Genomic DNA, 144,179 nt, shown 5'->3' with positions numbered 1-144,179 from the left:
GGGTGGTGATGAAACCCACAAATCTTCTCACTGTTGCAACAATAAAGTTAACCTATTAGGGTTATAATGTTTGATTATAAAATATGATCTACCCTATGAGGGGTCTACCCTATTAAAAGTTGAAGAGACTATTAGGTCTCACCTTGTTAAAGAATTTTACACTCACAATGACGTAAGGACTCTGTTAGGAGATTTACATAGGCCTGCTAGGACCACTATGTTAAGAGATTTACCCTGTCTTAATTAACAATAACTGATTTAGTACCTGACCCTCAATATGCTTTGCAAGATAGTATTGGGTCTCCTCCTTGTTGCATTATTGATATGATTCTCCTAATCTGGTAACTCTATTCAGTCCTTCACTACTTTGATTTATCTCTGTCCACTTTGCTCTTAGACTTTGCCTTTTCATATGCTCACAATCTCTCTCTCTCTCTCTCACACACACACACACACACACACACACACACACACACACACACACACAAGATTCTAGGGTTAGAATCCTCTTTAAATAGATGATATGTGAAGGTTCTAGATCTTGATCAACGGTCTACACTTCACCATCTTTTGTCGTTTACATCCATTTTTTTGATTCATTGAATAACTCGCCTAGGGATCATCACCTTCTGGAATAACACATAGTAAGAATCTTATCTGCCTCTGAAAATATCAAATGTCATAAAAAAGTTGGCAAAAATGGTATACATATGAGTTTGTGCCATTATAGACTCTCACATCAAAACTGAACTACTCGACATGTGATTGCACTAATGCTCAGTCATGCATAAACCTTCATGCTATTACTTCTTCTATAATTTATTAGCATGCTTGGTCTTCATTGTATTTCTTTGCGCATACTGTATTCTCAGCAATCACAATTCTTCTGGGTATAAGTTTTGTATACTTGGCCTTTACTAGATAACTTGGTCATAGTGATGACCTTGTCATCTTCCCTAGTAAATGACTTGAAAATGACTAAGTGTTTGGACACTAATCAACAACATAGGCTTAGAGATCAACAATCTCCCCCTTTGACATTAGTGGCAAAAACACTTTGTCATGAAATCATTTCATTCAAAAAATGTATACTCCCTTTCAAACCATAATGTAATCTTGTAAAAATTTGATCTCTGATCTTTGATCTGCACATTTGTTCATTACCTTAATCTTCTCCTTAATTTTTATCTCCCCTTATCTCATTATTTCATTCCCCTTTCTTATCCTTATCCCACTTTTTTTTTGTCATTGATGGAGCTTGGGGTATTTGGGGTTAGCTGATACTCATCAAAGAATGGTTGATGAATTGCCACAATATTGGCATAGTCCCATTTCTATCTCTCTTGTACCTATTCCAAAATTTGAAATTGATTTTCTAGCTTAGAAACCAGATTAATGAATCATGTAATATTGGAAAAGTGTGTCACTTTCTTCAAAATATCTCTAGCAACAAATATTACTGATGGGCCTCTAAAAGACCATTGTTTTAAGATCTTTTTATCTTATTTTTAAGTACTTATCTTACAGAAACAATCATGACTTTATGGTTTTAAGAAAATGAACTTATGTTTTCATGTATATGCTCTATATATGATAAGACATTACGTAGAAGTATGGATAGTTCAAATTATATGCTATAATTGCTTGAATCTATGGATAAAAATGGTATAATGAAGTGATGTTGCATGTTGATAAATGTTTCCTCATTTATGCTATGTCTTGGATAGTTTTCCTCATTTAGCCATAGGATTTTCAAAAGTGGTAATTTGAACTTACACCTTTTCTAATATTGATGATAAAATAAATATATTTACGTGAAAGTGGTGTGCGAATTGAATGTTTTTTAGGTACTTGACGTGGATATTCAAGAGTCAACACCTCAACATTAAAGTTAGAGCCAACCAAATTGTTGAATCATCACGAGTACAGAAAGTCATTATATGCTTTCTATTGGAACAACACACAAATGTAGCTTCCAACTGCTATATTCATAAAGGATTTATTCATGGTTAATGGAAATTCTATTTCAAACTTTATGAGTCTATAATTGATCCTCATTAATAGAGTGATTATAGATTTAGAAAGTAGTTGTAGTTTCCTTTTAAATAAAATTTGTTGTAGCTTTAATGGAAGTTTTTGGAAAGAAAAGATAAGTTCATTTTCATAGTAGTCGAGTGTGATTCAATTTTTAGTCAAGTGTAATTCCTTCACCATGAATGAATAGAATGAGTAGTTTAAGTTTATTTCTCTTATCTTTTTTCTCTTTTCTATTCACTCATCCAAGGGGGCCCACTTGGTGAGTGAACTATTCTATTAGAATAGATCTCATTTCCTTGTTTGTTTCCTTGCAAGATAGAATTATGTTGCTCTTCGTGCCATTGATAACATAATCAATGAATTGTTCCTGCAACATAGGTAAATAGATAGGTTTGCTATTGCAACATTACTTTCAAGCTTTAATTTAAGTTTTTGTTTTAGTTGCTATGATATAATTCCTTCAGCATTTCCTTCGCATTAATTGTAATGACTTGAAGGAGAATTAGAGCATAGACTTTGTAGTCATCCTTTCAAGTTTATGCTCCTAGGTTGACAAATTAAATGAATTCAATGTACTATTTTAAGAAAAACACATAATGTTGTTTGACCATAGAATCACTATGAAAAGATGTCCAATCCTTTGTTATTAAAGTAATAAGTTGACCGGACTTTTTTGGCACCATTGCCAGGGAGTTGTCAATCTAGTTCAACCCTAAAGTCATTATGTTAGTTTAAATTCTACATTATTTTGCATGCATAGAAGAAGAGACCTCCTTGGGAGATTTCTTCCTCATAATATTCAGGATGATATTTTTAATCCTAAGCCTAAAGAACCTCATAGTGGAATGAAGAAGAAGAACCCTTTGAAAATCCATTCGCTGCTGCTCAAGAAAAAATATCCTCACCCTTTGACGAATCCTTGCATTTGAATGACCTTTTTGCTGAACCTAAATACCAAGATAATCCACTTGTCTTTTTCATCTATCAACTACCACTACCATGCCCTCCTCCAAGAATGGCTCGGTCTCAACCTTCATTTCCCTTTCCTATCCCTCCTCAGTAAGGTAATCAAAACTTGAAGAACATACCTTCTACTACATTTCCAAAGTTCTATGGCCTAGTTACTAAAGGCCCTGAAACCTTCCTCTTTGAGTTTGATATCCTTTGCATAAGTTATGAATATATAACTAATGCTCACAAGCTAAAGTTGTTTCCATCCACCTTAAAGGAATTTTCTCTGAGATGGTTGATGGGGTTACGTGCCAACATTGTAGCATATTGGCCTGCAATGAGAAACTTGTTTCTAACAAAGTATAAAGAGTATTGTAGGGGTCAAGATTTGAAAAAGGATGACATTTTCAAAATTTTCCCAAAAGGATGATGAAACCTTGGAAGACTATGTTTCATGATTCATGTTCAACCTGTAATGTAATACACAACATCAACTGAGTGAAGAATCAAAGCAACACCTTTTCCTAAGAGGTGTAAATGATGGGAGTATTGGGGCTCTATATTTAATGGAAGGGGGAGATATCACTCATAAAAACTAGATTGATATATAGAGTATATGTCTGAATTATTCCACAATCGCTATGAAGAAAGGTAGGGGACTTAGAGATCTACCACATAAGTCTAATGGTAGTTCAGGAGTATCAAAGATGAAAGTATCCAATTTATTATTAGATTTCAAACAAGACATCATTAATGATGTAGCCACTCATCTAGATACCATGTAGGCTAGAAGGAAAAAGGATGAAGCTGATGCCATGTTAGCTAAATTATGTCCACACTGTAGGGAAAAGAAATGACACTGTAGATGCAAGTCTATTGAAAGATTAGAGACACAACCAATGCCTACTGAGTTTAAAGCCATTGATGAAAATAGAGAGGTTCTCTATGTTTCTCAACTAAGACATGGGCTTAAAGACAAGGTATGCCACAAGATCCTCTTCAAATTTATAATAGTAACAATCAATGGAAAAATATTGGTTTTAGTGGAAATAATAATTGGCAACAACCTCTACAAGGTTGGAAATAATCTTAACAAGGTTGGTATCAACCTTTGAAAGGTTGGCAACAACCTCAGCAGGACTGGCAACAACCTTAGTAGGGTTGACAACAAAATAGAAACTAGAATACCCAACCTAGTCAATAAGCTCTAATGCCACCACCTCATTAGCAGGCTTTAATGCCTCCTTTTGTAGCCACTAGTGCTCCTCCCAAGTAGAATCAATTGCTAATTTAGCCTAATCCTAATACCAACAATACCAAACAACCAACACAACAACAAAGCTATGATATTTCCTTAAATGGTATCCACTTAAGGTTAGGCACTACTCTTCCTTTACCCCAAAAGCCTATAATAAGTGCAGTTGAGGATTTTCCAATTGAAGAGGCAGATGTTTCAAATCAACAAACATCTCCTATAGCCAAAGGACCCCCATTTCCTCTATTGCAAAGAAATCAATATCACAAAATTTTAAATATAAAGAACTGATGGTCTTCAAAATTGTTTCCAATTGTGTAATAGATGTAAAAAGCTCAACTTGTCTTTATACAAGTTCATATGAAACTTTCTGTAACACTTTATGCTCCATTATTCTTTCAGATCATTGTAATAACTTCTCATTTGTCTCTATATCATATGTCTAAATTCTATCAGTTACATACACTAGCTAATCAAAAATTATGTGTTGATTATTTACATCTAAGATGCCAAATGCATTTGTAAAAATATCTTTGATAATATGAAGTACCTATCTTCTCTTCTTCTCCCTTCTAAGTTGTTCTTTTTTTTCCTTACAACTCAACAAGATTTGCAATTCTTTCATTTTCTCTAACATAAGATTATTAAAATCATATGTAGGTAATGCAATTACCTCATTAAGGTTCATTGACTCATCATCTTCCTCATCTTGATGAGTCACATCCTGAGATCTGGAGTGTGTATTAATTGGCAGTGATAGTTGCAATTACTTCCCCTTGTCACTTGATCTCACCTTTGGCTACTACATTAGTATAGATATCACTTGTTACATAGGTGTATCATTTATTGGTTCTACAACCTTTGCACTCAACAATTGAATAAGAGCTTGAGTAGCCTCTTTCTCTTTCTATTTTATTTCATCTTCTACCGATTGAGTGCATGAATCTTTATCAAAATTTGTAACCTTTTGAAAAATCATCATATAAGTTGGTGGCATATATACAATTAATGCCTTACCAAGTTGCTCAGTAATAGGAGCCTCTATAACTAGTGTGACTATAACATCATCAATCTTCTTAACTTCAAGCTTTGGATATTCAACTATCAATAGAAAAATTAGGTTTGTACAAAGTTTTCTTGAGTTTTTCTTTAAGCTTTGAATGTCCTCTTCAGTCAATATGTTTGGATTAGGTAGAGGGGTGTTAGTGTCATCTATAATTGTTACTGTATCTTTTTGTTCATATCCACTGACAAGTTGTTGTATCTCCTCTATGAGCTTGGCTATTTCCTGCTTATATTCATCTTCAAATTAAATAGCATCTCAACCTTCCCTCACCTCTACTATTGGAGTAAGCACTCCAAATTCTTCTTTCCATACTCTTATACTATGCTGCTCAACTTTATGAGCTTTATTCTTCAAAAATTCATGTGACCTATTCCTTGGCATAACCTTCTTAACAAAATATTTAAGGGCTATAAACATGTGTGTCCTCCCTAAATTTGGCATAACTCATGCAATGTCATTTCTATGATTTTCTTTTTAGAGGATAATGCCCATTTCCACTTGGCATACACTCTTTTTGTACAATCCCATTGGAAATTTAGTTTCCAATTCTAGGGGTGTGTGCTTGATTTTGATCATCATATCAATCATTGCGCATTCAAGCTTAACTTGATCATCACTGTTCAAAGAATAATATTCAATATTTTTGAATCCCATTATGCTTTCTGATTCTATCAATTTTTCACATATGTGATCTATAGTCATTGGAGGGTGTTGAATACTTGAATTTTGGTAGTATCATCAAACTTATTCTTTTCTTCATCTTCCTCCTCCTCTTGTACAATGATCAAATTTTCCCTCGACTTTTCATGAACTTCATTCAATTTCCTCCTCCTTGATGGACTTCCTGTGAGTAGCTCGACAAGAGTTTGTGCTAACCTTTTTCTAGTGATGATCACCTTGCCCTTTGGCCTCTAAGGTGTCACTATTTCTTGTATGTCCTTCTTTAGGTCTTCTTGCACCTTGGGTTCAATTATAACAACCTTCTTTTGTTTGGTGGCCCTTGGTTTGACAACTGCAAGCTCTTTTCCTTTTCCTTCCTTGGCCTTTGAGGGTTTTCCATACCCTTCTCCTTGTTATTATTTACTAGCCTTAGAAACTTTCATTTTACTTTTTTTACCTACCTTAGGTGTGCTAGAATCTATAGTTAGTTTGACAATAATGATCTCATATGTGCCAAATTACTCGACACTAGTATCAACTTCTTCTACTAGGAATGTAGAAATTGCTACCATTACATCATACACATTTACCTCATAGGCCATTGGCCTTATCCATGCCACCCTTTGTAACACTGCATATGCATACACAAAATCTATGTCTGCAATGAAATACATTTCATCATAATACTTGTCCACAATAGATTTTAGAATTCTCATTTTGTTCTTCATTTAAACCTTGAACTCTTCAAAGTAGTTATCCATTACTGCCTCAAAATCCTCTCCCAATCTATTTATCAGATCATTCAATTGTTCCATATCATTCCTATTCCTATTCCATCCAATTGTTCCAATGGTAGGAAAATAATTTTGTACAAAGAAAAATATGCAAAATAGTAGGGAATCAAACTTACAAGAGGTGTTCTTTTCCTTTTTAACTGCCTCTAGGTTCTCTATAAGTTGGTGTAGTTGCATCTTGGTAAGATTATATGAATGATATTTCTTCACAATTTCATATCCCAAATCAATTGCAACATAGGGCACACTATTTAATCTGCTCGATTGATAGAACTTGTGTGCAATCACAAGAGTAAAAAATGAAATTAATGGATCCTCAATGCTATCAATTGACATATCATGACCATTCCATTTTTCCTTGGTCAAATTTTCAGCCTCATTCTTTGTTCTATCATTTATCCTCTTCTGTCAATCCAATATAGGATAGCCAATTACCTTGCAAAATATTTTTTTGTTAACCTTTATTGGTCCTCCTTCCAACCAAACTTTCATGCCATGAACTTGGCTGAGCATGATCTTGATCCATTCGACCTTGAAAACTTTAGAAAATCTGAGGTCATGGGTAAGCCCTTTCTCTACAATGATCTTGTATTCATATGTTAGGTTTCCATCAACACATAGCTTCTCATAAGAAACTCCTATTTCAAAATATCCAATTTCTCCAAATTTTTATTGATATCACAATTATAGGCCTTGCATAGTCAAGGCTCTGGGTGGAATTGATAATAACACCCCCTTATCATCAACAATGTTATCAATGTTCACTAAATTTATGAAGTTTGGTGGGGGACTTTGATCATTCCTAATGTTTGGCACATTGCTATGCTTCACCATTTCACTTTTAGATGCCATCTCTAACTAGGGTTTTGAACAAAACTTTCACAGATATCTTCACTAAATATTTTGACTTAGCACTGAGAATCATACTTCATTTCACAATCACTTTTGCCACCTTAAAATCTTGTCTTGAGCTCTTTGATTTCTTGGTGGGTGCAAATGAATCATCAAATTTGATAATTACCTTCAATCTATAAACTACCTTGGTCTACACTTTGGCTTGGTCAAGGCTATTCACTTAGTCATAAGCAATTCACTTGGTTAATATGTTATCTTCCTTGATAACTTGGTCTATACTGGAAGGCTCAGTTAATATAGATTGTACCACTGGTGCTTGGTACTTTATGACTTTCAATTTATAACAATTATTAACACATCTTCATTTATGTAGATATGACTTTTCATCACTTCTATGCTAGGAACTAATGTAAAATAAAACATTGAGTATACAACTACATATCTTCTTTTCTTTAGTGAGATGTGGTTTGATCACCTGATCCATCAAATTGGGTGATCACTATCTCTTCTACTTTATTTCTTCCAACTCTTACTATCTCTATCCATGTTTTCTTTCCTTTAGGTTTGTCATTTCCATTGCTTGGTGTTGGGTTTGGTGTTCTAGTTTTGTAGTTCCTGTTGATGCATCCAACTTTGAGACAACTAAAACATACTATTTCTCCACTTAACCATTTCTTGTAATTTCCTCTGAAATGTGTTTTGATGCAATTCTCTAGAATGTGTCCATATTCTCCACAATAGTGACAAATGTACCATGTATTGTAATCCCAATTGTAGGAATTTCTTTTCTTTTGTTGTTTGGGTTTGTTTTTTAGGTGTCCAATTTGACTTTTTCTTAAGTCTACATTCATTTTCTCTATGTCCATACTTTTGAAGATTGTAGTAGTGACCTTGGAATTTAGATTTTTTTCTAGTTGAATCATTGTTCTTTGATCTACATTCATATGCTTGATTTCCTACTTTCTTGCAATTAAAACAATTACCACTTGTTTTAGGTTTAGGAATTTGCTTACCATTTTTGCTTCTATAGATGTTGGTTGTAAGACCAATCATCCCATAGTAATGACATGTAGGTTTTTCTTTTGATTTTTTTTTCTTTGTTCTCCACTCTTAGATGATTCCTCTTCTTCATTAGATGAAGATTTCTTGTTGTATCTTAGTCTAGAGGTGTCTTTTTTTCTACATGACTTCATCATGTCTTAAAAGTTCTTGATTTCTTCATTTGGTTTGTTCATTCTTTCCATGAGTTCCTTTTCATGCCTTAACTTACTTTTAAATTGTTCATTTTGTAGCTTCAAATTTTGATCTCCACATCTTTTCTATTTTCTTCCTTATTTGTAATTACTAACTAATTTATCATGTCCAACTGGTTATTTGTAAGCTTTTGTACTTCAAATGACATTTTCTAAACTCTACTAGTCATTTTCATTTTATCTTCTTAATCCATGAGCTTGTCTTCCATTGGTTTCTTATTTTGTTTAATTTCATCATAGAGTGTAACTAATTGAATTTCTTATTCTGTCTTGAGATCTTTTACTTCTTTCACTAGGGCACTATTCTTTTCTAGCAATTCTATCATTGCTTCATTATTCTTAGTAGTCTTTCCACTATCTAGTAGTCCTTCAGTGTCAAATTCTATGTATTGAGTTTCATTTAGTTGAATAGCTATCTCTCTTATTCTCTTTATGGTTTTCCTTAACTCTTCTTTTGTCATATCTAATTATTGCAACATAATCTAGATTTCAATAATTTGATTTTTAGTAATCTTTCCCATCTTGTACACTTCCATCTCCATGATATTGTCCTCTCAAGTTGTTAGGATCCCTAATAAGAGAACTTATCTCTAATACCAATTGTTGGAATACGTATATGGGAAACAAGATATTGAGAGGGGGGGAGGGGTGAATCAAAATCTTAAACTTTTAGCTTCAAAACCAATAATATAAATTCACACCTAGTTCATCTCATAGATCTACCATTAAAATGAAATGTTTAACATAAATGAAATATATCACACCCATAAATAGTTAAACACATAACACAATAATTTGGTAACCTAGAAACACTTCAAGATGAAGGTAAGACTAGGGTGGGGATGAAACCCACAAATATTCATTGTTACTAAATTAAAGTTAACCTATTAGGGTTATAATGTTTGATCATAACATATGATCTACCCTATGTGGGATCTTCCCTATTAAAAGCTTAAGAGACTATTAGGTCTCACCTAGTTAAAGGAATTTACACTGATAATGAAGTAAGGACTATGTTAGGAGATTTACATAGGTTTGTTAGGACCACTCCACTAAGAGATTTATCCTATCTCTATCAAAAATAACTGATTTAGTACCTAACCCATAGTATGCTTTGCAAGCTGATATGTGGTCTCTTCCTTGATGTAGCACTGATTTGATTCTCCTAATTTGATAATTTTTTTTAGTTCTTCACTACTCTAATTTCTCTCTATCTTCTCTGCTCTTAGACTTCGCCTTCTTCATATGCTCACAATCTCTCTCTCCCTCTCTCTCTCTCTCTCTCTCACACACACACACACACACACACACACACACAATTCTATGGTTAGAATCCTCTTTAAATAGATGATTTGTGAAGGTTCTTTATCTTTATTGATGGTTTATGCTTCACCATCTTTTTTTGTTTACATCCCTTTTTCTGATTGGTTGAATCGCTCACCTAGTGATCATTACCTTCTATAATGTTGCATAATAAACATCTTAGCTTGCTCTTCAAATATAAAATATCATAGAAAAGTCATCCAAAATAGTATACATATGAGTTTGTGCCATTATAGACTCTCATATAAAAACTAAACTACTTGGCACTTGAATGCACTAACACTTGCTCCTGGATAAACCTTCATGTTGTTACTTAGCTTCTATAACTTATAAGTATGCTTGGTATTCATTGTGTTACTCAGCTCATACTATATTTTTCAATCTCTACTAAATGCTTGAAAAACACTATTCTACTTGGTATAAGTGTTGTATTCTTAGACTTTACTAGATAACTTGGTCGTAGTGATGACCTTGTAATCTTGCCTAGTAAATGACTTGCAAATGAATAAGTATTTCGACACTAGTCAAAAAAATAGACTTAGAGATCAAAAATATATATGTATATATGTATACATATATGTCTATGTGTGTGTGTGTGTGTGTGTGTGTGTGTGTGGAGCGAGAGAGAGAGAGAGAGAGAGAGAGAGAGAGAGAGAGAGAGAGAGAGAGAGAGAGAGAGAGAGAGAGAGAAGGGTGAAGGAAGACCTATAGAGGATAGGATGGAGAGGAATAGAGATAAATATGTATTTACATATAGTTTCATCACACTATATCATGATTGAAGTATGTGAATACACAAAAAATACTTAACCAACAATGTGACTATTGTGATAGGCCCACATTGTCCATTTTGTAGTATATTTTGTTTTGTTTTTATGATAGAAATATGGGTTTCATGGCATTGGAAGTCACAAAGAAATTTTCTTGGTAATGGAAGTACCAAATTCAATAATTTTCTACACTATTTCATTTGTTAATCAACATTGTAACATATTTGAGGTCAGTGGAGTACTTTTTAAATGTATATTGTGACTATAGAGACAAATTTTATTCTGATTTGGCATGTTGTAATATATTATATTCATAGATATTATTGTAATTCATATTTTTTCATGGTTAGATTATTAGAAATCATTGCAATTTTTATGTTTGAATGATTTAACATGTATAAATCATCATCATGCCAAGGAAGAAAGGAAAAATTCAAAAACTAGAAGAGATGGAGATGGATTTGGCAATTAAAAGGGATAAAAAGAGATTATCACATGAATGAAGAAAATTTAAATCCATTAATGAAGATATGGCTTTGGAAGAGGAATAAGAACCACCAAGAAGAAGAAACAAATATTTAGAATTGTAAAGACAAAGAGAAAAAATGAGACTCTTATGCTCAACAAGACAATTGAATTGTAAAGTTATGCCATTTTCTAATGTTGGAGTCACATCATCATCTCATGTTGAAGAGACACCATGTTCTACGTTTGAGAGTGTGAACACTCCATCATGTCATGTTGAAGGTACAACATAAACATGCCACATAGATGATATTCCATCTTTCTCATCTTATTACCAAGGCACATCATCTTCGTTTGAAGGTACATAATTCACCCATAATTATGTTAATGTTCAAAATGTTGAGACTACTAAATATATTAGAACACACATATATACATGTATATAAATATACATGTATATATATAGACATATATATATGTATATGTATATATATATATCTATATCTATATATATATATATATGTATATATATATATATCTATATATATGTATATATATATATATCTATATATATGTATATATATATATATCTATATATATGTATATATATATATATCTATATATATGTATATATATATAGATATATATATATTTATATATATATATATATATATACATATATACATATATATATACATACATATATATACATATATAGATATACATATATACATCATCATCTCATGTTGAAGAGACACCATGTTTTACGTTCGAGAGTGTGCACACTCCATCATGTCATGTTGAAGGTAGAACATAAACATGCCACATAGATGATATTCCATCTTTCTCATCTTATTACCAAGGCACGTCATCTTCGTTTGAAGGTACATAATTCACCCATAATTATGTTAATGTTCAAAATGTTGAGACTACTAAATATATTATAACACACATATATACATGTATATATATATATATACATGTATATATATATATATACATTTATATATATGTATATGTATATCTATATATGTATATGTATATATGTATAGATATATATATATATATAGATATGTATATATGTATATGTATGTATGTATATATATATATACATACATACATATACATACATACATATCTATATATATCTATACATAAATACACACACACATATATATATATCTATACATATATACATATATATATTTATATATGTATATGTATAGATATATATAGATATAGATATATACATACATATATATATATATATATATATATATATATATATATATATATATATATATATATGTATATATGTCTATATATATGTATATATGTCTATATATATATCTATAGATATATATCTATATATATATATATCTATACATATATACATATATATATGTATATATCTATATCTATATATATCTATACATATACATATATACATATATATATATACATATATACATATATACATATATACATATATATACATATATATACATATACATATACATATACATATACATATACATATACATATACATATACATATACATATATAATAAGTATGGATGCAAATGACATACAACATACGAGGATCACAAAGATTGCAATAGAAGACTAAATAAACATCCAAACACCAACAAATCTTCAAATGCCACTATTGACCATAATGACTAACTATGGAAGGATGCAAATGATTTCAAATCCAAAAAAATTTGAAATCATTATGCAATTCCAAGGTATTCAAGAACACCAAAATGGGTAACGAAAACACCTCCGAAAAACTTTTGATCAAACTGAAAAGTGCCCATTGTCAGCCCGGATGGGTTTTTTCCAATACCTAGGTGATACTTTAATTCAACATTGTGTGATACTTTCTAGTATCATACAACATTCCTAAAGAAGAAGTGTGATACTTTCAGGGTCTAGGTGACACTTCTCCTAAATGCATGCAATACTTTACTAGTATTGTATGACCTTTCTCCAATGGGCATGCGATACTTCAAAGTATTGCACGATAGAGTTTCTATGGGTCTGTGATACTTTCTAGTATCGCATGATTCTTCTTCCTTGGGCATGTGATACTTTTAAAGTATCGCCCAATGTTGATGCATGGTTTCTCAAGAAAGGCAAGAAACACTCCAAGGCAAACAAGGGAATAAAACAAGAAATTAAAACCTCCACACCGGGGAGTATCAGATCCACAGTTGAGGTATAGACACTCAAACAATCACTACTAGAAGGAAAATTGCATCTAACCATCTAACATAGCAATGAAGGGAAAGAACTAAAAAAAACATCACAATGTACTGAAACAACAAGCTAAGTAAGTGGTTCCTCCTAATTGTAATAGCATCATGAATCCTCAAAGGTCCTAGCCATCCCCCACATGTATCATCCCAAACTACCAACTAGATAGTCAAAGTTGTCTTATAAGGATGTCACTACTAAAGCATAATAACATCATAAGAATAGGAAATCTAACATGATAAACCAATAAGCAATAGATAATCCAAATAAGAAAATCACATCATCTAATCATATGCTAAACATCATAATATAGGAATGCATCAAATAAACCAACATCATATAAACATGATATGAAAGCATTCCAATAAAAGCATAAATAACAAGAAAGCATACTCTAGAACCCAAAGAACTAAGTGAAACATCCAGTAACCATTGCACTAGGACAATAGATCATCTCTATACACTGGTCCCTAGCAATGGTGAAGGTAGGTATGCCTCCCAACCACATGAAACCCATAGGTCCACTCCCACCATGCTGATGGAGATAATGGTCCAACAAAATACACACATAAAACATATGTCCATGGCTATCACTCACACTAGACAATAAAGAGGATTGAAACCAAGATCATGAGATAATACAAATACAATAGGTCTTGGTCAGACACTCTATGGGTTAACTATGCAGGGACTTGATGGAGTGTTACTACTTGCCATTGGGTAGCACAAGTACTTCAAGCCTTCAATGAACTCCCTCAAGAGGTCAGACTCAAAATGTTTTTTTGATCAACTCCGATAGGAGGCCAAATACTATGCCTTCGATAAAAAACACACACCTTCAATCAACTCCCTTGGGAGGCCATCTATTTAAGATATTACCTTACATTAAGTTTTAGTACCTATTTATTTATTTAGTTATCACTTATTAGAACCTTTTCACATTACCTTGTCAGCCTCTTTTGGGCTGGGGTACATGAGAGAAGCCACTCCACATGCCTACCCTACATATCAATGCTCATCACATGATGAGTGCACAAAGGCAATGCAAGTTCCCAACTCAACCCCAATTAGCATAACTCCACCAAAATACAACTAGGAGTTTGGGCCTCAAAAGTTAGCCAACAAATGTATGCACACATGCTCATGTGTGATGCACCATAATCATGAAGATCATAAAACAAGGGTTGGATGAGAAAACAAGAAAAAATAACACTCAATTTGCCTATATCTAGGAGTACAAATTCTACATGAATCCCAAGACACAAAAGACCAACCATCAGATATAAAAATCACTCAACCGAACATAAGGTTGGGAGTATGGATGCAACGCACATCTCAATGCAACATAGAAGTGCAACAATGGTTTGACTAATATCCAAATGGATTATCCATGTCCACTAACAACATCATGCCAAGAAAACTCAAGAAAATAGGGAAACACACAAAATAACGTAAAAATCCAAAAAAATAAAAAAATTTGAAAATAAAACCCATTTGGTCTTAGGGCACAAAAGCCACAAAACTTCAATAAAATTTGAGTTCGAATGCTGTATGCAAAAATGACCAGCATAACAGTGCAAAACCCCAAACCCTTATCTCAAAAATCTAGAAAAAATTCATACCTGACCAACTAGGAAAAACTAGTAAAAAAAAAGAAGAGGGGAATGCCTGTTCTCAGTCTCTAACCAAACAACTACTAGAAATGAAACTAGAAATGGAGCTAAAACATGAAAATAGGAAAGCCCTACCTAGCAACCGAAAGGTCTAAAATGGAAAACAACTAGGTGAAATAAATAATCCACAGATACTATCAAAAATGATGGCAAAGCAAGGTCTCCTCGAGCTAGATCCAACAAGTCTACCCTCACGAAGATCCCATGCAAATAGCTCTCACAATGAATAGAAAACCAATCCTTCAGAAAAGGATTTCAGAAAAAATTCTCAAATTTCCAAATTGCAAAAGTGAGAAGTGAGGAATTAAATTCCTCTTTCAATACTTATTCACTTTTCGAGTGAATAATCAATTAGGGTAAATAACTAGCCAACCTAGTTAAACCTTGAATCAACCCAAATGAAAATAGGCTAGTCCTAGTAAAAGAAATTCATCTAGGAAAAAGCTACCAAAAATTAAATTTAAAGCCCGAAAACCCAAAATCATAGAAATTTTCTTAACAACTTTCACAACAATGCAAACTACTAAATGCATAGACACACTCATGGGTCTAGTCACATAATGCAAATGAGTCTAGATTTAATAAATCATTGAGGTTTTAATTTAACATTTAAAAGATATGTTGACCATACAGGGATGCAATTGGTAAAATATGAACAACTAAATCACTGATTCCATGTGCCACTGCTAGGGATATAAATCTTGCACACTAAAACACATGATCAAATGCAATTGTATATAATAACATAGCCAAAACAATAAATACATTAAATGCCTAATTTAACCATTTATTCAATTCTACCAAAATAATCCATTTACATCACTCACATTTGCATAAACCATAATGAAACAAGAATGAGTAAATACCCATAGCATAAAATCCATTACAAACAACATAATCAAAGATATGTCCAAATATTGGATAACCAGATATCATCATAAAACATACTACCATATGAAGATGGCATCAACACGCAAATATGATAAAATGAGCAACATAGTAGTAAAGCATCTATGATACTAAAATCAAAGTGTAACATTCGACCCTCAGGTCATCTCAAATGCACAAATAATAACATGAGTACAAGTATATATCAAATCAAAATAAACAAGGCATAAACTATAGACACAAGATACACTACACTTTATGTGAAAGAGGGGGTGATCATCTATTTTACAAGTTGGCATGCTTGAATGGTACATGCCTAATTTATAGTGGTTTGCAACTTTTATCAACTTGTCAACATATGATAGTACACATGCAATTGGAAATGAAATAGTAGATTTTGGAAAATATAAGATTGTGACATACACTCTAAAAGATGGGAAAGAGGGTAATAGATGTGATTTATTCATTGAAAATATTCCATTGTATGAGTTCATAAAAATATTTCATGAAAAAATCATTTATGAGTATGCAAGGCATACACATAGGGAACGATGGTTGGATTTTCAATTCAAGTTATGCAAGGACACATTTCCACTGGATACCATTGTTTTAAATGTGGACTTTGCAAAGAACTACACAAGTTACAACCACATAATAAGGTGCAAAAAATGTATTACACTTCTCAAAAGGTTTCCATATTTGTTCATATATAATTCATACATTCACCTACAAGTACATAGGATGAAAGAAGATATTGAGGGAGTACCATTTTACATTAGTGATGATCGATCAAATTCTATAGAGTTTGTAAATGGTTTCTTTCAACTATTTAATGCCTATTTGGCTAGCAAGGGTATATCAGATCATCAACACATCATTTGGTTAGAAAATTGTGCATCTCCATTCAAGAATGCACAAATGTTTTATTGTTTGAGTAGGATTCATAGGTTGACTAGTATTCAACATATGTATAATTTTACAGAGGTTGGTCATGGAAAGGGAGAGCACAATGGTGTATGCACATGTATCAAAAGAGCCCGAGCTCATGAAGAATTGAAGTACAAAGATAGAGAAACATTGAAAAGAAAACAAAGTATCATTGACTAGTGTAACACTACAATGGGTCTAGGTAAGGAAGGTGAGTCTTGAATTTGTATATTTTTTTGGTTGATAGGATTATTTTACACCAAAAAGATCGAGTGAGCTACACTCTATTAGAGACTTTGATGCAAGTTTAAGGAGTACCCACACATAAAAAATGACATGCTTTCTTCCATCATGTATAGAGGAGTATTGGGATGGATGCAAGTTGACTGAATGGGTGGACAAATAGAATTTATGAGTTTTGATTTTAGTCGACACCTATTGTACCCCCACGAGAATTAGAAAATGGTGTATATATATATGCATATATACATACATATATATTTATATATATGTATATATGTATATATATGTATACATATATACATATATACACATATATACATATATATGTATGTATGTATATATATGTATATATATGTATACATATGTATATATGTATATATGTATATATATGTATACATATATGTATATATAGATATAGATATATAACTTTATTACTTTTAGCTAACTATTTGGTGAATTAGTGGGCACATTATGTTTTTATCATTGCAAGCCATGTATTTGTTGCTTTTGCATGTAAAGACAATGAAGAAGGGATAAATTATTGTTATTTTCATTGTGTTTAGGGAAAAAAAATTTGGATCACTTGGTTAGAGAAGGTGAAGATTTAGAATACCTTATAGGTGTAGTGGTGGTAACTGATACATGGCTTAAACAATATGGTATGACGAACCCTAACTTTTGGTTATTCAAGGATTGGAAAATAGAGAGGAAGTTTCTTTATTATTCTAACTTTTTCATTGTACCAAATGTCCACTTAATCAAATACAGAGGGAAAACACACAATAATACTCTTTGGAACACATTCATTGCATTAATATAAAGACATTCCTTATGGCTCCAATATGGGAAAAAAACCAAATAACATTCCCTCAATGAAATAAATGGTTTGATTTACTTACACATGTATAAAGTAAGGTAATTGAAGAGGTTTTAGGAAGCCAAGTTTTGATTTTGTCATAGATTCCCATTTTTTTTCTCTCACCGAGCATTGAGAATGCTTTCATGCATATCATACCTAGGTGTCCCCAAGACACACTAAGTTGATCCAAACAAAAATTTTCAAAGGGTGATATCTTAGACCTCATGATAATTATCAAAGTTCTATGAAGTGTGCAAGGAAGGTTTCCCAATGCCTAAGTGTGTGTAGCTCTATTTTTTGATGCTCTAGATAGTTTGGTTTTGGCAAGAACATTTTAGTTGACAAAAAATCTTATATTTTTGTGCAATGGAAAATTGATAAATAGAGAATATTTTAATCTATTTTTTGTGAACCATTTTGTTAGCTATGTTAGGTTTGGTTGGCTGAGTAAATTCTATGGAAAATATAATTTTTCTCATTGGGCATCGATAATTCTTTCACACTTGTTGTACCTAGGTGTCCCCTAGATGCACTAAGTTGATCAAAATAATAATTTTTGAAGGGTGATATCTTGGACCTCATGGAAGTTATCAAAGTTTCATAAAGTGAAAAAGGAAGGCATTCCCAAGGTCTAAGTGCATGTAGCTTTATTTTTTGATGCTCCACATGGTTTGATTTTGACGAGCGCATTTTAGTAGACATAAAATCTTGCATTTTTGTGTAGTGGAAACTTGCTTATAAATGTAGAATCTTTAAATCCATTTTTCTTGGGACCATTCCACTAGCTTTGTTAGGTCCAATTGGCTAGGTAAACACTAGGGGAAATCTTTTTTTTCTCACTAAGATTCAAGAATTCTTTCATGCACATTGTACCTAGGTGTCCCCAAGATACACCAAGTCAATCCAAACAATAATTTTTGAAGGCCAATATCTTGGACCTTGTGATAGTTATCAAAGTTTTGTGAAGTGTCAAAGGAACATTTTTCCAAGGTCTAAGTGCATGTATCTTCATATTTTTATTGTCCACATAGTTTGGTTTTGGCGAGAATGTTTTAGTTGACACAAAATCTTGCATTTTTGCATAGTGGAAAGTTTCTAAATGGAGAATCTTTCAATACATTTGTCATGGGACTATTCTATCAGCTTTATTAGGTCTAATTAGTTAGGTAAAAGATAGGGGACATCTCCTTTACCTCACTAAGATTCGAGAATGCTTTGTACATGTTGTACATAGGTGTTCCCAACATGAACTAAGTCAATCCAACCAATAGTTTTCAAAGAGTGATATCTTGGACATCCTGATAGATATCAAAGTTTTGTGAAGTGTGTAAGGAAGGTGTTCCCAAGGTCTAAGTGTGTGTAGCTTGATTTTTTGATGCTCTACATGATTTGGTTTTGGTGAGCACATTTTAGTTGACAAAAAATCTTTCATTTTTACATAGTGGAAAGTTTCTAAATGGAGCATCTTTCAATTCATTTTTTGTGGGAATATTTTTTCAGCTCTATTAGGTTTTTCTAGCCAAGAAAATGGTAAGGGACATCTTCTTTTTCTCACTGAGCATCGAGAATGCTTTCATGCATGTCATACCTAGGTGTCCCCAACATGCACTAAGTTGATCCAAACATCAATTTTTGAAGGGTGGTATCTTGGACCTTGTGATAGTTATCAAAGTTCCATGAAGTACACAAGGTAGGTGTTCCCAAGGTCTAAGTGTGTGTAGCTCCAATTTTTTATGCTTCATATGGTCTGGTTTTGGAAAACACATTTAAGTTGACACAAAATCTTGCATTTTTGCATAGTGAAAAGTTGCTAAATGGAGCATCTTTCAATTCGTTCATTATGGGACCATTCTATTAGCCCCATTAGATCAGGTTGGCCATGTAAACACTAGGGGACATTTTGTTTCACTTGTCGAGCATTGAGAATTTTTTTGCGCATGTTGTACCTATGTGTCCCCAAGATGCACTAAGTAAAAAATCAACACTTTTAAGAAAAATCATCTATTTAAAGATTTTTTTAACCTAAATTAGCACTTTCTTAGTGAAATGATATAACTTGTTAGTAATCACTTAGGTGACTTACACTATTTCTCAAGACTTATCAACCTGCTTCTAGATATTTGAATTCATAATGTGCAACAAAAATATAGTTTCGTTGATTTTGAACTCTTGAACTCTCAACATAAATTTATATTCAACTTCTACTTGTACTTCTAACTATGAATGAAGGAATCATGGATGAGCTTGGAATCTACTAGATATAATACTGTCAGTGACTCCACCCACCTAGCACAAGCTTCTAGGAATGTTCAAATAATTTTGAAATCAATATCTCTACTCCAATCCCATCCCATTAGTGGATGTAAACTAAAGAATGAATATAAGATTCATTTCACACATAAAATATTTCTGATGGTATGCCCAACTCCAAGTCTTTAATGAGGCTTCTAAGGATGACTAGATAGTGAAGATGAAATCTCACTCCTCCTATTGCTCATTAAAACCAAGGAGTGACATTGTGTTAAGGAACCAAGATTCTTTCTTTAATGGTGACGATAGAAAGAAAATAAAAACATAAGGTAGTACTCTTTTTTCTTGTTGGGAAAGTTGTTACAATTTCAACTCTTATTTCTTGTTGATCCATTAAATGCCCTATCTTTAATGTCTCTGATCCATAATCATCTTCAAGTAGAGTGAATAATGATCTAATAGAAGATGATATATTGAAGAAAAATATTCTCTTGCCTATGTGAATGGAACCATGGACTAGTATTTACATGTTGCTGATCCATTAAATAATGGTGCTAAATATTTTTTTAACTCAAGTTATAATGTGTTGGATATTAGGCTAAAAGAAAGTTGGAGGATCCCTAAATAATGAGACACTAAAGTTTTTTGGTGTCATGGAAATCAAGAAATAAGTGGTCTATAAGTTTAAAGCAATGAGGATGAAGATCCAAAAATAATGGTTATGTGGACAAAGGACCATAAGGTGACAATCACACCCTTTACTAAATATAAAGAAATGTTCTTAGTCACGTGGTGGAATATTTATCTCTTATCATTATTGAGATGTTAACATGTGTTTCAAGATAGGTTCCCAACATGACATTTTGTGGTCCAAATAAAGGAATCTAGCTTTATAACCATGCTATGATGTTTATACATGGAATGATGTTTATAATGATGATGAACTTGTTATTTTAATTAAATTTTCCTTCCATGAGAAATTGAAAATATACAAATTTTGGGAATACAATTCCTTAATGTGGTGTGTAGAATGTCTTAGTCGTTGAAGCTACAAAGAAGCATCATTCTATATAATATTTTTTTGGCATAAATTTAAAGTGTCATGATTGTTATAGCCACTTTCAATCCCCACACAATGTGATTAGGGTTAATCTTTAAAAGGTCTATGTTGAGGGTATCTTGGTAAGATCCAAATGGACCAACCTGCCATAGAGTTGGATATTGATTATAATTGGATTATTAAAAATCATAAAACCATTCACATGCAAAAAAATATATAACATGTAAGAAAGCCATATATTCAAACCATTCATGTAGCACTAGACACAAATTTCAACAAAGAATTTAGCCAACATAAAGGTATTGAACTTTGCAAGCTATTGATAAATATTGATCTCTAAACACAATATGCATTATGAAATTTCTTGATTTGCAAAACTACTGCATCTTAGAATTCACAATCATCAAGTCCAATGTGATAATATAAAATCAAAATTGTTGCCATAAGGTAAAAGCTTAACATGATTGAGAACAACAATGGTAATATCAAGCTCACTTTATGGCTGACACTCTAAGTATTTTTGAATTGGTTGGTTCTCTGCTAGATGTGAAATTGGAAGGGGAAAATCTTGTGAGAGGTGTTAATCTTGGTGGGACAAAAGTCTAAAATGTGGAAAATCTGGCAAACTCTGTAGGATTTATGGATGTCGGTTCCAATAGATGTGGGGTCCAAGAACTCTCTTTGTATTATTTTCCTACAAATCACGTTCCTGGTCAGGAACTTGAGAATGAGAAAATTCCTTTGGAGAATGTGGAGGAGACTAAAGAGAGGAAAGAAAAAAGCTCACAAAAAGGGTTAGGAGATCAAAGGACATGGTCTTCCCTATTTGGTAGGAAACTTGGTGGAAAATCATCTTTCCCTCTGGTTACATCAAAATCTCTCTGGGAGAAAGGTGAGTTTCAAATATTTATTCCATGGACCCAATTGTTGATTTCTTTGTCTCTTCTATGGAATTTACTGTTGTTCAAAAATTTATGGGGGCTAGACCAAATATGGACATGTTGAAAAATATGATAAAATGGAAATGGGTTATCCATGGTCAAGTTGATATAGCTCCAATGTTGAATAGATTCCTTTCATTTTTTTTAAACTACAAGGAAGATATGAATATGGTTCTTTGTCAAGGACCATGGTCATTTGGCAAAAGTACTCTCACTATTAAAAAATGGGAGGCAAACATGGACTTATCTGACACCTTCTTCTTGACTACTCCAATTTGGGTTAGACTTCTTGACCTTCCTTTGGAATTTTGGCATGAGGATATCTTTAAGGGAATAGCTGGTTCCTTTGGGGAACTAATTGTAGTGGATCATGCTATGGCTTGGAAATCTAAACTTCATAGTGCAAGATTATATGTGAAAGTGGCAAACTTGAATCACCTCCCTGAAAAGGTGGAACTAATTTCAAAACTTGGAAAAAAAATAGACGAAATTATATATGAAGATCTTCCAAATACCTATTTTACTTGTAAAAAATAGGGCCATAGGGTGAAAAACTATCCTAACAAAAGTAAGAACTCTCCTAAGACTGATAAGGAGGATAAAAAGAAAGAAGAAAAAACCTAGAAGAAAGTTTGGAAACCTAAAGTTACTCTTGAAAAGGGTTTGAAGGATAATCTGAATCCAAAAAATCAAGAAATTGACATGATGCCAAATTCTGCTTTGAAGGAAAACTTGAGTAGTGATAATAGATTGGGATGTTGTTAGTGTTAGAGTAAATAATTATTTATTATTTATTTATTCTTTTACTTAACTTTACTTAGGTTAATGCATTTATTTAATAGTTGTAGTTGATGATGTGAGTTTATTCCTATTTAAAGTTATACTTATCCTCTCACCTTGTTCAAGGATATTCCACCTTTTGTGGACATATGCTTAGTTTTCAACCTTATCTTCTAGCACCTTCCAACTTGTTCTACAAGCTTCTTTGAGGCCTTTATATTTGGGCTCTCTTATTGTATTTCACAACTCACAACTCATTCTCTCAATATTTTATAGCAATTCATTTTTCTTTGTTTTCAATATCTTCTCTCCTAGTCCGTTTAGTTTTTCCAAGCTACACCCCTTCCTTCTTTGGTTTCCCTTCGATAGGTTATTTTCATGTAGGTGATCTTGGCACACTATGAAGTTTTCTTTCATCAACTTCTACATGGTATCAAAGCCTCCCTACTGCTTCTCGGTTGAAGGATTTTTGAAGCTACGATTCAGAAACACAAACCCTAGTTTGTTTGTGATTTTCTCTTCAATTTGGGAGAAGAGAATTTTTTTAGAGCACTTTGGGCCTAAACAGATGCTACCATTGAGTTTAGAAGGCCCTTTATAGCTAAGATTCATGTAATTTTTTTTGATTTTGGTGATAGGAGCTCTGGGAGGTAAAATTTTTTTAGTTCGGGCTAGCTGTATGGACTGTATGGACATTTTCAGCATGCAAAAATAAAAAAAGGAGTGCCGCCATAGTAGCACCCTCATGCCACCATAGTGCAACCCCTGTACCACTTTGTGGCCTCCTTTGTCAATGTAGAATTGCATAGCCATTGCGATGTAGCTTGCCTACTGCCGCCACTCCATGGCCACCCCGACGCTACTTGTCCACTGCCTTCGTCATGGTGATATCGGTCCCTGCCACCAATAGTCACTGCCCACCTGCAGCCCTATTGTCACATATAGCTACTCAGCTCACGTGGACCATTTTTCAAACACTTGGCACACTCTACGGGTGACATGTGGAACGAATGCCATGTTGGCACCTGCCATTTGGCCCCTACCACATTAGCCCACCACGTCAGCCTCTTGCCATGTGGATGCCACGTGGCCTTTTTTTGCTATGATGGCTATAAGGCCATCAATTTTTAAGCACTTTTTTTTATGACATTAGCATGACATCACCTTGCATCAGCACCCCTGCAAGCACTCTAGGTCCTTTTTTGACCTACTTGTGATGTTTTGGCCATATCTTGAGCATACAGAGGTATTTTTCTGATCCAAAAGAAACCTTGAAAATATAGTTCTGAGATGGAGACATTGGTGCAAGTATTTTTAGGTTTTGATGTAGTTTTGTGGCTCATTTTTGTAATCAAAGTTCAAAGTTTTATTTTTCACTATGACAAGCATATCTTTTGTGTCCCATCTCCATTTTTTGAAAACATTATATTTTTGGAAAGTTGGTTTTGTCATCTTTTCAAAAATACTGTCATTTCCTTTTGATTCTACCCCATGCTCTTTCTATCATATTTTTGACATTTTTTTCTCTATGGTGGATATCTTGGGTGTTCCAGGTCTCAGGATCATTTTCATGGCATAGGATCTTTTTTTTTGGGATGTACTATCTTTTATATCAGCTTTTTTCCCTTTCTAATCATTTTAGCTATCATTTGTAAGCATCTTTATGGAAACACACTGAGATAAAGTGCCACTCTTGCATTTCAGGTTCATAAATGTTGTTTTGAGACAGTTGTACTAGCACTATTTTATAAAGCACCATGGGGGGATGGTTGTTTGCCACTTTTTTGCCCTCTTCCTTTTTGGCCCCATGCTGCATCGATGACTATACCTTTATAGTTTTTTGTACCTCTTCAACTCTCTCATCATTCTTGGTTTATTCTATAGAGGATTTTGGACCACTTTCTTAGTTGCATGTCATCTCACCCCATTTTCATTAAGGGGGGGTTATTCTATTGTTCTAATGCTTCCTTGGTTTGATGGTTTGATAGTGTGAACTATGTATTTAGTACTTGATCCTATATACTAGGTGATTGTAGTGGCTGGCTACCTATGCATTTCGGTGAGATGGATCATCTACCATATAGACATGCTTGGTTCGTGCCTTCTTCTTCCATGGAGGTTCTTTAGACCAGCAATTTCTTTTTGATGACAAAATTTTTGGCTTCTTCATGTTTCAGTGATGCTCTTCATGATCTTCTCTTTGTTCCTATTTTCTGGGACAATCCTCTAGTTGGAGGCTTCTCCAGTCCTTCACTAGGTTTTCTTACCTCTTTTTGGGGGAGGGTTTTTCCCATGTGGTTTTCTCTCTTTCCCCATTTTTAGAGGTTGAATTTATTTGCATTGCACATGGGTAACTAACATGGCCTCATTGCCAGGACCCATTTTGCATTTCATCTTAGTTTTTTGTGAGCTTAATGCATTCCCCTAAGTTGCACTTAAGGGGAGGTGTTGGAGTAAATAATTATTTATTCTTTTACTTAAGTTTACTTAGGTTAATGCATTTATTTAATAGTTGTAGTTGATGAGTTGTTGACAACATGAGATTTTGTTCCTATTTAAAGTCATATTTATCCTCTCATCTTGTTCGAGGATAGTCTACCTTTTGTGGACATATGCTTAGTTGTCAACCTTATCTTCTAGCACCTTCCAGCTTGTTCCACAAGCTTCCTTAAGGCCTTTATATTCGGGCTCTCTCATTTTATTTTACAACTCATAACTCATTTTCTCAATATTGTATATCTATTCATTTTTCTTTGTTTGCAATATCTTCTCTCTCAGTCTATTTAGTTTTTCCAAGCTCCACCTCTTCCTTCTTTAGTTTCCCTTCGACATGTTATTGCATGTAGCTGATCTTGGTACACTATAAAGTTGGCTCTCATCAACTTCTACAGTTAGATTCTACCTCACCTGAGCAAAATAAAGAGAATATGGATGACATGATGAAACAATTAGTCATCTATCAAAAGAATGATACAAACTAGGAAGATCTAGTAGAAATGGAGGAAATAGAGGAGGGTGAAATTCTGGTAGATAGAAGTAGATCTATGGTGTTGGAGGAATCCTAGAATTTCTAGTCTATTGAAATCTAGAATGTTGTTTCTAAGCCTCTTGAGACACCTTTGTGCAAAGAAATTATTCCCTTTTAGAATGATTTCAAAGTTGAGGAGAGGAACTTGGAAGGGAAGGATTTGAAACAAAAATAGAGTCAAAGGAAAAAGATGGAAAATAAAAGTAATACAACTCTTAAAGGAGTAGGGACTCGCAGTAGTAAATTGGAGCAACAATCTAAGGTGAAACCAAATGTTGTAACTCTAGAGAAACCTGTAGGGAAATCTTCTAGGAAAACTAGAGAAATAGAAAGTTTACAGAATATTGTTGATGGAAGACAAGCAACTATTCTGGATTTTACCCCCCCAAAAAAAAACATGAAAATTATTACTTGGAATATTAGGGGATTGAAAAATAGTCGTAAACTTGATGTTGTTAGGAATTTTGTTTGGGAGCATAAGCCAAATTTTATTTTTTTGGAAGAAATGAAAATGGGGAAGGAGAGAGCTGAAAAAATTAAGTCTTTTAATGATTATTGTTTAAAGGAAAGTAGTTCAGAAGGAGCTTCAAGAGGTACTCTGATGTTATGGAAGAAATCCTACTTCTCAGAAATTGTTTTGGATGCTAGTAAACATTTCATGGTGGCTAAAATTACTAGCATTGACTAGAATAATGAATGGTATATTGTCAATATGTATGCACCTAATATTAAGAACTCTAGAAAAAAGGTATGGGAAACTCTATCTAATATAAAGAGTAAAGACTACTTTGGTAGATGGATCTTCATGGGGGATTTTAATCTTCCTCTTTATGACCATGAAAAAAAGTGGGGTAGTTGAGCTAGCTGGACGGAGACATGATCTTATGGATTTCATTAATAAAGAGGGTTTAATGGATCTGGATCTTCATGGTATAGAGTTTAATTGGAGTAATAAGAGGCTAGGTGATGATCATATTCAGGCTTGAATGGATAGAGTTCTTATTTCTCCAGATTGGACTAAAGATTTTGTATGCAAGTTAGAGGCATTATAGAAAATTGGGTCGAATAATTTCCCTTTGATTTTTACTACTAAAAATGTTAATATCAAAACAATCTTTCCTTTTAGGTTTGAAAAAATGTGGATGCAGCACCCACAGTTTGAGGGTAAACTAGTTGAATGGTGGAATATAGATGTTGATGGAACTACTCTTTTTAGAGTGGCTTCAAAATTAAGAAATGTCAAAACAGAGGTAAAAATCTAGAATAAAAGATGTTTTGGTAATATTTTTGAGAGTAAATCAAGTATTAAGGAAGAGTTGAAAAATATCCAGGGCAAGATACAGAAGGAAGGATAGACTCTTGACCTTGTTAGAGAAGAAAATGAAAAATTAGTGGAGTATCATGACATTGTTACTAAAGACGAAATTTATTTGAGGCAAAGATCTAGATCGGTCTAGCTAAATGAAGGAGATAAAAATACTAGATTTTTTCATCTTTCTACTTTGAAGCATAGAGCTAAAACTCATATCTCATATCTTAAGAAGGGTAATATGAAGATTACAGAGGAAAAGGACATCTCAAAAGAGATGGTCTCCTTTTTTTTTCCACTCTGATGACATTTGAATCTACTATTGATTCCACTCATCAAGAAAAACTTTTGAAGGTTATTACATATCTAATTACTAAGGAGAAAAATAAATTGTTAGGCACTATTCCCAAGGAAGAGGAAATTTTAAAGGTGGTTTGTTCCTTAGGAGGGGATAAGTCTCCAGGATTAGATGGTTTTCCTATGTTCTTTTTCTAGAAGGAATGGAAACTAGTTGGAAAAGATGTATGTGATGTTAAAGAATTCTTTGGGACAAAACGAATGCTAAAGGAGATCAATTCCACTTTCCTCTACCTTATTCCTAAAAATATTTGAGCTGATTCTCTAGACCAATTTAGGTATATTAGTTTGTGTAATTCTTTCTATAAGATTATCTCAAAAGTCCTAACTTCCAGACTGCTTTTGGTGCTTCTATCTCTTATTGTCGTTCAACAAAATGGTTTTGTCCCAAGTAGGCAAATTCTTAACTCTATTATTGTTGCTCATGAGATTCTTTATCTTGTTCCAATAATTAGGGTTTTATCATGAAAATTGATATTGCAAAAGCCTATGAAAAAGTGGAATGGGCTTTTCTTATAAAGATTTTATTGGCCTTTGGCTTTAGTCATAGGATAGTGAGGGACAATTTTCAATTGATTTGTACTACTTCAATTGTTGTTATGCTGAATGGGTGCTCTTCTAAATTCTTTAGCCCTTCTAGGGGATTGAGATAGGGAAACCCTTTATCCCCTATTCTATTCACTATAATGACTGATTGTTTGGGGAGGTATATTGAGAAACTAGTTTTGCAAGGGGATATTAAAGGTCTGTAGCCTTCTTCTCAACCTCTTACTTTCTCTCATGGTCAATTTGTTGATGATGCCATTTTCATGGGGAAATTTGAAGTTAGGGAAGCCAGAAATCTTTAAAAAGCCCTTAGCCTGTAGTCTTCTACTTCAGGTCAATTGATTAACTAGAATAAGAGCTCTTTGTTTTTTATTAACATGCTAGTTTTAAGATAGAACAAAATTGCTAAAATTCTAGGGTGCTCAATATGATCTTTTCCTTGTATTTACTTGGGTCTCCCTTTGGGACCTAAAGCTCTAGATTCTTTTTGGGAGGATCTCATTAAGAAGTTTAATAAGAAGCTTTCTGGTTGGAAGGATAACCTTTTGAGTCAAGCTGACAAAATCACCCTCCTTAAAGCTTGTCTCCAAAGTATCCCTACTTATGCTTTGAGTTGCTTCAGAATTCCAGCAAAATTTGTAAATACTATTGATAAAATCCAAAGAAATTTTCTCTAGTATGGCATTGAGGAAAGGAAGAGAATGGCTCTGATAGCTTGGGATCAAATTTTTAAGCCTATTAGGGAAGGTGGTTTGGAAATCAAGTCAGTACGAAGTATGAATAGAGCTCTTCTAGCCAAATAGGGATGGAGAGTGTATCATGATGATAAGGAATGGAGTACTATATGAAAACATAAGTATCTTTTTAATTCTCCTTCTTTATTTAATTTGCTATCATCTCCTGATGTTCTATTCGCTTCTACTATTTGAGGGGCTGTGTAGGGAGCTAAGAACATCTTAAGTAAAGGATGTTTATGGAATTTTGTAAATGGGCAGAAGGTTAGATTTTGGGAAGATGTTTGGATCTTGGATCATCCTCTAGTTGAGGAATTTGAGGATAGGACCCAAATTGGTAAATGTAAGCAATTGTATGGAACTCTTGTGGGACATCACTGGTATAATAATAGGTGAGTTAGCCTTGTTGATGTTAACCAGGATTTTCATAATATCTAGATTATGTTGAATGCCCTTTCTTTGTATCCACTTAAGGAAGATAAGATGATATGGAGTGCTAATATAAGTGACCATTTCAAAGTTTCCTTTGTATTCAAATTTGAGGAGAAAGGCAATTTCCCTTTATGGACTAGATCTTGGATAAAAGGTCTTACTCCAAAAATAAATATCTTTTATTGGATCTTGCTTTAGAATAAAATTCTTACTCAGTACAATTTGCAAAAGAGAGGCATTAATGTGGTTAATGGGTGTAGTCTATGTAAATAAGGTCATGAAGATAGAGATCATTTGTTCTTAAACTGTACTTATAGTAAAAAAGTATGGATTTTTATTCTCAACTTCTAAAATATTACTTGGGTCCACCAAAATAATATAGAACACTATTTTAAGAGTTGGACTTGCCCATCTAAGGATAATGATATTGGTTTCCTATGGAAAATTACTCTTCCCCATCTCTGGGGGGGTATCTAGAAAGAAAGAGGTAATATAATCTTTAGAAATAAAGAAATTCCTAAGTGGGTGCTTGGCCAAAACATTGTTGGGCAATAAAGGAAAACATCAATTCCTAGAGAAAGTGTAATGAAGATTTCCAAATTGACAATCCAATGATTTCTAAAGGTTCTAATATGAAGAAAGAAGATCAAAGACTGAATACTAAGTGGAAGGCTCCTCCTATGGGATGGATTAAAGGGAATTTCAATGGTGTTACTAAAGGAAACCCTTGAAAAGTGGCCTATGGAGGGGTTTTGAGGGATCACACAGGTAATATTAGAGATGTTATTGCTATACCTATTGGTACTTCTAATAGCCATAAATTTGAGGCTACTACAGCTCTATATACGATGACGTTAGTAGTGGAAACTAGTTTTCGGTAGCTCTAGATGGAAGGAGATTCCTTGAACATTGTAAATATGCTTAATGGAAAAAGTTTGATCACATGGTCTATTGAAGCTAGTGTAATGGAAATCAAATCCTTAACAGATAAATTTGATAAAATCTTTATATCTCATTCATTCCATGACGATAATGTTGTGGCTGACTGGATTGCTAACCAGGCTATCCAATGGGAATGTAAGATGACATGGCATGATGACCTAAGCAAGAGCGTGGATTTGAAAGCTCTATTTAATTATGATAGAACTCATATGATGGAGGGAAAGATCTGCTAAGATTAGCAATTTAATGATAAATGAAAGTGGGGTTACGGAGGCCAGTGTTATTTTCATGAGAAAGTACATAAATGTGATTATTATTGTTAGGATAAACCATGGACATAAATAAAGACTACATGCAAATATAACCAATAACAAAAAATAATAGATCACACAAAAATGAACACAAGGCACCAAGATTTAATGTGGTTCACCCAATCCCTGGGCTATGTCCACCAAACAACAAGTTTGATCTTATTACAATCCAGTGATTACAACCTGATTACAATCCGTAATCCCTTATAGCTCAATATCGCTGCAAGAACCAATTTTGTATCACAACATAAATTAAAAATACCCAACCCTAAACCCTTTTATACAAGTATTAAACTGCTTTAGGGTTATAACATGTCGGCCATAATTAGCCATAACTTTAGTAGTGAATCTACGAATGGCAAATAGTACCAAAAAAATTTCTACGAATGGCGAATAGTACCAAATTTTTTTTTCGGGGCGATGCCCTGAACCCCACTAATTATGAAGTATGTACAGTACTTTCTTGATCAGTGACCACAATCTAACAATCTCCCACTTGGGGACTGATCAAGCTCCACACTAAACAACAATATCCCACTTGGAGATGGATCCTGTAGCAATACCATTACCACATGGGGCTCCCACTAGATCAAACCACCCTGGACTCTGCTATTATTTTATTCATGTTCAGTCTAAAAGACCAACCGAAGCTGAAGAGGAGATTAGCTTCTCCCATGTTACAACCTTTGTCAACATATCTACTGGATTGTCATTGGTATGTATCTTTTCTAGCTTTAATTGTCCATCCTCCAAAACTGATCAAATGAAATGGTACCGCAACTATATATGTTTGGTCTTAGAATGCAGAACTGAATTCTTTGCAAGATGAATGACACTCTGACTATCTGTGAACAAATAATTATCCTTTTGAGGATGTCCCAATTCTTCCAAGAAGAACTGAAGCCATATCATCTCCTTGGATACCTCTGTAGCAACAACATACTCTACCACTAATTATGAAGTATGTACAGTACTTTCCTGATCAGTCACCACAATCTAACAATTATCCTAGCTTGGCACATAAGTGTTTTAATGAGAACCTTGGTTGTTTTAATGAACACCTTAGCTTTTCTCAATTCTTTATGTCTTCTTGTCTACTTGACTTTGGCCTTTCCCAAACACAAAAAGTTTTCAAAAATGGGTGAGGAACTAAGAAAATAGGAACCAAAGAACTATAAAGCATGGAAAACCAAAGCCTTTGTTTGGTAGATTTTGGAGAAGGCTAATGTCACTACTTACCTAGAGTGCCTTCATGGCTACAAACCACATGTCATGGAGGCATTCTTCAAAAATTGGATTGAGGATAGGGTTTCCATGCATGGGGTAATGGTTCATTTGTTTGAAGATTTCATTGCTAAGGTTATGGGGCTACTTAAGGAGGGCATGAAATTCAATAAGGAAACTAGTATCTCCAATGTTGCATTTAAGAAATTTTTGAAGATCGAAGAGGAGGAAAAGAATCTAAAGAAGAATGGAAACTTTTACGAGTTGAGTTAAATAAAAGTTATTTGGCAAGACATTCTCTCTTGCATCCATGAGTACTTCATTTTAGATGGTAGGGAAAAATGAGTTCAAAAATTTCATTTTGTTTTCTTGAATCATTTTCGGTATAAGGATAGGATCTAATTTCCTTTTTATCTAAGACTCTTTTTTCTTCAAAGTCTTCAAGCCCATAGGAAAAATGATTCCCATTTGATTTGACATGAAGGGCTAACCCTTTTAATTGAGAATTACTATAAGAATAAGGCTATTGTATCTTCCTCACCCTTAGAGAAAAAGAGGGGCTCTATTAGTGAAACCTACTCTAGGAAGAGTAAGGGAGAGGAAGGGGTTAGTGTGAGAAAGAGGAGTCTGAAGGAAGACAAGTCTTAGAAAAATGTAAAGAAAATTACCAAGTCTGAGAATTCAAACAATAATGATGAAAAGAATATGGAGAATGAGGAGAATACGGATTTGGGAGACTTTATTTCAAATTTGAAGGCTTACCTTGGTAGCAAAGGTGAGACAAGTAAGGATGAGGCTAAGGAGAGTAATGATAAAAATAAAGGGTCAAAAAATGTTGGAGAAGAGGATAAAAACTAGAGTGAGCAAACCTAGAAAGCAAATGGAGGAAAATTTGGAGGAAGAAATGGTGAAGGAGAAGGAGGACCTCACTAATAAGGGTGCTATGAATGTAGAGGAAGAAATGGGGAAGGAGAAGGATGAATCTACTATTAAGGAAACAATGTTTTCTTTCCTTCACACTACTAAGCTCAAGGTAGAATCCTCTCTCCAAGGAAACTCCTAGATGTACAATGAGTTAATGAATCTGAAAAGAAGAATGGGAAAGATGCAGCAGGACTAGGGAGCTAACCGAGCAAAGATCATTTAGCTAGAAGTTTAGGTTGGAAATATCCTAGAGAGGTTAAAGGAATATGAACATAAAATCCATCTTTTGATCAAAGAGAGTGGAAACAAGATGGAGTAGATCACTTCAAGCATTTGTGTGGCTACTGCTAGCTTAGGGAAGAGAAATAATGAGGAAATCATGTCTCCTAGCAGACCAAGAAAAATAACAAGATAGAGTTCAAGGAAGAAGATAGCTGAGGTAACTAGGGGATTTTCTATTGACACCATCCAAAACACTGCAGAGGTGGGCAAGGAGGTGGTGAAAATGATCAAGGAGCTGCAATAGCTACTGGTGGTGATTTTGGTAACTAATCTCTGTTCTGGTGGTCATTCCAGTAACTGGTCTCTTGTCTAGATTTTTCAACTAGTTTTTTATCCTTTTGTTTAAACACTAGGTTCTATGTCCTTGTAAAACCCGGTTTCATTATTTTGTCTTTTTGTTGTTGTTTCAAATGCCTAAAAAACCTTGTTTTGTAATTATTATATTGTAGGTTTTAGGTCCTTGTAAAACCTGGTTGTGCTTACTTGAATATCTTTTGCTTTATTGTTAAGGGTTTCAGGTCCCTTCAAACCTATTTTTACCTTAATCTAAAACATTGGTAATATCAATAAATGCATACCAACAATATCCAACAATGTTTAATAATGTCATACATGAAATACATGTTGAAAATGGCATACACCAAAAACAATATACAATTTACATATGTCTAATAATGCTATATAGGTTTAAAATGTGCATCCCTAGATATCTACTCCTTCCTACTAGGGGAGAAAAATGTATCCCTAGTCATCTTTGATCATCAAGAAGATGGAGATGTGGATGATGGGGTCTTCCAAATATCCTTGCTACTCTATTGATCTAGACTCTTTTGTAACTTGACCTATAAAATTCAAAAGTATATGTGAATCAATAACTATTATACATTAAAAATGAAATATACATACGCATAAAATAAAATATTTTCTTACCGCTAGCTGATAATCCTGCTCTACATCTACCTCAATGACATGTAGATGATCGAGAGGAATAAGACCCTAAGAAGTTCATCAAAATTATCACTTGATCATACTTATGAATATCATATCTAATTTTAATACTAACTAAGTTTTAATTAAAACTCTTTCATAACTTAGTTAGTGGCTCGAAACTCACAACTATAACAGCTACTCCCTGATCAATAGAGTGATGAGGATGTGGAGGAGTCTCTGATGTCAATAGCTGAAAATGACACAAAATGAGAATAAAATGTAGTTATGAAGAATACATATTTCCTTATATGACATTATCAATTAAAAAATTTGGGTACCTCTGTGAATGTTGCACTACATCCTTCGTTGTGCAATGTTGATGTCGAAGATGCAACATTTACCTATTACACATATAGGTAAATCTATTAGACTATGTAATTTTTTTTTTCCATCAATGTTTCAAACCACACTACATGATCCATCATCAGGGTGAGAAAGCAAGAGGTGACACCTCTTGCTCTCTCATCCTGATGATGGATCATGTAGTGTGATTTGAAACATTGATGGATTTTTTTTTCCACAATCTAATCCAGAAACTTAGTACCATAACTATCATGAATTGTGGAAATCTGATCACATTAATAAATCTATTAGACATCAAATTCATCACATTCATATGTAAAATAATGTACTATATAAATGAAAATTAAAACGTATAAGTACATGCATATATCTTTGGGGAAAATTAAATCATCCAAAAGCTAGGTGACTCCAAATCAACATCATCATGACCACTCTGACTCTGCATATAATCATGTAATCAGCCAAATCAATTAATTATTCATTCATTTATTAAAAAAATATTAAATTGAATCAAATTAACATGAAAAAAAATATACCTCTACTTGAATGGTATCATGCTCATGCTCAGATCTAATGTGAAAGATGATGGTCCACCACATAGCTAATGCACATGGATAAATGTTTTGAGTTAACCTTTCAAATGATTACATTATAAATAGATGTATTAATATAAATGAATAAATTTGAGTCATCTACATAGCTTAAAATGAGGTTAGGGGATTAGTACTAGTGCTAGCAACACTTCGGCCTTGAATTTTGAACATTGTCAAGACATACTGATTTATTAGTCATTCATGTACATATGAGATTTGATCAAAATAATTTAAAATAAAATTATTTATATTTACCTATGTATCAATGCCAAATTTGGCATTAAAGAAGCCATTTTTCATCATCCTTTCTACTAGAAGTTTCAAATGTGCACAAAGAGACACATGACATGCACATGTGACCACTAGACTGACAAGGCTCATCTAGAGTCAAAGGAGTAGCATACTGAATGAAGCTATGAGTCAAAGTACCTTATATGTTGATTATTCTATGTGTTCCTTTACAACATAAAGAACAACAACATACTCCACTTGCAATTTTCCAATATTTTCCTTAACAATATTGGAGTTATGAAGTCCCCTTGACCTATCCAATGATGATTCCACACCTCTACCCTGAGAAGGAAGAATATCAAAATAATTAGATATCTCCCCAAAGGAAAAATTCACAATTTTATTTCATCAAAAAGTACTTTGAAACCTCATGATTGTTACAAGGAAGGACATCAAAGACCATCCACCATCTATCCCAAAATTTATTATTAATACCTTCATGAATGCACCAATGGATGGGGATCCTCTTAGCTATAGTTCTCATTGTGGATTGTTCTCTTGGATTTTTTAACAAAGAACATATGCCATATTTTGTAATCTTTTTATTTTTTATATCTTCATAGGATAATTTATCAGCATAATATATTATTCTTTCTTCTCTTTTACTATGCCATAGATTCAACTAAGCACAAATAGATGCTACTTGACTCACAATGATCTTAAGGGATTGTGCTAATTGTGCCCTACCAGGAATATTTTGAAGTGAATTATTGAGCCTCCTAATAATTGTTTCTAACTCTATTCTCCCCCTTTCAATTTCATTCAAAAAAATTATTGGGTCCTTGGAGGAGGCTATGGAAGTGGTTGCTCTTCATTTGAGGGTTTCTAGGTTGATTTATGGAGGCTTTGGTGGATTTTGTGATGGATTTTGTGGTGGATTGTCTAGATAAGGTTAGGAGATACATTTTCTACATTGCCTGACAATTATATAATAGTATTTTCAAAGCTAAACAAATCAAAATAAAAAATGATAAAACAAACATAAAAAACACAAAATTTAGCAAAAAGAAGAGTTAAGATTCATACCACTTCCATTGGTTTTTGATTTATGATAATGTGGATCCATTTTGATGTAATTTGGTATTTATTTTTCACTTTGAACATCACAATCATAGTCCTTGGATAGAAAAGAATATGTTGAAATCACAAATAATAAAGAAAAATGAGGGGGAACCCTTAGGATTTTTTTATTTATAACTTTTTCAATAGCACAATCATTTTCTATATTGTGATTGTGCTATAGTGCAACCATGCTACCTTTTCAATTTCACAAGCCTAAGGCTCATCCCACCCAAACCATTGTGTGTTCACATTATAGTGGGATCACACTATGTGTTTAGATAAGAAAAAAATATGGCGCCTTTTAGCATCACAACTTTGTGCATACATCGATTGCACAACAACAAATGTATTAAGGACATGATTATGCACCTATGATTCAAAGGGTTGGGAATTACGATGGTCCATGTTGTATTTAAAAGTATTTTAGTAAAGGGTGATAGTGTTTTTTCATGTGGGGAGAACAACTAGCAAATTTAGAGGATATAATGGATTTGGTTGTCTTTTTAAGATTCATGATTCCTTAGGATGATCTATTATTATGTTCTTATTGAGTTTTAGTTTACATATATTGAGGTGACCAAGTACAATGAATTTAAAGAGTCTATTAATGTTCTAGGCTGACATGTAAAACAAACTTATAAAACATTTTATGAGAGTTTGGTGAAATATTTTAGTGTTATGATTGTTAGCATGAATGCTGATGGTATTCCTTTGGGGACTATCCTAAGCATTGGAGAGTATTGACATGTTGCAATCATGAATATGGTTTTCATTGATATTAACATAGTAGTAAGTCTATGAAAATTTATAGAGTAGTAGACATAGATCTTAGTTGTATGAACAATGTTTTGATTTTTTGTTGATGCGTATTCATGGACATGTTTGGTACAATTTCCTCATGTGAAGGTTCAATGTGCAACACATAAGTTGAAGATATATAGAAGTTGTACCTAATTTATAGAGAGCAATACAAAAAGAGAGTACTTGACAAGTGGTTTCTAATTTTTGCATTATATCCTTTAGTAGTGATATAATCTTTTGATGTGCAGTTAGCCAGTGACTTATGATAGTTTGATGATGGCATCAATTAATGCACAAGTCTTAGTGTCAAACGTGTGAGAAGCTATATCGACTATGAGTTGAAAGTGCTATTGTAATTATAAATTATTTAAATATCTTATTATAAATGATTGGAAAAGCCTGAAGGTCAACTCAAGGAATTATTTTGAAGATATATTATAAAGGAAAGATATTTTCCTTGTTTGTAATGTACAAGAAATATTGTAGTGTATGTGAAGTATGAAAAGGACCAAAGTGTTTACTGAATGCAAGTAAGATATCCAAGGGATTATTGGATGTAAGATTTGTGATTTGGTTAAAAGATTAGAAGGAGAAGAAATCTAGTTGACATGATAGGAAGAGGAAGGAGTAGTGTTATTCATTTATATTATTCTCTAAGGAATAATACAAAGATCATTTGGATAGTGGGTTCATTGATCTTGCTCTTGAAGCTGTTTGGGTAGTGGGTCTAGTTATCTTCCACAACTCCTAACTAGGTTGGCACAACTCCTAATAGGGTTGGAATATCCTAATAGGGTTTCAAAGTCTCCTAACATGGACTGATATCTATTGAATGTTGTTATTGAATCCTAATAGGGTTAATCCTCCAACAAGGAATATTTACATTAGTACATCATCTTGTGGACACCATCCCCATCAGGGTTTTCCTTCTGATCAAAGGTTTCCCTAGTTAACATATTTGGTGTTATTGTGCATGAGTATCTTGTTGCAGTTTTTTTTTATATTTCTCATATGGTTAAAGTTTAATAAAGTTGATAATTGTGATATTAGTTGGACAATTGATTCAACACACCCCCCCTCTCTTAGTTATATTAGTTGACTATATATTCTAGCAATTGGTAGCAAAGCATCAGTTCCTTGAAGGATAAGTTTAAAAAATTTGGGAGATCAATGGTGAATCTTTTCATAAAGGATAGTCCTAGATTTGATGAGGAAAACTATGATAGTTGGAAGGAGAAGATGAAGAATCATCTTCTTTGTATGGGTCTAGGTTATTGGCTCTTGAAAAAGAGTGAAAAGACAATTTTTGAAGAAGGGAAACTTGAAGAATGTAGTGAAGAAGAGAGAGATCTATTGATGTGCAATATGGGCATTAGAGGAGCTTTACTATTAGCTCTTCCAAAGAATGAATATAGTCAGGTAAATTCAATTCAAACATCTAATAAGATTTGGATAATCTTAGAATCTATTTTTGAAGGTGATACACATACAAAAAGAGGAAGAATGCAAAATCGGATATCTACATTTCAAGATGCTAAAATGTTGGAAGATGAATTTTTAAGAAGCTATATTGGTAGCATATCATAAAGTATTGCAGGAATTAAGTCATATGGTGGAACCAAGGAATAATATGAAGTGGTGTGGAAAATTTTAAAAACTTCAACACCACCATTCAAGCAAGTAGCTCAGATCATTGAACTACTAATTCCCTATACTAAGGATTTTTATAGGGAGACATTTCTTGGAAGATTGGAAGTAATAGAAGTAGGTATGAGACAATCTAGAGATTTTACTAGAGTTGAGACAACCTTTAGTTTCCTAAATGTTTGGCCAAGCCTATCTAGAAGTGCAGGTACACATGGATATTTCTTTAGTAGCAGTAGAACCAAATCTGATGAAGACAAGAAGATTGAAGAACATATAGCACTTCTTGTGAGAAGAGAAAAAGATAGTAAGAATATCTTTAAATGTTGGACATGTAATGAGTTTTGTCATTATGAATATAAATGTGCTAAAAGAGAGAAAAAGTATAAAGGAAAGTTCAATCCTAGGAGACCTAGGAATTGCTTGTATGCTAATGAAGAAGAAGAATCTGATGAAAAAGTTCATAGTGAAAGTGATGATGAGATAGGATTTGTAGCCATTAAGGAGATGATCTTGATAGAGAAATTAGAGAAGAAAATTCTCTAGTTTCCCAAGTTGAACAAAAATTTGATTAGATAATAGACAGTGGTCATTCACATCACATGACTAGTGATATGAATAATTTTGTTAAATCCAGGAACTATGATGGAGGTATTGTTAGATCTGGTAATAATGCAACCTATCATATTACAAGGATTTGATCCATTACTTTAGATGGAAGAACTAACACTAACGACGTTTATTTTTTGGATGGATTAAAGAATAATTTGTTGAGTGTTGGATAGTTGGTGGAAAAAAGGGTATCAATTGCAACTCATAGAAAAGACTTGCACTATCAAGGATAAAGATGGTAAGATGATTGGAATTGGAACTAGGTCTACAACTATGGGTAAAACTACAAAGTTGTGTCACCTTTTAGGTTGACTTATCAGAACCACTGAATTTGAGTATTTCTATCCAAAAATCAATTTTACTCAAACATATGATCTAGATAACTTCATTCTAGCTAAGTTATACATGGTCTCACACTTTTCCAATTGGAAATGTCTATTAAATGCATGCGTTTATAGTAGTTTGTATCCAATTACTAAAGAAATAAAATTATTTCAGAAAACTAAAATTTCAATAACTCTTACTATTTTCTATGATAATTTTTTAGTAACATATAAACATCATTTTATAGAGTTCAAAGTCAAGAATATTCTCATATAGAATTTATACTATTTTAATTAGATATAGTATATTCTAATTAAAAATTCTACAAGCATGTATTTTAACACTTGAACATATGTACATTTTGAGAAAGGAAAAAATATTAAATTATATCATAAAAATTAAAAAAATATATGACATTTTAGAGGAGAGTCCTCGTTTATAATGTACATTTTTTCTTCTGGTTAGAATAGATTTATTTTGAAAAATGTGGTGGGAGATGAAAACTATTGATTTCATGTGAGTTGAAATTTGAATCATTGTAAAAGAGAAAATATGTTATCTAGCTATATATGTTATCTATAACATAGTCGAAGATCAAATGGAAATGAGCTTATTTTCATATAGTTTTGTGGTGGGAACTAAGCCCCTAATTTTTAGCAACTAAAAAATTATCTATAAATATTAGGAAAATATATCAATTCTTATTAAAAATAATTATTAAAAATTATAATCCTAAACTTTGTCCATTTCATCAATTTACTTCATTTTCAAATTCTAAATAATAATACTAGTTTTATGTTATTGAAGGTGAACATTTATACTTTTGTTAGCCTTTTCCTTTACAAAAGGATGACACATGTTTGTGCTTTTACCCGACAATGTATTTTAGTTGATTCCCACTGAAATGACATGTTTGATTGCTAAAGTGGATAACATTTGGTTATGGCATAGGAGATTCTGTCATATAAAATTTGATAATATTGTAAAAGTTAGTAGCACGGTTGTAGTTAGAGATTTTCCTAAGATAATAACTCCTACTAGTAATTTTATTTGCAAAGAATGTATTTTGGATAAGATGAAGAATATATTTCCCGAAAAGAAGTTTACAATCGAAGAGAAGCTAGAAATTGTTGACATAGATCTGAATGGTCCCTCTAGAACAAGAGGATTCTATGGTGAAAGGTATTTCATGATTTTTGTTGATGATTTCACTAGAATGATGTGGCTAGGATTTATTAAAGAGAAGTATGAAGATTTTGATAATTTTAAGGTATTTAAGAATAGAGTTGAGAATGAATCTGGTGTTAAGATAAAATGTTTGAGATCAGATAGAGCAAGAGAATTCACCTCTAGAAAGTTTAATATATTTTGTGAAGAGAATGGAATCAAGAGACATTTATCTTCACCTAGGAAATTTGAATAGAATGGGATTGTAGAAAGAAGAAACAAATAAATAGCATAGGTAGCAAGAGCGATGTTTGAGAATGGTGTATCCAAGACATTTTGGAGAGAAGTTGTCAATACAACAATGTACACTATGAACAAAGTACAGATCAAAAAAGGTATGAGCAAGACCCCTTATGAATTATGGTTTGGTCATTCACCATAAATTAAGTATTTTAGAATATCTGGAAGCAAGTGTTATATTAAGGGAGATGATGATATTGGTAAGTTTGATCCAGGAAGTGATGAAGGTATGTTTGTTATTGAAAAGTAAGGCATATAGAGGCTTTAGTCATAGAACCAAGATAATAGTTGAATGTGCAAATGTAAAGATTGATGAAAAGTTTGGAACTAAGGAAAGGATGTTATATTATAATTCTTATGAAGAAGATAATATTGGAATTGTTAGATAGAATGTAAAAGTTTTCTTTGAGATTAACAATGATTTGTAGAATTATGTACAAATTGTTGAGTAAAGAGAAGAACATAGACCTAAACCAAGAGATGAAATGAGAGTTGAGTTGGCAAATCTTACATCTAGTAGAAGCGTAACAAAGAATCACCCTCTAGAGAAGATAATTGGAAGAAAAGACAAAGGTGTGATGACAAGAAATAAAGTTAATGTGGAATTATGTTTGATTTCTCAAGTTGAACCTAAAAGTGTAGATGTAGCTTGTAAAGATGATTATTAGATTGAAGCAATGAGAGAAGAACTAGATCAAATTGTGAAGCATGAAACATGGGAGTTAGTTCCTAGATGTAAAGGCAAGAATGTGATAGGAACCAAATGGGTATTCAGAAATAAAATGAATGAACAAGGTAAAGTTGTGAAAAATAGTGCTAGACATGTATGCAAAGGTTACTCACATCAAGAAGGCATAGGCTATGAGGAGACATATGCCCCTATAGCTAGAATGGAAGTAGTAAGAATTTTCTTGGCTTATGTAGTAAATAAGGAGATCAAAGTATATTAGATGGATGTTAAATCAACTTTCTTGAATGAAGAACTTAAAGAAGAGGTACATATTGAGAAGCTTGAAGGTTTTCCTCTGACAGAAGACAAAGATATGGTATGCAAACTAAATAAAGATCTATATAGACTAAAGCAAGTGCCTAGAACCTGATATGCAAGGTTGGACAACTATTTGGAAAAACTTGGATTTTCTTAAGGTATGGTAGCTAGAAACTTGTATTTGAAAGAAATTGAGAATGATATGTTGATAATAGTAATACTTTTTTGATGATATCATATTTGGAGAAAATGATGAAGCAAGTGATAAGTTTACTAAAGATATGAAGAATGTGTTTGAAATGAGTGTGATAGGAGAAATGAAGTTTTTCCCAGGACTATAGATTGTGCAAAACAACGATGCTATTTTCATTTCATAAACTAAGTACTTGAAAGAATTGTTGAAGAGATTTGGATTGGAAATTTGTAAGCCTTTTGTTACACCTATGATAATTGGTCACAAGTTATCTAGCAAAGATGAGATACCTATAGTTGAGAAGTAGAAGTATAGATCAATGATTGGAGGTTTGCAATATATGACTAATACTAGACCAGATATAGAAAATGTAGTTGGAATTGTGTTGCCCAAGTTTCAATTCATATCTTTTTGCTCTAAGATTTTGAGTCAAGTCAAGTGTCAATGTCTTGAGTCAGAGTCTAGATTGCTCATAGGATGGTCTTTCTTCTCATCACTCCTTTGATCTAAATTGATGTGGGAAATCATATGGGAAATGCACTAGTCCAATGGCTAGGTGATTAGGTTTCAGAGGGTTTCTTATGCATTTCCCTGATGAGAAGAAGGTTTGGATATTTTTCTAATTCATCTTTCTTTGTTCCTAATCATGTTGAATACAAGGATTTATGCTATGTAATATTTTTTCATGGAAGATATTGCAAATGATTAAGATCAAATGCAAGAGAAGCAAATAAATCATCATAAATGGTAAAAGAACCCAATCAAAGGTGGTATGACTCTTGTTATAATAAAATTGATAGTTTATATTTAATCTACACATCTATGTTACAAAATTGACAAGTCAAATGGTTCAAAGACTAAATCCAGGTCATTGGATGAAGATCGGATCAATAGGTGATGTTTTAAAGATGGAATTATAAGTATTCAATGATGAATCTCCTTAGCTGTCAGATCTTTAAAAACTACACTTTTTGTTATGTCACTATGGAGAGTTGTGTGAAAGACAATCATAACAACATAAAAAAAAGAACGGTGTATGTTCATGTGGGCCATTTCCTTTTGTGGATGGTATGGTGTCAAATGAGCTAACAAGTGTCCTTATTTGATTGGTTCTATATGAGACAAAGTTAGGGTTATGAAAATATTATTTTCACTGTCAATCTCTAGATCAATCTACAGTTGTTGCTATGTTGCTTTCCTAAGTTGTGTGAAAGATAATCATAGAGACACAATGAAAATTTGATGTGTGTACATAGAGGGACCCATGAAGGAAAGTGAAAAGGGAGAAACAAAGGAGGTTATAATAAATTAATCTTGACCGTTGATTTGAGATCAATGATGGAAATTCAAAGCTCCAATGACCGTTATAATATGAATTATATAGACTTGGTGCCAAAAAAAAATATACGAAGAATTGAAGATTTCGATAGGATTTTTCTGAAGTTGCAAGAAGATAAACATTCATTGTATGTTTCAAAAGTACCATGGATCTAGAATCATTAATAGAAAAGATGCCACATGCTCATATCATTAGATAATTTCATATTTTATTCTATTTTCTATTTTATGACTATTTCTCTATTTAACTGAGGGATAACAAAAAATTAAAAATGTAATTTCATTTGAAAATACAAAGGTTAGAAAATTTGATGGTGAATTGGTTTAGTAATTTGATTTACCCTATTTGTTTGTTGTCCATGCATAGATTAGTTCTAAATTAAGAGTTGAAAGAAAATCATATATCAATATGTGATAATCATATGGATTCTATTTCATTTTGGTATTTACAGTAAAGGTGATTCCATTTACTTTCTTCATATATGGTTTTGTTCCCTCTCTTTCTAGTTTCAAAACATGTTAGATAGTTCCATTGGGAAGTGAAAGAAAAATGTGTATGAATCTATTAGTTACTTATTGGATTCCATTTCATTCAAGGATGATAGTTAAAAATAATTCCACTTGTCTTCATATGCATTTCTTCTTCCATTCATCTTCTATATTTAGATGGTTAATTTGCATTTAGAATAGAAGTAATAGTCAAAAATTTCAAGATAATCTACTATAATCATTCCATCGGGTGTCATAGGTTATTCAAATATATTTTGCCTAAATTATTTTTGTCTAAAAAAAATTTGGTTACCCTTTACTACTCTCAGGCTAAGAGCTTATAATGATAGAATTTCTGATCTCATAAAAATATATGCATTGCATAACATTGCAAATCATAAGGGAGCTATACCTATGTTGATATATGATTGAAAAGATCATTTGAGTAGAAAAGAATATTGAAGAAGACTGTGTGTTACAATCATTGTTGAGTCACTAATGTCAAACATACTACATGCTGGTAAGACAATTGCTTATATGTTTCAAGTACTATCACTTAGTTGATTGATGAGAAGGATTTGATCAACAAGATGATACCTAGAGGAAAGGTTGAGTTATGATTATGTATTGAAGTGCAATAAATAGTTAAGATAGTGATAATATAATGTATTGATGATCTACTTGAGGTTACAAAGTGACAGGATACACTTAGAAAGTTCAGAAGAATAAAGTTAAACAAAGTTCATTTGCCAAGCTTGACCAAGTGGATAGAAGGTGCTGAGAAAAGTTAGTGCAAGCTGAGCAAAAAGTCAGTTGGAGCTAAGTGAAAGAAAATTCCAATGGATGTTGAGAAAGTTAGTAGATGCCATGTATATTTTAGTTGATGCCGAGCACTAGTAAAATCCAGTTGATGCCAAGTGATTTTATAGTAGATGCTGAGTAACATAGTATGTGCTGAGCATCTAAAGATTGATAATGTTGAGCTGCTACATTATGACAAAGATCGAAGATTCGCCAAATAAAAGCTAACAAGTTTGTTTTCTTGGAAGTTGTGAATCAGGAGGAAGATAAGATTGATGAGCTAGCAGGACAAAATCTTATGTAAACCATTTTGGAGGTAAATTCAAATGGGTTCTAAGAGAAGTTTTGAGAAAAGAAAAGATATGAGGTAGATACATTGTATCCTATCTAATCTATCAAAAACCCTAATTATGGTGATGGATAATTAGTGGAAAAAGTGTTCTAATTTCCTATATGTAGGAATGTCTAGTCATGAAGAAAAGTGTTAGAGAGTTTTGATGCAAGGAGAAGGAAAGGGGTTTTTCTTCATCAAGTGACCCAAGAGAAGAAGTATGCAATGGTGTACTAAGAAAGAAGGCTTAAAGAGGATGAATGCTTGAAGGATGAAAAAGTTGTCAGGGTTTCAAAGATTGGAAGCCAAGTAGAGTTGAGGATTGAATAGTGATCTATAATCTACAAGTAAGGTTGTAAGTTGTATCAGATCAAAGCTCTACTGTTACTTTCTAACAATTGTATCAACCTAGGGTAAATCCTTTGAAGTAAGGTTGACTTAACAGTCATTGGTAAATCCTTTAATAGGGTGCCATTCCAAGTGAATGGCCTAATGTCCTCTAACAAGGCTCACTTTTGACAAGGTGATTGAAATCTCTTAACTGAGTCACATTTAACAGTGTGTTTTGTAACCTTTAATAGGGTTGGCCTTTAATAGGCCATCACTTTAGAAGAGTGAAAAAGGAGTAGCATGTTACTAGTGGTTTTTCTCAAATTGGGTTTCCATGTTAAATAATCGTGTCAAATGTGCTGATAGATATGTTGTGTTTCATGCTTTATAGATCTGCAAGTTGATTTGACAGTAAAATATTAGTTTTAGTTAACACGCAATGCATGCATGCATGGTTAAGAATGTTTTATTGGTTCACTAAATTGTGTAAAGTTTTATTTGTACATCTAGACCTTGAATAATTGATTCATCCCCTCCCTCTCAGTTATTCTAAGATAATTCCATCAATTGGTATCAGAACCATCTGCTTAAGAGGATTAGTTTTAAGGTACTAGAAGCACAAAGATCAAGATGTCAAAAAGAGAGGTACCCAAGCTCAATAGAGATAACTTTCCTACATAGAAAAGTTAGATAAAGATACACCTTGGAGGGCTTGGAGATTATGCATAGTCTTGCATTGTAGTAGAACATGTTGATCTAGTAGGAGCCCTAATTGTTGAAGATTTAAAGAAAAAGAAAGAACACAATTAGGTGATGTTGGAGATTGCCTCTGCCCTAAGCTATGCTGAATTTGATGATATCAAAGGCCTTAAAAATGAAAAGAAGATGTGGGATGCCCTAGACACCATCTATGGAGGAGACAAAAATATTCAAAGAGCCAAGTCAGAGAGCCTCAGAGGCAAGTTTAATCACATGAGAATGGAAGAAGGTGAGAATATTGCTCAATATGTTGCTATAATAAAAGAAGTTGTTAGTGCAATAAAAGGTGCTACTGGTAAAATAGATGATGATATTATGCTAAGTAAAGTCTTGAGAATATTGTTACCTATGTATGCAATTAGAGAATTTTCAATCCAAGAGTTAAGATGTGTACCAAGAAATGATCTAACCCTTGAAGGTCTGGTAGGAAGACTCACTACTTTTGAGGTATCTAATTTTGACAACTACAAACCAGAGAGTATTGAATCAACTTTCAAAGCAAAGTTGTTACTAAAGGATTCTGAGGAGGTAAAGTAGAAGAAGAAGAAAAGGAAGATAAAGTATGTATCCAGTGATAGTAACACATATAAGGAAGACATTGAACAATTGGAAGCATTGCTAGCCAGAAGATTTCATAGAGGAAAAGGCAAGTTCAAAGGTAAGCTACCTATCATTTGTTTCAATTGAAATGAAGTTGGTCATATTGTAGCAAGATGTACATAGAAGAAGAACTTTAGGGAAGGAAACAAGTACAAAAATAGAAGAAAAGGTGATGGAAGAGACTACAGAGACAAAGGCAAGGAGTCATGCTACATTGCTGATGAACATGATTCTGATGAAAATGATATGGAAGTAGTATATGTTGCAATGAAGGATGAATTTGATGAGGATGGGGCAAAAAAATTTATGATTTGTGTGAACAAGAATGACAAATGGATCATTGATAGTGGGTGCTCATATCACATGACTAAAGACAAAAGTAAGTTCATTACCTTAACCTGTTATGATGGAAATAGTGTAAGATTTGGTAATGATGCACCATGTTTGATAAAAAGAAAAGGGTCTATCAAACTCACATACAAGATTTCATGTGACAATGCTTATTATTTTGAAGGATTGAATTATAACCTGTTAAGTATGTCACAATTGAATAATTTGGAATGCAAAGTTGAATTTGAAAATAAATTAGCTAAGATATATGACACAAAGGGAAACTTGATTGGAAAAGGTGATCAAACTAGAAGTAATCTATTGTATTTGGATATAGAAGATGCTACTTGTCTTATTGCAAAATTTGATGATTTATGGCTTTGACACAAGAGATTATGTCATGTCAATTTTGATAATTTAATTAGTATTAGTAACATGAAAAGAGTTAGAGGTTTGCCTAAGTTGAAAAAACTAGAAAATATGATGTGCAAACAATGTCAGCTAGGCAAGATGACAAAGTCAAGCTTCAAAAGTAAATCTTATACCCTTAAGGAAATACTTGAAATTGTTCATACTGACTTGTGTGGACCTATTAAAGTGAAAAGCTACAAAGGATATAAGTATATAATGTTGTATGTTGATGATTACTCTAGGATGATGATGGTCATGTTTCTAAAATAGAAATTAGATGCTTTTCAAATGTTTAAATGGTACTTGGAAAGAGTGGAAAAAGAAACAAGAAAGAGTTTGAAATGCTTGAGATCAAACAGAGGAGGAGAATTCACTTCAAATGATTTTGAGATGTTCTGTAATGACAAGAATCAAGAGATAGACATCTACACCTAGGATCCCTCCACAAAATGGAATTGCTAAAAGAAGAAATAGGTCTATGATGGACTGTGCCAAAAAACTTATGATGGAGAAAAATGTTACTCTAAAATACTCAAGAGAAACTGTAAGTACTATTCTATACACCTTGAACCATGTGTAATTCAAGAAAGGTACTCATTAAATACCTTTTCAACTATTTTATGGATATCCACCTTATGTGAAATACTTTAAGGTATTTGGAAGCAAATGCTATATTCTTAAAGATGTTAGGAGTGGAAAGTTTGATACAAAAAGTGAAGAAGGTATATTCTTTGGTTACTCCACAAGAAGTAAAGCTTGCATGTGTTTAAGTACTAACACTAACAAAAATGTAGAAAGTACAAATGTGAATTTTGATGAGTTTACAAAAGTACATGAGGTTGAACTTACAAAAGAACCAGAAGCATACAAATCATTTGTATACCATTATGAAGGAATGCCTGCTGAAGAAGATGCTACAAATCATACAGCAAGCCAAAAACAAGTCTCAACAACTATTGAGTCACAATCTATGAATGTTGAGTTGTATATAGATGTCAAGTTGCAGAATGAGGAAAATGCACAATATGACTTTGAGATTAGCACACATGAAAGAGATTTTGAAACACCTGACATAAATATACACAGTGATACTGAAGTTGAGAGATAGAATATAGCCACAATAATTGAGCTTAGATTGTCCAAATATGTCAAAAGACACCACCTTCTAGATCAAATCATTGGAGACAAAGATGCAAGGCCAATGAAAAGAAATAGGTTGAGAAGTGAATCATGTTTGTTAAGCATGAAGGAATCTAATACAGTGAGAGATGCATTGGAAGGTGATGATTGGTACAAGACTATGGAAGAGGAAATTCAGTAGATAGAAAAGAACAAGACTTGAAGTCTAGTTCCTAGACCAAAAGATACGAATGTGATTGGCACAAAATGGGTATTCAAAAAAAAGTTAGATGAGGATGGTGAGGTGACAAGAAACAAAGCAAGACTAGTTTGCAAAGGGTATGCACAAGAAGGAATTGACTATGGTGAAACATTTTCCCCTATTGCAAGAATGGAAGTAGTGAGAATTCTACTTGCTTATGCTACATACAAAGGTTTCAAAGTTTATCAAATGGATGTCAAGTCTACATTTTTGAATGGCATATTAGAAGAAGAAGTCTACATAGAAAAACCAGAAAGCGTTGTTGATAAAAATAATAAGAACATGGTATGTGGACTGCACAAAGCCCTATATGGATTGAAAGAAGCACCAAGAGCATGATATGAGAGACTTCATACTTATTTTGTTAAGATTGGATTTGAAAGGACAAATGATAACAACAATTTGTACATGAAGATAGATAAAGAAAAAGGTATACTATTATCTGAAATGTTTGTTGATGACATCATATTTGGAGGACAAGATGCTTTGTGTAAAGATTTTGCAAATAAAATGAAACAAGAATTTGAAATGTCAATGTTTGGAGAAATTAAATTCTTTGTAGGATTACAAGTATATCAGATGAAATATGATATATATATATATATATATATATATATATATATATATATATATATATATATATATATATATATATATATATATATATATATATATATATATATATATATATATATCACTCAATCAAAATGTGTGAAATGTACTTTTTTTGATTTAATATGATATTTTAAGCCACTAATCAGATCTTTAAGATCAAACAACCAATATTTCAAAGATCCACCAATTTCTCAATAAACCCCAAATTGAGTATGCCGAAAATAGTGCCAAAAACTTCATAGCTTCACATATTATTAATAAATCTGAAAGTGGAAATTTTCTATAGAAATTTCAGCAGAATAACAGCCTAAAAAAGGACATTTCTATATCTATATAACATTTACACAACAGCTCCCAAACGGAGGACAAAAATAATGCTCATCGAGCTCTCGAAAACAACACAAAATAGCCGAAAACACCACAAAAGCACTGATAATATATCATAGAAGTGTAATCATGACCAAATAAATATATTCATCTCTATTTTAACATCTAAATGTCTGATATACAGCAGCAACCCAAACCGATATGAAATACTCAACCGAAAACACCAAACTCTTATAAAAAACACACCCGAAAACCCACAAATCTGCACTGTTCAGCACAAAGCAAAACTCTACATGAGCATGCACTTGTAATGGCTTTAAAATACCATCCTTAGCCTTCATATAAACCTAAAAACTCCTGTTCTTGGGTTTCATTCTCCACAGGTTTGGCAGCCTCTGAAGAACAACAAAGAAATGAGCAAAAATCAAGTTCTGGAATCAGCCCAAAATGCCTCCAAACCCTTTAAAAGAGGGCATAACCCTAACTCACGTCCAAGAGGGGTTAATAAAACATATTTTAATAATAATATTCATTTATTAGTCCATTAGCTTCCAAATATTATCCCCTTTTTCTAAAACTTCACCTTTTTGGGCCTGCTTGCCTTAGCAAAGATTATTATTTTTAATTATTTGAAAAGGGGACATGACAAGTCCTCCCCTCCCAAATATTGCTTATCCTAAAGCAATGGCTAAACAATAAACCAATCAATCCACCTGGATCCCAAATGTAGTCATGAACTATACTGCTACCAATTAATACAGGCTCCTGTAATATCCTCTACAGTATGATCAAGAGTAATCCATAATCAAACTGACAATTACAGCTCAACCAAACTCTAAAATCACCACTTCCATAGTCAGAAACCCATAAGACACAAACTCTTAGAACATCAGAACCCAAGTAAAGTGGACAAATCAAACTGCCAACATAGTAAATACCATCAATGTATCCCACTAGCCTATACGGAATTTACAATCCAACTCTGCAATAATGGTGAATGCTCTTGAATGAAACTGTACCAAGTATGGAGAATCCACACACTGTACAAATCTTGTAGTCAACACAAATCTGCAAATCACTGGTCACTATCTCATAACCATAACTCCCATGCACTGCTGATGGTGAAAAGACATTACAAGATAAAAAGCAAGAAATGGAACCCAAACCAAATTTTCCATGAACAAGTGATATAGCCCACTATGACTGACCACCAGCTAAGTCAAGAGATGTCATAGACAAAGGAGTAGAATTAGTAACAACAACTACTAAAGCATCACTCCCAAACTCCTACTCTAAGTCATGTATTATCAAGCTGTCAACTGCAGAACCTATTGCCATGTTATGCCCATCACAACTCTCATCTCGAGGCATCAAACCGTCCCATAACTGATGACAAGCACTAAGAACCAAAGTAAATCTCTGTATCACCATCTCATCAACATGGTCATCAAAGGTAAATTGATGAGCATACCTCACAATGTAATGTCGATAGAATGTGCCAATTTCAGTCAGTGACTCAGACTGCAATCCAGATGTAACTAACTGCAATCGATCACTAATCAAGTTGGAATTGACTACTACCTTTGAAGACATCACCAAGGGAGTAGTATTACTAGCAGGAACCATGCCAACTGTCGGCTCACCAACATCACACATGGTCTTTGATACAACATCTCTAGTCTTTGTGCCATTAGTACTAGAGGTCACCACCATGTTGGGCATACCACAACAATTTGCTGCAGCACCCAACTCAACTGATCCTGACTCTAGTGGGGAAAAACTTGATATGCCAATGTTAGTATCAAGGATGGATGCATCCCCATCTCCATTTTCTTTGACAATATCGACCATGGACATGCTCAGATTACCAAACACCACAACTTGTGACTGTACAGAATCTGATAAAGACTGTAGTTGCTCTAGCTCCATGGTCACCTTAGCCAAATGAAACTATGACTCCTTGAAAGCCAATTGTGTACTCTCAAGAATCTCAGAAGTCACCTCAAGCTGCTGAGTAAGCTCACTCACCTCATCTTCTTTGGCCAACAATGCATCATATGCTGCACTGCCCCACTCCATAAGATAATCTCTGTCGGCTACCAATTGCATATAATCCTATCTCAGAATTTGGATAGCCTCCCATAAAGAGTGGAACTCTGTCAAGAAAAGATAACTACCTCCCTACTCATCACTACTAGAAGAACCTCATCCATAAACTGCTAACTATTGATGAGCAACATCGAAATATTGGCAAGCAATAGCAATGTCTCTCTCACTAACTCTCAACTGACTAGACACATGATAGCACTGGCTAGACTGTATCCTACAAACCTCCTCTGATGCATTATCTAAAGGAGTATCCTCAAGGTTACTGGTCTCTAGAATATTACCATCCATATCACACGAATCAACTCCAAATCTCATATCAACATACAGAGTATCAAAAACTATAGCACTGCTATCCAACTCCTCTATACCAAAAGAAACCACCAAGGAAACTAAGTCTTCAAAATTGCCCACTACATCCTCCTGGATGTCATCAATGCCAATATGATCCTGAGATTCATCTGTACACACTACCAAATATGAAAGATCATCATCACATTCTAGCAAAAATGGTCGATTGGATATATGAACAAAGCCCAACACTGATGCATAAAAACTAATACCAACATCAGATAAGCTCGTGGAACAAGAAAAGGCAACACCGTGCAATCTGCTAATCAAATCCATGATAGCACCCAAACAATCACTGCTACCAAAAAGTGTTAAATATTTCCAGTCAATTGAATCCCAAATGCCAATATAACAATCTTGAGTCCATATTCGTAAACTATAATCAGCTGAAAACTCAAGAAAACTCCTCACCTAAGTAATATGACCAATACCAACTAATTCCACATACCTGTCTGACATTGTCCCTATATCCTGGATGTGAATGCAAAATGAACTCACAAAATTATCAATGACCACATATGATCTATCATTCATAGAAAGCTGAGTATTAGGAGTGCAAGATGAAACTAGACTCAATTCCATGCCATGATTATCTTGATGTCTCTCCCAGTCTTGTAATGCTAATGGAATATTCACCAAAGAAGCTCGAGTGTCCTCAAGCTCGTGAGAAAGCCTGTCAACTTCCTTGTCCTTCCTCCTCAAGGCATCTAAATAGTCTCCAACAAGGCTAAGAAGATGGTCATGATCTAATAGAAGATGTAAATAACTTAACTTCATCGTTCCCATTCCTTCCCTAATCGCTTGTAAGTCAACACAAGAAGACTTTGCCTGAACTCCCTTATGTCTACCTTGTAATTGAATCATTCGAATGTGATCCTCTATCATATCTCGCATCCTGTCATGATGAGATAATGAAGTCACAATACTATCTTTGTTCACCTTCAGCTAGCTAGACAAATCATGTGAAGTACTACCTGCCTCAACCTCATGTGATGAAGCATCTAACTATGCCTGGTACTCTTTCTCAGCAAAGTCATGAATGCTCAATGTCTGCTCATCTCTACCAGGTATCTCACCATCATGCACAAAAAAATCCTCATAATCATCATCTAAACCCACTACCTCCTATGGCAGAGTAGAATCTAAGACCTCTGCCTGGCTATAAGCTAGTTTCTCAAACTCCTCATGCAAATTCTTGGTAATTGTGTCATCTGCCCTATGAGAAAATCTGCCAAATAGAAATCTAGTCAACTATCCACCTTAGCTAGGTCAAAAAACATGTCATTCATCATATGGTGGTTCTCAACCAACTGTTCAGACATGTCATGGCTTATTTTCCTAAGTTTATCTCGAATGTCTAAATAACCATCCTTTCTACTATTTTGACTCTGGATATCAATTGTCCAAGATCATGTCCTCTGAGACTCTGTACTATACCTATCCATTTTGGATAAAGTAGAGTGTAACCCCAATAGATTATAACTTCTTCAAACACCAAGAACTAACATGCAAATGACTAGAAGTAGCATGCAACCATAGATTTTGACATGCAGTTGATTAGAAGTAACATGTAACCACCAAATTCACCAAGAACTAACATGCAAATGATTAGAAGTAGCATGCAACCATAAATTTTGACATGTAGCTGATTAGAAACAACATGCAACCACCAAATTCACCAAGAACTAACATGAAAATGATTAGAAGTAGCATGCAACCATAAATTTTGACATGCAAGATTTGGGTAGTTGTCAAAATTGACATGCAAACTTCTACAAACCCTCAGGCTGGCAAGATCATAGCTCTGATACCACTGAAATATCCCTTTTCTGATTTAATATGATATTTCAAGCCACTAATCAGATCTTTAAGATCAAACAACCAATATTTCAAAGATCCACCAATTTTTCAATAAACTCCAAATTGAGTATGCCGGAAATAGTGCCAAAAACTTCACAACTTCACATATTATTAATAAATCTGAAAGTGGAAAATTTCTATAGAAATTTCAGTAGCATAATAGCCTACAAAATGAAATTTCTATATCTGTATAACATTTACACAACAACTCCCAAATGGAGGACAAAAATAATTCTCATCGAGCTCTCAAAAACAACACAAAATAGCCAAAAACACCACAAAAGCACTGATAATCTATCATAGAAGTGTAATCATGACCAAATAAATATATTTAGCTCTATTTTAACATCTAAATGTCTGATATACAATAGCAACCCAAACTGATATGAAATACTCAACGGAAAACACCAAACTCTTACAAAAAACACACCTGAAAACCCACAAATCTGCACTATTCAGCACAAAGGCAAACTCTGCATGAGCATGCACTTGGAATGGCTTTAAACTCCCATCCTTAGCCTTCCTGGAAACTTGCAAACTCCCATTCTTGGGTCTCCTTCTCCACAATCTGAAATGTCCCTTTTCTAATTTTTTTATGATATTTCAAGCCACTAATCAGATCTTTAAGATCAAACAACCAATATTTCAAAGATCCACCAATTTCTCAATAAACCCCAAATCGGGTATGCCGAAAATAGTGCCAAAAACTTCACAGCTTCACATATTATTAATAAATTTGAAAGTGTACATTTTCTATAGAAATTTCAGTAGCATAACAGCCTACAAAATGACATTTCTAGATTTTTATAACATTTATACAACAGCTCCCAAATGGAGGACAAAAACAATGCTCATCGAGCTCTCGAAAACAACACAAAATAGCCGGAAACACCACAAAAGCATTGATAATCTATCATAGAAGTGTAATCATGACCAAATAAATATATTTAGCTCTATTTTAACATCTAAATTTTTGATATACAGCAGCAACCCAAACTGATATGAAATACTCAACCGAAAACACCAAACTCTTACAAAAAACACACCCGAAAACCCACAAATCTGCACTGTTCAGCACAAAGGAAAACTCTGCATGAGCATGCACTTGAAATATCTTTAAAATCCCATCCTTAGCCTTCCTATAAACCTGCAAACTCCCATTCTTTGGTCTCCTTCTCCACAGGTTTGGTAGATTCTAAAGAACAACAAAGAAATGAGCAAAAATCAAGTTCTGGAATCAGCCCAAAATGCCTCCAAACCCCTTAAAAGAGGGCATAACCCTAACTCACGTCCAAGAGGGGTTAATAAAACATATTTTAATAATAATCTTCATTTATTAGTCCATTAGCTTCCAAAGCTTATCCCCTTTTTCCAAAACTTCACCTTTTTGGGCCTGCCTGCCTTAGCAAAGATTATTATTTTTAATTATTTGAAAAGGGGACATGACAATATGTCAAGGAGATATTGAAGACATCTAAACTAGAGGATTCAAAACAAGTACACCTATGGTAACAACACTCAAGCTATCAAAGAATGACGATTCAACTGAGGTAAATAAAACATTATACAGATCCATGATTGGCAAATTGCAATATGTAGTACATAGCAGACCTGATATTGCATTAGCTACAGGGATAGTTGCAAGATTCTCTACTAAGCTAGAGAGAATCACTTAATTGTTTTAAAAAGGATAATGAGATATTTGAAAGGAACCTAAGACTATGGTTTATACTATAAGAAGAACGAAAAAATTGAACTGAAAGCCTACACTGATGCTGATTGGGATGGAAATGTTGATGACAAGAACAACACCAGTGGAAGAGCATTCTTCTTAGGCAAAGTACTTGTTACATGGACTAGCAAGAAGTAGAGTTGTACTTGCCAATCGATTGTTGAAGTAGAGTATATTGTTGCTGCTATTAATTGCACAAACATTGCATGGATCAAGTAGCTACTTAAGGGAATGAAGGAAGAAATCACAAAACCTATGACACTTTATTGTGATAATACAAGTGCTATCAATATATCAAAGAATCTTATAATTCATAAAAAGACAAAGCACATTGCAATAAAGTATCATTATGTAAGAGAATTGGTTCAAGACAAAGAGGTGAAGATGGAATATATTAACACAAAGGAGAAAATTATTGATATCTTCACAAAAGCATTACCTAAGGATGCTTATAAATATCTGAGAGGTAAAGTAGAGGTGATGCCCCTATCAAAGGCTATGTAAAAGACAAAGGGAGTACCCTACACCAAAAAAGATGACATTCATTTCATAAAAATTGATGCAGTGGTTCTTACTTTAAGAATTGCCTAAAGTAATCACATAATTGAAATAAAAATCAGTCACAAGCAAGGTGATAGAGGGAGACAACTGAAGAACCTACAAAAGCCTATATCTACATATCTCAAAGATGCCAAGTGTTGAGAGTATGTCTTTGGCATTTTTTTCAAAGAGGGAGAAAGTGCATTAAACTGATCAAGTGGAAGAGGAACAATGGAGAAAGTACACCATCAATAGATCAGAAGACTAAAAGAAAGAAAGAGGGAGAAAGCATAAAGCAACTAGAGGAAGGATCAGGACAAAAAGAGGGAGATATTCTAATATTCTACTAATCCATGAAAGAGGAGAATCATATAAAGAAGGAACTCAGAGGGAGTTATATTTTGTAACCTAATCACAAGAGGGAGTTGTTGATAGGAGCTACTGATAGAGGAAGAAATTCCAAATACAAGTTCTCTTTTTGGTAGTCTTACTATTTTAACCCAGTTAGTTTGATGGAACAAGATGTTCATCGTTTGTTTGACTAGTTGATGAGTTTGGTTTGCCATCAATGCCAAAGAGGGAGATTGTTGATATATGATTGAAAATATCATTTGAGTAGAAAAGATTGTTGAAAAAGACTGTGTGTTTCAATCATTGTTTTTTCATTGATATCAAACTTGCTACATGTTGGTAAAAAAATTGCTTATATGTTTTAAGTACCATCACTTAGTTGATTGATGAGGAGGATTTGATCAACAAGATGTTACAAAAGTACCTAGAGGAAAGGTTGAGTTATGATTATGTATTGAAGTGCAGGAATCAATTAAGAAAGTGATAAAATAATGTATTGATGATCTACTTGAGGTTACAAAGTGATAGGCTATAATTAGAAAGTTCAAAAGAATAAAGTTAAAAAAAGTTCATTTGCCAAGCTTGACCAAGTGGATAGAAGGTGTCAAGCAAATTTATTGCAAGCTATGCAAAAATTCAGTTGGAGTAGAGTGAAAGAAAATTCTAGTGGATGTTGATCAAGTTAGTAGATGTTGAGCAAGTTAGTGGATGTTGAGTAATTTTTAGTTGATGTCAAGCACTAGTAAAATCCAATTGATGCTGAGTCATTTTATAGTAGATGTCGAGTAACACAGTATGTGCCGAGCATCCAAAGATTAATAATGTCAAGCTACGACATTATGATAAAGATTGAAGATTCACCAAATAAAAGCTGACAAGTTTGTTTTCTTGAAATTTGTGAATCAGGAGGAAGATAAGATCGATGAGCTAGTGGCACATAATCTTATGGAAACCATTTTGGAGGTGAATTCAAATGGATTCTAGGAGAAGTTTATAGAAAAGACAATATATGGGGTAGATACATTGTATCCTATCTAATCCATTGAAAACTCTAATTTTGGTGATGGATAATGAGCGAGAAAAGTATTCTAATTTCCTATATGTAGGAATGTCTAGTCATGAAGCAAAGTGTTAGAGAGTTTTGATAAGGAGAAGGAAAAGGGTTTTGCTTCATCAAGTGACCCAAGAGAAGAAGTCTACAATGGCATACCAAGAAGGAAGGCTTAAAGAGGATGAATGCCCTAAGGGTGAACAAGCTATCAGAACTACAAAGATTGGAAGCCAAGAAAAGTTGAGGACTAAATAGTGATCTGTAATCTACAAGTAAGGTTGTAAGTTGTATCAGATCAAAGCTCTACTGTTACTTTCTAACAATTGTATCAGCCTAAGGTAAATCCTTTGGAGCAAGGTTGAATTAACAGTCACTGGTAAATCCTTTAATAGGGTGGCATTCCAAGTGAATGGCCTAAAGTCCTTAAATAAGGCTCACTTTTGACAAGGTGATTGAAATCCCTTAACTGGGTCACATTTAACATTTTGTTCTGTAACCTTTAATACATTTGGCCTTTAATAGGGCATCCCTTCAGAAGAGCAAAAAAGGAGTAGCATGTCATTGGTGGTTTTTTCCAAATTGGGTTTGCATGTTAAATCATTGTGTCAAATGTGCCGATGGATATGTTGTGTTTCATGCTTTACATTTTTGTAAGTTGATTTGACAGTAACATATCAATTTTAGTTAACATGCAATGAATGCATGCATGGCTAAGAATGTTTTATGGGTTCAATGAATTGTGAAAAGTTTTATTTGTACATCTGGACCTTGAATAACTGATTCCCCCCCCCCCCCCCCCCCCTCTCAGTTATTGTAAAAGAATTCCAACAATCTAGTAATTCAGAGGGTAGTGATAGAATACATACACTAACCCATTTGTTGGTAAACATCCTTTTCTCTCTCCAAAACATTGGGTATCAAAGAGTCAAGTTATAAAATCTTATCAGAGGACAAATTTTTAACCAATAGTTTTTGGTCACTCTACTAGGGAACTCAAGTGAAATCTTTGAAGAGTTTCCCTTCATATTAATTTTTACTCTAATTCCATAAATTTGAGTTGCAAGTAACGTCTTGTGGAAATCAGGTGTTTTCCATAAGAATTTGATAGTAGTTTTACAACCTCAACTTGATGAAGAGAAGAAGCAAATTCAAAGTTGAAGACTAGTAAAGTTTCCTTGATCACCAAGATTAAGGCTAACTTTAAAAACACTATTTTCTAAAATATTTGATACATCCTAGATCCCAAATGTATGAGGAGTGCTAAAGAAAAAGGAAATTTTGACCCAATACATGAAGAGCTCAAGAAGGCCAACTTTCCTATCCTAGAAGGTCTTTGCAAAAGAGGAAGAGCATGTGCAAGGGAATTTGTGACTAAACAACTCTAAGATACTCACTTTTCTGCAGTTGTTCCTCCTAGTAGGACACAAAGAAGTCAATCTTCTTCTCCTCCTATTGTCAGGACCTCTATTCCTCCTACTTATGATGATTTTTTGTTGATTGGTGCAACACTTCTAGTTTCTATTACTTTTTAGAGAAACTAGAATATTATACTAGCAGCTATGGCACTTCCTTGGGGAAATTTTTTTGGTCCTCTCACCCTTGGAGAAAATAATGATCTAGCAAGAGCATGATGAAAGAAATTTCCAAAATCTAATGGTGATGGTACCATCTCTATAGAAGAACACCTAAGTGCTTTCCATAAAGCCTATGGAGTAGTAAATCCTCAACATGAGGATGTGGCTATCAGAATGTTTGTAGATACACTTGTAGAAAATGTTATTGATTGGTTTCAAGACCTACCTATAGGGTGTGCCATAAATTAGGATACTATGAAAAAAAGGTTTGAAGAATGTTACAAAATTACAGAGGATGCACAAGTATTGTTGTTGTAATTGGCATAGATAAAGAAAGAGCCATCAGTTTCTACGAGAGATTTTAATGCAAGGTTCAATAAAATTATCAAAAGAATACCTGCTACAAGTGCACCTACAAATTATAATAAGAAGACTTTCTATATTAGCTCCATGCATCCTAATTTGTGATATCAAATTAGAAGAGAAAATGTAGAAAACTTACAAGTTTCTTAGAAACTAGTTGTGGCGATGGAGGATGACATGATAGCATCTGGTAAGTGGAAAAGAGAATTCCAATCTAGAATGATGAGTAACATTGCAAGTACTTCAAACAATATAGGAGTCATTCTTTAAAAATTGTCTAATGAGCTCATTTCATTGAAGAAACAAATCAATAAGCCTATTCATTCTTTCCATCAACTTGATCAAGAAGGTTCTAGAAACCCAAATGGAGGTAAAACATTGCAAATACCACCTATTCAACAGAGATTAGCAATTGAGCTTGCCCCAAAAAGACAAAATATGTGTAGTTTTCATTTAAGGGAAGATCATGATGGAGATACATGTGTTGATATGATCAGATATAGGTAGATGGTGGATAATAAAGAATAAACAATTGAATATCCTAGAAAATGAGGTTGATCATACTCCTTGTGGTGACTCTAAAAACTATTTCTTGGAGTATGAATCAGATTTAGAGGCAAGAGGTGGTTGTTTTACAACTATAGAAGGACCTTAGTTAATAGTAATGACAAGAGGTCAAAAGAATAGAAATTAGACCAACAATTTAGTTCTTGTAAAAAATAATGCACCATCAAAAAAAAATGATAAAGATAGTGGGATAGTAACTCCAACTACACAAAAGGAGCACAAAGGTATGTCATCTAATTCCTTTGACATCATAGAATACTATGAAGAGATATGAATCTAGATATCTCCATTGGATAACTTGAAGTCTAATCCTGACCAATTACAAAGATTAGTTGAGCATTATAATAATAAGGATGGGGGTCATGCTAATATTAATGCTAATGTTGATCTTTAAAATAAAGCTAGCACTAGTGGGACTTCTTTGAATAATGAAGATTTTGCACTCCCTAAGTTGTTTAAAGAAGAAGAACCCATTGTCTTAGCCACATGCCCAAATCAAAAACCAAATCCCTTCTACATTTCCTTGTTTACCAATGAAAATAGAATGAGTAACTACATCATAGATTCAAGAGCCTCTATATGTAATGCTTACTTATGTAGCAAATTATTTATGACTTCTACTAACTAAAACTTCTGGTAGATTCTATTCAATAGATGAAAAACAAGTGCCCTTTCTTGGACAGAGAAAAGATGCTCAAGTTTGCCTTGTTGCTTATTCCTCCAAAAGGCTAGAACTCACTATTCTAGTGGCAGATATCCCTACAAGTTATGACATGATCCTAAGTAGAAGTTTTTGCAAAGACATGTGGGGAGAGATAAAACTAGTCTGGTCTTGTGCCACTATCCAAGTTGGAGATAAAAAGGTCAATCTAGAACCAAAAGTAAAGGAAAAATTCTTTTTCCTAAAATCAGATGATCCTAGGTATCAAATCTTGAATCATGAAATGAAATTTGGTAATTATATGTTGTTCTTTAAACCCCTAATATCTTATAAGAATAAAAAAAAAACTAAAGGTGATTAGTTGTGGACTTTACAATTTGATGACAGTTGTGCTAATGTTCGTTCAAGTGTAGGAGTAGTGTTGACATCACCTAGTGGGGAAAAGTCTTTCTTGGCTCATAAGTTATATTTAAAAAATACTAACAATACTATTGAGTATGAAGCCCTTCTCCTTGGTATAATTTCAACAAAACAAAAAGGAGTTAAGATACTCAAAGCTCAAGAAGATGCAAAATTAGTAGTGAGACAAGTCAAAAACTAATATGCAGTAAAGAACTCAAGATTGAAAAAATATCATAATAAGGTGTGGGATAAAATTGAGGTTTTAGATGATTTTTAAATTATATTAGTACCAAGGGAATTCAATTCAAGATCTAATTCTTTAGCAGTCTCTGCATCATTGCTCTTACCAAATCCTGATTTCAAAGATCAGATCTATAAAGTAGAAGTTCTATTCAGGCCCACTCTCCCTGCTAATGAAGATTCTTGGTAGGTGTTTGAAGATGACAAGCATAGACAACAATTCATTTAAGCAGAAGAACCTTTTGCAAGATTGTATTTTGAAGGAAGCATTAATGCAAGTGGTGATTTAGTGATAGTTGACAAAAGGAAAATAGAGCATGATATGATTTAATTGAAAGGTAATAAGATTCCACCTCATCTAATTTCTTTAGAAAAGATGTTTGATAGGCATGATGCATATATAAAGAGAGACAGAGACAAGAAAGGAACAACCTACGGTGAATATGATGGAATCAATATAGGGACATAAATCAACCCAAAAATGATAAACATAGGAAAGTGTTGCACACCAAAGGAGAGGATAGAGATCAGGAAATTACTCATTCAATTTCAAGATGTGTTTTCTTGGAGCTATGGAGACCTTAAAAATTTCATGGGGGGAAAGTTCAAACATGAAATCCCTCTTAAACCATAAGAAACACCATTCAGGAAGAAACAAAGAAACTATAACCCTATACTTGAAGGAGAAATCTTCAAGGAGATTGATAAAATGTTGCAGGCTAGGATTATATATCCTATTCATCATTCTACTTGGGTTGCTAATATTGTGCCAGTGAAAAAAAAGAAAGGAGAGATAAGAATTTGTGTAGATTTTAGAAATCTAAATCAAGCCTTGCTCAAAGATAATTTGTCTCTCCCTAATATGGATCATCTCTTACAAACTATTGCAAGATCAGAAATATGTCATTGTTAAATGGTTTTTCAGAATATAATCAGATTCAGGTAGATGAAATAGATCAATTCAAAACTATATTGACCACATCATGAGGTACTTTTGCCTATAATAGAATTCCTTTTGGCTTAATTAATGCAGGTGCAACCTTTCAGTGTGGTATGAATTTGGCCTTTGGTGATTTGAAGGATAGAATCATTGTCATATATCTTGATGACTTAACAATCTTTTCTAAGACAAGAAAAGATCATATAAAGCTCTAGAAAAAGTGTTACAAAGATGTAGAGATCATAGTGTCTCATTGAATCAAAAGAAGTCAGTATTTTGTGTGATAAAAGGAAAACTAATTAGCCATATTGTATCTAAAGAAGGAGTGAAGATTGATCCAGACATAGTTAAAGCCATCCAACAATTAAGTCTTCCATTGAGTAAAAATGGAGTGAAGTCCTTCTTTGGCTAGGTAAACTTCTTGAGGAGATTTGTGCCTGATTTCTCTAAAATTGTTAGATGTATAGTTGATATGATGAAAGGTGATAAAACTTTCAAATGGATTGGTGATGGGAAGTAGAATTTTCAAGATATCAAGGGTGCTATATCCAAAGCTCCTATTCTTTGCCATCTAGACTACATTAAATAATTCATCATATAGTATTATGTCTCAGAACATACCATGTCAACTATATTGATGCAAGAGAATAAAGAAAGAATACAAGCTCCAATTTCTTTCATGAGTATAAAATTGAAGAATCAAGAACTGTGATATTCATAGATAGAAAAATGTGCATATGTAGTGGTGATAGCCTTTAAAAATATCAAGTTTTATGTGCTACACTCTCATTTAGTAATATATGTGCCAAATCCTATTGTAAAAAGTAATTTGACACAAAGAGAGGTTGGTTGTAATAATAGAGGAGTTTAGATAGCAAAAGTCCAAGAATATGATATAGAAATTAAGCCAACCAAACTTGTAACAGGTAATATACTTTGTAGTAGAAGATCAACAATTCAAAGAAGAATCTATTCCAAATGTTGTAATGTTAAGTCTTTAGGATCCTTGGTTCTCAAAGATTGCTTATTTTCTGATATATGGTGAATGCATTGATGGATTGACTACGAAGAAAAGAAGGGATCTAAAAACAAATGCCTTGAAGTATGTGATTCATGATGATATCTTGTACAAAAGAGAAATTGATGGAACATTTTAAAGATGTGTGGATAAGGAGCAATAGGTAAAGTTTTTGACATCTTTTCATAATGAGGCATGTGGAGGAAACTTCTATTCTATTGTTACTACATTTAAAATTTTGAGGCAATGCTATTATTGGCCTGGCATGTTTAAAGATGCATATAAGTGGGTGGCTAGTTGTGAGAAATGCAAGATGTTTACTGGTAAAACTCAACTTTCTACCCTACGTCTTTGACCAGTGATAATTGAAGCACCTTTTCATCAATAGGGTTTAGATTTTATAGGCCCAATCAATCCTCCTTCTAGTCAGGAACACTCTTACATACTGACTGCCATGGGTTGAAGCAAAGCCAATGAAGAAGACTTCACTGAAAGTAGCATGTGAATTTCTTGAAGAGCATATATTTATCAGTTTCAGAGTTCCTGTGAAATTGATAATGGATAATGCATCTTATTTTTCCTCCTCAAAAATCATTGAATTTTGCTATGATAATGGTATTCAAGCTAGCCATTCCTCTGATTATTTTCCTCAAGGAAATGGAGAAGCTGAATTGAGTAATAAGAATCTAGTTAACATTTTGAATAAATTGGTCTCTGTATATGCGAAATGTGGCCTTATGCTTCACACACACACTTCAACATAGTCTTTATATGAGGATTCATCTTAGAATGAACATTGGATTGTCCATCCAAAAATCATCCAACAAGCTGACCTGTTGCCTTCTATTTAAAGGGATTTTACCTAATTAATGTCCTCAAATTTGAGGTGTACGCAACCAGACCCTCTACGAGTGAAGGATTTGAAAATGAGATGCAACTATTCTATGTGAATATGCAAATGAATCTAGAAATTTGATATGAAAACTAGTCTAAGAACATATAAAAGAAACTTATGCTAAAGATGTATGCATATTAGATCTAGATGAGAATTAAGCTAACAATGAAAATCTATGAGAATATAATAAGCTTAAATGAGCATGTAATTTGGTAGCAATTCGATGCAAATTCTAATTCATCCTTTGAAAATGAAGAGATGAGGGTCTCTTAAATAGACTTACCTGAAAACCTTTGACGGTTGAGATTGATTTCAATCAACAATAAGGATTGAAGATGAAGTTCAATCATAAAGGAAGATTCCCAAATCAAAGGGAGTTAGCTCGCTCAGATCTAAGTGTAAGAGTCAATCAACTCAGATAGACTTTAATGTGAATTGTGGTATTGGATTATCTTTTGCTTATTGGTTTAGCATGTTAGATTTCCTTACTATGATGATCATCATGTGATAGGTGATGTTATTTACATGTAGGATTATCTTATTCTTTACTACTAGCATGTTAGATTTTCTTATGCTTATATTGTAGCATGTTTTAGCAGTAACGACCCTATTATGATAGTACTAACAATCTAATCGATGGCTTGGGATGTTACATGTGGAAGATGGTTAGGACCCATGATGGTCTTATGATGCTATTGACGGTTGGGAGGAACCACGTACTTAGTTTTTTTGTTCATTGTGTTGTTTCTTATGTTCACTACGATGTTGCTTTCAGTACATTATGTTATTTCTATGATTTAGATGGATATATGTTCCTCTTTCTTGTTCCTTGGCATATTGTTGATTATGCACTTGAGTGTTTGCTCCTCAATCTATGTGGATCTGGTACTCCCCAATGTGGAGGTTTTTTTTCTCATTTTTTTCCTCATTTTGACCCTTAGAGTGGTTTTCTTGCTTTATTGGGTGACTATGTGTCAGCAGGGTGCAATACAATAAAGTTTTGCATGCTCATTAGAGTTTTGTCATGTGTTCGCCAATTGTGTCACATGCCTCTTGGATTTTTTTCATGGGATACTTTCCAGTATCACACCCCCTTTGAAGAAGTATCATATGATACATGTAAAGCATCATACACCCTTAAGAAAAGTGTCTCCCAATCCCTAAACGTGTCATCCTTTTTCTTGAGAAATGTCGCATGATACTTTAAAGTATCACCCAGTGTTGATTTAAAGTATCACTTGGATTTTGTAAAAACCTATGCAGGTGGACAATAGGCACTTTTTGGTAAGACTTGGGCTTTTTGGGAAGTGTTTTAGGTACACTTTTAGGTCTTCTTCAATCTTTTAGAGTTGCTTTTTGAATTCATAATGTTTTGATTCAGATTTAGTTATGCATCTCCTATTGTCAGTCATTTTGTTTGGTAGTGGCATTTGGAAATTCATTGGTTGCTCAAATTGTTGGTGAATTATTCTATTACAATATATGTGATCCTTGTATGATGTTGTCATGTGCATTCATACTTGTAAAAAATAATTATCTTGGCTTGTATTTCATCCTTGTTCCAAGGATCTTTGGGCGGGGCATTACAACTACGTTGAATTTGATGACATCAAGGGATGTGACTCTACATTCAAGATGTGGAAAGCCTTGATTGATATCTATGGAGGAGATAAAAATGTTCAAAGAGAAAAAAGAGAAATCTTTAGAGGAAAGTTTGATGACATGAAAATGGAGGAAGGTGAGAATGTTGCTCAATATGCCTCTAGAATGAAAGAAGTAGTAAGTGCAATAAGAAGTTTGGGTGGTCATTTTGAAGATGATATTTTTAATAGAAAATACTTAAGAACCTTGCTCCCTATCTATGCTATTAGAGTTTCAGCCATCCAGGAACTAAGGTGTGTACTAGGAAACACACTAACCTTTGAAGGTATAGTGGGAAGACTCACTGCATTTGAGTTGTCTAACTTTGATAACTATAGACCTGAGAACCTTGAATCTACCTTCAAGGTCAAGTTATCATTGAAAGACACTGAGGAGGTCAAATCAAAGAAAAAGAAGAAAAAGGTAAAGCATGCATCAAGTGATAGCAGCACGAATGAAGAAGATGTGGAACAATTGGAAGCATTGTTGGCTAGAAGATTTCATAGAGGCAAGGGTAAATTCAAAGGTAAGATACCTATCATTTTTTTTAACTACAATGAAGTAGGACATATTGATTCAATATGTACATAAAAGAAGAACTACAGAGAAGGCAACAAGAAAAAAAATAGAAGAGAAGATGATGGCAAAGATAAAGGAAAAAAGTGCTACATTTTTTAAGAAGAGGATTCTGATGAAAATGATGGTAAGGTAGTCTATGCAACCATGAAGGATGACTTAGATGAAGATGAGGCAACAACATTAGTAACCTATGTAAAAAAAAATGACAAGTGGATCATAGATAGTGGATGCTTGCATCATGTGACAGGAGATAAAAGTAAGTTTATTACCTTTACTCAATATGATGAAAATAGTGTTAGATTTGGTAATGATGCTCCATGTCAAATCAAATGAAAAGGTTATATTAAACTTACAAAGAAAATTTCATGTGATAATGTTTCATGTGATAATACATACTATGTTGAAGGATTGAACTATAATCTACTAAGTGTGTCACAATTAGACAATATAGGTTGCAAAGTATAATTTGGAAACAAAATTGCCAAAATCTATGATATTGATAGAGATCTGATAGGAAAAGGAGAACAAACTAGGAGTAACTTGTTCTATCTAGATATGGAAGATGCAACCTATCTTGTTGTAAGACTTGATGATGTTTGGTTATGTGGCACAAGAGGTTATGTCATGTTAACTTTGATAATCTGATTAACATCAACAAAAGGAAGAAAGTCAAACGTCTACCTAAGCTAAAGAAGCCTGAAAATACAATGTGCAAACAATGTCAACTAGAAAAAATGACCAAGTCAAGTTTCAAAAGAAAAACCTACACTTCCAAAGAAGTACTAGAGCTAGTCCATATAGACTTATGTGGCCCAACAGAAATACAAAGCTACCAAGGAGACAAATAGATAATGCTATTTGTGGATGATTATTCTAGGATGATGACTACCATTCTCTTAAAGAAAAAAATTGATGCATTTCAAATGTTTAAGTGGTATTGATGGGGACACAACCCAAGAACAGAATGGACAAAACAGAAAAGGGAAATTATATTCACTAAGAAAATAAGCTAGTACAAACAGTATAGAGAAAATAAACTTCAAAACATGCCCTAAGGGCTTACAATAGCATAAATCTGGAGATAATTTCTCCTATCAGTACCTCCTCTCAAACTCCACTCTGAACTGCCTTTTACAATGCCAAAAATCTCCTTAAATAGACCCCAGAGGATTAAGGACTAGGAGTACATTCTATAAAGTGCTACTAGGCATCCACCGACCAAATAGAATGTTCCAGAAGCTGCGTTAGAAGTTGGCGCAAATCTAGAAGAATCTAGAAACGGTCACCAAACTTCCGGGAGGCATAACTTTTGAACCGTAGCTCCGATTGACGAACCATTTAGATTTTCAAAAAGCTCTCAAAGCGCTCTATAGCCCTGTGGATAGCTTCACTCGTCCCCCATTTTTTGGCCCTTTTTGAAGTCATTTAATGCCCCTAACCTAACTTTGAAGCATTCTTAGGAGGTCTCCAAAACCCAAAAAACTGCAATAACTTTCAAACCATGGGGCCTTTTGACATGATTCTTTTTTTGGAATGCTCTAAATCACAATTAAATTCATCTGGAAAATTCACACCTCCTAGTTCACCAAAATGATGGCCCAATTACATACTCCTATTTTTTTAGGATTTACACAAACACTGACAGTGGAATTGTGAGAGTTGGAACCTTTATTTGACCCAAATGGGTATCCAAAAATGAAAACACATGAAACAAAAAATAAGTCTAAGTACATTTTTTTTGGGTGACATAGGATTTCCCTTATACCTTTGGATGCTCCTGCATCAGGTATTTGGCCAAGGTTGAGAAGGAAACAAGAAAGAGTCTGAAGTGCTTAAGATTAGATAGAGGAGGAGAGTTTCCATCAAAAGAATTTAAGACATTTTGCAATGATAAAGGAATCAAGAGAAAAAAATTAGCACCAAGAACTCCATGTCATGTCCCCTTTTCAAATAATTAAAAAATAATAATCTTTGCTAAGGCAGGCCAGGCCCAAGAAAGTGAAGTTTCGAAAAAAGGGGGTTAATCTTTGGAAACCGTTGGACTAATAAATGAAAATTATTATTAAAATATGTTTCATTAACCTCTCTTGGATGTGAGTTACATTTATACCCTCTTTTAAGGGGGTTTGGAGGCATTTTGGGCACATTATAGAACTTGATTTTTGCTCATTCTTTGTTATTCTTCAGAGGCTGCCAAACCTGTGGAGAAGGAGACCCAAGAACAGGAGTTTGCAGGTTTCCAGGGAGACCCAAGAATGGGAGTTTTCAGGTTTCCAAGAAGGCTAAGGATGGGAGTTTGAAGCCATTCCATGTGCATGCTCATACAGAGTTTGCCTTTGTGCTGAACAGTGTAGATTTGTGGGTTTTTGGGTGTGTTTTTTGCATGAGTTTGGTGTTTTCAGTTGAGCATTTCATATCAGTTTTGGTTGCTGCTGTATTTCAGACTTTAAGCTGTTAAAATAGAGCTGAATATATGTATTAGGACATGATTAAACTTCTGAGATAGTTTATTAGTGTTGTGTGGTGTTTTCGAGCATTTTTGTGTTAATTTCGGGAGCCCGATGAGCATAGTTTTTGTCCTACATTTGAGAACTGTTGTGTAAAGGTTATACGGATCTGGAAATGTCATTTTGTAGGCTGTTATGCTGCTGAAATTTCTGTAAAAATTTCCACTTTCAGATTTATTAATAATTGGTGAAGCTGTGAAGCTTTTGGCACAATTTCTGGCATACTCGATTTGGGGTTTCTTGAGAAATTTGGAGGATCTTTGTGATATTAGTTGTTTGATCTTAAAGATCTGATTAAAGGTTGGAAATACCATGTAAAATTAGAAAAGGGACATTTCAGTGGTATCAGAGCCATGATCTTGCCAGCTTGAGGGTTTGTAGAAGTTTGCAGGTCAGTTTTGACAACTACCCAGATCTTGCATTTCAGTTTTGAGAACTACCCAAATCTTGCATGTCATAATTTATGATTGCATGTTGCTTCTAATCAGCTGCATGTCAAAATTTATGGTTGCATGCTACTTCTAATCATTTTCATGTTAGTTCTTGGTGAATTTGGTGGTTGTAGAAGTTTGCATTTCAGTTTTGACAAGTACCCAGATCTTGCATGTCAGTTTTGACAACTACCCGGATCTTGCATGTCATAATTTGGTGGTTGCATGTTGCTTCTAATCAGTTGCATGTCCAAATATATGGTTTCATGCTACTTCTAATCATTTTCATGTTAGTTCTTGGTGAGTTTGGTGGTTGTAGAAGTTTGCATGTCAGTTTTGACAACTACCCAGATCTTGCATGTCAGTTTTGACAACTGCCCAGATCTTGCATGTCATAATTTGGTGGTTGCATGTTGCTTCTAATCAGTTGCATGTCCAAATCTATGGTTGCATGCTACTTCTAATCATTTGCATGTTAGTTCTTGGTGTTTGAAGAAGTTATATCCTATTGGGGTTACACTCTACTTTATCCAGAATGGACAGGTATAGTACAGAGTCTCAGAGGGAACGATCTTGGACAATTGATAGCCAGAGTCAAAATAGTAGAAAGGATGGTTATTTAGACATTTGAGATAAACTTATGAAAATAAGCCATGACATGTCTAAATAGTTGGTTGAGCACCACCGTATAATGAATGACATGTTATCTTACCCAGCTAAGGTGGATAAGTTGACTGGATTTCTATTTGGCAGATTTTCTCAAAGGACAGATGACACAATTCCAAAGAACTTGGATGAGGAGTTTGAGAAACTAGAAGATAGCCAGGTAGAGGTCTCAGATTCTACTCTGCCACAGGAGGTGGTGGGAAAGGATATTACACAGATTGATAGTAACGGTCAACTTGATACTCAAATTGAGACAATTGTTTACAGGTTGTCAAAGGGTGATGCCACAGTTATTCAAAATGGTATAGTTACAACAGGCAGTGACTATAGTGTAGTGGGTTCAGATGATGATTATGAGGATGTTGTTGTGCAGGATGGTGAGATACTTGGTAGAGATGAGCAAACATTGAGCATTCATGACTTTGCTGAGAAAGAGTACCAGGCACAGTTAGATGCTTCATCACATGAGGTTGAGGCAGGTAGTACTTCACATGATTTATCCCGCCAGCTGAAGGTGAGTAAAGATAGTATTTTGACTTCATTATCTCATCATGATAGGTATGTGGAGTTAGTTGGTATTGGTCATATTACTCAAGTGAGGATTTTTCTTGAGTTACTAGCTGATTCTAGTTTACAGATATGGACTCAAGATTGTTATATTGGCATTTGGGATTCAGTGGACAGGATATCTTTAACACTTTTTGGTAGCAGTGTTTGTTTGGGTGCTATCATGGATTTGATTAGCAAATTGCATGGTGTTGTCTTTTCTTGTGCTAGCAGCTTGTCCAATGTTGGTATTAGTTTTTATACACCGATGTTGGGCTTTGTTCATATATCCAGTCGACCATACTTGCTAGAATGTGTTGATGATATTTCATATTTGGCAGTGTGTATAGATGAGTCCCAGGATCATATTGGCATTGATGACATCCAGGAGGATGCAGTGGACAATTTTGAAGACTTAGTTTCCTTGGGTATAGAGGAGTTGGACAGCAATGCTAATGTTTTTGATACTCCGTATGTTGATATGAGTTTTAGATTTGATTCATAGGATATGGATGGTAATACTCTAGAGACTAGTAACTTTGAGGATACTCCTTTAGACAGTGCATCAGAGGAGGTTTGTAGGAGACAGTCAAGCCAGTGCCATCATGTGTCTAATCAGTTGAGAGTTAGTGACCAAGACACTGCTATCACTTGCCAGCATTTCGATGCTGTTCGTCAGTTGTTAGCAGTTTATGGATGGGGTTCTCCTACTAGTGATGAGCAGGGAGGCAATTATCTTTCCTTGATAGAGTTCCACTCTTTATGGGAGGCTATCCAGATTCTGAGATAGGATTATATGCAGTTGGTAGCCGACAGAGATTATCTTATGAAGTGGGGCAGTACAGCATATGATGCATTGTTGGCCAAGGAAGATTAGGTGAGTGAGCTTACTGAGCAGCTTGTGGTGACTTCTAAGATTCTTGAGAGTACACAGTTGGCTTTCAAGGAGTCACAGTTTCATTTGGCTAAGGTGACCATGGAGTTAGAGTGACTAAAATCTTCACCTGATTCTATACAGTCACAAGCAGTGGTGTTTGGTGATCCGAGGATGTCCATGGCCGAGATTGTCAGAGACAGTGGAGATGGGGATGCATCCATTCTTGATACTAACATTGGAATATCAGGTTCATTCCCACTAGAGTTAGGTTCAGTAGGGTTGGGTGTTGTAGCAAATTTTTGTATGCCTGACATGGTGGTGGCCTCTAGTATTGATGGCACAGAGACTAGAGATTTATCAAAGATCATGTGTGATGTTGGTGAGTCGGCAGTTGGCATGGTTCCTACTAGTAACACTACTCCCTTGGTGATATCTTCAGAGGTAGTAGTTAGTTCCAACATGGTTAATGATCAATTGCAGTTAGTTTCATCTAGATTACAGTCTGAGCCATTGACTGAGATTGGTGCATTCTATCGGCATTACACTGTGAGGTATGCTCATCAATTTACCTTTGATGACCATGTTGATGAGATAATGATACAGAGATGTACTTTGGTTCCTAGTGCTTATCATCAGTTATGGGACAATTTGATGCCTCAAGATGAGAGTTGTGATGGGCATGACATGATGATAGGTTCTACAGTTGATAGCTTGATAATACATGACTTAGAGTAGGAGTTTTAGAGTGATGCTTCAGCGGGTGTTGTTATTGATTCTACTCCTTTGGATATGACATCTCCTGACTTAGCTGGTGATCAGTCACAGTGGGTTGTATCACTTGTTCATGGTGAGTTGTTGACTAAGGTTGGTTTTTTTATCAACATTATATTGCAAGGTATGTACATCAGTTAGCATTTGATCCTTGTGTTGAGAAGTTGATGGCAGGAAGATTTGGTTTGGGTTCCAATTCTTGCTATTTATCTTGTGATGGCTTTTCACCATCAGGGGTGCATGGTAGTTATGGTTATGAGATAGTGGCCGGTGATTTGCAAAGTTGTGTTGATTGCAGGAGTTGTACAGTGTGTGGATTCTCCATAGTTGGTACAGTTTCATTCGAGAGCATTCACCATTGTTTTAGAATTGGATTGTGCATTCCGTATAGGCCAGTGGGATGCGTTGATGGTATTTACTATGTTGGTAGTTTGATTTGTCCACTTTTCTTGGGTTCTGATGTTCTAAGAGTTTTTGCCTCATGGGTTTTTGATTGTGGTAGTGGTGATTTCAAAGTTTGGTTGAGCTATAATTGTCAGTTTGATTATGGAATCCTCTTGGCCATATTGCAGAGGATATTGCAGGAGCCTGTGTTAATTGGTAGTAGTATAGTTCATGACTACATTTGGGATTCAGGTGGATTGATTGGTTTATTGTTTAACCATTGCTTGAGGACAAGAAATTTTTGGGAGGGGAGGACTTTTCATGTCCCCTTTTCAAATAATTAAAAAATAATAATCTTTGCTAAGGCAGGCCAGGCCCAAGAAAGTGAAGTTTTGGAAAAAGGGGGTTAATCTTTGGACACCATTGGACTAATAAATGAAAATTATTATTAAAATATGTTTCATTAACCTCTCTTGGATGTGAGTTACATTTATGCCCTCTTTTAAGGGGGTTTGGAGGCATTTTGGGCACATTACAGAACTTGATTTTTGCTCATTCTTTGTTATTCTTCAGAGGCTGCCAAACCTGTGGAGAAGGAGACCCAAGAACGGGAGTTTGCAAGTTTCCAAGGAGATCCAAGAATGAGAGTTTTTAGGTTTCTAGGAAGGCTAAGGATGGGAGTTTGAAGCCATTCCATGTGCATGCTCATACAGAGTTTGCCTTTGTGCTGAACAATGTAGATTTGTGGGTTTTTGGGTGTGTTTTTTGCATGAGTTTGGTGTTTTCAGTTGAGCATTTCATATCAGTTTTGGTTGCTGCTATATTTCAGACTTTAAGCTGTTAAAATAGAGCTAAATATATGTATTGGGACATGATTAAACTTTTGAGATAGTTTATTAGTGTTGTGTGCTGTTTCTGGGCATTTTTGTGTTAATTTCGGGAGCCCAATGAGCATAGTTTTTGTCCTACATTTGAGAACTGTTGTGTAAAGGTTATACGGATCTGGAAATGTCATTTTGTAGGCTGTTATGCTGCTGAAATTTTTTTAAAAATTTCCACTTTCAGATTTATTAATAATTGGTGAAGCTGTGAAGCTTTTGGCACAATTTCTAGCATACCCGATTTGGGGTTTCTTGAGAAATTTGGAGGATCTTTGTGATATTAGTTGTTTGATCTTAAAGATCTGATTAAAGGTTGGAAATATCATGTAAAATTAGAAAAGGGACATTTAACTCCACCTCAGAATGGCATTGCAGAAAGAAGGAATAGATCAGTGGTAAACTATGCAAGAACATTAATGATGGAGAAAAATATTGCTTTGAAGTACTAGAGAGAAACTATAAGTACTATTGTGTACACCCTAAATTGAGTACAAGTTAAGAAAGGTAAAAATGCAACACCTTTTGAACTATGGTATGGTTTCTCACCTAATGTAAAACATTTCAAAGTATTTGGTTGTAAATGCTATATTTTTAAAGATACTAGAAATGGCTAGTTTGATGCAAAGAGTGATGAAGGCATATTCTTTGGATACTCCGGTAGAAGTAAAGCATATAAGTGTTTGAATACTAACACTAACAAGATTGTGGAGAGTGAAAATGTAAATTTTTATGAGCATGCAAAAATCCAAGTTAATGAATCCAAGAAACTAGAAGATTATAAATCTTTTATATACTTCTATGAAGGAATGCCTACTAAAGATGAAGCTACCAACCAAGTTGAGAATCTACAACAAATTTCAGTATCAATTGAGCCACAATCAATGAATGTCAAGTTGCATTTAGAAGTTGAGTTGTAGAATGAAGATAATGCACATTCTAATTTTGAAATTAGTGCACATGAGAGAGATGATGAAATACCAAAAAGGTTAGTGCATAGTGACTCTGAAGCTGAAAGATCAAACATTGAAACAAGGAAAGAACCAAGACTATCTAGTTATGTGAGAAGACATCATCCTATAGAAAAATCATTGGAGACAAGGATGCTAGACCAATGAAAAGGAATAGACTAAGAAATGAATCATATATATTAAGCAAGATTGAGCCCAAAATAGTGAAAGATGCACTGCAAGATGATAATTGGCATAAAGTTATGGGAGAAGAGATAGATCAGATTCAAAAAAAAAAACCTAGACTCTAGTTCCTAGACAAGCTAATAGAAATGTGATTGGTACCAAATGGGTATTTAGAAACAAGCTTGATGAGAATGGTGAGATTACAAGAAATAAGGTCAAACTAGTTTGCAAAGGTTATGCACAAGAAGAAGGACTAGACTATGGAGAAACATTTGCCCCTATTGCAAGAATGGAAGGAGTGAGAACACTACTTGCGTATGCTACTTATAAATGTTTAAAAGTCTACCAAATGGATGTAAAGTCTGATTTTCTAAATGGTATACTAGAAGAATAAGTCTATATAGAACAACTAGAGGGATTTGTTGATGACAACAAGAAGGATATGGTTTGTAAACTGCATAAAGTGCTCTATGGTTTGAAGCAAGCACCTAGAGCATGGTATGAGAGACTTCACAAATATCTTGTGAAGATAGGATTTGAGAGAACAGATGCCAACAACAACCTATACATCAAATCAAAAAAAGGTAAAAATATTTTAATATCTGAAATCTTTGTTGATGATATAATATTTGGAGGAAAAGATGCCCTGCGCAAAGATTTTTTTAACCAAATGAAACATGAGTTTGAGATGTCAATGTTTGGAGAAATCAAATAATTTATTGGATTGCAAATACATTAACTAAAGCATGACATATTTGTGACTCAATCAAAATACATTAGGGAGATACTCAAGAAATTTGGCCTAGAAGATTCAAAACTAGTTAGTACACCAATGCTAACAAGACATAAGTTATCCAAGAATGATGAGTTAACTGAAGTAAATCAAACAATGTATAGATCAATGATTGGAAAGTTGTTGTATGTTGTGCATAGTAGACTAGACATTGCATTAGCTATTGGAATAGTGGCAAGATTTTTTGCAAGTCTAAGAGAAAATTATCTAATGGCAATAAAGAGAATACTAAGGTACCTAAAAATAATTGATGACTTTGGTTTTTACTACAAGAGGAGTGAAAAATTTTAGCTAAGAGCCTACACTGATGCAGATTGGGGAGGTAATATTGATGACCAAAAAAGCACCAATGGAGGAGAACTTTTCTTAGGTAAAATATTGGTTACCTAGACCAACAAAAAGAAAAGTTGCACCTTACAGTCCATAGTAGAAGCTAAGTATGTTGATGCTGCTATCAACTACTCCAATATTGTATGGATCTAGCATTTGCTACAAGGTATGAAGGAAGAAGTAACTGAACTTGTGATACTCTATTTTGATCACACAAGTGTCATCCACATATCAAAGAATCCTATGATGCATGCCAAAACAAAGGATATTGCAATTAAGTATCATTATGTAAGAGAATTGGTGGAAGACAAGCAAGTGAGGTTTGAATATGTCAGCTCAAAGGAACAAATTGTTGACATCTTCAAAAGAGCACTACCTAAAGATGCATTTGATTATCTTAGAGGCAAGTTACTGGTGATACCCTTATCCAAGGCTATTTAAAGTAAAAGCAAGATTGCCCTACATCAAATGAGTTGATTGATGAAATACCACAAAGTTGATGTAGAGGACACTTACTTTAGGATTTTGCCCGAAGTAATCAAAGTACTAAAATTCCAAATCAGTCACAAGCAAGGTGATAGAGGAAGAAATTGGAGTACCTGCAAATGCTACAATTACATGTTAAGATGCTGAGATAATGTATCTTTCAAATTTTTGTCAAAGAGGGAGAAATAGGAGAAACTAATCAAATCTAAAAGATCAAATGGACAAAGGGAGAAGTAGCTGATACCAGAATAACAGAAAATGATCAATGCATATAGAGGGAGAAATAATGTAGGAGGGAGTTAGGAGTAGCACAAGATCAAAGTAAATAGTGGTAAGCCACAAAAAAGAGGAAGAAAAAGAATGTTCAGATATTTAATGGGAGAATAGTAGAAAACAAGAGAAATGAAACAATAGCTAAGAGGGAGAAGCAGAAGCAAAGTAATCAGGATAGTAGATCAAAGTAATTAGGATAGCAGATTAGAGAGGGAGATCTAAAAAATAATGGTAACACAATTTCTTTTTAGCATTTGATTTACTGTTTTAACCTAGTTAGCATGTTGATAACTTGGTTGATTAGTTTGGTTTTCCATCAATGCCAAAGAGTGAGATTGTTGAAAAATTTAATTGAAAAAGATTACTATCAAAGAAAGAAGATTGTTGATGAAGAGTGTTTTAAATCATTGTTTTTTCACTGATGTCAAACTTGTTATTTTAGAGAATGACAATTGCTTATAAGATCCAAGTACTATCACTTAGTTGATTGGATTTAATCAACAAGATGTAACAAAATTACCTAAGGGAAAGGTTGAGTTATGGTTCTGTAATGAAGTGCAAGGATTAGTTAAAAAATTGGTAAAATGTTGTATTAATAACATACTTGAAGATACAAAGGTTGGCCACACTTAGAAACACTGAAAGAATAAGTTGTAACAAGGTTGTCTACAAAGCTTAACTAAGTCCATTAGTGAGTGTTGAGCAAGCTAGTTTGAGCCGAGTAGATTTTCAGTTAGTGCCAAGAAAATGAAAAATCTAGCATATGCCAAGTGATATAGAAGGAGCCAAGCATGTTCAGGTGCTGAGCATTAGAAGACTTAGTGGATGCTAACTGAATCCATAGTAGGTATCGAGCATCAGTAAACCATAGTTGGTGCCAAGTAACACAACATGTACCGGGCACCCAAATTTTAATGGTGTCGAGTTGTAGCATTATTGGAAAAGTCAAAGATTCACCAAATTTTGAGCCGACAAGTTTGTTACCTTGAATTTTGTGAACCAGATGGAGGATAAGGATGATGAGCTGGAGGCATAGAATTTTAGGTAAACTATTTTTGAGCGAATTCAAGAGGATTCTTTATGATGTTTCTAGAAGAAACAAGATATGGGTTAGATTCATTGAATCCTACCTAATCCATTTGAACTCAAATTACAGGAGGAAAGAATCAAGCGGAAAAAGAAATTCTAGACTTCTATTTAAGGAGTCACAGGCCAAGAAGAAAGAGTTGTTGGATGCCAAATTGAAAAGTTGAAGGGTGTCAAGGAGAAGGCATCAAAAGAAGGTGAAGGAAGAATAGAGCACAGAGGCTCTACTTCAATAAGTGGCCATATAAGAGATTGCACTGGCACATTGAGCATGAAGACTCAAGGAGATGGAGCTTGATAGGAGAGCAAGCTATTAGAGCTACAGAGACTAAAAGCCAAGAAAATTGTGCAGAGTTGGACAAAGATCTAGAATCTACAAGTTAAGTTATGAGTTGTATTAGGTCAAGAGCCTTTGTTGTTACTCTCTAACAATTTTTCAGCTAGGGTAAAATCCTATGGACTTAGGTTGGTGTTGTCACTAAGGTTTGCACCCTTTTCCAAAGCCTATGCAATAGGACAACCTAGTGAAACATGGAAACAACCTCCAAGCTGTGAGACTTGAACTGTGAGGTTGAGTCTCCAAAGAAGGCCAGCTTCCTCTTACTATCAGGGCACACCTAACTACTCTTGGAGAGGAAAAGGGGGAAGGAGAGCATGAAAGAAAATATACCTAATCTAATCTAAAGAGGTGATGCACCAAAAAAAAGTGTTCAGACTAATCTCTGCCCATATATGTACTATTGAACCATAATGAAACTAAGGATATACACATTCAGACTTCCTTTAATCTAATAATCACATGTAGATTAGAAGACCAAGATGAATGACACAAGGAAAAAGAGATTCACTTATATTATCATTCATAGGCCAAGGAGACATAGTCATGCAGATCATAGATCTCTACAAAACACCAGTAAGAGGCAAACAATTCTTGCACTTTCATACCAATTGTTGAAAGAGATAGGACAGAAAATTATATAGTTCAGAGGCACAAGAGAATTTACACTGAGAATCTGCAGAGCAGTAATAGAGAAAATAGAGAAAGGTAAACCCTTTCAAAATTCATGGAATTTTTCCTTTATAGCTTAGGCATAACTGGGATGTCCTCCAACTGTAATTACTTCGCAACAATTTGCCATTAAGTTCTGCAGAGAATAATCATGGAGAAAATTTGATCTAGATATAGATCCAAATGCAATGATATATGATCTTTTGTGTCAAATAATGCCTTGAGAGGATGAAAATGGTGCCATTGATTGTCCTGATCAGGTAGATGGTGTAGACACCTAAATCCCTTAGAAAATAAAGTATTTTTTATTTTCTAAAAAAGTCCCTAATGACATCATCATTTATTAATTAATTAATTAATTAATTAATTTTTATGCCATTAAATCCCTTTATCTTAATTAAAAATATTTAATTAAGGAATCCCTCCCAAAAATGTTTAAATCTTATTTAAACATTATTTTCTTATTTATTAATTATTTAATTAATAAATTGACCAAAAATCTCAAAATAAATAATTTATTTATTTTTTGCCCAAAACTTGGCCAATTTCCTTAAGACTACTAACCTCTTCCAAAATCTTCTAATCTTTCTTTAATTTCGATTAAAGGCTAATCCCATCATTTCCTACCCCTAATCCCAACTCATAATATTTAATTAAGATTAAATATTAATCTTCATGTTTATTAAAAATATTTTAATAAATATGTCCTCAACCCAAACCCTTGAAATAAATAAAACTTTATTTATTTCCCAAAAACTTTATTTATCGTCATCCTAGGAAGTTCTAGACTCTTCTAGAAAGTCTTCATCCTCATCCAAAGCCTAGACTCTTCTAGAAGATGTCAATCCTTATCTTTGACCCTAATCATAATCCCCCCCTAACCTTGTCACATTCCCTAAACATGGGTTAAGACTTGCTAACCCAAGCCAAAGCAAACAAATATCTCCTCCTTCACCCACCCTCATTAAATGCCATCCACTTGCCCATCTCTAACAAGTCTAATCTAATCTTAACCCAAGCCTAATCCAAGCCTTAATCATTTGCACATTCCTAAGTCAAGCTTAAGACTTTCTTAATCCAACCCAAGTCAAAATATCTCAACTCTCTCACAAATATCCATACCATAAAACTTTATGAAGCCCACAAAGTCATAAATGACTCTTACAAGCTCATTCATTGCTTTTACAAGCCATTATGAGGGTCTTTATGAGCTTTGAGCCTCCTTTGTTGACCTCTCAACCCCTCTTGCTCTAACCAATGACCCTGTGACATGTGTCACTCCTTGTTTGGCTATAAAAAAGCACAATCCATGTGCTCTCCTCTCATTCAATCTAAACTTTCCATAAGCTTTCTCCCATCTTTGCATCCTAGCCCTTGATCCCTTAAGCCCTTTGCCTATTTAAAGAATCCTCTCCCAAGCCATTTTAACACAATCACCCATAGTAACAAAAATAATGCCATTTTGATCATGAAGTAAAGCCATAATGGTATTTTTGAGAAGCCATTTTACATCAAATCCATTCACCCAAGCCAAAATCCATCAAGAACACTATTGAAGCCTTTGGAGAATCGAGCATACATCCTATCTAATTAGACAAAACTACTCAATAAGAGAGCTTCTCATTGAGAGAGCCCATTAATGGCTCATATTCTCCATTGAGAGCTCATCTTAGTCTATCTTGAAGTTGTGTTTATTTAGTTTTGTGAATAATTTTGATTTGATATTTATTGTTCTTTGCATTACTAATCCTCATATACATTCTGGCACACCTGGTGGGACCCCGCATGGGTCATGCTGTTAGATTGTGGTGACTGATCAGGAAAGTACTATACATACTAGCTGACATATTATGGCCAACTTATGGCCAACATGTTATAACCCTAAAGCTGTTTAATACTTGTATAAAAGGGCTTAAGATTGGGTATTTTTCATTATGTTGTGATATGAAATTGGTTCTTGCGGCGATATTGAGCTATAAGGGATTACGGATTGTAATCAGGTTGTAATCACTGGATTGTAATAAGATCGGACTTGCTATTTGGTGGACGTAGCCCAGGGACTGGGTGAACCATGCTAAATCTTGATGCCTTGTGTTCATTTCTATGTGATCTATTATTGTTTCTGTTATTGGTTATATTTGCATGTTGTTTTTTTATTTCTATCCATAGTTTATCCTAACACATGCTTGTTATCATTTGTAGTCAAAATTGCATGTTTTGTACTAACTTTGGCTTATTTTCATGTTTTAGTGATTGGTAGGGGCATTTAATTAGGTTTGGTAGGTCCAAGGAAGCAAGAAGAAGATGAAGCAAGAGTTCTTTGCAAACATTCTAATGGGATTTACAGTGTTTTTAGATTTTTCAAGCTTATAGGTGGATGGAGCACTTGGAATTCTTCTTCCTCTTCTTGTCTATATTCTTCTTCTATTCCATCTACTTCTTCTTCTTCTTCTTGTGAGATCTTGGCCATTTTTTTTTAAGGGAGCAAAATCATATACACCTTGTTTTAGTGCTTAAAATGAACCCCCAAATCATACTTAAATCCATTAAAAAACTAAAAATTTGCAAAAAAATCTTTTAATAAGTGAAACTAAATCAATCCAATCATTTGCATCCTTGCAACATCAAGGTTTTAGATGCATTCATGCAAAGTTAGGAACACTTCATTTTTTTAAACTTAAAAAGAACTTCAAGTTTCCATTTCAAAAGGTTCAAAATCAACACTAAGTGCACACAAAACTAAATCAAACTCAAAGCATTAATCAAGGATAAAATGAACTTCATTTGCAAATATTTTAAAGTTCTTTTAAAATCTCATGAAAACTAAGAGTCCTAAATGGTTGCCAAAATTATCCTAAAAGCTTTTTTATTTGTTCCAAACAAATGTCTTGTTGCAAAATATTGAATGTTTCCTAGGTTTTTCATGCATCAAAACAATCTAGGAATATCATTTTTGGGCTTAAAACATGCAAACTAGAACACAAAATCTTGAATAAAAACCAAAGTCCAAAGAGTCATTTTTTTTGAGTCAAAAACAATCTTGAATGATCTAAATTGGAAAGAAAAGCATCCCTATTCCTTCCTCTTTGAATTTTAGTTCAAACAAACTCAATCTTGAATGATCTAAGGTTAAAACAAAGCACTTGAAAGTTTTTAAAACAACCCGCAAAATCTCAATCTTGAATGCTCGAAGGAAAGAACTTGAATGTTTAAACACTCGTCTTTGAATGCATGTTGCTAAAATGACTCTTGATTGCCATGGATTAAAATCAAGTTTTTTTTTTTCATTGGAATGAATAACAAATCCAATCTTGAATGCCACAGATGAAATAATCATTATCATACATCACACTTCATCTTTTGGGGCATAAAAAGAATCCACATTTTAGAAACTTTCTAAGTTATAAAAACAAATAAAGAAACTTTGAGTGAGTTTGTTGTTGGACTCACCCTCTTTAATTACCGTTCATTCTAACCATTGGTTGCAATATCAGTGCCATATATGGGGATGGGTCTACCTAAGAGGGTGTTAAGTGCTCCACAAAAATCAAACTCCACTCACCTGAGTTTTTATTAGTTTTTCTAAGATAGAAAATTTCTTGAATGCACATTAGTCTCACTAACACTTCATTTGGGCATAAAAAAATTGAACAAATCTTGACACGGAGGGCCTCCAGGCGTGCGCTTGAAATCAAGCTTTACATGCATCTTTGTTTTGGGCTTAAAAAAAATCACACTCAATCTTGAATGCCTTAAAGAAAATCAATCGATACTTGACGTGGAGGGCCTCCGAGTGTGTGGGTTTATTTTCTTGTTGACCCTAACTCTTCTTCTTGGTTGCATTCTTCAATCGATTTTACTTTTGTTGATGCTTCAAAATTGGAATAAATATTTTATATTAAATACGAGTGCTTGCAAAGTCTAGATCAACACACATAAGAATTAGTTGGTAAAGGAAAAAATGTGTTTTTTAGCCCAAGGTCATCCAAATCTTCTCTCCCCTTGTCATCTTTTGAGACTATCTTGGGTGCATAAGACTAGGATCCAAAACCTTGTTTCTTTTTTTAGGAGGCCTACTTGGGGATTTCATCACCCCTTGGGATGACCTTAACTCTAGCGTTCCAACAGAGTATAAAAATCGGGAGGTGAATCCAAAGACACCTCTCTTGGGATCAAAATTCTGTCACTTGGGCTAAGCCTCAAGGAACTTTATACCCTTGAGAAGTGAAAGAGGAGAAGTGGGTTACCACTCCTTTCAACTGTGTGACATATTTTTGGTTTCATCTATGTATTTGAGCCTCATGTACCTTATGTATATTGAGGACTTCCTAGGTAAATCAAATTTCATCCTTGTAGAAAGCTTCCTAGGATATTGGTGTGTTTGACGTGCTTGCTCCAAAATTTTGTTTGCTTGTTTGTTCATAGCTTTTGAATGAATGTTTGCCAACTTTGGTCAAAATCCCAAAAAAAAAGAAAATCTCCCAGCTCAAGGAATACTTAGCATAGTCACTACCTCATCAGAAAATCATCCAAGCTCCCCCACCGCAATCGAATCTATCTAGTTCTTTGCTTTAGAAAAATCCCAAATCCAAAGTCCATCCAAATAATCCCCCCAGCTAGCTAGCAACCCAATCCAAAATCACCCAAGCCTTTAAGGAATTGTTGTTACTTGGCTAGAGTTTGCTATCCAATCAATTTATCCAACTCCCTCAATCTCTCCAAGGTTATCCCTTTGACAGAGCTTTTTCTAGGGTAATCTAACCTTGTCACTTGTCATCCCTCATCACCTTAAGCTAAAGGTTGGGATCCACAAGCGGTCAATCTCATGTAATGCCCATAGGATCATTTTTCTATCCTCAAGTTGACACCAAAAGCCACCAATCTTGCACATAAGAAAGAAAAACTCTCACTTTTTGACAGCATATCCTTGAAGTCTTCCATCCACAAGTAAGCCAAAAATCTCTAGCCAATCCTCCTTAGGTCTGTCATGCAGCTTTGACTCTCCCTAGAAAATCTTTCATTAGCCAATCCAAAATCTATGCTTAATCCAAATCCAACCATGAGCTTCCATGTTCATCCATATGCAAGACCCCATCCCCATCCAACTCATCATCAAAGCATGAAATCCCAACCCTCTCATGATGAGTTTGGTCACATTGTCCTTTCTCCTACTACATCCTATTTCAATGATGATTAAAATCTTGTTGACTATGATGGGTATCTTGAGAGCCTTAGATGCCTTCCACCAACCATCACCCAAAATCCAAGCATTCCTCCAAACTATCTAGTCATGCCATCTCATATCCCAACTTCTCCTCCATCACCCAATCAACCAAGCTTCAAATCTTCCACCCCCATCACACCAGCTATTCCTGTGAATCCACCACCTCCACCTCTAACACATGAATCTCCCAGGAATCTCCTAGAGGAAATACAAGAAAATCTACCTCCGACAGTCAATAAGTCATGTCATATAATCCAACCATGTGAAGTAGTCAGTAATGAAGCTTCCGCATCTATAATATCACCTCCACCTCCCATAGCTATCATCCCCATACCATCCATCAAATTGCTTAAAATCCTTCCACTTCTCACAAGCATCAAAATCCCACTACCTGTCAAATCCCTCCAAATCCTATCCACATTACCTCCAAGCATTTCCCAAATCTCCCGTAATGACCCTTATGCATCCATCTTCTACTCACCCATCTCCAATATCGAATCTCCCATCTCTCCATCCGTTGCCTTTGAAGAATCCATCCCTTCACCTCCTATCACACCATCCACTCCAATCCAATCCTATCAAGATCCTGCCCAAAAGCATGTTGACATCCCCCAAAGCATAAATGAAGATATCATTGTACCTTTTCTTCCATTCATAGTGCAGTCACCATCCCATCCATGTCCAAAACCTCAAGCCATACCTCCTCTACTGCAAGATATCTTTTTATCCCATCAGCTAAATCAAGATCCTATCCTACCATCTCCTCTGCTCCATGCTTCTATCTTACCACCTATTAGAGCTATTCCACCATCTATAATCTACCCTCTTGGTTCACTTACATTCATCCATGGTGGCCCCCTCTCAACAGAAGAATTAAGAACAATATCTCCCCTTTGCAATACATCTAATAAAGAATTTCTACCATTTTCTACAAGCAAAAAGTTTCCTCAGCTCATTCAAATGCTCAATTGATGGCATTATCAAGGTCAAGGTTTAGGACTACAAGGGAAAGGAATCGGAACACCTATTATTGCACAAAATAATCTAGGATTTCATGGTCTTGGATATGTATCCAAAGGCTCACCATCTAAAAGTGTTGGTACATGCCATCCCCAAACAAAGCCTATCTCCAAGCCCACCATGCCAGCTTCCCATCACTCCTTCAAGAAATCTTATGTCATCCCCCCTCCACCATCTTTGCAACCCAAAAAAACCTACCATATTACCCCTCATCTGCTAAATCCATTTTGGGTCCCCATGTCCCAAAATCTACCATCCTCCATCCTCCTATCATCCATCATAAAAATCCTATTCCATCCATTCCTACGCAAGATCAACAAAGGCACATATCAGGGCACATCATCCATCATCATCCCCCTACATGCTCTTCCATATCCTCTCCATCTCACAAAGCTTCTCCTAACCATCTTCCCAAAGCTTACCACAGCAATGTGAATGCCAACTTCAAAATGCATAAAGCTAAAAATCGACATCCTAGGCAATCATATGTCTATTCTAAAAGACATACTCCGAAAAGGCAAAATCCAATCAAAGAATGCAAAACAATGTAAAAGCCTATGAAAAGAAAATCCAAAACCATGTGGATCCCAAAGAAAAAAGTTGAAACCCAATGCATAATGGCATCCACCATTGCTAATCCCCCATCTAGTGACTCGTGTCCCCATCTCCTAACTCCATCTTGGATGCCTATATCCCCAAGTGCACTTCTAGAAATCCTCCATCAAGCTCGCATCTACCATCTATCCCCCATATGTTCTTTTCACACCCATCCCAACATGTGCCAATGTTGATCCTGCAAGCATCCCCATCTCTTGCTCCTTTCCAGCCTTTTCATCCCTCCATCTCCTACCATCAATCCCATCCAATCTAATCTATTGCATAAATCACACATCCGATGTACCAACAGCTAGCAACAAAATTGAACATTCCAATAGCTAGTGAAAAATCCTAAAAAAGCCAAAAATAGCTAAAGAAGGCCAAGATCATTCCAGCTAAGTCCAAAGTCAAAAAAGTCAAAAAAGAAAAAGAAAAATAAAGTGTCCACTGGTGAAAACTTGGCAATTCAAGCACCTTGGACAAGTACCATGATGAAAACTTGGCAAACAAGCATCATGTGTAATCCAACCATCCCCAGCTTAGCCTATCATCCTCATGCTTTTGGTCACATCTTGCCATCCAGCTCCATCTTTCAATTTATCCACCTATGTTTCATCCTCCAACTTTTATCTATCACTATCCACTTATCTTCTGCAACCTCACCCCATCATCCCAGCTATCATCCATCTCTATAGTGCCTTCAGCTTTTCCATCCTAGCTTCAATCCTATCACATCCATCGTAAGACCTCCTTCTGCATGTCATCTTCTAACTAGGGGCACTGTATTCCTTGGAGATCTTGTCTTGTCCATCCTTGCTTGTCATTGGTATCTTGCTCTAGGCTATCCTCATGCAAATCCAATGTCATCCTCTCATTAGCCATTCACTCTAGCGCCATCTATTAGCTTAGCTACCACCAACCTTAGCATTGTCCCCATCTTCGGTCGCACATCTGTCATCATCATTGGATGCATCTTGCCAAATCCATATCTTCTGCTATCACCTCATCCTTTGATGGGGACACAACCCAAAAATAGAATGGACACAACAGAAAAGGAAAATTGTATTAACTCAAAAAATAAGCTAGTACAAACAGTACAGAGAAAATAAACTTCAAAACATTCCCTAAGGGCTTACAATAGCATAAATCTGGAGATAATTTCTCCTTTCAGTACCTCCTCTCAAACTCCACTCTGAACTCCCTTTTACAATGCTAGAAATCTCCTTAAATAGACCCCAAAGGGTTAAGGACTAGCAGTACATTCTAGAAAGTGCTAGTAGGCATCCATTGACCAAAAAGAAGGTTCCAAAAGTTGCATTGGAAGTCGGTGCAAATCTAGAAGAATCTAGAAATGGTAACCGAACTTTTCGGAGGCATAACTTTTGAACCATAGCTTCGATTGACGAACCGTTTACATTTTCAAAAAGTTGTCAAAGCGCTCTATAGCTCTATGGACCAGCTTCACTTGTCCCCCATTTTTTGACCCTTTTCAAGGTCATTTAATGCCCCTAACTTGACTTTGAAGCATTCTTAGGAGGCCTCCAAAACTCGAAAAACTGCAATAACTTTCAAACCGTGGGGCCTTTTGACCTGATTCTTTTTCTAGAATTCTCTAAATCAAAATTACATTCATTTAGCCAATTCACACCTTCTAGGTCACCAAAATGATGGCCAAATTGCATGCTCCTATTTTTTTGGGATTTTCTAGCACACTGATAGTTGAACTGTGAGAGTTGGAACCATTATTTGACCCAAATGGGTATCCAAAAATGAAAATACATGAAATAGAAACTAAGTCTAAGTACATTTTTTTGGGTGACATAGGATTTCCCTTATACCTCTGGATGCTCCTACATCATCCTTAGCTTTTTCATCTTGCACCAACTTGAGCCATCCCGCTATCTTGTCATCCGAAGCTCCTGTACAGCTTGTAAATAATCTTGTATCCAACGCTTGTATCATACCTTGTATATCCAATCTTGTCCAAAACAACTTGTACATTTGTACCATATCTTGGTCTGTTAGCTTGTACGTCCTCTTTAGCTTAGTACCATTGTATCTATCCAGCTTTTGTGTTAGTTCATCCTTGATCAGCATCTTGCACACATCGTACAAATATTGGTTAGCTATTCCAATGCATCCTTTGGCTAGATCTCATGTCATCAAAGTGTTATCCTTCTCAGTTCAGCTTGCCCAGTGCATCACTCATACAAATCCACTAGCTTAGGTGCTCTCCAATAGATCCTTGCAGGATATAGCTTTCCTCATGTCTGATCTTGGTCTGTTAGTACCTCATTCTACCCATCTCATTGGCAAATGGTTCTCTTTTGGATTTTAGTTTTTTTTTTAATTTGGAATCTTCCCTTTTGGGTCTTGAAGTATCTTTTCCAAGAAATCTTTTTGTTCCCTCCTCAAGGTTTCCATGATCTTCCATATCATAGTATGTTGCAAATGGGGCACTCTGAGCATACGATTTTGATCAAGTCTTTTGTTTGTTTCTTTTTTGCTTGTGGGTTACCCAGTATCAATTCCACGCTATTTATTCTGAGTTTCATATGTGATGCTGGGGAAATCCTTGTGTGTTTGTTTTGAGTCAATCTGTCAGTCCTCTGGACAATTGGTGACACAACCTTGATGTTCTTGGTAACCTTGGAAATTAATGAACAGTCCTATAGCAAATCTAGTGCTCAACTACATGGTGGTACTTCTCTTTGAAGTATCCCCCTGCTCAAAAAACTTCAATTGAATCCCTTCATCTCCATTATCCCCCATCCATATCCAGCATCTATCTCTCCTACCCCAGCTTATGCATCAGTATCTCTTTGAATCAATCTTCACTTTTAGCTTTAGGGATCCACAATCCTAGTCTTAGGGATCCACCAATCCAATCAATCCACCAAGCCTCATCTTTCGAGATCCACAATCCTAGTCCTAGGGATCTCCGAAACCCATCTTCCAACAATCTGACTCTTTGAAATCCTGTTGCATCAGCTTTATAATCCCTTCATCCTTCTCCCTATCTTGGATTCTTTTTTATGGCACTCCGCTCCTTCATCCTCCATCTCCCCTAAAGTCTTAAGCTTATTTACTCTTGTGCCTCTAATTCTCCCTTTCTCATTCTCCCGTAGTGAGAGTTTGAGCTAATTCAGCCTCTTCTCTTTGCCAATCTGAGTCTCCTTGCTTATCTCAGATTCTTATTTTTTGAAGAAGTCGTTGAGCCTCATTTTCTCTCCCTGTTGCCTTCTTGAGGGGGCATCTCATAGTCTAGTCTCTCCTTCTTATCCAAGACTGGGGCAACTTTGTTGCTAAAGTCATCTCCATGTCGTTTATATCTGAACTTCTTTGAAATAGTGTTGTTTCAACACTATGTCAAAGAGGGGAAAAATGTAGACACCTAAAAATCCTTTAGAAAATAAAGTATTTTTATTTTTTGAAAAAGTTCCTGATGACATCATTATTAATTAATTATTTATTTATTTAATTAATTTATTTATTTTTATGCCATTAAATCCCTTTATCTTAATTAAAAATATTTGATTAAGGAATCCCTCGCAAAAATGTTTAAATCTTATTTAAACATTATTTCCTTATTTATTAATTATTTAATTAATAAATTGACAAAAAATCCCAAAATAAATAATTTATTTATTTATTGCCTAAAACTTGGCAAATTTCTTTAAGACCACTAACCTCTTCCAAAATCTTCTAATCCTTCTTTAATTTTGATTAAAGGCTAATCCCATCATTTCCTACCCCTAATCCCAACTCAAAATATTTAATTAAGATTAAATATTAATCCTCATGTTTATTAAAAATATTTTAATAAATATCTCCTCAACCCAAACCCTTGAAATAAATAAAACTTTATTTATTTCCTAAAAACCTTATTTATCCTCATCCTAGGAAGTTCTAGACTCTTCTAGAAAGTCTTCATCCTCATCCAAAGCCTAGACTCTTCTAGAAGATGTCAATCCTTATCTTTGACCATAATCCTAATCCCCCCTCTAACTTTGTCACATTCCCTAAACATAGGTTCAGACTTGCTAACCCAAGTCAAAGCCAACAAATATCTCCTCCTTCACCCACCCTCATTAAATGCCATCCACTTGCCCATCTCTAACAAGCCTAATCTAATCTTAACCCAAGCCTAATCCAAGCTTTAATCATTTGCACATTTCTAAGTCAAGCTTAAGACTTTCTTAATCCAACCCAAGCCAAAATATCTCAAATCTCTCACAAATATCCCAACCATAAAATTTTATGAAGCGCACAAAGTCATAAATGACTCTTACAAGCCCATTCATTGCTCTTACAAGCCATTATGAGGGTCTTTATGAGCTTTGAGCCTCCTTTGTTGACCCTTCAACCCCTCTTGCTCTAACCAATGACCCTGTGACATGTGTCACTCCTTGATTTGCTGTAAGGAAGCACAATCCATGTGCTCTCCTCTCATTCAATCTAAACCTTCCATAAGCTTTCTTCCATCCTTGCATCCTAGCCCTTGATCCCTTAAGCCCTTTGCCTATTTAAGGAATCCTCTCCCAAGCCATTTTAACACAATCAACTATAGTAACAAAAGTAATGCCATTTTGATCATGAAGTAAAGCCATAATGCCATTTTTGAGAAGCTATTTTACATCAAATCCATTCACCCAAGCCAAAATCCATCAAGAACACCATTGAAGCCTTTTGAGAATCGAGCATACATCCTATCTAATTAGACAAAGCTACTCAACAAGAGAGCTTCTCATTGAGAGAGCCCATTAATGGCTCATATTCTCAATTGAGAGCTCATCTTAATCTATCTTGAAGTTGTGTTTATTTAGTTTTGTGAATACTTTTGATTTGATATTTAGTGTTCTTTGCATTACTAATCCTCATATACATTCTCGATAAAGGAGGAGATATTTGTTGGCTTTGGCTTGGGTTAGCAAGTCTTAACCCATGTTTAGGGAATGTGACCAGGTTAGGGGGGGATTAGGATTAGGGTCAAAGATAAGGATTGATATCTTCTAAAAGAGTCTAGGCTTTGGATGAGGATGAAGACTTTTTAGAAGAGCCTAGAACTTCCTAGGATGAGGATAAATAAGGTTTTCAGGAAATAAATAAAGTTTTATTTATTTCAAGGGTTCGGGTGCAGGAGATATTTATTAAAATATTTTTAATAAACATGAGGATTAATATTTAATCTTAATTAAATATTTTGAGTTGGGATTAAAGGTAAGAAATGATGGGATTAGGATTTAATCGAAATTAAAGAAGGATTAGAAGATTTTGGAAGAAGTTAGCAGTCTTAAGGAAATTGGTGAAGTTTTGGGCAAAAAATAAATAAATTATTTATTTTGAAATTTTTGGTCAATTTATTAATTAAATAATTAATAAATAAGGAAATAATGTTTAAATAAGATTTAAACATTTTTGGGCAGGATTCCTTAATTAAATATTTTTAATGAAGATAAAGGGATTTAATGGCATAAAAATAAATAAATTAAATAATTAAATAATTAATTAATAAATGATGATGTCATCAGGGTCCCTTTCAGAAAATAAAAAAATACTTTATTTTCTAAAGGATTTAGGTGTCTACATTTTGCCCCTCTTTGACATAGTGTTGAGATAACACTATTTCAAAGAAGTTTGAATATACACAAGGAAGATGTTTTAGCAACAAAGTTGCCCCAGTCTTGGATAAGAAGGGGATACTAGACTATGAGATGCCCCTTCAAGAAGGTGGCAAGGAGAGAAAATAAGGCTCAACGGCTTCTTGAAAAATACAAGAATCCAAGATAAGCAAGGAGACTAATATTGGCAAAGAGAAGGGGCTGAATTAGCTCAAACTCTCACTACAAGAGAATGAGAAAGGGAGAATCAAATGCACAAGAGGAAGCAAGCTTAAGACTTTAGGGAAGGTGGAGGATAAAGGAGTAGAGCACTATAAAAAGAAATCCAGGATAGGGAGAAGGATGAGGGGATTATAAAGCTGATGCAACAAGATTTCAAAGAGTCAGATTGGCGAAAGATGAGTTTCAGAGATCCCTAGGACTAGGATTGTGGATCTTGAAAGATGAGGCTTGGTGGATTGATTGGATTGGTGGATCTCTAAGACTAGTATTGTGGACCCCTAAAGCTAAAAGTAAAGATTGATTCAAAGAGATACAGATGCATAAGCTGGGGTAGGAGAGACAGATGCTAGATATGGATGGGGGATAATGGAAATGAAGGGAATCCATTGAAGCTTTTTGAGGAGGCGGATACTTCAAAGAGAAGTACCACCATGTAGTTGAGCACGAGATTTGCTATAAGATTGTTGGTTAATTGCCAAGGTTACCAAGAACATCAAGGCTGTGTCACCAACCATCCAAAGGATTGACGGACTGACTCAAAAAAAACACACAAAGATTGCCCCAGCATCACACATGAAACTTGGAGGAAACTACATGGAATCAACACTAGGTAACCCACAAGCAAAAAAGAAACAAACGAAAGACTTGATCAAAATCATACCCTTGGAGTGCCCCATTTGTAGCATACCATGATATGGAAGATCGTGGCAACCTTTAGGAGGGAACAAAAAGATTGCTTGGAAAAGATACTTCAAGAACCAAAAGGGAAGATTCCAAATCAAAAGAAAGTGAAAATCCAAAAGAAAACTGTTTTCCAATGAGATGGGTAGGATGAGGTACTAACAAACCAAGATCAGACATGAGGAAAGCTATATCCTACAAGGATCTATTTGAGAGCACCTTAGCTGGTGGATTTGGATGAGTGATGCATCTGGCAAGCTGAACTAAGAAGGATAACACTTTGGTGATAGGAGATCTTGCTAAAGGATGCATTGGAATAGCTAACCAAGAGTTGTGCAATGTGTTCAAGATGCTGATCAAGGATGAACTGACACAAAAGTTGGATAGATACAATGGTACTAAGCTAAAGAGGATGTACAAGCTGACAAACCAAGATATGGTACAAATGTACAAGTTTTTTTGGACAAGATTGGATATACAAGCTATGATACAAGGTATGATACAAGTGTTGGATACAAGATTATTTACAAGCTATACAAGAGCTCCGAATGATAAGATAGTGGGATGGCTCAAGTTGGTGCAAGATGCAGAAGCTAAGGATGAGGTGATAGAGAAAGATATGGATTTGGAAGGATGCATCCGATGATGATGATAGATGTGCGACCAAGGATGGGGACAATGCTGAGGTTGGTGGTAGCTGAGTTGATAGATGGTGCTAGAGTGAATGGCTAATGAGAGGATGACATTGAATTTGCATGAGGATAGCCTAGAGTGAGATACCAATGACAAGGGAGGATGGACAAGACAAGATCTCCAAGGAATACAATGCCCCCAGTCAGAAGATGACATGCAAAAGGAGGGCTTACGATGGATGTGATAGGATTGAAGCTAGGATGGAAAAGCTAAAGGCGCTAGGGAGATGGATGATAGCGAGGATGATGGGGTGAGGTTGCAAAAGATAAGTGGATAATGATAGATAAAAGCTAGAGGATGAAAGATAGGTGGATAAATTGGAAGATGGAGCTGGATGGCAAGATGTGACCAAAAGCATGAGGATGATAGGCTAAGCTAGGGATGGCTAGATGACCCTAATCCTAATCTTAATCCCCCCCTAACCTTGTCACATTCCCTAAACATGGGTTAAGACTTGCTAACCCAAGCCAAAGCCAACAAATATCTCCTCCTTCACCCACCCTCATTAAATGCCATCCACTTGCCCATCTCTAACAAGCCTAATCTAATCTTAACCCAAGCTTAATCCAAGTCTTAATCATTTGCACATTCCTAAGTCAAGCTTAAGACTTTCTTAATCCAACCCAAGTCAAAATATCTCAACTCTCTCACAAATATCCCAACCATAAAACTTGATGAAGCCCACAAAACCATAAATGACTCTTGCAAGCCCATTCATTGCTCTTACAAGCCATTATGAGGGTCTTTATGAGCTTTTAGCCTCCTTTGTTGACCCCTCAACCCCTCTTGCTCTAACCAATAAGCTTGTGACATGTGTCACTCCTTGATTGGCTATAAGAAAGCACAACCCATTGATCTAAACCTTCCATAAGCTTTCTCCCATCCTTGCATCCTAGCCCTTGATCCCTCAAGCCCTTTGCCTATTTAAGGAATCCTCTCCCAAGCCATTTTAACACAATCACCCATAGTAACAAAGTAATGCCATTTTGATCATGAAGTAAAGCCATAATGCCATTTTTGAGAAGCCATTTTACATCAAATCCATTCACCCAAGCCAAAATCCATCAAGAACACCATTGAATCCTTTGGAGAATCGAGAATACATCCTATATAATTAGACAAAGCTACTCAAAAAGAGAGCTTCTCATTGAGAGAGTCCATTAATGGCTCATATTCTCAATTGAGAGCTCATCTTAGTCTATCTTGAAGTTGCATTTATTTAGTTTTGTGAATACTTTTGATTTGATATTTAGTGTTCTTTGCATTACTAATCCTTGTATACAGATGGATCAACTAGGGGGCGGTGGAGTGCTTTTCTACATTCAACATTCATTCTAGAGCAGGTGGCATTGATCATGAAGATCAAATCACATAAAAGATCTTGACTTTCTTCATTCCAGAGCACCTGAAACAGCAGGGTCAGCAAGTCAACTAAATTCTACATCCAAAATGGGCTACATGGACCAATAACCTCCTTTTATCTTCCCACCTTGCAAGGTCTTCTTGAGTTGACCACCTCTTCCTTTACTAACTGTGCCAATTCCTCAAACTCCAATTGTGATGGTCACATTAACTACCAAGGAATCTAACTATTATTGCCTCCACCAAACCCACTGGGACACATGTCACTGAGGCGCTATGTCGCTATGTGTATCCTCTAAACAATTTTCCATAGCGAGATGGTGCCCACTGTGGATTTAGATTGATCTGACGATTGTGAAGACTTGCCATATTACTGTGCTATCTCTTTAAAACTTTTGGGCCCACAAAACACTTGGCAAGCACCTGGGACAACTTGGCATCCTCATCTTGGTGAGACCTATCCCCACTAATCCACGTGGCAAAATGGTGCTATGTTGCTATAGGTAATATCCTTGTAGCTTTCCATAGCGAGATAGCGCCTATCGTCAATTTCCTTAGATCTATGGTGATCAACAAAATTGTATAACTGCACACCAAGTTGGCTGAATGGACTAATAAAATTTCACCACTATACTATGACCCACCTAAAAACTACCACCAAGGATGAGTCATAATATTACTTCGGAGAAGGGCGAGCCCATTACGTCATTTGTGCCACGCATTGCTGAGGCTCTATGTCACTATGGATAATATCCTCACAATTTCCCATAGCGAGATAATGCCCACCATTGATCCAGATTGATTTGACGATCATGAAGACTTGCCTTATTACTGTGCTTTACCCTTAAAACTTTTGGGCCCACAAACCAACTTAGCACACCTAGCATCCAATTCGGTCCAATCTAGTACCATCCCTACGGTTTCATAACACTCGGCCCCACCCTGCCACACATCACTGAGGTGCTATGTCGCTATGGGTAATATCCTCATAGCTTTCCATAGCAAGATAGCACCAACCATTGATTTTTTGAGATCTGGCGGTGAGCAAAATGGATCCGACCTATTAGTAGACCAACCAATAAGAAATTGGCCACGTGCCAACCCATCTGACAAATCCTCATTTGCGGCTCGCTAAGTGAAGTAGGACCCACATTATACATAGTCATACCTTAGCCAATAAAAAAATTAACCAACTTCCAATGTGTGCAAAATTTCATCACTGATATCCGACGGGGCATACTTGGGACCCACCTTCCTTTTGATGTCGCTGCAGTAACACTTTTCGTCTAGGTGCTATGTCACTAACGGCGAGGAACACAAATTTTTTGATAGTGCCATAGTACCCTCTGGTGATCTATCAAAACTTGGCGTCAAAGAAACAACAAGGAAAGGGAGGACCCACCTAACATGTGGCCAAAAGGTGCTATGTCACTATGGTAAAACAATGTGCAACTTTCCATAGCAAGATAGCGCCAACTGTGCATCTTCTATGATTTAACGATGGGGACTTGCGAGCCTACAAAAACATTAAAATGCACAGGGAAAGAAATATTATCAGGTTAGCATAAGGTATTTTGTGCCCCTTTTGAATATTTGAATATTTAAGACTTGTGAATGTTAATATGTCAAATTTAAATGCGGTGATTCTGGCAGGAAGGAAAAAATGACCAACAAATCTGGCGACTTAGAGGGGATGCAAGCCAGCTATGCATAGACCAGTGACCTTATGCATCCATTGGGCTACAGAGTCAAAAAGATGTGGATCCTATGTATACCATGAAACCCTAACCCTACCTTTGAGAGGAAAATCCTGAAACCTTTATCTCTGCAACTAGAACTAGAGATGAAACCTTCTTTCTGCGACCACAAAACTTTGAGAAAACTGGCTATCCCATAGAGAGATAGCTATGCTCGTGCACTTCTTGGAAAATATGAGAGCTTAAAAAAAGAAACTACTCTACTTATATACATGAAACCTTCAACCTTCATCAAAAGCATGCTTTGAGATAAATCCCATTGACTGGGATGGGCAAAATTTCAGCACTAGGCCCGCTTAACTGAAAAGCATTGGCCTGTTTGCAACTGATAGTCAAATAGGGGCCACTCCAAAATGTATCAAACTTTGAGTGTCTTCCTAGTTTTTCCCTATCTGCATTCCATGTCAAAACCAAATCTCCCTCCCTAAAGATTTTGACCCTAGCCTTCCTGTCAAAACTCTTTTTTACTTGTTATTGGTGTGTCTCTAGGGTCTGGATGGCTTTACTTCTCTTCTCTTCCAGCTCCATCAGCTCTGCCATTCTTACTATCATGGCATCATCTTCAATCAACTCTAGCTAATGAGATAGCTCTAGGGATAGGAACTCCAATGAAATTGGAAGCCTTGATTCTCTGCCATAGACTAACACAAATGGTGAACCCTATTGACCTTTTAGGCATTATTCTATTAGCCCACAATGCAATCTTCAATTTTTTATGCCAACACCTCTGGTTATCTTCTATTGTCCTTTTCATGATCCTGATCAGGTTCTTGTTGGAGGACTTAGCCAAACCATTACCCTGGGGGTAATAATTTGAGGATGTGCTCAAGTAAATGTTGTGGTCAACTACCCATGTACAAATCTAAGCTCCTATAAATGACTTTGCATTATTTGAAACAATGGTTGAAGGGGCACCAAACCTGGTCACAATTCCATCAAGGAATTTCACAACTAAAGATTCAGTGGCATCCTTCAATGCAACTGCCTCTATTCATTTGGTGAAGTAATCTGTAGTAGCTAAAATCCATTTGTGACCTGCATTAGAAGGAGGATTGATAGGGACAATGAAATCCAATCCCCATTGAGTAAAAGGTTGTTCCACTTGAATAGGATGAAGGGGAAGAGCTGCAAGTCTTTGTTTGCCAGAGAAGAAGGCACATTTTTCATACTTCTTCACATACTTATGACAACCATGAAATAGAGATGGCCAGTAATAACCAGCCCTCATGATCTTCATTGTAGTTGTCCTTACTAAGAAGTGGCCACCATCAGGACCATCATGAAGTTCTTTGATCATTCTTTCAGCCTGGTCTGTATCAAGGCATCTTAATAGGGCTCCATTAAAATCTTTTCTAAAGAGGACACCATCAACTATGACATAAGGAATTGACTGTAATCTATACTATCTTTTTTTAGTTCTATCTAATCCTTGAGGGTATCTATTGCCTAATAATAAATTCATTGTATCATCCATCCAACTCCTTGGGTCACTATTTCTTACCTCTTGTTGCTCTATCAGTATCATAACAACTTCCTCATCAAGTTCTTGAGATGATAACATATGTTTACACAACCCCCTCCCTCTTACTATCTTGGTAATTTGAATGTCAATATCATATTACATCACTTTAGTAATCTAGTCAACTCTTTTCTCACTAATATCTTTGCTCAAAAGGAAATCCTTCACACTGGCATGGGGTACTAACAAATGAATCTTACTATGATACTGGAGGCATCTAAAGTTCTTTAAAGCTCTGATGGCTACAAGGGCTTGCTTCTCTACATAGTTGTGTTTATCTTCATATTCTTTAAGCCCTTCACTAAAGAAAGCTATGGGCTTCTCATCACCTTTATCATTTCTTTGAGTTAGGACAGTAGAAATGCTTAACTCACCACCTAGGGTATAAAGGATGAAATCTTTCTCAAAATTTGGATTCATGAGAGTAGGGGCTGAGGCTATGGCTGTCTTGATCTCTTCAAAACTTTCCTTCCCTTCCTTGGTCCATGCAAAGACCATACCTTTCTTGAGCATAGTTGTAAGAGGTTTCACCATGGTAGCAAGATTAGGGATAAATCTTCTCACAAAATTTATCCTACCTAGGAAACTTTGCAGCCCTTTCTTGTGTTTAGGAAGAGGAAGGGAAAGTATTGCTTTTGTTCTCTCTAGATCAATGGTTAAGCCATCCTCAGATACAATATGTCCTAATAATTTTCCTTGGTTAGTAGCAAAGACACACTTTCTTGGATTAAGGAAAACCCCAAACTCTCTGCATCTTAGGAATACCTGTCTTAGATGATCAAAATGTTCTTCTACATCCTTTGAATACACAGTGATATCATCAAGGTAAACTAAGACAAACTTGTCAATCAATATTTTGAAGGCCATCTCCATTGCCTTCTAAAATGTAGCACCTACATTGGTTAGCCCAAATGGCATCTTACAATAAGCATAGGTACCCCATTTAGTGGTAAATGCAGTCTTGTATCTATTAGACTCTTTAACCAGCACTTGATTGTAGCTAGAAAATCCATCAAGAAATGAAAATCTCTTGGAACCACTAAACCTTGGACAAAATATGCTCCATAAAAGGGAGAGGATGGTGATCTTTAAGGGAAGCCTGATTAAGGTCCCTAAAGTCCACACACAATCTAATTTTTGTGTTCTTCTTCCTAATAGGGACAAGGTTTGCTACACATGAAGAGTGCTTTATAGGGAAAATTATGTGGGCCTCGATCAATTTGGATAGCTCCTTTCTCATTAAGGGTTCAATTTTAGGATTCACTAGTCTCTATTTTTGTCTTACTAGTTTTACATCATTAGTTAAATCTATGGTATGCTGAAACAACCTTGGGTCAAAGCCCTTTAAGTAATCATATGTCCAAGCAAATACATCATTAAATTTTTGGCATATATGAATAAAATTTTCTTGTTTGATTTCAGAACATACCTTCCCCATGTTTAAGGACTTTCCATAAGCAATCATGACTGGAGTGTAGTCATCTTCATTGGCAGCTAGGTTGATGGCCATGCCTCTTGTTTGGTCATCAGGATTGAAAACACTTTCTAAGGTAATGAGACCCTTAGGCAATTTGTTAGAACTGAGATGAATGATCTTATCACCATACTAATTCTACAATCTCAACTAGTTCCTACCTAAAAATTTTGCCTCATTCTGCAAGAAGCTGTCAATTTGCTCATTAGACTCAAACACTTGCCAATGGATATTGTTATCAGGGATAGCAGGCCTTACTACCACTCTGATTTATTACTTCTTCTCCTCCTCAAGATTCGGCACATCATAAGATGCACCTATTGTTGCAAGTCTATCAGCATGTCTATTTTCTTTTCTAGGGATGCTTTGAATATTAAATGCACTAAAACCCTAAAGAAAATCCCATACCCTAAAGAAAACCATTATTGGCTATATTATGATTTCTCACTTGATTGACCACCAACTCAATGTCTCCATACACCCTTAACGTTGGATTCCCCTTTTTTGAGCAAGTAGGAGACCCTAAATCAAGGATTCATACTCAGCCACATTGTTAGTGCAACTGAACTGGAGCCTAAAGGAGAAGTAGTACCTTGCTTGCATAGGAGAAATTAACATCACACTAGCCCTTGATCCATTTTTATTCCTTGATCCATCAAAGTACATACTACATATCCCACTCATATCTTCTTTAGTCTCGACAAGATTGGGAACTAGAACATCTTTCTCCAATATACAATATGTACTGAGACCTATCTCAAGGGTTTCTGGCATAAGATCAAATTGATATGCATTAGCCCACTCATCCAAGAAAAAATTAGGTATCTTTGCTAGGGATGTGGTAGGCTCATTCACTATGTCATTCTCATCCACCTCTAGAATAGGGCAATTCATGGTGATGGGGTTGGGGGTGTAAGATTCAGTATGATGGAGGGCTTGAGGCTTTTCTCTAATTGAAGCATTGACTCCATATCTCATTTTAAAAGACAAATATGACCAATCAGAAGATATGAAACCAACTATTTGGGCAGTAAAGTCTCTTGATAGACAGGTGGAAAAACATGGCTTAACCTCAGCAACAAAGATATATTGGGTTACAGTACAACTAGGGCATGCATGTAAGGCCATCTCCACATTCCTAAGGATCCCTATAGTCTTGACAATACTACCATCCAAATATAATACATCCCTAACAATGGGCTCATATTTCATTCCCAAAGCATCAGCAACACACCTAGGCATCACTGAACTGCTAGCCCCTGAATCAATCATGCAATTATGGACTAGTTTTCCCCTTATAATTAGAGAAACATAGAATGGAGGAGATCTAACCTTTTTACCTTTTTCTACCTCCCTTTATGGTTGTACTACGCTTGTGGCACTTTCCATGCTGAGTGTCTGATCCTTTGCTTTAATTCTTTCCATTTCTTGTTGTAGCAACCTCTTTTGCATGGGTATAGTAGAAATTGCATCCCACATGGAGATATTCACATTTGTCTTCTTCATTTGCTCTACCACACTAAATGGCATAGTAGGTAATTTGGTAGAAGCTTTGGGAGCTGAAATTGTATGAGGTTGAGATGGAATAACCTGAGGATCACTTGCATCTTTTCTACGATGATTTTTCCTTTGCTATTGAAAGGAACTTAATTGATTATTTTCTTCTTGCTCATGAGATATTACATTTGAAGTTGAGGCCTACTTGGGAGGAGGGATAGCATCTTCCATAGCTCTTCTTTTGCTTCTAGTATTATGAGCAATGCAATCCTGGTTTACATTACAATGCTCCTCCATCTGATGATTCATAAAAGAGCAATCACCCTGTCTTTGCATATCTGAGGCATCTTTAAATTGGTACTCCTCGTATGATGTTTGTATTGTAGGCTCTTGGATGGTCAAAGACAAATAAGATTCAAACTTTTGACACATGCAACATGCATAGGAGTAATTGTAGGAGGGACAAAAATCTTGATCTTGAGCCATATTGTTTTGAGAGACTATGGCCCTAATTTGGTTTACATTTGCGGTTGAAGCATGGCCACCCTACCTACTCTGATCAAAAGAATTGTTCCAATGATTAGGATTTGGAGGCCTACCACTGCTTCGGGTTTGATACTACAATTCATGAGGCTTACTACCTCGAGCTTGTTGTCTTTCTAAAGTTGCCACCTTGTTGTTTACTTTCTGCATCATAGAGGAGTTATCCTCCAGCCTCTTTCCTTGATCTTGCAATATTTTCTCTAGGTTCTTTTCTCTTTTATCCATGTTCTGCATCAGAGATTGCATCATCTCCTTGATTTCATCTATCCCATTTGAGGATGTGGAAGCTTGAGGGACTGGAGTAAGGGATTGTGATGTAGAAGTAGTAATAGAGAAAATAGAGAAAGGTCAACCCTTTCAAAATTCATAGAAGTTTGCCTTTATAGCTTAGGTATAACTTGGATGTCCTCCAACTGTAATTACTTTGCAACAACCTGCCATTAAGTTTTGTAGAGAATAATCATGGAGAAAATTTGATCTGGATACTGATCCAAATGCAATGATATCTGATCTTCTATGTCAAATAATGCCTTGAGAGGATGAAAACGGCACCATTGATTGTCTTGATCTGGTAGATGGATCAACTGGGGGGTGGTGGAGTGCTTTTCTGCATTCAACATTCATTCTAGAGTGGGTGGCATTGATCACGAAGATCAAATCGCATAAAAGATCCCGACTTTCTTCATTCCTAAGCACCTAAAACAACAAGGTCAGCAAGTCAACTAAACTCTGCATCCAAAATGGGCTACATGGACCAATAACCTCCTTTTATCTTGCCACCTTGCAAGGTCTTCTTGAGTTGACCACCTCTTCCTTTACTAACTGTGCCAATTCCTCAAACTCCAACTATGACAATCACATTAACTGCCAGCACATCTAACCATTACTGCCTCCACCAGACCCATTGGGACATGTGTCATCGAGGTGCTATGTCACTATGTGTATCCTTTGAAAAATTTCCCATAGCGAGATAGCACCCACCATGGATTTAGATTGATCTAACGATCATGAAGACTCATCATATTACTGCACTATCTCCTTAAAACTTTTGGGCTCACGAAACACTTGGCAACCACTTAGTACAACCTGGCATCCTCATCTTGGCGAGACCTGGCCCCACTAATCCATGTGGCAAAATGGTGCTATGTCACTATGGGTAATATCCTCGTAGCTTTCCATAGTGAGATAGTGCCTACTATCAATTTCCTTCGATCTATGGTGATCAACAAAATTGTATAACTGCACACTGAGTTGGCTAAATGGACCAATGAAATTTCACCACTATACTATGACCCACCTGACAACTATCACCGAGGATGAGCCATAATATTACTTTGGAGAAGGGCTAGCCCATTACATCATCTGTGCCATGCATCACCAAGGTGCTATGTTGCTATGGATAATATCCTCGATACTTCCCATAGTGAGATAGCGCCCACCATTGATCTAGACTAATCTGATGATCATGAAGACTTATCGTATTATTATGCTTTGCCCTTAAAACTTCTAGGCCCACAAACCAACTCAACACACTTGACATCTGACTTGGCCCAATCTAGTACCATCCTTGTGGTTTCATAACACTTGGCCCCACCCTTCCACGCATCGTCGAGGTGCTATGTCGCTATGGGTAATATCCTCGAAGCTTTCCATAGCGAGATAGTGCCCACCGTTGATTTTTTGAGATATGGCAGTGAGCAAGATGGATTTGACCTATCAGTAGACAAACCAATAAGCAACTGGCCACATGCCAACCCATCTGAAAAATCCTCATTTGTAGCTCACTAAGTGAAGTAGGACCCACATTCTACATAGTCATACCTTAGCCAATAAAAAAATTGACAACTGCCAATGTGTGCCAAATTTCATCATTGATATCCGATGGGGCATACTTGGGACCCACCTTCCTTTTGATGTCAATGCAGTAACACTTTTCATCTGGGTGCTATGTCACTAATGGTGAGGAACATAGATTTTTGGATAGCACCATACTTCCCTTCGAGGATCTATCAAAACTTGGCACCGAAGAAACAAGGAAAGGGAGGACCCACCTGACTCGTAGCCAAAAGGCACTATGTCACTATGGTAAAACAATGTGCAACTTCCCATAGCAAGATAGCGCCAACCGTGGATCTTTCGCGATTTGATGATGGGGACTTGTGGGCCCGTAGAAACATTAAAATATGTAGGGAAAGAAATATTATCAGGTTAGCATAAGGTATTTTGTGCCCCTTTTGAATATTTAAATATTTAAGACTTGTGAACGTTAATACGTCAAATTCAAATGTAGTGATTTTGGCGGGAAGGAAAAAATGACCAATAGTTGGTTTAATAGCCATTTGTAAATCCTTTAACAGGGTGAGATTTCGAGTGAATGTCCTAAAGTCCTCTAACTAGGCCCACTTCTAATAGGGTGTTTAAATCCTTTAACTAGGTCACATTTAATAGTGTGTTGTAGCCTTTAACAAGGCAACCCTTTCATAGGGAATCACTTCAAAAGAGTGAAAATTGAGTAGCATGTTACTGGTGATTTTTTCCAAATTGGGTTTCCATGTAAATCACTGTGTTATGTGTTGATCTTTCATGTGTTATCGTTGCATGTTGATTTATAGTAACTTGCTATGTAGAAAAGTTTAAGCTTGGATGAATGAACAGTTTGATGGGCTCACTTTACTTGATGAAAAAGTTTTATTAGGACATTTGGACCTTGAATAACTGATTCACACCCCCACCCCCTTAGTTATTCTAAAGCATTTCTAACAAAGATTGATGCTAATCTTCAAAGGGATGACAAAACATTGAGCATGGATCCAAGTTCCAATTTAGTATATTTTACATATATCGATTTTTTGCAAGGAAAGTAGTCAAAATTGTTACATGAAGAATGTCACATTAGAGATGAGGTAAATTCCATTCAAGCTTAGTTATTAGCTCATATCAAAGTAATGCAAAGGAACATCCATACTAAAAAAGATCTTGTTCAGAGCCAACACTTATCCATTGCTAGTAACATGGTGAATCTAGCAGCCAAGATATAAATTGAAAAGTGGGTCCTTGAAACTTTGAAGATTAATTGGGACAATAAAATGACTATTATTATAAGATTGTACCATCCATTTTTTGAATGAGTTTGGTATTCTCCCTTAGCCCCAAGTGAATATTATTTCTAGGCCTAAATGACAAAAGCAAGGGGGAAATTATATAATAGAGTAAGTATGAGTTGAGCATGTATGCAATTCTATTATGTATATGTCCCACTTAGAAGGAATAGAGTAATGAGGAGATTTATGCTCTGATGCTAGAAGACCAAAATATTTTTCTAAAAGATTTAGAAAATGCAAGTTATTGAGCTATAGGTATGGTGTACATCCCAATGGGGAGTACATATTTTTGAAGTTTTTGTTATGTTAAGTTTTGATCATGACGAGTGTTTTTGTCACTAATGCCAAAGGGGGAGATTGTTGACCCTAAAGGAAATCATAGTATTGTCAATTAGTGAAAAATGCTTAGTCATTTACAAGGAAGAGCTGGTTGGTCATCACTGCGACTAAGATACTCTATATAGGCTGAGTTGTGCAAAGAAGAAGTGTGTACATTTAGTAGTTTTTGAGGAGTAGTGCCTTTTGAGAAAATCAATTGTCACTAAGTATACAGTACTTGCCAAGATATACAAGAGGCAACACATAAGCCAAGTGCTATAGGAGCTGAGGAATACAATAGAAGCCAAGGATAGTCTTTGTTAAGAGACAACATGAAGAGAAAGCATGACCAAGCATCATAATCTATATGTGCTTAGTTATATAGTTTTTGTATATATGTTTAGAATGACATAAAATCATATGTAAACCATTTTGTCAAGATGGAAGCATGTTTTTATGATCAAGTCAATCAAGGAGGTAATTATGCCTGTAATTGTGCATAATTGATCCCAATGCAATTAGATCAACCAATTAACAAATTGAAAGGACTAAGCGAAAAAAAGGATGAATTTGAATTGTTTCTTGAGTTCTAGAAACTTCTATGATGGCTATTTAAGCATGATTCCAAGGCATAATTTTTTTGTTGAGAGTTGAATAATTGCATGCGTACAAAGGTAAGGGTGAATTAGCAAGTTGTGAAGTAAAGTGATCGAGCAGTACAAAGAGAAGTTATTGTAGATCAATCATAGAGAGGTGATTACATATTGGAAAGAGGTGATTTTTCATCAAAATTGAAGTGAATATTGAAGGATCAAAGTACTATTACATTCTAACAGGTTTATCGGGGTGAATCTCTTAAAATAATGGTCCTAACAGGTCTATGTAAATATGTTAACAATTTGATCACTTAATTGTGTATTTTAAAATCCTTTAATCAAGGCAGACTTAATACTCTTGTAAGCTCTTAAGGTAGATCATCAGAAGTGAGATCAAACTTTGTAGCCCTAATAGGAGCACTTTATTACTATAGGAGTGAAGATAATGTGGTTGTCATCCCCACCATAGTTTTACCTTCACCTTGGAGGGTTTTTGCATTACCAAATATTGTGTCATGTTTTGATCAATTTCTTATGTGTGTTATTAATGCTATTAGATGTTAGATATGATATTACATGTTGGGTATGTGTAGGATCATGGTGTGCCAAAAAGTGACGATTTGAAAAATATGTATTTCTGAAATATCTCAAAGCATGTCACAATCTATTCCAACTTTTTTCCCACTCGTCCTGATACCAAACCAAAAAATTAATACTTTTATAAGGCCTAGTATATCTTTGGATACCAAACCTATGTGCTCAACTTTTAAAAAGTCACCAAAAATGTGTTTTTGGCCTGTTCTTGTGTGTTTTTACTTCAAACATGTATTTGACAACTTTTTTTTGACCCAAATTTGATGAAACGAAAAGGATTTCTTAAGAATGTTTTTAGCTTTCCATAAATGTAATGCCTCTCAAATTATGAATTTAGTAAGTAACTATTACTTATTTTCTAATGGAGTTACATATAAAGTGTTGATTGATACATTGGTTGAAAAAATATTATAACTTTCAAATGGTACAACATTTTTGAAATCCAAAAGATGCATCCCATTCTATGCTTCTTCTACTATAAGGAAAAAATAAATAAATAAATAAATTTTATAGATTTTTGAATTAGTTATGTTGGTTAGACACGAGAGTTTTTTATTCTAAAAATACTATAGTAGAAAATTCATAATTAATTATTTAGAATAAAAATACCCAAAAATATGCATCACACTCAGGCATGAGTCTACTTCTTATATCTATAATATTATTATAAAATATTATCTTTTTATTTTAATTAAGGTGGTAAGACATATGTCTACTTATTTTTGTCTTGAACGTTTTGTACTATTGCATTACAATTACAAATTTTGACCAATCAATTTTAGTTTTTTCAGATAAAGCCTAGTAGTTTAGAAACTAAATTCAATCTCCTAGAGATTATTTTGTCTCAACTTTTTGATAGATAATTCATAACAAGTTGAAATGTGTATGTCAAGTTGACATAACCCTGATTTTTTGATTTTTCATTGCCACTTAAGGATATAGTTTGGTTGACCATGATGCATGAATAAGGTTAATGAGGTAGATGTGGTGAAGCAAGTTTTATGTGGTTTATATTTTAAGTGGTAAATTTTTTATAGATCTCGATTCATCACCCCCTCCCCTTCCCCTCTCAGTATCTTGTACGTCACTAAATTTCCAACATATATGTTTGGAAACTGCATAGAGATCCATGTGCTTGATTTTGGTCCAAAAAATTTGTAGCCTAAGATTAGGTTTTAACAACCTATGTTTTGTTATAAGGAGTTCTATGAATTAGGCTAGAAGATGTGGCTATGTATGTGGAAGATTTATTATAGACACCATGGTTTGTTTGTAGAAGATCTACTGAGGATATTTTTAAAATCTAATTACACCAAATATAACTTCAACAAGAGATCTTATTGTAATTCAATGGAATTGATCAAGGCATTGGTAAATGATACTATATAATAAACTTATGTATGAGATTGCATTCTGAATTATGATTATAAGCCAATGTGGGTAATTTGAGTAGTAAACTCTAGGAAATGCTTCTAAATATTAGCCTCATTATAGATATCAGTCCCATTGTGGTTTTTACCTTATTTGGGTTTCAACGATTAAAATATAAGTCATGATTTGAAGATGTTTTAATAATTTATATTTACATGATTTATATTATGTAAATTAGTTATAAGGTTTATGTGAATAAGAATTTACTATTTTGATATTTTCAAGGGTTTTAATTTTTAAGTATCTTTGAGAGCAATTGATTCACCCCCCTCTTGGCCTATATTTTTATACATTAAAATTTTGCAAATTTGTAGTAAAAAACTAGCTAAAATCAAGGATTTTGTATATTTTAATTTCTTATGCCCTAAAGAAAAATCCTTAATTACATTTGCTTAATGTCATTTATGCCCTAGATCTCTAAAAGTTGGTTTATATTGTTCATATTTTCAAAATGTGTGTGGGAAGATTTTTATAAAGCCCTAAAACCTTTGAAAATCCTTTTATTGTATGATTGTCATGCGGTCTTTTAAAAAAAAAAAAATAATGACTTTTTATTTTTCCCTCCAATTCTACGTTGGTGACATGTCCCGAGATTGGACATCAAGACGACCACAATTCGATCAACAAAGATCAAATTGTCCTAAAGCTATTTCAAGCCTAAAAGTTTAAAGGGATTTTTCTTTCAAGAAAGTCTCCAGAATAATGACACTTGTCCACATCCAAATGAATTTCAGGCCAAAGACTAAAAGGGAACCTCCAAACATATGAAAGAAAAAAGATTGAGAGATTATAAGAAATAAAATGTTGAGGTTATGGAGGGTTACAACCTTATGATGAATGAAATATTGGTATAAGCATAAAGGTTTTTAAGGAGACTTTTGAAGTTACAAAGGTATGGAGATTGTAAGATAATAAACAAGAAAATATGTCAAAATGAGTTGTCTAAATGAAAAGTTATGGTTTGTTGAGGGGGTTGACTATGACAAAAGAACTTCAATTTTATAAAAACTATTGATCAGATGAAGATTGATGATTGTTACTTTCTTGCTTTATAGAGATGCATGAAGATTAGGCAAAGTAAGTATACAACATAATGACACATGGAAGTGGTAGGGTCATCCCATGCTATGAGTTTCCAAAAGGTGCTATGAGTACAAGGTTCTAGGTGGCTAGTTATAATTTTCTATGTCCATGTGAGGAAAAGTATTGCTTGGTCATAGCTGTAAGATCTTAGGAGATCAATGTCTATCACATTCTCTCTTTTCAAAGTTGAACAAAGAATAACCAAAGAGAAAATGCGACCATTTGACACATGTCCTAGCGGACCCCTATTCAAAAGGAAATATAGCTATAGCTAGGATCTCTTAGGATTGTTGATCAGATGAAGATTGATGATCATCACTTCCCCACATTTTGAAGATGCTTGAACTTTAACCATAGAAGGAAAGTGATATGCTAACATGTGGAAGTGGCCCCTAGTGGTAGTGTGACAGTTACAAAAAATCAAGGGACGACACATGGTGAGGCACCCAGTAAGCTGATGACATGGCAAGGTGACAATACATGGGAGATAAAATGGGAGGTCATCTCGTGGTGCTAAGTCAGATGATAGGTGCAATTTGTGGACCAATCAAAGGATTCCACATGGCACCTAGGTTATGATGACTGTGCAAGGATGGATGAATCACCTTGTGACACATCTAAAACTTGATCAAACAAGTTTGACCCTAATGCAAATTTAGAGGGAAATTCTAAGTTTAAATTTTTTTTAAAAAAATAAATTATTTTCTCTTTGAATCAACATCCACGATCATTTTAAATCAAAAAAGATTATATAATAAAATTTTAACCTTTGGGAAAAGGTTAAATTTTTGCAAAAATATAACCTTGTCATGCATGTTAGGAACTTGAATTTCAAATGGATGCTTTAGTGGTTTTCATTAAGTTAGTGTATGACTATATATACAAAAGGAAGGTCTCAGAATGAAATTTCCTGATTTGTAATTTATTTTTGCACAAGAATTTGTATATGTGAGCCATTCAAGGTTTTGTCTAAGGTGCTTATTTTTCAACTATATTCTAAGATGGCGGATCAGATTTAGTTTTTGGTAAAATGGTAAAGTGGGTGGGTGCCAAACTTAGTGGAGATGTAGTTGGTGATGTCTTTTTACCTCCAAATTAGTCTAGTGAAGAATTTATCAAAATTTTAGATGCATATTTGATATTTTTATTAGGGTAAGGCTTTCTCATTAGTTGGAGGAGATATTTTGAGTTTGTTCAAGCTCAATGATGAGATTCCATTCAGATTTTGGTTGTAGAGAGAGGAGAGAGGTTTTGTAGTAGCATGAGATGGAGATTCAAGTGGACAAATGTCACTTCCAAATTAGAACTAGGATTTCGTTCCTCTCCTATATCTTTCTTCTTTCGTTCTTTCTTGAAGGGGTTCCAGCTTCTTGGATATTTTCCCACTTCTTTGATACCACATATTGTTTCTAGTTTATTGAAAAAAATTTCCACTACTATGAGACCACCTAGGGTTGGTTCCCAAGTTTTGTGCAAGTTCTCAGCTTGGTTTCCACCATTCTTCGACATTCTCTCTTGTTTGAACAACATTAATGAAGTATAATGTACAATTCTTATCTATTCAGTTGTTTTATGAGTTATTTCATACATCCTTTTATATATTTGTTTCAAAGAAATAAATAAAATGTAGCAATTCAACTTTATCTTTAATTTGATTCTTGTCTCCTATTTGTATTGTTTGTAATGCTTTTTAGTTTCTAAACAAAGAGCTTAAACCTAGTTGCAACTCCTTAAAGTTGTATGTCTTAATATGTTTTTTTGTTGGAACAAAGAGCCAAGTAAATGTTTGATATATTTGATATGATTTTAGATTTTATAGAATGATAGGTCAAGTATGAGGTTTAATTTTGATGCAGATGTCTAATTCACAAAGTGATAGGATAGATCTAGAGGCTTGATATATGAGATGTATCAATGATATCCAAGGATGTGTGTTAGTGATTTGTGGAATTTCCCAATAGATAAGAAACTGATTAGCTATAAGATCTATATGTTTGTTGTTTTACCTTGGTTTTGTTGATAATCAACACATTAATCAAAGTCTTTTCCCTTTTATGTTGAAAAGGTGAAAGGATTTATCCTCACTTAACTTATCAAATTCATAGGCCATTTCATTAGCTATTTCATGTCTATGTTGTTTGCATAAGCATAGAAGAATTTGGGTTTCAGGTTACGTTATCCAAATTTAGATATATGTTTTAGGAATTGATACCATATGAAAGAATCGGAGGTTCACCCACCTAGGCTTTGCAGAGACTAAAGTAGAAGGAGTATAGCCTTATAGTTGGCCCTGGTGTCTAAATAGGTATGTTGAACATGGGAATTAGCTACCCCTAGATTTATTCAATTCTCATCATTGGGTTTTTTAAATCTCTAGTTTTAAAAAACCAACACCCTCCTCTGAGTTTCATGATTCATATTTAAGCACCCTTCCCTCCAAGCAATCATGATGAACAAGCAAAATTTTATCTCTATTCAACTAATGCATAAGAATATGGGGTCAAACCTAATTTTGAGTAGTGAGACCAATGAAGAAGAGTCACCCTAGAATGAATGAATAACCATAGATGAGACCAATGATTAACCTTCTAATGCAAATGTTCAAACAAGTCCTACTAGTATAGCCTAAGTTTCCATCCAAAAACTATAGGAATACCCAAATAGAGAAGGGAAGATAATTAATTTGAAACCTCAAAATAGAAGGTACCCTTTCTTGAATAAGTTTTAGAGTGGTAAAAACAAATAGAAGAATCGTGATTATTAAAATAATGATCTAAATAAGCTAAATAAATATAAAAAATCTTCCTATAAGATTCAACTTCCTAAAGACGAGAATCCTCAATGAGAAAAAGATCATCATCAAATAAGAGTGACAAATCTCATGCAACCCATTGCCTAAGCTCCAATCCTAAATCAAGCTTTGGAATAACCAATACTTACTAAATCACCCAAACCTTCAACCATAATACTAAAAAATAAGGAGAGAGGAAATCCCCTTAGATAAGACCCTTAAAAGCTCTAAATAAATTAGTAGTATCTCAATTGATAATAACAAAGAAGGATGAAGTAGTTACACAACACATCTACCAACTGACTCACTCTTGGTGAAAATAAAAATCTATAAAAAAAAATCACAAAAATTGTCACTTAAATCTATAATACACTTTTACCATGTCTAGTTTGATGAACTTACATTCCTCCTTGGACACATCCATAGAGTGAATGACTTCAAAATTTTCTACCATCCCATTCAAATTTTTTCTCCCAACCACAAAACCCTCTAGCTCCCTTGAGATCAGATATGAGAGCCAAATTGTGTGCCAATCTGTAATCATTTTAGTGATAATTTTGTATTGCCACATTACAAATAAAAATGAACATGAATAAATCTAGTCAATTGGCTCCTTCTATTTGAATAATATGAACAACATACATAGAATTTAAGGACCACAATATTTAATTTTTATCATGAGATTTATGAACCACTTCTAGCAAATTGAACTTAATAGTTCATATCAAAATTCTTGAAAAAATTCAACATGCAACCCATCCATACTTGGATCTTTTCCCTTAGGCATCCAAAAACAACATCTTCCAATTTAGATACTGAGATTGAGTGAATGAGAGACTAATTCATTGTTAGAAATATATAATACTGAGAGGGGGGCTGGATCAATACTTCAATCTTTTTGCCCACAACTAAATATTATTAATTAATTTAATACATGCATAAGGAAGTAAACCAACAATGTTGTATAAAGAAACATACATAAAGAGAGCTCATAACACCATATTTTGTTAACTAGGGAAACCTTGGCCAAGGGAAAACCCCAGTGGGGATAAAACCCACAAGATGATTCACTATATAAAGAATCTGGTTAAGGATATTGACCCTGTTAGGAGTCAATGAAGAATGTATAGTGTCTCGAGTCTATGTTAGGGGACTAGATCTTGTTAGAAGCCTCAACCTTGTTAGGAGTTGGTAGATTATATGCAAGTGTGTGCAAGAAGAGCCCATTGCCCTAACATGAAATTATACAATTGAGTTCTACAAGAGAATAGATATACATACAAAACTAGATCACTTTTTGTACATCACAATTCATTTTGTTTTCAGTTCTTCATATGAGAGGTAACTGCACATATATTAATTTGCATCATATCTCACATCTCATAACATTACTTCACATCACATAGTATCTCATCACATTCACACTTTAACTTCGCAATTGAAGTTCTTTACTTATATCAAACATATTAATAAATTCTTCTTTAGTCAGCTCACATATAATCCTTAGAGTCATCTCATCAAGATTAAATAATCAAAACAATTTTGCAAGTTCTACAAGTCAATTAGATGGCATGCTCTATTCTACACTATGAGATAACTGTAGAAGTATTTCCTCCATAACTTGAACAAGGTTGCTTGTACGGACATGCAAACTGGTATGCATTATCAGGATGATGTCATGCATCTATGGTTAACTATACAAGAGAATATTCCAAGGGAATATTTTGCTATCAACAAATCTTGTCATGTTGTTGTAACACTATCTAATACTTAGACAATTTTCCTTCACAAATGATCCTAACTAAACTGCAAAACATATTGTGCCATAAATGAAAACCACATATCTTACCTTATTTGACTGATTGGTCATATTGCCAACAATCTCCCCCTTTGGCATTGATGGCAACATTTTGGGAAAATTGGCTAAGTCCCAAACATGTTGTCATACCAATCAAAGTAAATAACCATAACACAATAAAAACACTGTATTCATGTTTTGAGAAAGATTACATCCCTTATAACTTCAATTACAAAGTTTTCTTGAAGAAAAACTTACTACTATACTTCAAAATAAAACTATATAACTTACATTTACAATTGCAATTACAATTTTTCTTATTTATCCCCCTTTGACATCAATGACAAAGGTGCCAATAAAAGGAAAGTCCTGTCAAAATCTAGAAGCTACATCAAAACTTGGAGAAACAATCGTTGAAGTTAGTTTTCAACTACACAAGGTGTTTCTTCCAACTATCTTTTAGTGCATTAGACACATTGATTAGCGCACATAGAGCATATGTGGCTAACTCTGTTAAATTCAAATCTTTAGCCATAAAATTTTCATATGAGGACTTGGATACCAAGCATTCCTCCAATTAATTTTGTAATAATGTAATTCATGGGGATAAATGGTCCCTTAAAAGAGTAAATCTTTTTAGAACTTTCTCCTTTTACACTTGTATATAATAGATGTTATCATGAAGTGCTTGCATTGAATGCTCAATGGTTTCTAACTTCTGATTCTATTTCAAAAAGTTATCAGTTACCTTCTCTTTGATTTTCTTATCAAAGCTGTGAAGGTGAAGGTATGCCATGTTGCACTTAGCATATATCTACTTTCCTTCCTCCATACTCTACCTTAATGCCTTAATGCATAGAATTAATGTTTCTATATCATTTCTTATATGTGTACACATATTGTTAAGAAGTTTACCATCATGCTTAGACTGTGCTTGAAGTGGAGCCATATTGGTAAGTGTACTAAACTCGTTATCAAAGATATTGCACAAAATTGTTGGTCTCTGCTGAATATCTATAGGTGTGTCAACAAAACTTATTATATTCTCCAATCCATCCAAAATTGAAGTTAAAGTCTTCTTAATAGACTTGACATATTTCTTCTTTCCAAGAAATTTACTTAAAGAAGATATAAGATTTTGTGCCTCATATTCTTCATCTGACTGTACTGCTACTACTATGACCACTGCTACTTGTGTAGGCAGTGAAGATGGTAATACTACTTCTATAGTTGTAGGTGCACTTGTGGTAGCTTCTTCTGTGATAGATTCAAATTTCTTTTTAGAAGGTACATCTTCTTATGCTCTTGTTCTTTTTCTTCATTAGATGAGCTATTGTAATCAACAATATGTTGGTCTCAGATTGGTTTTGACAATTGAGTGTCAACGCACTTAAGAAATTTCTAAGTTGATGCCAAGTATAATATAGATGTCGAGCTACAGTATGTGCCAAGACAAAAATTCAATAGGTGTCAAGTTATTCAAGTGAGGAGCAAGTTTCAAGTGTCAAGTGACAATTGATGTCAAAAAAAGTATATATGCCGAGTGTAAGGAAACTTGATAGCAAAGAATATAATCATTTCCACATAACCCATAATAGATTTGAAATAAAAATAGAATTAAAATCCACATGCAAGAGAATAGACAGCATACCCACAAAATTGTGACACAAGATATACCTTGGAAAACCCTCATTGAGAGAAAAACCTAGCCTCCAAAAGCATCCATCACCATGTATTATTCAGTAAAAAATACCATTGCAATACAACCATGGAAGCCTTCATGGTCATAGCCACGATCGAGAAAACTATGTGAACAAGCATGAATCCACACATCCCATGCCATGCTTTCAACTTTCACAAATGCTCTCTTGGCTAACCTATCAAGCCTTGTCTCGCTCGACTCTTGCCTTTCTCACTCTTACTCTTGTCCTTGTCACACCCTTGTGGCTTCTTATATAGTAGCAAGTCCGACAAAACCACCAAGTGGTATTACATAAACCATGTGCTACCTAACCCACTGACCCCACATTTAATATTGGGCATTTAATTCTTTTCCCCAATATTAAATAATTACATGAAATATTTTCACAATATTACAATACAACTCATCAAGAATATTCTATGAGAATATTTACATGTTGCACGTCCATCTAGGCACAACATTACATAATAAAATAAAATAGAATAATAAAATATAACAATATTATGCAATGTGTGCAACACCCATTATCTCAACAATCTCCCACTTGTTGTATACATTCCATAGGCTCAATCCGTAGCCACACAAATGAACAAGGGAACAATCCCTCCCGGTACATCCACCATCATGGATCAAAATACACCAAGTGCTCCATCTTGGTACCCTCAACAAAATCAAAGTATCCAGCATCTCAAACATGAATGATCTCACCTCCTATTATGCCACCGCCACTAGACATACATAGAAGCCATCCAAAGAGAAAGCCACCGAACCTGTTGCATTAGAAGATCATAAAATCCTATACCAACTGAAATTCCAAGCACAAAAAAAACTTGATCCAAAGGTAATCACATGTATCCGTAGTTGTCAAAATATCCATAGCTGAAATAGCACCCATAGCAAGTGCCAAACCCATCCAACTATCCATACCTCAAAGGTATAACAAGTGAATCTCATATCACCAACATATCCAATCTATAATCTGCAATCACAAGCCTCAAGAGCAATACATGCCACATATATACCAAGAAGCTCCCACTGCAAAAGATAATGTCAAATCTGTAACCAATCTACTCACAACATCTCAAAGAAGTAAATCCATGTAGTATCAAGGACATCCACAATACATAAATTGGTATCCTGCAAGAACAACTCTCGTAACAAGTATCCAATAGTCTCCCAAGCTCTCCACAACTAACAAAGGAAAGACATAAAGAAATGACCACGTCATCTCTCACATGACATACATGAGCACAAAGTAGTGATCACAATCTCTAACCCATCTCAAATCCAATGTATGCAAAATTGAACATCCAAGAAGATAACCAAGATGAGAGAAACCACGCAAATCATAACCTATATCATGTCCTTCTACACACATCTCTAGATGTAAACTGTGCAAGTATGATCTCCTCCATTAAACCCTAACAAAAAGCCTTAAAAAAACCCAAACCATACCATATAGCTAATAATAGATGTAAGCCTCTCACAAGAAGATCAAACTCAATAAACCATTCCTAATACAAGAATTATGCCCAATATAAAAGCATCTCCCAAACTCAACCAGCATAACAACATATGAAAATGGAGATAAGCAATGCTAAACCATCTCTCAAATGAACCCTTCAAAATTAACTCATGTACCATAGCTCAAGATCCATATTCATGAAAGACAAATAGAATGCACCTGAGAAAAACAATGGGCTATACTTCTCAAGTAGAAAACTGCCGAGTAGACCAAGAGTGGGGAATGAGAATGCTCATCAAGATACCCAAGTCTCCAACCAAGACTCATCTAAGAAAAATCTCCTCTCAAGTCCATATCAGGTGATTGCCCCTCAAACTTCCTGTTGAAACTGTCAACCATCCCAACAAATACTTTTCTAATCCAAGAGAAATCAACATCACCACCATCTCTAAGTATCCATGAGCACCTATAACCAATCAATCCATGCCAAGTCCAAATGCAACATAGAAATATCATGAAGTATCTAGCTTATGATCAGTGTACTCAATACCAAGAAACTGAACCAAGATCAATGTCAAAGTTCCAACCATGGCCTTAGGAACATAAACATGACAACATGATCTAACCATCTCAACCAAAGAGATAACATGCTCTACATGAACATACTATAACATGTCACAACTCTAAATGTGTATCAAGAGTATACCATGACATAATAATGAAACCATCCTCATACCAAGGATAACATGCCAAATAAAAAACATAAACTACACCTTTACCAAGAACCCTGTGAGTCCTCAAGATGCAACCATCTCCACACATCATGAAGAAAACCATCTCCACATACTAGGCAGAACCATCTCCACACACCATGAAGATAACCAAGAACTCCATGAGTCCTCAAGATCTAACCATCTTCACACCCATGAAGATAACAAGTGCACCATGCAAATTTCAAAGACGCTTCTGCAGCAACAGGATCTAAAACAAATCTCCAACATCTGCAAACACTCAATAAATATATCAATGCCAAAAACTCCCACTCAACTGTGGTACCAAGTCACCTATGGCATCACAAAATCCATCTCCTACATGAAGATCCAAACCAAACCAGGAACTAATCCTACACTATCACCCCATCACTATCACAAGCTCCCACTAAACTGTGTATCCAAGCTATCCATGACATCATGATGAAAAAAAATCCATCCTCTAACCATGAGAATCAACCAAGGCATCAAACCATCAAAGAACTCAAAGTGCACATCATGAGCTCCTCAAAAGAAACCAAATAACCCTGATCCTCAACCAAGAAGACATACCACCATAACTAAATCAAAAAACTAAGCTAATGAACATTAAGGATGTACTTGTATATCTAATCATGTCATGCCAAAAATCCATGACACCATGATCACATCCATGAACTGAGCATCTGGCTCTCAATATGTCTAACCTGTCAGCATAAAATAGTCAACCATAATTCTCCACCATCACTATACCTAGTAACAACATCTCATCCCTTCTAAATGAAGATAAAATATCAACAAATCATGTGACTTAGGGCATAGACAACCCAAATCCAAGCCACCAATCTAAATATGCATCAATATTGAAAGATCAATGGGAAAAGACAACCCATAACCAAGCCATAAATGCAACCTGTAAGTATAGACTGCTTACAACACTGCACAACTTGTAGATCCAACAAGTCATCATACATATCCAAACCAAACACTGATAACCATATCATCATGAGACCAATCTGAATAATGAATCGAGTATACAATGACATCAAATCTTAAATATCCAATGCCATAAACTCACAATGTTACCATAGTCAAAATATATCTATTCTGAGTTCCAATGACATCAACCAAGGCATCAAACCATCAAAGAACTCAAAGTGTACATCATGAGCTCCTCAAAAGAAACCAAATAACTATGATCCTCAACCAAGAAGATATACCACCATAACTAAATCAAAAAACTAAGCTAATGAACATCAAGGATGTACTTGTATATCCAATCATGTCATGCCAAAAATCCATGACACCATGATCACATCCATGAACTGAGCATCTGGCTCTCAATATGTCTAACCTATCAGCATAAATAGTCAACCATAATTCTCCACCATCACTATACCTGGTAACAACATCTCATCCCTTCTACATGAAGATAAAATATTAGCAAATCATGTGACTTAGGGCATAGACAACCCAAATCCAAGCCACCAATCTAAATATGCATTTTGACAATGTTACCATTTTCACTGTGATTTTTTATTTTTTATTTTTTATTTTGTGATGAAAATTCTGACGGGATTAAATTTGATAGCCATCATGGGCTGAAATAAAAAAACTCTTTCATTTCCAACATGGCCAAACTAGGCATATTATATATCAAAATTTATGGAAATGTTGACTCGAATCCAATGGTGAGGTCTGTTTTTACCTAGGAGGTCATTTCTGTAAGCTCCCCATAAAACCCTCATTTAAATGAAACATTTGAAAAATATCCTTTTGTCCAAAAAATTTCACATGCCCAAAAATATTTCAACATCTCATCATAACAGCAAATCCAAAACCCTTAGATCTACAATAAATCACTCATATATCTTGCCCTTTTCTTTTTATCCTCTCATGCATTCCCATGGATTCAATCTAGGGTTACAATAATAAAACCATAGCTCTGATACCACTTGTAAGGAAACTTGACAACAAAGAATATAACCATTTCCACATAACCCATAATAGATCTAAAATAAATATGGAATTAAAATCCACATGCAAGAGAATAGACAACATACCCATAAAATTGTGACACAAGATATACCTTGGGAAACCCTCATTGAGGGAAAAAATCCAGCCTCCAAAAGCATCCATCATCATGTTTTATTCAGCAAAAAATACCATTGCAATACAACCATGAAAGCTTTCATGGCCATAGCCACAACTGAGAAAACTATGTGAACAAGCATGAATTCACACATCCCATGCCATGCTTTCAACCTTCACAAATGCTCCCTTGGCTAACCTATCAAGCCTTGTCCCGCTTGACTCTTGCCTCTCTCACTCTTACTCTTGTCCTTGTCACACCAACAACTACTCTTGTGGCTGCTTATATAGTAGCAAGTCTCACAAAACCACCAAGTGGTATTACATAAACCATGTGCTACCTAACCCACCGACCCCACATTTAATATTGAGCATTTAACTCTTTTCCCAATATTAAATAATTACATGAAATATTTTCACAATGTTACAATACAACTCATCAAGAATATTCTATGAGAATCTTTACATGTTGCACGTCCATCTAGGCACAACATTACATAATAAAATAAAATAAAATAATAAAATATAACAATATTATGCAATGTGTGCAACACCCATTATCTCAACACTGAGCAAAGTATAGGTGTCGAGCAAGATAGATTTACTATAGGATTCGAGCAAGACAAAATTCCTATATGTGCCGAGCATTAGCAATCAATAAGTGTTGAGTAACACAAAAGTAACATAATTGTTTGTGCCTTCACAAACTTAGATGTAAACTATTTTTGAGTTGACTCAAGATGAATCTCGAAGGATCTAAAAGATAAGATCGAATCATTTTGATTCCCTATGCAATCAGCATGCAACCAATTAGAAAAATGGAAAGAGCATGCAACCAATCAGAAAATTGGAAAGAATTGAGCGGGAAAGATGAATGAATCTCAATCATAGATTCATACCTAACCCTTAGTCTCAAAACCTTTATAAGGAGCTTGAAACCTCATAATTCAGTGTCATATGGAATGCATGAGAGAATGCTAAGCGAATTTTTGGAGGAAGTGAAAGGGGTGTAAAGAATTAGAAGAGGAACAACATTGCAGAATCAAGTTGATTAGAATAGAGTATTAGCAATTCAAACAAAGTTATATTAGATCAAGAAGGATCAGATTAATTGGATAGAACAAGGATCTATAATCAGCAATTGAAGATTGTAAGTTATCAGGTTGACACATTCTACTATACTTTCTAGCCATTGTATTAGGAGAATGAAAATCCTATGATGATAGGTTGGTTTAACGACCATGTTGTAAATCCTTTAACAGGGTGACATTCCAAGTGAATGTTTGTAAATCCTTTAAATATGTCACTTTTAACAGGGTGTAGAGCCTTTAATAGGGAAGGCCTTTCATAGGGAAGACTATTGATGATGGTCAAACTTTGTAACATTAACCTGTTATATATTGTTGTAGTGATAAGTTGTGGGTGTCATGCCCACCCCAATTTTACCTTCTCATTTTGTAGGGTTTATGGGTGATCAAATCTTGTGTTATCTATTTTCATGCATGTCTTTAATTTCATGTTTATTATATATGTTACATACATGTGATTGATTTCAGTTAAATATTTTTAAAGGTTAAAGTTTGGTACTTCTAATTCAGCCCCCCCCCCCCCCCCCTCAAAAGTAAATATTCCGACTTGTGAATTCCAATAATTGGTATCAAAGCCAAGTTCTTCTAAGAAGAAGCCTTACAACTTGAAGAAAAGATCTAGAAATGGAAGTCTACAAACTTGGTAAGATCATAGAAAACTAGGAGATTGAGATATATCTCATTCTACATTCTCTAGAAGAAGCTAGGGAAGAATTGAGGAAATCCTTAAAGAGAAGAAGCGAGATTTCCATAGCTGAAAATGATACATAGTACAAGGAAATCAACACCTCAAAAATGTTTGTAAATGGAGATTCCAAGGAGTTTAATGTAGCAATAGCAGACTTGATGGGGAAGAATAGAGCTCAAGCAGAAGAGATCAAAACTCTCAAGATTGAACAAGAATCTCAAGCCATGATGCTTTGTGAAGTGATTGAATAGAAGAAAAGAGCCATTGAAGATAAAGCTATGATAAAAGATGAAAAGAGAAACATTTCCAATAGATTGGAAGAAAATTCAATTGAGCTTGCAATAATTTCCAACATGTAGCTAAACACCTTAAGCCAGATGATGAATGTACATCATGAGCTAAATGTTAAGGACATTGACATCTCCAAACTGAAGATGCAAAATGAAAAACTACAAAATGACTTGAGAAGAGAGAAGGAAATTGTAGGAAGCTTTAGCAAACCTAATGAAGCCATCAAGTACTTTAAATAGCTACTAAAATCACCAATGACACTTTAGGACTAGGATACACCAGCACTAGAAAAGGAGTCATCCAAGACTATAGAAGAAAGAAGTGAAAAAGGTAAGAATACTAAACCCACTTGTCATTTTTTGTGGTAAAAAAGGACATACCTCTAATGTGTGCAAAAGCAAGAATGCCCATCAGCATGACAAACCTAAGAACATAGGTCACTATCACAAGTGCAACAAGCAAGGGCATCAGGCACATGACTACAGGACTAGAACCATCAGAATACCAAGATTTGAAGGCCACTACTACAATTGCAAGAATTATGGACATAGAGCTTTTGAGTGTAGATCAATGCCTATGTTGACACCTAATCAACCAGCAAAGTCAAATAATCATGGACATCACTACAATTGGGACTACAACACTAGGCAAAGCTATCAGTACTATCAAGAGTATGGACACATCCCTAGAAATTGGATAAGAACACATTTCAGTGGAAGCTACAACAGATGGTTGAACCAAAATACATACTTTAGTTGTTTGAAGATTGGACACATCAGCAAGAATTGTCCAACAAGGTCAAAGGCACCCAACTCAGAGTTCAACAAAGGAAAAGGGAAGGTAGATGTTGAGCACATCAGAGGAGAGATGAATAAAACATGGAAGAAGAAAGATGGAGGCAACACATCCAATGGAGAGATCACTTCACCCAAAAGGTCAAGTGGTCACACTTCATCCAAATAAGAAAAATAAGGTATGTGGGACTAATATTTAAATTTTTTATCATACATCAGTTTGAAGACAAGTATTAAAAAGGATAGATCAACCTATATAGAGATGCAAAGTTAAAACTTCAAAATTTTCACAATGTTGTTGAGTAAAGAAAGTTGCTCTCAAATGTCGAGTAAAATCCTAGTGTATGTTGAGTTGTCTACCAAAGTCAGTAGAAGCCAAGTGATTAGTTGCAACCAAGTTAGTAGTGGATGCCAAGCAAAGGGAAAATTGTATTGAAATCGAGTAAGGGAAACTCCAGTGTATGTTGGGCAATTGGAAATCAATGGAAGCTGAGTAAAGCAAAAATGCTTAAGAAGCCAAGTGGATAATTGTAAATTCATTGAGCATTAAATGCTATGAAACAAGGGTATATGATCACATTTTGAATCATTTTTCACCATTTTGAGCAAAAAGCAAGGACAAGAAGAGTGCAAAATGATTTCCAAGTAGAGTTTCAAGCATTTGAGTAGATTTCAACACAGATTTAGCATAGTTTTGACAATTCAAGGTATTTTGTTTGTGCCAAGCTATGCAATTTCAAAATTTCTTCGTGTTTAAACCCTAGTTTGAAGAAATGGCCTCTAGCTCTAGAAAACCCCATGAAAAAGAGCTATTTGAAGTCCAGTTAGTATCAAATGAAGTCAAACAACTCAATTTCAGACCTATCCCTAAAGTTGCATACAAAAATGACCCAATCGGAGCCCTATTCGTTACTCCTCCTAAAGTGGTAAGGGTGCAAGATGTTAGGAGATGTTACAACTGCAAAATAGGTGCTATTGGAGACATGAAAATTAGGGAGGCATACAATAAATTGTGTGAAAATGGGGTCTTGAAAGAAGAGTTCCAAATCGTTGAAAAGAAGGGCTTAACCTATGCCCTAGATTTTCCTACTGTGTTTAAGACCGAATGGATTAGAATTGTGCTAAGTAGGATACATGATGGTTGTTTGTGGTTGGAAGATGGACCAATCAAAATCTCAAAAGGATTATTCATATGGTAACAGGGTATCCAACCTTAGAATGGCCTAAAACCCTAAGGACTGACTCCAAAGAAGCTATTGAGAAGAATACTAGAGCTAAATGGAATAAGAGAGGCATGACCATTGATACCCTTAAGGATCCTCTTATTGATTTTGCTATTAGAGTCATATCCCACAAATTCTATCAATCAAGCAGACTCAACAGTGTTCCCTGTATTGTAGTGGACATTGGTTACAAATTTGTTAAAAAGGATCATACTTATGATCTAGCTGAACTGCAACTATAGCAGATCAATGAGAATTTGGGAGCTATAAGAAGAACAAAGGGAGCTCAATGTAAATTTGGAGCAATTTTGATATGTTTATTATTCTATGTATAGAATGAATTCCCCTCTTATGGAAAGGTAAGTTGGAAGACAAATAGGTTAATAATAGTCCAGGTAAATGAATATATAGAAAAAATGGGAGCCAATTTTGAGACTATCATGACCAGTTATTTTGAAGATTTCAAGAAAGCAATGAAACAGAGACTTAGGATTCCATTTTCACTCGTGGAGTAGCATATAAATGATATTTGCTTTCTTTTTGATATTGATTACACCTACAGCCAAGTAGCCATACCAAGGGTAAGATGGCTTAGGCCACTTGGTTATGAGATAAATATTGATGAAGTATCTGTGGCAATTACAACATTGCTTGTAGAAGAAGTAGATAAGAGTGCCCAACACTTTGGCACTTATGATGTTGTTAGATCCAAGGTGGATATGGAATTAAAAACTACCTCAACACTGAAGAAAAAGAATAAATTAGTGAAGAAGCTCAAAGCTAAATATGGTGAAGGCTCAACAAAAGCAAAAGAAGAAGAAGAAGAAGAGGAGGAGGAAGAGGAATAGGGGCAAGGACCACTAGCACTAACCCAAGGCATGTGTAAAGATGTTCAAGAACAAGAAGGTGCCGAGAAAGAAGAGGAAGCACCTAAGGTAGAGCCTAAGAAGAGGAAAGTAGAGAAACAACCTACCGCTCAGCCTAAAGGCAAGAAGAAAGCCAAGCCAAGCCCAACAAAACCTACCACTAGGGCAGATACAAGGGCTACAACAAAGGTGGCCAAGGAACAAGAAAAGAAGAAAGCCATAGAGCAGGGAGGACCTGTAGAGAAGAAGCAAAGAAGAAAGTATGTGGCACCTTCAGAATCAGACAAAGAGAGAACTGAATTAGATGATAATGGCCAATTTAGAGTGGTAAGTCACACAACTAAATCTGATTTGGAAAACATTTGTGACAACATTAGGGACAATGCAGACTTGTTAGGGCTTAAAGGCATTGATTTTAATAAGTTGACAAGAGAGAAGAAAAACATAGTAGAAGAATAAATATACACCATGATGGAAAATTTCAAGAATACTCCACTTGAACTAGTTAATACTATGCCTAAGGAGCTATATTCAATTGTAGAGAATAAATGACATTATTTCCTAAACATGGAGAAAGAAATAAGAGAGTCAACATTGGCTCGTGTGATGCCTAAACTCATAAAAGGAGAAATAAGCAAGGCTAATAAGAAGCATGGGAGAAAATTTACACCCAAATATAGAGCCTTCAGTATATTGCAAAAAAATTTGAGGATTTTGTGAAGAAGTCCACTTTAATGTGGAAAATAATCTATGGGTTCACAACTGTGAAGGAAGGATACAAAGATCCCTTTGAGGGTAGAAAAAATGATGAAGAAGAAGAGGAAAATGATAAGGAGGAAGAAGGAGAAAAGGAAAAAGAAAATGTTATAGTGGAGAAAGACAAACAAGAGAGTGAAAAGGCAACTACTAAGGAGCAGCAATAGGATCAGAGTGTCCAAGACACACAAATGTCACCACCAAGTCCTCCACATGTAACACCCACACCTGTAGAGACAGTAATTGTAAAGGATGTTCTTGACACTATTGGTCAAAACATCAACCCATTGACTATAGAGGATCTTAGAAAGATCCTTCACCAGGCTACTTTACAATCACAGCTATGTTCCAATCTAGTCTTGGTGAGTGTGGAGGAACTTGAGAAAGCTATAGCTGAGATACTTAGGAATGAGTATAAGCAAAGGCAAGCATTGATAGAAATTAAGGACATCTTTCTAGATGCATTCAGATTGCAAGTACCTGATGAGACAAAGCCCATAATGGAGCAATTATCCAACATAGTGGACCAGGTATAGAATGAAGACCTTGACGCCAATGCCAAATTGCTTGAATGGTCTAAAAAGAAATTCTAGATGAAGGTAAATGAAAAAATATCTGGTGAGATAGCACTTTCTCAAGTAGAGCTGGCAAAGAAGGTTGAAAAGGTAAAAGTAGTACTTGAGAACATATTCTCATTGTACTCCAAACTATGTGATCCATCAATTTTCACACAAGAGACCAACCAAAGGATTATGAGCTTGGAGATAAATCTGAAAGTATCAAGCATAAATATCTACCCAAGGATCTAGCTCAGAGTGAGAATCATTTTTCTACTACACTTCACACTCAAAAGGAACTAGCTATACTTACAATAGATGAGGCAAACACCAAGGTCAAGCTAATACAAATTCAGTCTATTATAACCCCTCACATGGAAATTTTGAAGAAATGGCCTATGTAGAGAATGTCTTGAAGAAAGATCCCAATCTTTCTATATTGGAAGGCCTAGTAAACCTCGTTGCAGAGATAGCCATCTAGCTTAAAGCACTAGAAATTGCATTAGACAATTGGGATGTTGCTCTGAAGATTATTATGGAGGTAAACAAATCCTTTTTGGCTAATTATTCAATTAATGCATAGAACCCTTTGACATACATGTCAAAAAGGGGGAGATAATAAAGGAGACCCAAAGGGGGAGATATAATAAATTGGGGAGATAATAAAATTTTGGGAGAGACAAGGAGATAAAGCCAAAAGGATATAAAAACTACAGAGAAGATGTGTGAAAGGGGGAGTAAAAACATAGCAAAATAGAATGATAAGGCAAAGCATGGAAACAACATGAGTCAAATCTAGCATAAGGAATTTTGGATACAAAAATGGCACATCAGCTTAGGGGGAGTTAGAAGTTTTGAGTTATATAGTCTTCTACAAGTTTTTAAAATTTTGTACATATGCCGAACAAGATGTATATTATACTCATAGAGATCAGATTCATAATGTTTAGTTATGTGTTTTTGACACTCATGTCAAAGGGGGAGATTGTTGGTCTCAGATTGGTTTTGATAATTGAGTGTCAACAAACTTAAGAAATTTCTAAGTTGATGCCAAGTATAATATAGATGCTGAGCTATAGTATGTGCCGAGCTAGAAATTTAATAGGTGTCGAGCAAGTTTCAAGTGTCGAGTGACAATTGATGCCGAGAAAAGTATATGTGCCAAGCAAAGTATAGGTGTTGAGAAAGACAGAGTTACTATAGGAGCCGAGCAAGACATAATTCCTATATGTGCTAAGCATCAGCAATTAGTAAGTATCGAGTAACACAGAATCAACATAATTGTTGGTGCCTTCACAAACTTAGATGTAAACCATTTTTGAGCTGACTCAAGATGAATCTCAAAGGATCTAAAAGATAAGATTGAATCTTTTTGATTCCCTATACAATCAACATGCAACCAATAAAAAACATAGAAAGAATTGAGTGGGAAAGATGGATGAATCTCAATCATAGATTCATACCTAAACCTAAGTCTCAAAACTATTATAAGGAGGTTGAAACCCCATAATTCAATGTTGTATGGAATGCATGAGAGAATGCTAAGTGAAGTTTTGAAGGAAGTGAAATGGGTGTAAAGACTTAGAAGAGGAACAACATTGCAAAATCAAATTGATCAGAATAGAGTATCAGGACTTCGAATAGAGTTATATTAGATCAAGAAGAATCATATCAAATTAGACAGAACAAAGATCTATAATAAAAAATTAAATATTGTAAGTTATCAGGTCGACACATTCTACTATACTTTCTAGCCATTGTATTAGGAGAATGAAAATCCTATGATGATAAGTTGGTTTAACAACCATGTTGTAAATCATTTAACAGGGTGACATTCCAAGTGAATGTTTGTAAATCCTTTAAATAGGTCACTTTTAATAGGGTGTAGAGCCTTCAATAGGGTAGGCCTTTCATAAGGCAAACCATTGATGATGGTCAAACTTTGTAACCTTAACCAGTTACATATTGCTGCAGTGATAAGTTGTGGGTGTCATCCCCATCCCAGTTTTACCTTCTCATTTTGGAGGGTTTCTAGGTGATCAAATCTTGTGTTATCTATTTTCATGCATGTCTTTACTTTCATGTTTATTATATATGTTACATGCATGTGATTGATTTTAGTTAAATAGTTTTAGAGGTTAAAGTTTGGTACTTTTTATTCACCACACCACACCCCCCCCACCCCAACTCCCCCCTCAGAAGTAAATCTTCCCACTTGTGAATTCCAACACAATATTGCCAACAATGCTGGAACCAAAATCTTTATATGGGTCCTCAGTTCTATCCACTGTCACATTGGTGTCATCTACTTGCATAGATTCACTGCCAATGGTAATATGTGGTGAATCACTTGGAATTGATGTTTTAGTCAGTTGCTTAGAATTATGAGGTGGACTAACTAATACTACAATAGTCTACGCACTATTCTTAGACTCCTTAGGCATAGTAGACATGTATGTGACTATTTCCTTTTAAGTTTCTACATTCACTTCTTCATAATTTCCTCCCATGAGGAGAATGGATCTCTTCTTATTCCTCAATAATGGTGCTATTCCTTTCAGAATTTTAGAATTTATGTTATCTCTTCCTCATTATTTATTATACATAACTTTTTCACCATATTTATCCTTATTTTCTTATCTTCCTCAATTACTCTACTTTTCATGTTTCTTAGTCTATTGTACAAGTCTTCAGGTATTTGACCTCTTATGCTATCAAACCTTTTAACTTTTAGGATCATATTTCTAACTACATCATTCTCTAGTTGTCTTCTATCCATATTATTATACAAATCATAATACTTATTCAATTGCACAAAATTATTGTCATTAATAATTTGCATGTTAAGATTTTCTACCTTTGGTTTCCATGCTTTCTTCCTGATGAAGTCTTCGCTTCCTGATCTGCTAGCTCAATTGGTCTATCAACAACATCTTCTTTAGATTCAGAAGAACTAATTTGCAAGGTTCTTCTCCTCTAGCTTGGTCCACTTGTAGTTTTCTTGAATCTTTTCTCAGGAGGTGTTTTGACCTTCTCAAGCCTTTTAGACTTCCTTGGTGCTGACGCTTCCTTAGTTTTCTTTGGATTCCTTAGAGGTTGCTAGTGCATATGGCACTGTAGGTGCTTGTGTACCTGTCTGTGCAACTATGATCTCTTCAGTAGGTCTGACCATTGCAATAGGTGTAGGGGTCAGACCACTAGCCTTCATTTCCAATGCTATCCCTTTCACCTCTTCAAATTCCCTTATTGAGATTCTTGATTCCTTCAAGATAGAATCAATCACTTTTTCTACCTTCTTCTTCGAGTCCTTGATTATCTGACTTGTTTTGACTTCTCTCATTTTCTTAGTATATGTGCCCCATTTAGGACATTTAGAATCAACTTTAGAGTGTAGGATTATCAGTGCACATCCTTCAATTAGTTCCTCACTCATTTCATAACCCATAGGTTCAATGAATTTTACTCAAGGAACTACTGCTTCCATACATGTGAAACCTGTTTCTACCATGAAACATAGTTCATCCTTATATTTTTCTACCAATACAAGAGGTATCCTTTATCTTTACTTCATTTTAGGTTGGAAAGATTTCATCATTTTGTCAATATCATTATCTCTAACTGTTTCTGATTTAGTTCTGTATGTGTGAGTGATAGTTTGCATTGCGCACTCATTTCCATCTCAATTTGATATGCTAGGAAAATTCTTTGTTGCATAGAAGAGTATGTTTCAGTAGGGATTCAAACTTAAAGACTGTGCTCCTAGACTTCTTGATTTTTGATATGTTATCCAACAACTCTATTCAGATAATGTCACATAGATTAACGTTTTCACTCTTTACTGCCATATAAGCTACATGAAGAAATCTAGCAGGGATTGAATCTATCTTAGATCCATGGTTTAACTTATAACCCAAAATTTCACCAATAAGTCTCACTCCATCATCTTGGTTTCTGCCATCAAAACTTGTGTTGAGATTGGTTTCAACTAATTTACACACATTCTTTATGTTGACGGGATTGCATCCTTCATTGCTTAAACTTGTGACCTTGTGAATTAGGTCATTATCAATGCATATAATATAATCTCCCAACCATAGAAGGTCATCATGAACTCTGCTCAGAATTATTCTTATGCATTCATGGTTATCAAGGTCTATATAGAACATGTGCTTAACTAGGTTAAGTTGTTCTAGGTATGCATGTTCTAGTTTAGTGACAAATCATTGTCGCACATTTTCTCCAATTACTTATGAATCTTTGTATCTCCTATGCTTTCAATTTTATAGTGAATATAACCTCTTATATCCTTGACATGAAGAACATTTTTCGGTACTTGCAAAAATGCTCCAATAGGGTCATCAAGTAGAAGAACAAATGGGTGTTTCTTAAAGTTATATCTAGGTCTATTGCTTACATTAAACACTTCTTGTCTTGCCATTTCTAAAAATATAATCAAAAAATTTGGAAAATACCTTAATTTTTCATTTTAGGGTTTTCATCAAACTTGCATTTCCACAAATTTCTTTAATACTTCAAATCTTGTTTCAATCTTACACTTAAGATTTTGCACAAGCAAATGATGCTCATAAATCAATTTGCATCCTTTAAATCTTTCGCAATCTATGCTTCACATTAAATGTGTATCTGTCACTAGTTTAGTATACTCTCTCTGTATACCAGAGAGGTTATTCTTTGTACATAACCTTATACTAATCATATTAAGTAATGCACACTTTATTGTAGACTCCTCTCAGTGTCTAATATGTGTTGTTAACTATGCAACTTGTGATATTCCTTCTAACATCAATTATTATTAACTGACATGCTATTTTACTAAGAATGCTTAATTCAAGTAGGGTGAGTCATAAACAATAAGTGGCTTTATTATCTTACAAGGTGCATTAGGGCATGCTTCTTCTAGAACTGTAAGAGATCTTTCAAGTTCTTTTGCCTTTACAAATGTTTCCTTGAAATCTTTTGTCAATTCCTTCATTTATTCCATCAAACTGTCATCATTTCTTCTATTTCCTTCTGTAATTCTAATTCCTATTAAGGTTTTTTCTATCCATTTTGAAAAACTTTTCTATGTGTCCAAAGTTATTACATAATCGACATACAGGTACATTCCTTCTTTGTTCATTATTCTAGTTGTCATGGGCTCTGCAATTCCTTGCAATGTATCCAAGATTGTTGTATCTGTAACAAACAATCTGTCTTCTATCTCCACTTTCATTGTTGTGAGATCTTCTTCTGTTGCCTGCATGTTAGTGTTCCTAAACATTCTACTATTTGCATTATCATCATTAAATTTAGGTTTCTTACAATCTACTGCATGATGTCCATATCCATGACAATTATGACAATAAAAATTTGAAATAGGTTTAAAAGACTTACCTTTGCAATCATCTCCAGTGTGTTCAAGTTCATTACACCTGGCATGAGATTCTTTTCTTCTAATATCCTCATCTTGATCAGATTCTTTAGATTTCTTAGAGTGAGTAACATTCTCCTTTTCTTTAGATGTATCATCTATTTTTCTAATCTTGATCATATTCTTTAGATTTCTAAGAGTGAGTAACATTCTCCTTTTCTTTAGACGTATCATCTATTTTGCTTAGATCCTTTTTGACTTTAGAAGTATTAGGTTCTTTTCTTTCGATAGACTTCTTGGTAGATTGTCCAGGGAAGAATCCAAGTCTAGTCTTGTCATAACTAGGTCTTTATATAGATATTTGTTCTTCAATCTTTTCACTACTAGTATATAATTTCTCAAGTTGTTTTTTGGTTTGCACCAATTCACCTTTCACAATAGTGTTGTATTTCTCTAATTCTGCATGCTCTAACTTGATAGATTCCAATTCAAACATTACCTTGCTTAACTAGGATCTTAAATTTGTATTTTCAGCTTTTATTTCAAAGTCATTTTTTCCTCCATTTTTCTTAAGACTTAGCTTGAGTTCAACTATTTTTAACTAATGTTTCAAGATCTCATTTTCTTTCTTTAGATCTTCAATATCATCATCACTAGTTTGCTCACTAGGTCCTTTTTGCTTCAAGTTATCTATCTTGTCCTTTAGTTCACTAATATAAGCTTTTGCATCTTTGTATCTATCTTTTAGGCCATTTCTTTCATCAGTAAGGAGATCAATTTGTTCAAGAGCTTCTTCAAAAAATTTCCTTCAACTATTCCATATCCATAGTGATCTTATTCAAGTTGTTAAGCCTTTTCTGAATAAGTAAGCTTTAATACCAATTGTTAGAAATAGATAATATTGGGGGGGGGGGGGGGGGGGGGGGGGGGGTCAATCAATATTTTCAGTCTGTTTGCCCACAACTAAATATTATTAATTACTTTAATACATTCATAAGGAAGTAAACCAACAATGCTAAACAATATAAACAACCATACATAAAGAGAGCTCATAACACCATATTTTGTTAACTAGGGAAACCCTGGCCAAAAGAAAACCCCAATGGGGATAAAATCCACAAGATGATTCACTATATAAAGAATCTGGTTAAGGATATTGACCCTATTAGGAGTCAATGAAGAATGTATAGTGTCTCGAGTCATTGTTAGGTGACTAGGCCTTGTTAGAAGCCTCAACCCTATTAGGAGTTGCTTCAACCCTATTAGGAGTTGGTAGATTATATACAAATGTATGCAAGAAGAGATCACTGTCCTAAAATACAAGTATACAATTGAGTTCTACAAGAGAATAGATATACATACAAAACTGGATCACTTGTTGTACATCGTAATTCTTCTGATTGTCAATTCTTCATACAAGAGGTAATTGCGCATATATTATTTTGCATCATATCTCGCATCTCATAACATTACTTCGCATCACATAGTATCTCATCGCATTCACACTTTAACTTCGCAATTGAAGTTCTTTACTTATATCAAACATATTAACAAATTCATCCTTAGTCATCCCACATATCATCCTTAGAGTCGGCTCATCAAGATTTAGTAATCAAAACAATTTTGCAAGACATACAAGTCAATTAGTTGACATGCTCTGTTCTGCACTATGAGATAATTGCACCATTATTTCCTCCATAACTTGAACTAGGTTTCTCGTACGGACATGCGCACTGGTATGCATCATTAGGATGATGTCATGCATGTATGGTTAACTGTGTAAGAGAATATTCCAAGGAAATATTTTGCTATGAACAAATCTTGTCATGTTGCTGTAACACTGTCCAATACTTAGATTATTTTCCTTCACAAACGATCATAACTAAATTGCAAAATGTATCTTGCCATAAATGACAACCACATATCCTACCTTATTTGACTGATTGGTCATATTGCCAACATTCATCTCACTAATAAATAAAATGGGAATACATGCAAGAATCATAGTCTCCTCAACTTCAAGAAGAGGTGAATCTTTACTAGAGAGAGCTAATTAGTGTTGTGTAGCCTTACAAGACAAAGATTGCAAAGAAGACAATTGACTACTCCTAAATTAACAAAAGAATATATATAACTCCTATTTACATGGGCTTTCTAAACAATTGTGATGCAGGAGCATCTTACATAGGAAAATTATTGGGGAAAAAAAAAGTTGAAAAAAAAAAAATTAAAAAAAAAAAAAAATTTGTGGAGGAGAGAGAAAGTGAGGAAAATTAGAGGAAAAAATAATAATAAAATAAAAAAGGGGAAAAAGGAGAAAAGAAAGAAAAAGAGGATTTCTATTTTCGAGGTGCATAGGTGGCATAATAGGAAAAAATAAAAAAATAAATAGTTGTCATTCCATTTATCGAGGTGTGTGGGAAGAATTCTAGAAGGTTATGAATATTGTAGAAAGTTTTGGAAGTTGTAGAAGGTTGTGGAAGATGTAGAAGGTTGTGGAAGTTGTAGAAGGTTGTGGATAAGTCATGCAAGGGGTGGTAAGTGCCTATTTAAGCAAGGCATATGAGCATTTCTAATCAAGCTCAAGTGGAAGCTCAAGGGGAAGCTCAAGGAATAGAAGCTTGAGAAGGAGAAGCTCGAGGAGTAGAAGCTCAAGGAGTAGCTTGAGAAGTGGAAGCTCGAGAAGTGCAAGCTTAGGAAGGAAAAGCTTGGAAAGGTGAAAGTTGTGGAAGGTGAAGCTTGGAAAGCTTGGAAGGCTTCAAGGTGTGAAAAATGAAGAAGTGAAGAGTGAGTTTTCCTGAGTCTATGGACAGAGCGCCGAATGTGAGGCAGTTTATAGCAGGATTGTGATAGACTTGTGAGTGTGTAGACAGAGCACCGAATGTGAGGCAGTTTACACTTGGATCTTGGATAAGGTTAGAGAAGAGCTAGTGACTGCGGTTTAGAAACAAGGAGATTTCTTGGTGGCTTGCGAGCACAAGTTGAGATCTCAGATATTTCTACCAGAGTGTGGATCTGGACTAGCTTGGGTTTGGATTGGATCTTGAGAGATCTTGCAAAAATGTTATTGTAATTGATATTGGATTTTCAAGTATAATAAAAGAGTTCTTTGGGAAGCATTTTATTTTCTTGGTCTTTATATTGTTGCATTCTTGGGTGTGAGTTGGTAAGGGTAGTGTGGTCCTTCATCAGTGGTATCAGAGTCGTAATTCATCAATGGTATCAGAGCGTGTATCTACATTAGTGGTATCAGAGCAGGAGATCCTGAGTGTACAAGCAGATCGCCGAAGTGTGAGGCAGTTTGTACCAGGACCTTGGTTGGGTGAAGTTTATCAGAGTTGGTGGATTGCAAATCTGTTGTCCTAGACTTGTGATGTGGTTCCTGATTGTTCGTGCAAGGTGGCAGGTTGTGATCTGACTTGCAAACAATTTGGTTGTCACAAGGAGCGTAGGAAGGATTTTTTGCAGAGGGTTTACGAAGATCTTGGAAGATGGCTCTGAGAGGATTGGACCTTAAGATGATTGCGAATATTCATGATATAGTGGAGAGAAATTTTTCTAAGATGATTTCTCGGTTGGATGCTAGATTGGCTAATCAAGCTAAGAAGGTCAAGGTGGAAGAGGATGGTTTTGTTGATCAGTTTGTGGAGTCTGATGCAAAACCTGTAGAGCAAATAGAGGTTATTGCTGAGGATATTCCTAACCTTGTTGATGTTGGGACAGAGGTTGGTTTTCATGATCAATTGGTTGAGTTTGACATGGAGATTGTGGAGCACTCGGTTGTGGATGATCCAGTTGTTGTTGGAGGTAAGTTATGTATTGCAGAGCATCTTGTTGTGAGCAATGAGGTTGCTAGTGTTCAGAGTTTGGCATGTGTTGATGGAAATGTACATGTGGTTGTTGATGTGAGGTTTTTTGCTATGGGTGTGAATTCACTAGTTGCTAATGTGGATGAGAATTTTTTGTTCAAGCATTATGTTCAGTTTGTTTCTAGGAATGAGCATGTTGATTGGATGGTTGAGATGCTGGCGTGGAGGATTTGCATGGTGGTTTTGTTGTCCCTATTGAGGTGGAAGCCTTTCGTGAAGATGAAGATGGTGGTAGATCTTTCTTTTGGCGTCAAAGTGTGGGACACACTTTTCTATCTACTGGGGGAGTCTGATGCAGGAGCATCTTACATAGGAAAATTATTGGAGAAAAAAAAAGTTTAAAAAAAAAATTTAAAAAAAAAAAAATTTGTGGAGGAGAGAGAAAGTGACAAAAATTAGAGGAAAAAATAATAATAAAATAAAAAAGGGGAAAAAGGAGAAAAGAAAGAAAAAGAGGATTTCTATTTTCGAGGTGCATAGGTGGCATAATAGGAAAAAATAAAAAAATAAATAGTTGGCATTCCATTTATCGAGGTGTGTGGGAAGAATTCTAGAAGGTTATGAATATTGTAGAAAGTTTTGGAAGTTGTAGAAGGTTGTGGAAGATGTAGAAGGTTGTGAAAGTTGTAGAAGGTTGTGGAGGAATTCTAGAAGGTTGTGGATAAGTCATGCAAGGGGTGGTAAGTGCCTATTTAAGCAAGACATATGAGCATTTCTAATCAAGCTCAAGTGGAAGCTCAAGGGGAAGCTCAAGGAATAGAAGCTTGAGAAGGAGAAGCTCGAGGAGTAGAAGCTCAAGGAGTAGCTTGAGAAGTGGAAGCTCGAGAAGTGCAAGCTTAGGAAGGAAAAGCTTGGAAAGGTGAAAGTTGTGGAAGGTGAAGCTTGGAAAGCTTGGAAGGCTTCAAGGTGTGAAAAATGAAGAAGTGAAGAGTGAGTTTTCCTGAGTCTGTGGACAGAGCGCCGAATGTGAGGCAGTTTATAGCAGGATTGTGATAGACTTGTGAGTGTGTAGACAGAGCACCGAATGTGAGGCAGTTTACACTTGGATCTTGGATAAGGTTGGAGAAGAGCTAGTGACTGCGGTTTAGAAACAAGGAGATTTCTTGGTGGCTTGCGAGCACAAGTTGAGATCTCAGATATTTCTACCAGAGTGTGGATCTGGACTAGCTTGGGTTTGGATTGGATCTTGAGAGATCTTGCAAAAATGTTATTGTAATTGATATTGGATTTTCAAGTATAATAAAAGAGTTCTTTGGGAAGCATTTTATTTTCTTGGTCTTTATATTGTTGCATTCTTGGGTGTGAGTTGGTAAGGGTAGTGTGGTCCTTCATCAGTGGTATCAGAGTCGTAATTCATCAATGGTATCAGAGCGTGTATCTACATTAGTGGTATCAGAGCAGGAGATCCTGAGTGTACAAGCAGATCGCCGAAGTGTGAGGCAGTTTGTACCAGGACCTTGGTTGGGTGAAGTTTATCAGAGTTGGTGGATTGCAAATCTGTTGTCCTAGACTTGTGATGTGGTTCCTGATTGTTCGTGCAAGGTGGCAGGTTGTGATCTGACTTGCAAACAATTTGGTTGTCACAAGGAGCGTAGGAAGGATTTTTTGCAGAGGGTTTACGAAGATCTTGGAAGATGGCTCTGAGAGGATTGGACCTTAAGATGATTGCGAATATTCATGATATAGTGGAGAGAAATTTTTCTAAGATGATTTCTCGGTTGGATGCTAGATTGGCTAATCAAGCTAAGAAGGTCAAGGTGGAAGAGGATGGTTTTGTTGATCAGTTTGTGGAGTCTGATGCAAAACCTGTAGAGCAAATAGAGGTTATTGCTGAGGATATTCCTAACCTTGTTGATGTTGGGACAGAGGTTGGTTTTCATGATCAATTGGTTGAGTTTGACATGGAGATTGTGGAGCACTCGGTTGTGGATGATCCAGTTGTTGTTGGAGGTAAGTTATGTATTGCAGAGCATCTTGTTGTGAGCAATGAGGTTGCTAGTGTTCAGAGTTTGGCATGTGTTGATGGAAATGTACATGTGGTTGTTGATGTGAGGTTTTTTGCTATGGGTGTGAATTCACTAGTTGCTAATGTGGATGAGAATTTTTTGTTCAAGCATTATGTTCAGTTTGTTTCTAGGAATGAGCATGTTGATTGGATGGTTGAGATGCTGGCGTGGAGGATTTGCATGGTGGTTTTGTTGTCCCTATTGAGGTGGAAGCCTTTCATGAAGATGAAGATGGTGGTAGATCTTTCTTTTGGCGTCAAAGTGTGGGACACACTTTTCTATCTACTGGGGGAGTCTGATGCAGGAGCATCTTACATAGGAAAATTATTGGAGAAAAAAAAAGTTTAAAAAAAAAATTTAAAAAAAAAAAAATTTGTGGAGGAGAGAGAAAGTGACAAAAATTAGAGGAAAAAATAATAATAAAATAAAAAAGGGGAAAAAGGAGAAAAGAAAGAAAAAGAGGATTTCTATTTTCGAGGTGCATAGGTGGCATAATAGGAAAAAATAAAAAAATAAATAGTTGGCATTCCATTTATCGAGGTGTGTGGGAAGAATTCTAGAAGGTTATGAATATTGTAGAAAGTTTTGGAAGTTGTAGAAGGTTGTGGAAGATGTAGAAGGTTGTGAAAGTTGTAGAAGGTTGTGGAGGAATTCTAGAAGGTTGTGGATAAGTCATGCAAGGGGTGGTAAGTGCCTATTTAAGCAAGACATATGAGCATTTCTAATCAAGCTCAAGTGGAAGCTCAAGGGGAAGCTCAAGGAATAGAAGCTTGAGAAGGAGAAGCTCGAGGAGTAGAAGCTCAAGGAGTAGCTTGAGAAGTGGAAGCTCGAGAAGTGCAAGCTTAGGAAGGAAAAGCTTGGAAAGGTGAAAGTTGTGGAAGGTGAAGCTTGGAAAGCTTGGAAGGCTTCAAGGTGTGAAAAATGAAGAAGTGAAGAGTGAGTTTTCCTGAGTCTGTGGACAGAGCGCCGAATGTGAGGCAGTTTATAGCAGGATTGTGATAGACTTGTGAGTGTGTAGACAGAGCACCGAATGTGAGGCAGTTTACACTTGGATCTTGGATAAGGTTGGAGAAGAGCTAGTGACTGCGGTTTAGAAACAAGGAGATTTCTTGGTGGCTTGCGAGCACAAGTTGAGATCTCAGATATTTCTACCAGAGTGTGGATCTGGACTAGCTTGGGTTTGGATTGGATCTTGAGAGATCTTGCAAAAATGTTATTGTAATTGATATTGGATTTTCAAGTATAATAAAAGAGTTCTTTGGGAAGCATTTTATTTTCTTGGTCTTTATATTGTTGCATTCTTGGGTGTGAGTTGGTAAGGGTGGTGTGGTCTTTCATCAGTGGTATCAGAGTCGTAATTCATCAATGGTATCAGAGCGTGTATCTACATTAAATTGTGTTTGTATTGTCTTCCTAAAGCTAATCAATTGAGCCTTTGCTTCCAAAAAATGTCCTCACAAAGTTCCCATTCCTCCAACTCCCTCATAATGGACGCCTTATCTTTGCCTCAATCCTTTTAGAAACCATAATCTTGAATTTAGTAAGTGTAACATTAAGGCACTCTTAAAAATTCCTCTTCATAACATGAAGGTTAGAATAACACACTCTATGGCATCTTCTTTTAAGCTGAAATTTCACATGTTGCAATTTCTTAACAAAAGATAAATAGTAGTATGATATGCAAGGCCACCATGTCTCCATTATGAGATCGTTAATTCATGAAGGGGTGAACCATGAGGACACATGCATTGAACTAAAAAGAGGGGTTCTTGGAAAATCTAAAAGAAGTTGCTCAAAATTTAATTGGCCAAGGACTAGAACCCTTCTAGTCAAGGATTTCAAAGCTTGAGACCAAGTTAACACCCACCTAACAGTAGGAAATCAGAAATCTATCCAATTGCTTAGAAAAATAGCTTCCCCTCTACACCATATATAAGACCACGTTAGAAGGTTTGATATCAATCATATCAAGTGGATCAGTATTCTCATCAAAAAGATTAAAATAAAGACCCAACCCAAAAACAACCCCTCTTTAATCCTCTAAACTTAACAAAAAATTAAAATTAATAGATAAAATCCAAAAAAGATATATAATATGTGATCTAACATACCTTATATGAAGCCAAAATAGAGTTAAAAATATGATATATATATATATATATATATATATATATATAATAATAATAATAATAATAATAATAAAATTACATTATATTTAATTAATTTACCAATCTTTATAAATGCAACAAACTAGCTAAACTAATTCTTAACACAAATAAATAAATATGATGCACTTTTCACTATTATAACATTAAACTACAAAACAATACAATGCTTATTTTCTAAAGTTTGTTTTAAATGTTAAGACTTGCATGTTAAATACACATCTAATCTAGTACTTCCTACCTAAAAGAAATTCGTTGGATTGTACTCGGTGTACAAGGAAATGACCACATGCAGCCCCACAAGTTTTAGACAGAAAGCAAATCTTCCACAAATATTTATTGTCATCTTTCTTTTCGGATAAGATTTGACAAGAGTGATTACCGGTCTTCTTTACAGCCTTGTTTTTCACTTGAATTAGGTTGGTACTTGTGACCTCATTCACTTTAAGAGCACGCTATTGACCACAGTAATGAGAGGCATGATATAATATGCCAATGATATAAGTTTTCTTTTTCAGGCAGAATTTAAAGGTTAAATAATCTGATTATTTAAAGGTTAAATAATCAGATGGCGGTAATGACAAACATTGAAAAGTTAAATGATTATATGGCACTAAGGAGAAACCTGATACAACAGCATACTAGTGGGGATCACGTTATTAACAAATAATAATAATTATTATTATCATAATGAAGTGTACAGTTAGGTTATGAATGGAGAAATGTTATAAATATTTTTTTTAAAAAATAATTTGTGGACTACGGTCAATCATTTAAAAAGTGTTTGATCTGAAATTAATTCTTATCTAAATAAAATCAGTAAAATTTAATAAAATGAACTTCTTTTAATCATATCTAACAGATTTGAATAGAATAAATGATTTTGTAATCATAAAATATGTTATACCAATTAATATTACAAAATAGATTAAAAATTAAAAAATTCCATTAAAATAATATCTGACAAGACTTTAATAGAATAAGAATCTTTTAATCATTACATCTGTAATGTCAGCTGTTAGTTGTTTTGTAGTGATTTGTTTTATATGATGAATCTCTCTTCCAGCGATCTCTTGTAGCTGTTATTCTTTATAAACTTGCTTTGTTTCAATAAAAAAAAAATTACTATGATATTAAAAAAAAAAAGAAGCTATAAATTCACTTAAATGTTTATGTGACACTTTTAATAATAATAAAATAAATACCCTTAAATCTTAAACTTCGTTATGTCAATTGATATTGCAAAATAATTAATACAGGAAGACCTTAAAAAAAAAAAAAAAAACCAAAAAAAAAACCAAAAAAAAAAAAACTGGTTCCCTGAATAACACTGATGATATACTCATACCACTCATGACAAAGGATGGCAATGGGCAGGACATTTGCCATGTGATGATGCATACATTGCATTAAGTGTAAGTAAAGGAAATATTTCCCACTATTTGTATTGAGTGCAGTGGTCCACTAAACTCTTTCATGTGATTTCGATCTGACCACTGAGATCTGTTCCAATTTTGTTGGCTTCTGAATTTAAACCAGATTTTATATATGCTATTGCTCGGTTTCCTTTGTCTCCTTATGAAGAGCTTACAAAATTCAAGGCCATGAAGACAAAGCCTTATAAAATAAAACAATCTGATTATTATTGCTATAAGCTGTGTGCAGATCGAAAAACAGAATACTCTGGACTATTAATACACCTTTAAACTATTTATGAAAACTACCCTCGCTCAAGCTATTATCTCACTGAAGTTAAAAATAATAATTAGGAATAAGTTTCTGTATACAATGCAAAATGGCTTCTATCTTCTTATTCTAGTTCAATAATAGTTCTAATCTGATTTAAAACCAATACATAGATGCCAAAGGAGAAATGAACAACAGGATCGCCCCGGCACACAATGCTAGAGATCTTCAACATTATTGAACTTCTCCAGACATTCATGATCCGCTAAACCAAAAAACAGGAAGAAAAAAACAAACACATGGACCATTATGATCATCAGATCTGATCACAGGTAATACGGTTGATAGAAATTTGGGATTCCCCACTGCGAGTTGATAACAACGGATGGTTTCTCCTGCATCTTCTTACAGAGCTTCTTGTAAGAATCTCTGGCTCTTCCTAGCATTTCCACCAAAGGAGCCAATCTGGCCCTAGGCAAACGAAATGCCCATCTCTTCTTTCTAACAAAGAATCTGAATTTTGAGCTCCTTTTTCTTCCTTCCCCATTAATGGCCTCCTCCTCATTCACAATTCTCTGATAAGCAACTCCTCCTCTGGAAGATTGAGATCTTCCAAGAAATCTAAACTTCTTTTTTGCCCGACTTGTGAAGCCACTAAAGTCATCAGAGAAAAAAGAGAAACGTTCTCTCAAGTGCACCTTTGAAATATCATCTTCAGCTCCATAATCGGCAACCCCATTGTCCAAATTAATGCAGAAATCCTCCATTAATTTAGACAATGGGAAGAAGAAAGAGTTGTATGAGAATTTTGGATTGGGGTGAGAGTAAAAGTAGGCAAAAAAATTAGGGTTGAGAATAGAATGGGGTCCTCTGAGAAGACTGCTGCGATGGACCCACAATTGATTGTTTTGAGAAAAAGCGGGACATAAACTACAAAATCATGACACCAGTATGTGACAAAAGCTGTTAGGGCATCATGTTTTCACATGCAATCTATGCAGGATTGCATATTGGTCGCTCAAACTTCACACTAGTCATCATATTGCTGTTTTACTAATGCAAAGAAGTTGTTGTAGATTCCCATGATTGAATATTCCATAGGTGGGTTCCAGCCAAGGATTGTGACTCGAAAGAAGCCATATTCCATGGTCTAATTGTAATTATGTAGGTTGAAGGAGTTTAGTAGATTAGCAACCACAATATACATTTATTTGTCTCTATTGAGCTGTGATAATTTAAATCAATTGCATTTATATTTACATCTTGATTAATTATAATCCATCAGATTTTAATAATTTTGATCAATCATTTTTCAATCAATGTCAAAATGATAGTTATGCTATTTAAGTTAATTTTATCAAATATATAAGTACAAATTATTTTAGGTAAATATGTGATATTTAAATATTGATATTTGAGGTATGAAATATAATTATAGAAATTTTAAGGATTTTTACTATGCTGTTTTGTGTTGGATTTAATAGAGTGTATGCTTCTTAAAGTCTATATTGACTTTTCTAATGATAATATCATTGTTATGTTATCATAAGATTACAGTGCCTGGAGGTTATGCTTGAGTAAACCCTTAAATTAGACACAAGAGTAACAATGTTGTCTTTTCTATATCGTTAATGCTTTTAATCGCTTTGTAATTCTTAGATTCTTATTCTTGTAAATAAAAAAGAAGAAAAAAGAAAAAAACTTCTAGAATAGTATGTAGTGCTAAATTATTTTTACAACACCAATTAAAATACAAAGGAGTGAGTTATTTTCTAAGCTCTCAAATTAAAATAAATGTATTGAATACCTTCAAATACAAGTCTATATCGACATATAACACAAATTTATAATTAATTAAGTATAGACAAGAATAAAGTCAACCATAATTTAATTATGTTTTCAGAAGTCTGCAATCATAAGGATGACTCTTTGATCACGATTTATTCCTAATTGTATAAGGTAATAAATAGCTAGTACATAAGACAAATTAGAAGATTTTTTAGGATGCTACAATGGTTGTTCAGCACTTGTGGTGGAAAGATAATATTGTTGTTTGCAATCATCTCAATTTTCCTCTTCAAGGGGACGCTCTCATGTCTGTTGGCCAGGTCATTAGAAGTAGACTGGTCATATTTAACACTGCTAGTTCATTGTGGGAGAATCGTAGGCATGTAAGCATTGGTGCAGTTGATTACTATAGTTTTGGTGATATTCAGTTTTTTGTATTCTATTTATAAGACCCTTCATGAAAATAATTTAATAGAGATTATTTCCATCCTCTTTATGGAAGTTGTTTATAAAGATTAAACCAATAAAAAATTTAGCTAAAATTTAATGTGAAATGTGAAAACAGATTTTTATGCTGATATATGTGAAAATACTAATACTCTTTACAACTGTACAATTATTATATTTGTAAATAATGTTAGATTTTAAGCATTAGCGAATATATTATTAGCAAATATAATATATATGAACACTAGTGATAAACAAGTTCCATTTTTACAAAATCATGTCCTTCCACTTCTCCCAAACCAAGCAGTAAATAAAGCCTTTTCACCATAGACATTTCACATCCAGCTTTTGCTTTTTCCAAGCCGACAAGTTTCGTTGAAGGCTTTTCTTTTGACCGGATACGACTGAAGGTACCAATTAAAGCTTTTTAATTGCAGTACTTCCATTGGCGCCAATTCACCTTTTTATTATTCCTATGTGTAAAATTTTTAGCTTCTTTTGCAATTTTGCAAAAAATTTCAGCGGGTAAAATGAATGAGCACCGAATCACAGTACAGTTTAGATGGGTCTTAAATGGTAGACTCCTAACAAAACCTTGCTCCTTATTCTTTTTACATGATTTGCTATTTTTCTTTTTTCACAGTTTTTAAGAAGTTTGTAGGTACCATTGAAAATAAGAGTCTGGAAGGAAACTTGGAAAAAAGCAAAGGAAAAGCTTGATGTGAAATCTCCCTGGTGGAAAGCCTTTCTTCATGATGTTAAATTTATATATAAATTACTCTTGCAGTACCTTTGGCGGGCTTTTTTCTCCACCGATGACAGTGATATAATTTTGTCATTGAAGTACTTCAATGTTTCCTGTCCAAATCATTTACAACAAAACAAATATGGGGATGTGTATAGAGCATAATCCTTAGTTCTTTAATTATTGACGTGATTATTTAATGAGTTAACCTTAACATGTAATTTCTGTAAATTATTATTTGTGAATCATTTAAGTGTGGTCGAATTGAGGGAATGGGTGGGATCTTATTAGCCACTACTTGACGACACTTCATTAGACCATGACAATCGGAGTTGTCCATTAAATAGCTTGAATGCCTTCTTTTGCACGTAGGTTTGATATGTAGTAGGATTATTGCGATCCAGCTACTTAAAGAGTCCATTCATCAAATATTGATATTTACGATCTAAATTTTAGCTTACAGATTGTGCAAGTTTTTATTGAGGTTA

This window comes from Cupressus sempervirens, chromosome 4 (assembly GCF_028749045.1).
Source record: "Cupressus sempervirens isolate cs-2001-9-10 chromosome 4, ASM2874904v1, whole genome shotgun sequence".
Lineage (NCBI taxonomy): Eukaryota > Viridiplantae > Streptophyta > Pinopsida > Cupressales > Cupressaceae > Cupressus > Cupressus sempervirens.
This window is presented reverse-complemented; position numbering follows the sequence as displayed.